Source organism: Schistocerca piceifrons, chromosome X (assembly GCF_021461385.2).
Source record: "Schistocerca piceifrons isolate TAMUIC-IGC-003096 chromosome X, iqSchPice1.1, whole genome shotgun sequence".
Taxonomy (NCBI): Eukaryota; Metazoa; Arthropoda; class Insecta; order Orthoptera; family Acrididae; genus Schistocerca; species Schistocerca piceifrons.
Window position 1 is genome coordinate 390,392,457 of NC_060149.1, and position 144,179 is coordinate 390,536,635.

A 144,179-nucleotide genomic window follows, 5' to 3' on the forward strand; every position below is an offset into this window, starting at 1 on the left:
TTTAGATACAGTGTTTGGTGGTGTTCGCTATACACAACCTGTGAATTCAACAATCCTCTGATTAACACATAATTTATCTTCGAAATTTACCATAAAAATCCACTCTCCCTAAAAGATATGCTTCAACTGTTGCTGATACTGGTAAATCGTGGCCGGTGCTGTTTGCTTTAAACGCGCCGCATGCCGTCGTAAATTGCGCCACAGGTAGAACAATGAGACTGCTATCGACACTGCCTTCTTTGGGCTTTAAATCTTAGAAAGATGAAGCGTAGCCGAACAAATGGAATGTGCGCCGCATTGCGTGAAATGAAACACTTCCTGGGAAAAATTTTGGTCCGAAAGTTATTACATATGTTGTCATATTTTACCTTCTTGTTGAACCCTTTAATCATACTTGCGATATACTTAACGTTGATCAGCGAATCGATGGCTTCCATGGCTCGTAGTGTTGGCGATTCTGACGAGCGGTGCTTTTAACTCATAACGTGTTACCACTACGGTAATGAATATCTCACATTTCTCGCATCTTACTAGAAAAAATATTCAAAATAAATGTGGCTGTGCTCTGCAAAATAATTAAAACACTCGTTGTGTCCCCTGCTGGCGATGCCTGTATTATCCATATAGAAGCAAAAATGTTCCGCTAAACATGGATCTTGTGTGTAGTTACACGTCGGCATTGACGTTATTCACTGTATATATAATTATGATTTACTCATTGCACGCAAGAAGTTGTCCACAGAGTGATGTTGTATACAGAAAGGAACATAGACGAGAGCTGGCGTTGTAATCAAGCCATACGTACAGGACGGACAGGATGGATGCAAAGCACAGTCGTAGCAGTCACTCACTTACCTGAGTGCTGTGAGATGTAGTCACAACGAAACGTTAAAGTAAAGGCAGCAGCAATCGGCCGAGACAGAAGTAACAGATTTTATGACTTTTACGAATATTACAAGTTCCAAATCAGGAGCGAATGATTTAGTCTCATTGCTTCGGTAGTTCAGTTTTTGAATCTCCGCGTATTAATCTAATTTATTAGGCACAGTTCTTGCGTTTTCGTCAGGGTCTACAGGAGAGTGCTGCAGCACGTGTCGATAGTCCACTTTTCTGAGCAGTGAAGTTTTCCACGGTCTTCACTATGGATAGGGACTGTGATTGTTCAGTGCGGACGCGAGCCGAGTTGGTGACACTTAGTTCTCAGCTCCAGGCTGCGTCGGCTTCGATTACACAGCTTGAAGCTGCGGTGGATGGGCATCGCTGTTGTCGACCGGCCGTGGGGATCCAACGGACGTCCAGCACGTCTGATCGGTTCTCACAAGTTACCAGCCCAGTTACTGCACGCAATGAGGTTGACCCCACACCTGTGATCGAGTGGGAGGTGGCATCGGTGCGTGGCGGGCGGCGAAAGACTTCCCGGTTAGTCTGACAAAGAGGTTGCAGGTGCTGTGTGTGGCTGACACTGTCGCTCAGCCAGATGCAGTCACCTGGCCTGATTCAGGGGAAACCTCTCACCCTGAAAGATCCGGGCAATCACATGGGGTGGGATTATTGGTAGTTGGGAGCTTCAATGTCAGGCGCGCTGTGAGGCCCTTTAGGGGCGTGGCTGCCAAGAATGAGAAGAAAGCCAATGTGTACTCAGTGTGCATACCGGATGGAGTCATTCCAGATGTGGAACGGATCTTTCCGGATGCCATGAAGAGCGCAGGGTGCAGCCAGCTGCAGGTGGTGGCTCACGTCGGTACCAGTGATGTGTGTCGCTTTGGATCGGAAGAGATTCTCTCTGGTTTCGAGTGGCTATCAGACGTGGTAAAGGCTGACGGTCTTGCATGAGAGTTGAATGGATTGCTGACCATTTGCAGCATAGTCGACAGGACCGATTGTGGACCTTAGTGAAAGCCAAATGGAGGGTCTGAATCAGAGGCTCAGACGGTTCTGCGACCGTGTAGGCTGCAGATTCCTCGACTTGAGCCATAGGGTGGTTGGGTTTCGGTTTCCGTTAAATAGCTCAAGAGGCCACTACACGCAGGAAGCGGCTACACGGGTAGCAGAGGCTGTATGGTGTGGTCTCGGCGGTTTTTTAGTTTAGAGGGTCTCGTGGAAACACAAAAATGGCTTCAGTCTCAAAGGGCGCAGGTCGAATACAGGAAGAACGTAGATTCACGAACCATCAGTATAACAGATGCATATTGTCGTAGCTGTGTGAAATCTACCAGAGCTCCAAGCGCTAATAGAAAGCACTGATGTTCAAATCGTTACAGGCACTGAAAGCTGGTTAAAGCCGGAGACAATTTCAGCCGAAATTTTTGCGAAAGACCTAAAGATGTTCATGAAGGAGAGGCTAAACACAGTTGGCTGTGGCGCGTTTGTTTCTGTTAGAAGTAGTTTATCTGGCAGCGAAATTGAAGTAGATAGTTTCTGTGAGTCGGCATGAGTAGAGGTCATTCTTGGAAATCGGAATAAAATAATAATTGGATCCTTTTATCGACTTCCCAATCCGGATGATACAATTGCTGAAAGGTTAAAGAAAACGTGAGTCTAATTTCAAACACATAACCGACTCATACAGTTATATTCGGTGGTGACTTTAATTTACCCTCGATATGTTGTCGAAAATACATGTTTAAATCCGGAGGTACGCATAAAAAATCATAAGAAATTATGCTAAATGAGTTCTCGGAAAATTATTTCGAGCAGTTACTTCATGAGCCCACGCTAACAGTAAACGGTTGTGAAAACACACTTGACTTCTTATCAACAAATAATCCTGAGCTAATAACAAGCATCATAACGGATACAGGCTTTAGTAAATACAGGGTTGCCGTAACGAGACTGAATATCCAGAAATAAACGAAAAATATAGCTGTTCAAAAATGTAGATAAAAATTCACTTCACGCCTCCCTGAGAGACAATCTCCACTCTTTCCAAATTAATAATAGAAGTGTAGACCAGATGTGGCCTTAATTCAATGAAATAATATCGGCAGTAATTGAGAGATTTATACCAAATAAACTAAGAAACGATGGAGTTGGTCTTGCTTGGAACACAAAACGAGTCAGAACACTTGCAGAAAAAACGAAAAACACATGCCAAATTAAAACGGTCGCAAATCTCCAATATTGGCGATCTTCCACAAAAGCTCGAAATTTAAGGCGGACTTCAATGGGAGGTGCTTATAATAGTTTCCACAACGAAACTTTGTCTCGAAACCTGGCAGAAAATCCAAAGAGACTCTGGCCGTATGTAAAATATTCTACCGGCAAGACACATCTATGCCTTCTCTGCGCGCTAGCTATGGAAATATTATCGAAGACAGTGCTGCCAAAGCAGAGTTACTAAACACAGCCTTCCGAAATTCCTTCACCAAAGAAGACGAAGGAAATATTCCTGAATTCGAATCAAGAACAGCTGCCAACATGAGTAACGTAGGAGTAGATATCCTCAGTGTAGTGAAGCAACTTAAATCACTTTAAAAAAGCAAGTCTTCCGGTCCAGATCGTACACCAGTTAGGTTCCATTCAGAGTATGCTAATACAATAGCTCCATACTTAACGATCACATACAACCGTTCGCTAGACGAAAGATCCGTGCCCAAAGACTAGAAAGTTGCACAGGTCACATCAATATTCAAGAAATGTAGTAAGAATAATCCACTAAATAACAAAATGGTTCAAATGTCTCTGAGCACTATGAGACTTAACATCTGAGGTCATCAGTCCCCTAGAACGTAGAACTACTTAAACCTAACCAACCTAAGGGCATCACAGACATCCATGCCCGAGGCAGGATTCGAACCTGCGACCGTAGCGGTCGCGTGGTTCCAGACTGTAGCGCCTAGATCCGCTCGGCCACAGCTGCTGGCATTAAATTACTGGCCAATATCATTAACGTCGATAAGCAGCAGGAATTTGGAACATATATTGTGTTCGAACATTATGAATTACCTCGATGAGACCTGTCTATTGACACACAGTCAACAAGGATTTAGAAAACATCCTTCTAACGAATCACAACTATCTCTTTACTCACACGAAGTGTTGAGTACTATTGACAAGTCATCTCAAATTTTTTTCGTGTTTCTAGAATTCCAGAAGACCTTTGACACTGTACCGCACAATCTGCTTGCAGTGAAATTGCCTGCTTATGGACTATTGTCTCAGTTATGTGACTGGATTCGTGATTCACTGTCAGAGAGGTCACAGTTGGTAGTAACTGACGGAAAGTCATCTAGTAAAACAGAAGTGATTTCTGGCGTTCCCCAAAGTAGTGTTATAGGCCCTTTGCTGTTCCTTATCTATAGAAACGATTTAGGAGACAATCTGAGTAGCTGTCTTAGGTTGTTTGCAGATGGTGCTGTCGTTTATCGACTAGTAAAGGCATCAGAAGTTCAAAACAAATTGCAAAACGATTTATAAAAGCTATCTGAATGGTGCGAAAATTGGCAGTTGATCCTAAATAACGAAAAGTGTGAGGTTATCCACATGAGTGCTAATAGGAAATCGTTAAACTTCGGTTACACGATAAATCAGTCAAATCTAAAAGCTGTAAATTCAACTAAATACCTAGGTGTTACAATTACGAACAACTTAAATTGGAAGGAACACATAGAAAATGTTGTGGGGAAGGGTAAACAAAGACTGAGTTTTATTGGCAGGACACTTAGAAAATGCAACAGCTCTACTAAAGAGACTACCTATACCACGCTTGTCCGTCCTCTTGTAGAATACTGTTGCGCAGTATGGAATCCTTATCAGATAGGATTGAACGAGAACATCGAGAAAGTTTAAGGAAGGGCAGCACGTTTTCTATTATCACGAAATAGGGGAGAAAGTGTCACAGGAATGATATAGGATTTGGGGTGGACATCATTAGAATAAAGGCATTTTTCGTTGCGGCGGAATCTTCTCACGAAATTTCAGTCACCAATTTTGTCCTCCGAATTCGAAAGTATTTTGTTGACGCCGACCTTCGTAGGAAAAAACGATCATCATAATAAAATAAGGGAAATCAGAGTTCATCCAAAGGTATAGGTGTTCGTTTTTCCCGCCCGCTGTAAGAGATTGGAATACTAAAGAATTATTGTGAAGTTGGTTCGATAAACCCTCTACCAGGCACTTGAATGTGATTTACAGAGTATCCATGTAAATGAATATGTAGGTGAATTAGGCCACACATTACATGTATAGTAGAATTGAGGGCAGAATACAGGAAGCTTCACGTTTGTTGCGACAAAAATACCCTGATCGAAGACAACCTGAAAGTCACGTATGTATAAGAATCCAGCTGGTGGCAAACAACATTTTATTTATGGAGCAAGCTGAATTTACATACGATAGTGTTTTAATTTTCATAACAGACATTTTCGGAGTTACATAAAACCACCTATTGTTCATGAGTAATCGGCGTTTGTCATTTTATGTGTAGTTAGTTGTTCTAGGTGATCGTCTCATTGGCCCACAAAAGCTTCCAAGAAATTTTGGTGGACAAGGGTACCTTCAGTTGGTGCAGCGGTATCCTCTAAGATTGCTTGGGAATGCTCCCTTTGCGCAACGTTGTGATCAAAAGTATCTGGACACCCCCAAAAACTTACGTTTTTCATATTAGATGCATTGTGCTGCCAACTACTGCCAGGTACTCCATATCAGCGACCTCAATATTCATTATACAACGTGAGAGAGCAGAATGGAGCGCCCCGCGGAACTCACGGACTTCGAACGTGGCCATATGAAGATGGTATCTGTTCTTTCGGATACGCAAGACCACACATGGTATCTGTTCTTTCGGACGTGACCGAAAGAACAGATATCATCTTAACATCGACGAGGTTTATTAGCCAATGATCTTCTTCACGGCGAATGTACTCACATTGCCCAAATTCTTACGGGAATCGGTAGATTGACTACCGCGAGTAATGAATATAGTGGACAGGGGCACTACAAATGTAGTGTGTGGACAGTAAGTTGGAAATGTGGGTCTCAAGGGGAACGTACCAGAAATAAGTCGCGCAGTCGCACTATCCTCTGTGTCCTCGATGGATCAGTCGGATAGAGCGTATGCCATGTAAGCAGGAGATTCCGTGTTCGAGTCCCGGTCGGGGCACAAATCTTCAACTGGCCTCGTTGATATTTATCAATGCCTGTAAGCCGCTAATGGTCTGAATTTCATTGTAATTTCATTCGAACGTGGTCAGGTGATTGGGTGTCACTTGCGTGATAAGTCTGTACGCGAGATTTACACTCCTAAACATCCCTAGGTCTGATTTGAAGTAGAAGCATGAAGGGGCACGTACAGCACAAAAGCGTACAGGCTGACCTCGTCTGTTGACTGACAGAGACCGCCGACCGTTGAAGAAGGTCGTAATGTGTAATAGGCAGACATCTGTCCAGACCATCACACAGGAATTTCACACTGCATCAGGATACACTACAAGTAGTATGACAGTTAGGCGGGATTTCATGGTCGAGCGCCTACTCATAAGCCACACATCACTCCAGTAAATGCCAAACGACGACTCCCTTGGTGTAAGGATCGTAAACACTGGACGATTGAACAGTGGAAAAACGTTGTGTGGAGTGACGAATAGCGGTACACAATGTCGTGTGGCAGGGTGTGGGTGTGGCGAATGCCGGTGAAAGTCATCTGCCAGCGTGTGTAGTGCCAACAGTAAAATTCGGAGGCCCTGTTGTTATGGTGTGGAAATTGGAAATTTGTGATAAGGTCTTATGGAACCAGACTGCTGAGGTCATCGCTCCCTAAGTCTACACACTACTTACTCTAACTTAAACCTACTTACGCTATGGACAACACACACACCCATGCTCGATGGAGAACTCGAACCTCCGACGGGGGGAGCCTCACGGACCGTGACAAGGCGCCCGAGGCCGCGCGGCTACCCCACGCGGCCTGTTACGGTGTGGTCGTATTTTTCATGGAGGGGGCTTGCACCCCTTGTTGTTTTGCATTTCACTATCACAGCACAGGCCTATACTGACTTTTTAAGCACCTTCTTGCTTCCCATTCTTGAAGAGCAATTCGGGGATGACGATTGCATCTTTCAACACGATCGAGCACCTTATCATAACACACGGCCTATGGCCGAGTGGTTACGCTACAATAACATCCCTGTAATGGACTCTCCTGTACAGAGTCCTGACCTGAATCCTATAGAACACCTTTGGGATGCTTTGGAACGCCGACTTCGTACAAGGCCTCATCGACCGACATCGATACTTCTCCTCAGTGCAGCACTCCGTGAAGAATGGACTGCCATTCCCCAAGAAACCTTCCAGCATCTGATTGAACGTATGCCTGCGAGAGTGGAAGCTGTCATCAAGGCTAAGGATGGGCCAACACGATATTGAATTCCAGCATTACCGATGGAGGGCGCCACGAACTTGTAAGTCATTTTCAGCCAGGTGTCCGGATACTTTCGATCATATAGGGTACGTGCATGATGCGACACATTGTAACATAACTGGTTTGTTGCATGTCGCTACGCCATCTTTGCTCTGCATGAAGATATCTGTGGTTTCTTAACTGCCCTGCGGGAACGGGCACATTTAGTAACTGTCGGAGCCAAGTACAATATTTTCTCTTGTGTGAAATAGTTCAGGCGAGTTAGCATCGTGCCGGGGAGGGCTGGTCGCTTCGGAACACAGCGCTCTTTTCTTACGCTTCTCAAGGGCTGCGAAGTTCTAAGAACTCACAGGACGTCTGTGATCGTCCGCCTCTGTCGGCAGCACAGAGCGCGCCCTTTGAAGTCAGGATGTTCCGTTGAGTCCCGGTAGTGTTCGCAAGCGTGACGAATCTGCTCGCCCGCAGGGCGCTGAAGTAAGCGGCTCTGCCATTTTGTGCTTCCACAGCGTGAGAAATTTTCGTATTCTGGGAGCTCCAGCAGCCGCCGACCTCTGTTATTGGATTGCCCAATGAGCGGCGAGGTAGCAATCCCCGTGCCAACCTTCAGACAACTAAGGAATACACAGAGGACGCTATTCAAGAATTTTAGCAAATTCTCCTCTGCGATTTGTGCTGGAAAGAGAACTCTTGAGTTGTGAGGCTGGTAATCGGGGTAGACTCTTCCCTCGAAGACGAGGTGTTCTGAAGCGGGAGAGGTGGTTGTAGAGGGGGCGAAGACGGGCGCGTGGATCCGTGAGGTCCGATTTCCGATCGCAGGAACGCTGGTCTGCAGCCTTGGATGGGTTTACTGCTTGAGTAAGTGTCGCAGTTTCGCAGCAGCAGCGCGCTCCTTTAACCTCTGAGCAACTCACTGCTTGCGTGTCCTTTAAATCGCAACTTGTGTTGCATTTATATTAATTCAGAATTGGATTTAGTGTTCAGCAGTTTCCAATAATTGCATTTCTGAGCTGCCCAGACCTATTGGAAAATCACCTGCACTTTCGCTAGCAGTCTTCCTTGTACTATTTTCAGTAATAATTAGGATATTATCCATAATAGTTTGTGTGTTGTTCAAATAATGGTTTGGTAAATCGATCTTCTTTGTGAAGACTCTTTTTTAAAAATTATTTTAACGGTGTTTCACATCGAAGTTCACCAGACTTTAAACATTTCGTGGACGGCTAAGATTCCACGATTTTCAGTTTTTTCATATTATACAATTCTTACAACGTACTCTTTTTTTATGGGTATCACTGACTTCACATTATGTTGTATGTTCTACATCGATGAAATAAACTAGATCAACTAAAAGTTATACGTTTGACTTTTTTCCGCTCAACTTCATTAGTTTGAACAGGCGACCCTTCATTATTGCAAATTTTCTAAATATGTTCAGTCACATTTGCTTAATTTAATCTATCCTTTCATTGTGCCGGTGAGACCTTGTAATACAGGTACCATCACTGACACGAGTTCGAGGACTTTTCAGTGGAAATATTTGATTGGTATATTCGCTATGAAGGGTTATTCAACGAGCAGACATCTCATTAATTTTTTCTGGAGACATGAAATCGCTGGAATAGTCTTTCTTTTCATTCAGAGTTCGTGAGAGTGCCAGGCATATTGCACGGCTGATGCCGAATCTCAGAACATCTCATTACAAAATAAAATCAATATAAATAGAGCAGATAAAGGAGAGAAAGTAACATTTCAACATTCTGTTGCTGATGGAACGGGCCAGTATAGTCCAGAGTGGAGAGGCCGAGCAAGATCTGTACCTTGGTCTCGAAGGCCATCTGACTTGAGTCCTATGGATTTTCCTGTTTCGGGTTATCTCTAAATTGAACTGAAGAGCACTCCTGTTGATATGACTGAAGAATTAGAGCAGCGAATTATACAGTCTTGTCAAGCTTCACGAGCTGGTCCGGGCGTGTTGGAAAGAATTCGTAACTCACTGCAGAAAAGAGAACCTTTAACAGTTACGAGTATACAGTAAACTGCAACACATATGGTGCTGGAGTAATACTGTATTTTTTGATAAGGTAGGCCATGCGTGTAATTTCACCACATTGCTTGGGCATTCGATTTATAATTTTGCATTTCAAATAAATTAGTACTAACTAGAGCAGTATTTCATACTGAAGTCAGGGACGGCTCTTAACCACACATTCGAAAATAGTTCGGAAACGGTCGTTTGTAGACCCATGATCACTGGAACGTTAACGTTTTTGCTTCTTTTGTGATACACGTTAATCCGAGCCAGTTTTCACTATTGATTATGATACAACCTGTACACTAAAGCACATTTCAAGAAATTAATTGTTATATGCTACTTCTCTTTCAAGTCTATAACGCACATACGTCTGACATGCTGCAAACTAGCTACTTGTCTTATTTGTTTCAGGAACGAACCCAGAACACGTCTACAACAGTGACCTACTTCGGCCATGCATTGCACATCTTAATAATGCACAATGAGTAAAGGAGAGAACGTCTGCATTAAAATCCTAAAATCGTGAAAACTGTTGCCAGGTCCAGTTATAACTGACATAAAGTAAAAAATCAAATCCATACCGTATATAGCAAAACGTCACATCCGGCACACGGTGGACAATTGGACCACAACATGCTTCTTCACACTAAACCAGAAAACAAAAATCAGGTGACTTTCCCTCCTCCTTACACTAATTGCGAACGTCCTCTATACTTCAAAGCAGAATCTGACTATCAGTGACACACTAAGTAACTAAACATACTTATTTTAATTACCTTAGCTTATATTAGACTTGGCTTGCAATTATACCTTAATGTTTGGTAATCTTCAAAAAATTTACAATTTTTGTTTAATTCTACACATACGTTTTAACAATAACTCATCTGTCTACATCAACATCTATGCTCTGCAAACCACTGTGAAGTGCACGGCGTAGGATAATTCCCACTGTATTGGTTATTGGCGCTTTTTCGCGTCACATTCGCTTATGTAATGCGTAAAGAACGATAGTTTACACTTATCTGTGCGCTCTGGAGGTAATTGAATCTCGTCTTCGTGATCCCTACGGCAGCCCTACGTAGAGTGTTCCAGCATATTTCTAGATTCCTCATTTTTAAAGCTGGTCTTGGAAACTTTGTAGCTAGACTTTCACCGAATAGTTTGTTTACCTTCAAGTGTCAAATCAATTTTTTCAGCTTGTCAGTGACGCTCTTCTATGGGTCAAACAATCAGCAGCTCGTGGTCTAGATGTTGCCGACACAGAAGCTCAGTGTGTTCGGTCTGGGGTCTGGCCGCCATCTATGATAAAAAAAAAGCTGAATCAAGTAGTCATCGACGCAATTTCAATAGTGTCATGCGATATCCACACAGAACTGATGACGAAAACTGGCAAAGTAACAGATAGAAAAAAAAACGTGGTTTTGAGTTGCCGCCTCTAGAGGCCCTGGGTTCGTTTCCCCGTTGAGGGGGTAGGAGGGGGGGGGGGGGGGGGGTTCTCCGCTCGGGACACGTATTGTCTTCCTTATTTATCTCATATTCAGCAAACGCGCAAGTCGCGAAAGCCTTGCACCTGCCGAACATCCCCAACAACTCCCTGCCAGTGAAGCCATACGATTTTTCATTTTTCCCTTACGCGTCAAAAAACCGGTTGTCATTGTGTTGCTCTTATTGGTATGCGTTCAGCATCTCGTACTAGTTCTACTTGGTACCTGTCTCGCTCACATGTGCAGTATTCTAGGATATGCTCCATATAAAAATAAAATTCAAGCCATAAAAGCAATAAAAACAAACTGAAATAGTGGATAATTCCTTTTCTTATAAGAAGAGAGAAGCAGGAAGGCCGAAAGAGGCATTATGGCCTGCAGCACCCCGCTGTATGCACAGTTCTCCTTTTCTAATTATACATATTGGTCAATAGGTGTCGTACCATTCTTGCATCACAAAAACAGGTGGATAAACAGAAATTTAATGTGAAGTAGTATGAGAAAGGAGAGACTTATCCACATGGTGGCCATTTTGGAAGCCGCCATATTGGATGCAGCTCGTAATTCTCATATGGAAAAGGCTCATGTGACGTATCAGATAGACAGTTCATGAGAAAAACAGTGTGGCTTTCATTTGAACGTATCTTTATTCAATCTAGGGTTATGACAAATGTTGCTTCGTGGGAGCTGACGGCACGAACAGAAACCAGATGTATCTAGATCGTCCAGGTATCAGGAGAGAGGAGTACTCGTGGCACAGCACAGAATTTCAACCAATGCCACGCAGACAGGCCACGCAGTGCAGTGATGTTAACTTCTCACGAAATTCCGTGAAGCTGGCTCTGTTGCAAATAAAGCGTAAACGGTTACGGCTGAAGCAACATCGCCGGCCACGGTGGTCTAGCGGTTCTAGGCGCTCAGTCCGGAACCGCGCGACTGCTACGGTCGCAGGTTCGAATCCTGCCTCGGGCATGGCTGTGTGTGATGTCCTTAGGTTAGTTAGGTTTAAGTAGTTCTAAGTTCTAGGGGACTGATGACCACAGATGTTAAGTCCCATAGTGCTCAGAGCCATTTTTGAAGCAACATCAACCGCTGTTCTGGCATCGTTCAGTTAGAGTACAGCGTGCAGTACTCGTCGTATCTCGCAGGACATTGTCAGCTGTACATCAATAATGAGCATTTTAGCCGCAGATAAACGACACCCTTAGAAAAAACGAATATTACAACATGTTACCGAGGACGCTCCATATCACCGGATTCAATTTGTAGAATGACTGACACGCAACGGGACGAAAACCGTCGTTTTCCATATGAAGTATTAGTCACGGATAAAGCTTATTTCCATGTAAATGGGGAGGACAGATGTCAACCTTCACTGGGTGGATCCACCAAAGGTAGTTGGCTCATCGAAAGTGATGGTTTTGTGTGGAATATGGGGTTCTCGTATTTTTCAGACTTTCGTCATTCAGGCTACATTAACATCAAACCCGTTATCTGCAGTTTAGATGTGCTGCATCGCAGCTGCCAAGCGAGGTGGCGCAGTGGTTACCACTCTGCACTCGCACTCTGGAGGACAACATTTCATATCCCCGTCCTACCATCAGATTTAGGCTTTCCGTGATTCCCCTAAATCGCTCCAGGCAAATGCCGGGATTGTTCCTTCGAAAAGGGCATGGCGGATTACCATCCCAATGCTTCCGTAATCCGAGCATGCTCTCCGTCTCTAATAACCACGCTGTCGACTGGACGTTAAACTCTTAATTTTCCTTCCTTCTCCTTTCGCATCGCTGCCGTCTGAAGACAAGGCATTTCCAACTTTCTTTTAGCAAGATTTTGCCCCATCTCATTACGGGCATGGTGTCTGAGCATACCTGGATGTCCAGTTTTCCCGGAGATGGGTAGGTCCTAGAGCACCGGTGAAGTGGTCACCAATTTTACCTGGATTTAAGTCCATTAGGTTTCTATCTGTAGGGAATTGTGAAGGTAAACGTATATGCGGTGAAGATCAGAAACATTGCACTCCTCAGGGGGTGGATTAAATTTAGTTGTGCTCGCATTTCAGTATACATGTTGCATAAAGTATATGAAGAATTGGGGAATCAGATAATAACAAACGCCCAACGCGCTGCACAACACGTCCAGCACATGATGTAGCCTTTTTGTACCGTCACCAGCATTTTCCTTGTTCTACACAATATGCTACATAACTCGAGATTGAATTAAGTAATTCTCAGATGAAAGACGCCATCGTTTTTCCCATGTAATTTTCTCTCTGTTTGGTACGTCACACCGTCCCTTTCCACTTGAAAATTACGAGTTGCATCAAATATTGCAGCTTCCAAGATGTCCGCCATTTTGGTAACAAGCGACTGGAAAAGAGAGCAGGTGACTCTAGTATATAAGAAAGGTAAAAGAACGGACCCGCAAAATTACTGACAAATATCGCTAACTTCTGTTTGCTGCAGAACCCTTGAACATATTCTCAGTTCGAATATCATAAACTTTCTTGAGACTGAGAAGCTTATGTTCACGAATCAGCATGGTTTTAGAAACCATCGCTCGAGCGAAAAAGCTTGCCCTTTTCTCACATGATATACTGAGAACTATAGATGAAGGGCAACAGGTAGATTCCATATTTCCAGATTCCCGGAAAGCATTTGATACGGTGCCACATTGGAGTCTGTTAACGAAGGTTCGAGCATATGGAATAAGTTCACAGGCACGTGAGCGGCTCGAAGACTTCTTCCATCATAGAACTCAATATGTTGTCCTCGTCGGTGTGTGTTTATCAGAGACAAGGGTATTGTCGGGAGTGCCACAAGCAAGTGCCATAGGACCACTGTTGTTCTCTATACACATAAATGATTTGGCAGACAGGATGGGCAGCAATCTGCGGTTGTTTGCTGATGATACCGTAGCGTACGGTAACGTGTCGAAGTTGAGAGACTTTAGGAAGATACAAGACAACTTAGACACAATTTCCAGTTGGTGCGATGAATGACAGCTAGCTCTAAACGTCGAAAAATGTAAGTTAATGCGGATGAGTGGGAAGATAATACCTGTAATAGTCGCCGGCCGAAGTGGCCGTGCGGTTAAAGGCGCTGCAGTCTGGAACCGCAAGACCGCTACGGTCGCAGGTTCGAATCCTGCCTCGGGCATGGATGTTTGTGATGTCCTTAGGTTAGTTAGGTTTAACTAGTTCTAAGTTCTAGGGGACTAATGACCTCAGCAGTTGAGTCCCATAGTGCTCAGAGCCATTTTGAACCTGTAATAGTCGGATGTAGTATTACTACTGTCTTGCTTGACCCAATCAAGTCATTTAAATATCTGCGCATAACGTTGCAAAGCGATATGAGGTAGAACGGGCATGTGAGATCTGTGGTAGAGAAGGCGAATGGTTGACTTCGGTCTATTAGGAGAAATTTAGGAGAGAGTGGTCCACCTGTAAAGGAGACCCCACAAAGTACGCTAGTGTGACTTATTCTTGAGTACTGATCGAGTGTTTGTGATCCTTACCGGATCGGACTGAAGGAAGACATCGAAGCAATTCAGAGGCAGGCTGCTAGATTTATTACCGGTAGGTTGGAACAACACGCTTCGGGAACTCAAATCGGAATTCCTGGAGGGAAGACGACGTTCTTTCCGAGAAACACTGTTGTGAAAATTTAGAGAAACGGCATTTTAAGCTGACTGCGGAACGCTTTTACTGCCGCCAACATACATTGCGCGTAAGGACCACGAAGATAAGATACGATAAATTAGGGCTCATACGGAGGCATACAGACAGTCCATTTTTTCCTCGCTTTATTTACGAGTGGAACAGGAAAGGAAATGACAAGTACTGTTAAAGGGTACCCACACCTCGCACCGTACAGTGGCTTGCGGAGTATCTATGTAGATGTAGATGTAGCTGTAGACGTGTCATAGCCTCACAGGTTTCCCCGTTCTCCCATGTCATACTACACTACTGGCCATTAAAATTGCTACACCAAGAAGAAATGCAGATGATAGAAGGGTATTCATTGGACAAATATATTATACTAGAACTGACATGTGATTACATTTTCACGCAATTTGGGTGCACAGATCCTGAGAAATGAGGACCCAGAACAACCACCTCTGGCCGTAATAACGGCCTTGATACGCCTGGGCATTGAGTCAAACAGAGCTTGGATGGCGTGTACAGGTCCAGTTGCCCATGCAGCTTCAACACGAGACTACAGTTCATCAAGAGTAATGACTGGCCTATTGTGACGAGCCAGTGGCTCGGCCACCATAGACCAGACGTTTTCAGTTGGTGAGAGATCTAGAGAATGTGCTGGCCAGGCCAGGAGTTGAACATTTTCTGTTCAAAAATGGTTCAAATGGCTCTGAGCACTATGGGACTTAACTTCTGAGGACTCAGTCTCCTAGAACATAGAACTACTTAAAACTAACTAACCTAAGGACATCACACACACTCATGCCTGAGACAGGATTCGAACCTGCGACCGTAGCGGTCGTGCGGTTCCAGACTGTAGCGCCTAGAACCGCTCGGCCAACCCGGCCGGCAACATTTTCTGTATCCAGAAAGGCCCGTACAGGACCAGCAACATGCGGTCGTGCATTATCCTGCTGAAATGTAGAGTTTCACAGGGATCGAATGAAGGGTAGAGCCACGGATCGTAACACATCTGAAATGTAACGTCCACTGTTCAAAGTGCCGCCAATGCAAAAAGAGGTGACCGAGACGTGTAAGCAATGACACCCCATACCATCACGCCGGGTGATACGCCAGTATCGCCATGACGAATACACGCTTCCAATGTGCGTTCACCGCGATGTCGCCAAACACGGATGCGGCCATCATGATGCTGTAAACAGAAACTGGATTCATCCGAAAAATGACCTGGGTAGGTTCGTCGTTGAGTACACCATCGCAGGCGCTCCTGTCTGCGATGCAGCGTCAAGGGTATCCACAGCCATGGTCTTCGAGCTGATAGTCTATGCTGCTGCAAACGACATCGAACTGTTTGTGCAGATGGTTGTTGTCTTGCAAACGTTCCCATCTGTTGACTCAGGGATCGAGACGTGGCTGCACGATCCGTTACAGCCATGCGGATAAGATGCCTGTCATCTCGACTGCTAGTGATTCGAGGCCGTTGGGATCCAGCACTGCGTTCCGTATTACCCTCCTGAATCTACCGATTCCATATTCTGCTAACAGTCATTGGATCTCGACCAACGCGAGCAGCAATGTCGCAATACGATAAACCGCAATCGCGATAGGCTACAATCCAACCTTTATCAAAGTCGAAAACGTGATCGTACGCATTTCTCCTCCTTACACGAGGCATCACAACAACGTTTCACCAGACAACGCCGGTCAACTGCTGTTTGTGTATGAGAAATCGGTTGGAAACTTTCCTCATGTCAGCACGTTGTAGGTGTCGCCACCGGCGCCAAACTTGTGTGAATGCTCTGAAAAGCTTATCATTTGCATATCACAGCATCTTCTTCCTGTTAAATTTTGCGTCTTTAGCACGTCATCTTCGCGGTATAGCAATTTTAATGGCCAGTAGTGTACTTACAATAATTTTAAATTTCTTTTTATATACGTATTTTTGGTTTGGAATGGTGGTTCCACGCGTATGGACCACTCTGCAGAGTGTGAAGCTGGGCGATGTATGATCGAATCCGACCACAGTTGTAAACAAACATATTCTGTATTCTGTCTCAATAGCCAGAATGTCGTTTTCTCCAAAAACTACCTGCTGCCAGCACAATCGCCCCCTTAGTGGAGGGAATTGAAGTGAGCAGTAAAAATTATCGGTTTAACATTTCAGGCACACACTTCATGAATGATAGAGATACAGTTCCTTTCACTATATGGTTTTTTTTATAACCATAACATGCAAATGAGTACATTCAGCTGCTCTGTATCGCTTTATCTAATTTCAGCTACCCGACATAATGACCCATGTAAGTTTAATAATGAGACTGAAATTCTCTAAACAAGCCCTGTGAGTAAATAAAAAGAAACACTGTTAACAGTGGTGGTGGAAGCAATGTTCATGGTCTTCCTAACATTTTCAGCGGCGGGTTGTCATGAACTTCGTTACACAAGATGCGAAATTGCCGCATATAAAAACAGTGATCCAGAAAGTATAGAATTTGTTTCTTTGATTCCCATTACAAAAATTCCCCTAATATTATAGAATTTTAAGGTTAATGTATTCTATATGTATGAAATTAGTACATTTTTATTATGTCATAATTTATTGTTTCACAAGATGTAAAGTTTCCAGTAGCTGTATTTAGTTTTCCCTTTTTCTGCATATCTGAAGATGATCACTACAGACAGAGATGGATGCCCTCTCGACAATTTTGTGACCATAGACTGGAATTAAAGAAACAAACTCTAAACGTGGTTAAGATGAACTAAACTTTGATACTAGTTAGTAAGTTAAAAAGAAACACAAATATTTATTACAGGGTCCTGGTTTTATCATTCTGCTGTCTGCCAAAAATCTTTTACTAACAATCGATCGAGAATCATCATGTTTTCATGTCACAATGGAAGATTCAAAACTGAAACGCACATAATTACGAGTAATCGACACCGTCTAATGTGAGTGATGTGAGTGATTATAACTTACAAAAAGATGGACATGACTGACTGGGCTTCATATTAACAACTGTTGCATACATATCAGAATATTTACATAATAAAATAAAATAACCCACGAAAATTCATCATGACACTAAACTTAACCTATAAAATTAATAACTAATTTGCAGCATCAAACCTAAAGCCACATCAGCTGTCCAGGATATTTTTATCGAATCTAGAAAAATTCCAGTGCTACCTTCAGAATATTCTTAATTACAGTTGAGCATCACGTACTGAAGCCACTAAAGCATAATTATTTTCTTTGTACCGTCGGGGTATCCCCATTAAAACATAAAATCTAGTCTTAATGTGCTTAGTTAATTCCTTTGTACTCGTTATAGCTTTGAATACAAGACGGAAGTCTGCTGCGGTAAGAACTAGTCAGCAAAGCCCAAAAGTAACACAGTCGTCCATAAATCCGAAAGAAAGAGTTGAAACTACACACTTCCAGTAAATAATTGCCAAAATCTTAATAAATGATTTTGTAACACGATAAATACAAATTCATAATAATAGTTGCTTTTTTAATTGCTATCGATATAGAAAACATCGTTTGGAGAAGAATTTTAATACGAAGCACTTTTGATTTAATTGTGTACTTCGTTTTCAGACTCCATTTGTATCAAATTTGTTTAGTTACAGCGATAGATCACTTTTCAGGTTTATAGCAAGTTAATGAATGCCACAGTACTTGAAGCATTCAAGAATTCTTCGGAAACATTTCTGCTTATAGAGTTGTGAATTCTGTCTGTCGTCGCTAGAAAGTATGTCGCATCAGTCTTTATTTCTATATATTGCCTCCCTTTTCCTAATATTACACGGCTGTTGATGTCATATAGCATACTTCCTAAAAAGATTGTTCGCACTGAAATTAGTTGTCCGTAGTAACACACACAGCTGCGGACAGCGATTTCGTACTTTCGCGGCTGCTCTGGACAAGCATCGGAAGCAATTAAAGCATTATTTTTTTCTGAGGATAATGAAACTGATCTGAGCTTTGTTTCTGGACTGCAGTCTCGTCTGTGCTACGATTAACTCGCTTAATGAACTTCAACCGGTTTCTCTGTGGAAGGGTTACAGAAGAAAAACCATTCCCTCATTCGAATAACAAGCTAAATTAAAAGCGACCCTCTGAGCTACAGGTTTAATCAACTGCAGCTACAAACTGGCAAACAAAATACATAATTGTTCTTCATGCACATAATTAATGTGCAATGAAGTCATTCATTACCACGGAAAACTCGGAGATAGAGCATTACCGCCTCTCTTCCGCTCCCTCCCTCTCTCTCTCTCTCTCTCTCTCTCTCTCTCTCTGTGTGTGTGTGTGTGTGTGTGTTTGTCGGTAACGCTGTACCCGCTGCGATCAAATTTCATTTGCCTCCCGTGGAGTTTAGCAACGTGAGCAGCAGCCGAACTTTTGAAACCAATTAAAAATATGCGGTAGTGGAGACGGTGCGTGGAAGTCGATCCACCGGCGCGCATTTAAAAGGATTTGCTCTAATCAAACGCACGCTGCAACCTGAGATGATCCCCGCCTCGCAGCCAGCCGTCTTGTAACTCCCACCCACGTGCCTTCTTCTATCGGTTTCAACTTGTTACGCTCCAGTCCATTCTATTGCCCAGTATGGCTTGCTCCAACTGCTTCCCGTATTATTACGGTGATGGGTATTTTCATAAATGCATTTCAAACTTTTTGTGCCGTCTCCTCACGGCAAATACATCTTACTGCAACTACATTGTTAGTAAACAGATTGGGTCTCAGACCGAACATACAGGAAAACCGTGTCATTTATTTTTGCAGTATCTAAACTACTCTCAATACGGTAACACAATTGGTGCACAATCTAATATCGAAGACAGAGAATAACGTTAAGTTACGTACGAACTTTGAGAACACGTGGAAGAAGAATATATATTACATGGACATAATCCCGGAAACACAACATGTTCATGTGAGAATTTCTAAAGCTGCTTGTAGTGCGTAAATCATAGGAAACACACAGGAACAGACTGTCCCAGTATGCCACATTAAATTCTTGTAGAAATTTTCATTTTGGTAACTCTGATTAAGTGGTAATTCTTATGTTCACAGTCAGCGTTTCGCATTAATTTTCACCTAAGGCAATTGCTTTTGTTGACATCCGACTTACCTCACTGCCCTAATTACTCGTAATATCAACTGTTTTAGTGGTCATTACAGACAACGCGAGCGCAGAACGATTTTCAAGTGTTCGTCATGTGCTTGGTTCCTGGTACAGTCGAATGAAAGTGCACGCAAATGGGAGTTGGTAGATGTCCATTTGATGAACTGTTTAGCTGACGGTAGTGTCTGCTTTCAGAAAGCGGATGGTTATGGAGCCTAGGGCGTTTAAGCCCTCTACTTGCGATTGTGAGAGGCCTAAAAGGACGGCCAGCTGTGCACAGTTATGCTCCTACGAATCGTTTATTCATTGATATGTTAATCTTTATTTTATAGAAACTGCACTGTTTGCGCATGAGGTATCGATTCATCGTGGTCAGGGTGTATATTTCCCAGCTTTAACACTGACAGAAACTGTTTGTTAGTATTCTGCTTGAACGGTTGATGAAGTTTCACGTCAGCCCATATTTGTGTCTCTATTGTGAATTTACGGTGGACTAGTTCCATCTGATATGTATCCTTCTTGTATGTGTGAGAATCATGTATTCATAGTTTGTCCATAGTTTTTTTGTTATCCATGTAGACAGAGGAATACATATAGAATAGTTTGAAACATCTAGAGTGTCACGTTTCCCTACAGCCGCTTTAGCCTCGAATTTTTTTCTTTCTATTAACTGTAACATTACTTCGAGAGATACTGGAACTCAAAACACGTTTTCTTTAAAGTATGAGCTTTGGAAACTGTGGTAAGAGTCTCGTGCGTGACGTTGCAGTATAAACTGTTAACCGTGCATTATGAAGGGATCGTACTAGTAACAGATGTTGCGGTAATTCTGCCAACGACAAGTCATGCCACTCTCCGTAGAAGTATTACTATTAACACCAGTATTATTTGTCGAAGTTGACGCCTGGGAACCAAACGCACTCATAGCTGAAGACTAGCTGAAAATCAAGGCACTTCTGACCGTTGCGGCCGGCACTACATCTGGTACTTTGAAACCGAAATCCCAGGATTGGTTCCTCGAATTTATTGATATCTTGAAGCCACTCGTTGATTCTATGCGTCAGATAACTATTAACTGCCACTAAAGTACTTGCAACGCTACCCGCAGGGATGTAAGCAAAACAAAAGCAATCGTTTAGCGCACAGTCCGTAACTGCGTTAACACATACTGGGAGAAACTTTGCGCAAGTATATAGGAGCGTGCCGACACTGGAAACATCGGCGGAGTGTATTCGGCTATCAAACGGGCCATTGGGTCCACCCCTAAGAAGACTGACCCATTTCAGGAGATCGATGGAACAGTCATCACAAACTGCAATCGACAATTTCAGTGACTAGCGGAACACTGTTCCAACCTCTGCTCACAGCCGATCAATATCAGCCCAAAAGAAGTAGGAGAGGTATCTCAACTGTCAATTTGGCACGAGCTGGAAACCGTGTCTATTAAAGAGGAACTTGAGAGATCTGCTGCGTGCCTTAACAGCGGGAAACTCTCTAGTAAAGACAACATCCACACACAGCTTATCTAACGGCCTCCGCTCTTCCCAATGCTCTACAACCTTTTATTGAAATTTTGGGCTGATGGTTCTGTGCCGCGATGCCAATATTTTCACTCTATACAAATGCAAAGACGATAGTGGTGATTGAAATTGCTACCGCAGAATTTCACCGCTTAGTGTTGTCGGAAAAGCGTATCGTGCTGGGGCAGACTGGCGAAGCTTGCCGAGCGTGTGTACCTTGAGTCTCAATGTGGGTCTCAAGCTCATCGATCTACTGTTATTAGATGATCAGGGTTTTTCACAACGATATGGAGGGTGCTGCGATATTTGTTGGAAGTACATCAGATCATTTTCTTGTGCAATGGGAAGTTCATTAAGGATGCTTACTGGCCCCAATCCTGTTTAGTATATTCTTCTCGTTACTTTTCAAAGTCACTTTCGAAGAGACAAACGTGGGCATCCATCTACATAACAGGGAAACTTTACAACATCTCGTTACTCAGATCCAAGTGCTATTGGTATTTATTTGAAGGGCAATCTTTTATTCTCTGACGATGCAGCATTCTTAGCACATATTCAAGAGGATCGTCAAACGTTGATGGAGAAATTTGTTGCTGCAGACAAGCTATTCTCCATGTTTGTGAATGTAAAGAAGATTGTGGTTAAGATACACAGATATGTCTGCCATAAGGTTTGATGGCTCCTTGTTAAATGTAGTCGACAAATTCTGCTACCTCGATTCGCTAGTGTCAGAGATTTTTCTATAGATGATGAAACAAACGCAAGAGCCGGCAAAGCGGTGGACATCTCGTGAAGCTCCGCACAAGAGGATGGGATACCAAACACCTTACGTTGACCATAAAAATGCTCATCTATCACTCGTGCGTCCTGACCACCCTCTTGTATCGTGCTGAAACCTAGATATCATACACCAGACACTTGTTGTGCTTACGAAACAATGTAGGCATAACATGGAGGGACTATATGAGAAATGAGATGGTCCTGAATGCTACAAAGGTACTGCGTATCACCGCCACTCTCAAGGAGTGTCGCCTGGGGAGGCTAAGACACATCGTATGCACCACTCCCGTCTTCCGTCACGCGCGCATGTCAAGAGACCCCCTCGAAGATCTGGTTTGTGTGTTAAAAATTGCGTCAAGCGCTTCATGAACGTATTTAATGTTGACTGCTACAAATGGGAGGAGCTCGCCGAAGACCACAGGAGATGAAGAAAACGCATCAAAGATGGCAACAAGTTCCACCACAGCGCCTGACTCAACAGCTTAGCTGCAAAACAAACGAGTAGACAAGTGCCTCCAACGAACCCCTCTTTTAATGTGGTATACACGTGCGCCACCTGTGGGTGCCAAGTGGGCTCTCGAATTTGACTCCTGAATCACCAAACAAAGTACCTGCGTGATGCTACTTGAATCTTCCGTTAGGAAATATAGGCTCTTCATGATGATTTGTCGGTGGATCATTTTGAACAATACAGTTTCGTATGACAGATTATAAAGGTACACACAAGCAAATAAACACTAAAGAAACATTTCCATATAGAAACAAGAGTGTATACTTAAGGTATGTCTATAGACTATGGGTAATGTCCATGCAAAGAAACTTCATTCCCGAGATTTTATTATTTTCCCTTCGTTGCACTGCCTTCGGAAGGATACTATACATCCATATTGTAGCAAGTTGTCACCAACATGATTAGTAGAATTATACAAATAATAAAACTAAACTAGAGAATTCGCAAGAGACTATAGAGAAAAACAACATCCTTAAATGTGTGTTATAAGCTTTTCTGCAATGCTCAGTTCCCACTCAGTCTACCCATCGACTGTCTCAGGAACTGTGAGACACAAAACATTAATCGCAAAATAAAAGACTTTTTTTCTCCCACATAAATTACGAGTCAATCAGTTTTTCATCCGATGTTGATGAACCACTAACCACTGAAACCAATTGTCTACGACCGACTGTGTAACGTTGTTGTTGTTGCGCTCTTCAGTCCTATGACTGGTTTGATGCAGCTCTCCATGCTACTCTATCCTGTGCAAGATTCTTCATCTCCCAGTACCTACTGTAACCTACATCCTTCTGAATCTGTTTAGTGTGTTCACCTCTTGGTCTTCCTCTACGATTTTTACCCTCCACGCTGCCCTCCAATACTAAATTGGTGATCCCTTAATGCCTCAGAACATGTCCTACCAACCGATCGCTTCTTCTAGTCACGTTGTGCCACAAACTTCTCTTCTCCTCAATCCTATTCAATACCTCCTCATTAGGTATGTGATCTACCCATCTAATATTCAGATTCTTCTGTAGCACCACATTTCGAAAGCTTCTATTCTCTTCTTGTCTAAACTATTTATCGTCCATGTTTCACTTCCATACATGGCTACACTCCATACAAATTCTTTCAGAAACGACTTCCTGACACTTAAGTCTATACTCGGTGTCAACAAATTTCTCTTCTTCAGAAACGCTTTCCTTTCCATTGTCAGTCTACATTTTATATCTTCTCTACTTCGACCGCCATCAGTTATTTTGCTCCCCAAATAGTAAAACTCCTTTACTACTTTAAGTGTCTCATTTCCTAATCTAATTCCCTCAGCATCACCCGACTTAATGCGACTACATTCCATTATCCTCGTTTTGCTTTTGTTGATGTTCATCTTATATCCTCCTTTCAAGACACTTTCCATTCCGTTCAACTGCTCTTCCAAGTCCTTTGCTGTCTCTGACAGAATTACAATGTCATCGGCGAACCTCAAAGTTTTTATTTCTTCTCCATGGATTTTAATACCTACTCCGAATTTTTCTTTTGTTTCCTTCATTGCTTGCTCAATATACAGATTGAATAACATCGGGGAGAGGCTACAACCCTGTCTCATTCCCTTCCTCTCCACTGCTTCCCTTTCATGTCCTTCGACTCTTATAACTGCCATCTGGTTTCTGTACAAATTGTAAATAGCCTTTCTCTCCCTGTATTTTTACCCTGCCACCTTTAGAATTTGAAAGAGAGTATTTCAGTTAACATTGTCAAACGCTTTATCTAAGTCTACAAGTGCTAGAAATGTAGGTTTTCCTTTCCTTATTCTAGATTCTAAGATAAGTCGTAGGGTCAGTATTGCCTCTCGTGTTCCAATATTTCTTCGGAATCCAAACTGATCTTCCCCGAGGTCGGCTTCTACTAGTTTTTCCATTCGTCTGTAAAGAATTCGCCTTAGTATTTTGCAGCCGTGGCTTATTAAACTGATAGTTCGGTAATTTTCACATCTGTCAACACCTGCTTTCTTTGGGATTGGAATTATTATATTCTTCTTGAAGTCTGAGGGTATTTCGCCTGTCTCATACATCTTGCTCACCAAATGGTAGAGTTTTGTCAGGACTGGCTCTCCGAAGGCTGTCAGTTGTTCTAATGGAGTGTTGTCAACTCCTGGGGCCTTGTTTCGACTCAGGTCTTTCAGTGCTTTGTCAAACTCTTCACGCAGTAACGTATCTCCCATTTCATCTTCATCTACATCCTCTTCCAATTCCATTAATATTGTCCTCAAGTACATCGCCCTTATATAGCCCCTCGATATACTCCTTCCACCTTTCTGCTTTCCCTTCTTTGCTTAGAACTGGGTTTCCATCTGAGCTCTTGATATTCATACAAGTGGTTCTCTTTTCTCCAAAGTTCTCTTTAATTTTCCTGTAGGCAGTATCTATCTTACCCCTCGTGAGATAAGCCTCTACATCCTTACATTTGTCCTCTAGCCATCTCTGCTTAGCCATTTTGCACTTCCTGTCGATCTCATTTTTGAGACGTTTGTGTTCCTTTTTGCCTGCTTCATTTACTGCATTTTTATACACTCCTGGAAATGGATAAAAGAACAAATTGACACCGGTGTGTCAGACCCGCCATACTTGCTCCGGACACTGCGAGAGGGCTGTACAAGCAATGATCACACGCACGGCACAGCGGACACACCAGGAACCGCGGTGTTGGCCGTCGAATGGCGCTAGCTGCGCAGCATTTGTGCATCGCCGCCGTCAGTGTCAGCCAGTTTGCCGTGGCATACGGAGCTCCATCGCAGTCCTTAACACTGGTAGCATGCCGCGACAGCGTGGACGTGAACCGTATGTGCAGTTGACGGACTTTGAGCGAGGGCGTATAGTGGGCATGCGGGAGGCCGGGTGGACGTACCGCCGAATTGCTCAACACGTGGGGCGTGAGGTCTCCACAGTACATCGATGTTGTCGCCAGTGGTCGGCGGAAGGTGCACGTGCCCGTCGACCTGGGACCGGACCGCAGCGACGCACGGATGCACGCCAAGACCGTAGGATCCTACGCAGTGCCGTAGGGGACCGCACCGCCACTTCCCAGCAAATTAGGGACACTGTTGCTCCTGGGGTATCGGCGAGGACCATTCGCAACCGTCTCCATGAAGCTGGGCTACGGTCCCGCACACCGTTAGGCCGTCTTCCGCTGACGCCCCAACATCGTGCAGCCCGCCTCCAGTGGTGTCGCGACAGGCGTGAATGGAGGGACGAATGGAGACGTGTCGTCTTCAGCGATGAGAGTCGCTTCTGCCTTGGTGCCAATGATGGTCGTATGCGTATTTGGCGCCGTGCAGGTGAGCGCCACAATCAGGACTGCATACGACCGAGGCACACAAGGCCATCACCCGGCATCATGGTGTGGGGAGCGATCTCCTACACTGGCCGTACACCACTGGTGATCGTCGAGGGGACACTGAATAGTGCACGGTTCATCCAAACCGTCATCGAACCCATCGTTCTACCATTCCTAGACCGGCAAGGGAACTTGCTGTTCCAACAGGACAATGCACGTCCGCATGTATCCCGAGCCACCCAACGTGCTCTAGATGGTGTAAGTCAACTACCCTGGCCAGCAAGATCTCCGGATCTGTCCCCCATTGAGCATGTTTGGGACTGGATGAAGAGTCGTCTCACGCGGTCTGCACGTCCAGCACGAACGCTGGTCCAACTGAGGCGCCAGGTGGAAATGGCATGGCAAGCCGTTCCACAGGACTACATCCAGCATCTCTACGATCGTCTCCATGGGAGAATAGCAGCCTGCATTGCTGCGAAAGGTGGATATATACTGTACTAGTGCCGACATTGTGCATGCTCTGTTGCCTGTGTCTATGTGCCTGCGGTTCTGTCAGTGTGATCATGTGATGTATCTTACCCCAGGAATGTGTCAATAAAGTTTCCCCTTCCTGGGACAATGAATTCACGGTGTTCTTATTTCAATTTCCAGGAGTGTATTTTCTCCTTTCATCAATTAAATTCAATATTTCTTCTGTTACCCAAGGATTTCTACTACCCCTCGTCTTTTTACCTACTTGATCCTCTGCTGCCTTCACTACTTCATCCCTCAAAGCTACCCATTCTTCTTCTACTGTATTTCTTTCCCCATTCCTGTCAATTTTTCCCTTACCCTCTCCCTGAAACTCTGTGCAACCACTGGTTCTTTCAGTTTATCCAGATCCCATCTCCTTAAATTCCCTACTTTTTGCAGTTTCTTCAGTTTTAATCTACAGTTCATAAAAAATATATTGTGGTCAGATACCACATCTGCCCCTGGAAATGCCTTACAATTTAAAACCTGGTTCCTCAACCTCTGTCTTACCATTATATAATCTATCTGAAACCTGTCAGTATCTCTAGCCTTCTTCCATGTATACAACCTTCTTTTATGATTCTTGAACCAAGTGTTAGCTTTGATTAAGTTATGCTCTGAGCAAAATTCTACCAGGCGGCTTCCTCTTTCATTTCTTAGTTCCAATCCATATTCACCTACTACGTTTGCTTTTCTCCCTTTTCGTACTACCGAATTCCAGTCACCCATAACTATTACATTTTCGTCTCCCTTCACTATCTGAATATTTTCTTTTATTTCATCATACATTTCTTCAATTTCTTCGTCATCTGTAGAGCTAGTTGGCGTATAAACTTGTACTACTGTAGTAGGTGTGGGCTTCGTGTCTATCTTGGCAACAATAATGCGTTCACTATGCTGTTTGTAACAGCTTACCCGCACTCCTTTTTTTTATTCATTATTAAACATACTCCTGCATTACCCCCATTTGATTTTGTATTTATAACCCTGTATTCGCCTGACCAAAAGTCTTGTTTCTCCTGCCACGGAACTTCACTAATTCCCACTGTATCTAACTTTAACCTATCCATTTCCCTTTTTAAATTTTCTAGCCTACCTGCCCGATTAGGGGATCTGACATTCCACGCTCTGATCCGTAGAACGCCAGTTTTCTTTCTCCTGATAACGACGTCCTCCTGAGTAGTCCCCGCCTGGAGATCCGAATGGGGGACTATTTTACCTCCGGAATATTTTACCCAAGAGGACGCCATCATCATTTAACCATACAGTAAAGCTGCATGCCCTCGGGAAAAATTACGGCTGTAGTTTCCCCTTGCTTTCAGCCGTTCGCAGTACCATCACAGCATGGCCGTTTTGGTTAGTGTTACAAGGCCAGATCAGTCAGTCATCCTGCAACTACTGAAAAGGCTGCTGCCCTCTTCAGGAACCACACGTTTGTCTGGCCTCTCAGCAGATACCCCTCCGTTGTGCTTGCACCTACGGTACGGCTATCTGTATCGCTGAGGCATGCAAGCCTCCCCACCAACGGCAAGGTCCATGGTTCATGGGGGGAGGGGACTGTGTAACATGACTCCTAAATTTTCAGCGGTGGCGTTCTCGCATAGAATTCCCCTGGTGTTCAACATGTGTCACATTTTAATACAAGCTTGAATATTTATAAGATGAAAGAGACGTGCTATTCCAGGCTTCATCAAACTGTAGATTAAGACTGGACCAATTAAAATGCCTAATGGCCTAAAACAATCTGTAGATAATTGATGGGCTACGAAACTGACAGTCTCTGGTTTCTTGACATATTTTAAGAATAAAACAGCCGTTTAGTATTCATACAATAGAGCAGATACTTAGGTAGCAAAGTGTTGAGTCTGAAACTCCAAGCAAAAGCTGTCGGGGGTGCTGGAATGCTGTCCTAGACTCGCTGTTTTCCCCAACTTTGTCAATGATCCACTGCTATTCCTTTCATCCTATAAATACCATGATCTCCTTGAGACATATAAATCTCAATGATAATGATGAAAGCTCAAAAAATGAATTAAAATTTGAGCCACAGCCACGACTCTTTTTTTGAAAAGTGTAGTAGGAGGCCTGTCCACGGTGTCTCCGTCTCCTGACAAGATAACGGAGAGGCAGCGGGAAGGAAACATTTTACATGTATGTAATATTTTTTATTATTATCATTTTCTTATTTATTTATTTAATTAATTTTAATTTCCCAGAAGAAAAATCATATATGGAAAACAAAGGAAAGAAATATAGGACCGAAGTGACATCCTCGTCACTTCACTGGGAATATTATCCTATCCCTCGAAGCAACGTAAACCTGGGACTCCCCACCGCTTCTGGGGGTCATGAAACATGCTGCCTAGAAAGTTAGAAAAGTGCATTTTATGTTTAGAGTGGCGTCGGATTATTTCGTGTTGTTCTAGTAGATAATGCCAATAGTCCATGACCGATATCAAGGTCCGCGAGAGCACGTAGTGCGATGCGTGTCCTCCAATCCAGCGGATTGGCGATATTTTCTGTGAGGGGAAAAAGACAGCGTCAGGGAAAAATAAAGCGTCCGTCGTGATCGTGGATTCTTCGGTGCGTCGGAGGAGTGTCATGATGGGTTGCGTCAGCCGCCAAACATCCTTTGCCTCACCGCGCTGCAGAGAACGTTCGTCGGTGTCCTGCATGCTACATACAAGGCAGAGCGGGGAATCTACCATGCGAATGTAGTACAATCGTGGACGGTTTACTGTCTTGCGGTTGATTAATGTGTACGATGGCGATCTCGCTGCCGTGGTGAGGAGAGGCGTATGAATAGCTCGCCAAATTTGTCGTCAGTCTCGCGTTGGGTATTTAAGTTCGACAACATTGATGCCATGATGACGACGCAAGTATCGATATATCTCACGGGTAGTGGGGATTCTTGTAGAAGGTATCTGTAACAACGTAACTAAAATCAACATAGGATCGCACGACGTGAGAAAAAGAGGGCGATATTGTGCCTACCGCCATCGGCTGTTCAAAGGACGGGGGAAGAAGCACGTCCAGGATCGATGACGTGATGGCGTGTTGCCGTTGGTTCCAAGTTCGTAGCGTCGCTCGCAGGTATAGAGCTAGAGCCTTGTTCCGCACATTCGTGAGATTAAGTCCTCCAGAATAGTGTGGGAGAGTTAAAGTCTCGTATTTGATCTTAAACAACATTCCTTGACTGACATAGTATCCAAAGGCCGCCATTAATCTGTCAGCAATACCATGTGGTTCAAATGGTTCAAATGGCTCTGAGCGCTATGGGACTTAACTACTGAGGTCATCAGTCCCCTAGAACTTCGAACTACTTAAACCTAACTAACCTAAGGACATCACACACAACCATGCCCGAGGCAGGATTCGAACCTGCGACCGTAGCAGCAGCGCGGTTCCAGACTGTAGCGCCTAGAACCGCTCGGCCACCCCGGCCGGCGCAATACCATGTGGCATTGGCAGTACCTGTGCTAGGTGCGGCAGTCGTGAGGCCAGATGAACATTAGTATATTCCACCGTTTGGAGCAGGTTGTACGTTCGGAGTGAATTGTTGTGGATGTGCAGTCGGACGTGCTGGAGGAGACGTCGGTAGCTCGCCGCCGATGATTGCCGTAGTGATCGAGTGAACAATACACCTAAGCATCGCAAGATGTCCACCGTCGTAAACGGACTGTGCAGAGCAAAAATGGTTCAAATGGCTCTGAGAACTACGGGACTTAACATCTGTGGTCATCAGTCCCCTAGAACTTAGAACTACTTAAACCTAACTAACCTAAGGACATCACACACATCCATGCCCGAGGCAGGATTCGAACCTGCGACCGTAGCTACGCGGTTCCAGACTGAAGCGCCTAGAACCGCACGGCCACACTGGCCGGCTGTGCAGAGCGTCCAGCCCTCGTCCGATGTGCATGATCTTGGTTTTATTCATGTTGATCCCGCTTCCCGCAGCTACTCCGTACGTAGTAAGAAGGGTAACCACCTTACTTACTTCGTTCTCCGACCGGGCGAGTATCATCAAGTCATTGGCATATGCACGACACGTGAAGGAGTTCGCATGGAGTCGGACGCCTGTAAGAGTCCGTCTAAGAGTCTGCATCAGTGGTTCGAACGCTATTGCAAACAGCATCATCGACAAGGGACATCCTTGCCTAACTGAGCTGCAAACAGGGATCATTCCTACCTCCCTACCATTGACTCTCACCGTCGAAGAAGCGCCGCGAAGGAGGCGTGTGAGGACGGTAACAAAATTCTGAGGTCGCATGGTTGAGTCAAGGAAATCATGGTTGATCCTGTCAAAGGCACGATTAAAATCTACCGATACGAAAGCCGCTCGCATGCGACAAGCTTCCGGCAGGGAAATTATGTCACGGTATTCGCCTAGGATAGAATGGATGTTGCTCCGAACCCCTAGACAAGCCTGGTTTGGTGGTATTGTCTTGGATATTACAGTCTTGAGCCTTGCCGCCGACATTCGCGCAAAGATCTCATAGTCAGTATTGAGCATTGTAAGCGGTCTAAATTGATGGGCGCTGACACTCGCTGTCGACTTCGGTATTGGTATAAGCAGTCCCGCCATGAACTGCGACGGAACGTCCGTGTCAGAGCTCAATAACTCATTACACATCAACACCAATTGGGACATCATTAAATCCGCAAATTCCCACTAAAATTCGAGTGTCAACCCATCTGGCCTAGGGGATTTATGCACTGCACCCTTCGTGAATGCCCTCCGTATGTCATTTTCCGTTAGGGGTCCCAATAGCGCCTCTGCATCCGGACCATCCACCTCTGTTTGCATCTGTCGCAAAATTTGTTCTCCTATCCGATTGTCCGTCGACGTCCCAGTGAAAAGGAGGTGTTAATGCTCCAGAAATCCAGCAGCAATGTCCTGTTGGGACGTCAAAGGCCGACCATCGTCATCATGGAGCTCTGCGATCAAGGATAGGCGATTACGCTTATGTCCCTTGGACACATGATGCATGCTAATACGTTCTCCATCGACGTTGTCCAAACACCGAGCACGGATCGAAAGTCCTTCCAGTCGACGTCTCGTGATCGATAAAATGCACGCCTGAATACGATGGACTTCCGCTTGACGCTCGGGCGATTGGGCCCTGGAGGACTGGTCGCGGAGCACCATGTAGTAATAATCAAGTGTATCTCGGAGCCATTTCGCTTTTTCCTTGCCGTACGTTATGAGAGCTCTTCGTATCGTCGGTTTTGCACTTTGCAGCCACCTTGAAAGAACCGTACGGTGCAGCGGCGGACGGCGAGTGCATGTCTGCCATGTTTCTTCGATCCGCTGGCGACATTCGAGATCCATCAATAAGGATGAATTAAGTTTCCACGAACTATGACTCCGCCAGACCCGCTGCCGTGGTGACCCGTAAAAGCTGTGGGCCAACGTTCAGCAGCCAACACGTGATCCCTTAATCTGTCAGTCCGGAACCGCGCTACTGCTACGGTCGCAGGTTCGAATCCTGCCTCGGGCATGGATGTGTGTGATGTCCTTACGTTAGTTAGGTTTAAGTAGTTCTAAGTCTAGGGGACTGATGACCTCAGATGTTAGGTCCCATAGCCCATAGAGCCATTTTTTAGCCTTAATCCGTCAGAAACATAAATCCGATCCAGCCTGCTCGCCAAGTGGCTAGTAAAATACATGTAGCCCTCTCGCTGCCCATGGATCTTTCCCCACGTGTCCATTAGTGCCACGTCCCGGCAGATCGTGTTCAATGCGTGGCAGGAGCTGAAATTAGGAGTTTGATCCTTCGGTGTGAGAACACACTTAAAATCCCCTACCACCAAGATGTGGTCATACCTCCCATGGAATAGGGGGGCAATCTCCTCCCTGTAGAATCGTGCTCGCGCCCGTCGATTGTCATATCCGGAGGATGCCTAGATGTTGACGATACGAATGCCGTTCACGGTCACAGACAAACCCCGAGCCGAAGGGAGGTAATCGAGGTCACACATTGGAATCCCTTCCCGGACTAATATCGCTGTGCCACATCCTCCATCTGGAGTCGGCGCTAGATAAGTGTTGTAACCCTGCACGTCGGGAAAAGCAGCATTGCAGGTTTCCTGCACCAGCAAAATATCAACGTCTGTGGCGTAAATCACGTCCCGGAAAAGTTGTATCTTTGCAAGCGAACGTGGGGTGTTAATGTTCACTGCGCCCACCTTATATGCTAGGTCCGTTGTCGTTGTCATGCTCGTGTCATGCCATTGTGAACTCCAAGGGCGTTAGTCCACTATTAGTACTCAGAAGGGTGCCCACCAACGGGTTGCCCTCCGCTGTTTTCGTTCCGTGGTTCCGCATCCTGTGAGTGAGTTGTCATCAATAGTGGGTGCCAATTCCTTTATGTCGTCGACTGGTTCCGCCCAGTCGCAGTGGACATCAATCCCAGAAACGTCCTCTGATGTATTTCGATGTGGCTGCCGGGACATTGGTGTCCCTGACTCCTCCTTCGGCAGTGCTGGGTCACTCGGTGTCAATGAAGAGGGACCGTCTGAAAGGCAGGACATCCGGTAACCATCTAAAGGAATCCTGTCAGCGTCCTCTAAAGGCACGTGTACAGTGTCAGACAGTTCTTCGGCTAGAGTAACTTCCGTGTCCCCTAGGCTGGGGGAGGGGGGGGGGGACGTGTCACCCGAACTATGGCGACGCTTTTTGCGACGCTTCGGCGATCGCTGTTTGCGTGCCCTGCCCTCTGCTGCCATAGGCGACGCCCCACTGTGTTCGTCGATCGTTCGTTGGTTCGTTGCCGGCGCCACTGTCTTGACCTCTACTTCCACACCGCGTGCTACATGTCAGTGTGCGGAAGGTTCCTCCCTAATCTGACGTGACGTGGGTCTAAGGGCATTCTCTGTGTCACCTCCATGCTCCCCTAACTCGGTCTGTTCTTGCATAAACACGTCCTTGTCACTCTCCGAACTTGGCAACACCTCCCGGCGGGCCACTGACACGTACAGTACGTCATCGACAGTTGCGTGGGAACTTCTCGCTATGACGCTCCTCCATGTGGCAGTTGCACGACGCGGCGGTGTATGCACTCCGAGCAGATATGTCCTTCTCCACCACAGTCAGAACATGTGCGTCGCTGGCCATCGTAATTCACAATAGCTCGACATCCTCCAATGTAAAAATTAGAAGGGATATGTTTGTTAAGGACGATCCGCACCTGTCGGACGCCGTTCAGCACGGGATAGGTGCTAAGACTTGCCCAGCGTTCAGGCGGATGACTAAGTACAGTTCCATATGGTCGCAGCGATTCAGTAACCATCGATTCTGGCACCTCAAACGGCAATTCAAAGATCCGAATGACTCTCACACCCAAGCCTGAAGGAGCTACTATTACACCGCTGATATGGCCATCCGAGTGTCGAAATTTAAATCCTCTTTGAGCAGCGACGAGAGTTCTTTCACACGCAGCTTCATCGGTCATCTTGACGTACATTGTACTGCTTACAATGGACAGGTGTATTCCAATTAGGTCTGCAGCAGGTAAACGAACTTCTTCCCTCAAAAAACGCTCTATTTCGAAAGCTTTGGGTCTGGCATATTCGGTGTCGAACGTAAACTGGAGCGTACTCTTTCAAAAATTGTGTGCCATGGCGATCTAGTCAGACAACAACCTGCGCGAGTACCGGCGGTGTAAACACTTCCTCGTCCACAGGTCCGTGCCGCGCCACCGCCTAAAGCAGACTGCGCGACTTGAACCCACGTCCCCTTGCTTAGTACGCATGTGTGTTAGCCAGTACGCCACCAGAGCAGTATACGTAGCGCACCTGCAAGGACCACCCTAGTCAACTGCCTTCCTTAACACAGTACGGTAGACTTGCTACCTATACTGCTATAGTGGCGTAATGTCTAGCACACCTGCCTAGTAAAGAAGGAGACACGTGTTCAAATCCAACCACAAGTAGCAAATATAACTTCAACACATTTCATTTCAGGAAATAAAGAACCTTTCCTTTACCTATTTCACAGTTCATTATAAATAGCAACTGAACTCTTTCACTCGAATTTTTTTAAAGTTTGTTGCCGTTGGTTGATTACGCGTGATTCTTTGTGGCTTGTTTTAACTGATACCAACAGGAAAACAAAGGAAAGAAGAAAGATCGTAGGTAATCACCGAACGCCCTTGTGGTGTGCAACATCCTACTTGCTTTGTTTACATCTCTAACCTATATCTGAAACCATTTTGTCAAGGAATTATGGATGAGATGTCTCTCGTTCAGATGTCTATTCCGCTGAAAACTAAAATACCACCTACATCTACACTTTACAGTGTGGAGCAGAGGGTACCTCCAACAACACTTTTTTTTCCTTTATTGGATTTCGATTCCTCCCAGAGGGGGCGGGCTGGCAGCAGCTTAGTACGCTGCTCTTCAGCCTAAAGAATTTTTGAAACATAAGAAGAGAAGAAACAATAAAAGCAGGCGATAAAACAGTGACGTAAATTGTAAAACGGCGGAAAATTGTGGAAAGTTAAAACATAAAACAAATGGGGGAAGCAGACAGGGAAAGTAGTAGACATACAATTAAAAAACACGGCTACAGTCTGATTTCTGTTCGCAAGAGATATAAAAATCACACCCTGCGACAGTATGATGTCTGTTTGCAACACTTCGAAAAAGACGCACAACACTTAACAATCACTGGAAACACTGCACAAAAACGTCGACACGAAGATGACACACCACAGGCAAGGGCAGATTGGGGGGGGGGGGGGGGTTATCTGGACAGATGAGGGGAAAAAGGGGGGAGGAGAGGAAAATCGAAAGGCGGGGGGGGGGGGGGACTGACGAAGAGAGAGGACTCAGAAGGGGGGAGCAGGGCAGACACAAGAGGGAATGGGGAAAGGCAGAGGAAGGAAATGCAAAAGGACTCAGGAGAGAGAAGAGAGGCATAGAGGCATAGAGAGGGTAGGTGGGGAAAAAACAGGATGGATGGGGGGGGGGGAGGGAGCCTGGGAGAAGGACAAAGGAAAGGAGGGGGAGGTGAGGATCAGAGTTGATAGGAGGGATAAATGGGGGGAGAGAGGGCATCATCCAGAGAGGGGGAGTTGACGGAAGCCACCTTGGAAAAGGAGATGAAGGGTGTAGAGATGGAGGGTAGGGGGGACACAACAGTGAAGGCGTGGCAGAGGGCGAGGGTTGGAGAGGAGAGGAGCACCAGGGGATGAGGGGGATCAAGGTGGCGAAAGGTGTAGAGTACGCGGATATGTTCAAGGAATAGGAGCAGATGGGGGAAAGGGATCAGGTCATAGAGGATCCACGTGGGGGATGGGAGGTGGATACAGAAGGTGAGGCGGAGTGCATGGTACTCCAATAACACAATAATTTTCCCTTTTTCTATTCCAGTTGTGAGTGGCATCTGGGAAGAACAAACTTAGTAAGCCACTCTATGAGCTTAATTTCTCCGATTTTCCTGTCATGGTCTTTTGCAATTTTGTATGTTAGAGTTACACAGTGCCCGAGTCTTCTTCGATTGTACTCTCTGAGTATTTAACAGTAAAATTCAACGTGATGCAGAACAGCTGTCATGTAGCGTACGTTATTAGAATTTGATGAAAACTCCCATTGATGCTCTGCTCTCGCACATACTAAATGAACCCGCAATGAAACGCAACCTCTTCTTTCGAACTTATCAGTCTCCTGCATTAATCCCACCTGGTAATGATCCCATACTGGTGAGCAATATTCAAGATTTAGCGAACGTGTGTTTTGCAAGCTTCGTTTGTAGATGAACTGTGCTTGGTTAGAATTCTGCTAATGAAACTCAACCTGGTATCTGCACTTCCTGTAACTAGTTTATGCGGCCAGTTTAGGTTGTTGCGGATGGTTGCCTCTTGATATTTACGTTGTCACTGTTTCCATTTATTATCTGTAGTTGTGCAACCGAACAACAGTGTATCTTCCAACTGTTTGTGCTCAATATGTTACATTCATTTAAGTTTAACATCGACTACCAGTCCTTGCACCAACAGTAAGAATCTCCCTACAGTTTCCAGGGGTTGCATTATATCTTTTAAACAACACCATCGTTCACAAACAGCCTCATTGACCTTCCAACGTTATCCAACATATCGTTTATATGAGGGTTGACTCTGTGATGATATTACAAATTTTCAGGGATGCTGGAGAAGGGTAAATGTATAAATCTGAGATATGGGACTCTACTCTGGAAAGACCGAATCGAAATTTATAATCGAAAATCTTTATGATACCCCTGAAAGTGGAATACAAATCAACGAAAATATTGCCGCGCGAAGTGGTCGCCCGGTTTGAAGCGCTATATCACGGATTGTTTGGTCCCTTAGGAATTCACGCGCACACATACATACACACACACACACACACACACACACACACACGACGAAACTATTGCAAAAATTCGAGGGCTTGTACTCACAGACCGTGGACAGACAACTGATCAACTGTCAGAGATTAGGGGATTATCTTGGAGCTCGGTTCCGCGAATTTTAACGGAAGATTTATGGCAGACAGCAGGTCAGGTGTTCCACCATGACAACGGACCTGCACACACAGCCATTTTGGTCAGACAGTTTCTGGCTGAAAATGGCATGATTCCGCAACCTCATGCTCCTTACTCGCCTCACCTGGCTCCGTGTGACTTTTCCTTATTTTCATGCAAGAAAAGGGGCATGAAAGGATACCGGTTTGACAACACTGAAAAAGTCAAGAAAAAACGATGGAGGGGCTGTCAGTCATTTCTAAGCATGACCACAACAAATGTTTCTAACAGTGGAAGCGGCGCGGCGGTGGGATAAATGTATTAGCTGTAGTGGAGACTATTTTGAAGGGCATACGGTTGTTTTGCAAACAGTTCGAAAATACACACATCAAAAAAGGTTTTGCATCACCCCGGTTCCCAGAACCCCTGAAGACAGACGTTGAATGTGGGTATTGTATCACAGACACAATCCCTTTGACTGTTACGAGATTTCACTAAACCCACCCATAGGTGTAAACAACCATGCATGAGCAGAGCCTATTAGACGGAGGGGGTCCGACTGTCGATCAGTTCCAGTCGTTCCACCAGGAAGGAGGTACACGGTTCGTGTTATCTGTAGTTCAACCATGCCTAGACGGTCAGTACCGCGGTTCGATCACGCCTGCATTGTTACTTTGTGCTAGGAAGAGCTCTCAACAAGGTAAGTGTCCAGGCGTCTCAGAGTGAACCAAAGCGATGTTGTTTGGACATGGAGGAGATACAGAGAGACAGGAACTGTCGATGACATGCCTCGCTCAGGCCGCCCAAGGGCAACTACTGCAGTGGATGACCGCTACCTACGGACTTTGGCTCGGAGAAACACTGACAGCAACGCCACCATGTTGAATAATGTTTTTCGCGCAGCCACAGGACGTCGTGTTGCGACTCAAACTGTGCGCAATAGGCTGCCTGATGCGCAACTTCACTCCCGGCTTCCATGGCGAGGTCCATCTTTGCAACCACGACACCATGCAGCGCGGTACATATGGGCCCAACAACATGCCGAATGGACCGCTCAAGATTGGCATCACGTTCTCTTTACCGATGAGTGTCGCATATGCCTTCAACCAGACAATCGTAGGAGACGTGTTTGGAGACAACCCGGTCCAGCGAGTGCAGCAAGGTGGAGGCTCCCTGCTGTTTTGTGGTGGCATTATGTGGGGCCGACGTGCGCCGCTGGTGGTCATGGAAGGCGCCATAACGGCTGTACAATACGTGTATGCCATCCCCTGACCGATAGTGCAACCATATCAGCAGCATATTGGCGAGGCATTCTTCTTCATGGACAACAATTCGCGCCCCCATCGTGCACATCTTGTGAATGGCTTTCTTCAGGATATCGACATCGCTCGACTAGAGTGGCCAGTATGTTCTCCAGACATGAACCCTATCGAACATGCCTGGAGTAGACTGAAAAGGGCTGTTTATGGTCAATGTGACCCTTCAGCAACCCTGAGGCATCTACACCGAATCGCTGTTGAGGAGTGGGACAATCTGGACCAACAGTGCCTTGATGAACTTGTGGATAGTATGCCACGACGAATACAGGCATGCGTCAATGCAAGAGGACGTACTACTGGGTATTAAAAGTACCGGTGTGTACAGCAATCTGGACAACCACCTCTGAAGGTCTCGCTGTATGGTGGTACAACATGCCATGTGTGGTTTTCATGAGCAATAAAATCGGCAGAAATGATGTTTATGTTGATCTCTATTCCAATTTTCTGTACAGGCTCCGGAACTCTCGGATCAGAGGTGATGCAAAACTTTTTTTGATGTGCGTACATAGCTTTGGTATTCTTTCGTACATGTACCGGTACCGTAGTTGCTATGATTACACGGCACGCAGTTTAAAGTATGGAGCAAATCAAGAAAAAAATTCCGGTATAATGGGCTCTAAAATGTATACCTTAAGAACTGTGAACACTTGTTCATCATCGCTACTGTCAAAAAAATCTCTTCTACAGAACAAGTGCGCATCGCTCCCATATTTTGGGAGGAAGTAGTATAGATCAATACAAGAAAAAGTTGTCTAGAAAAAATGGGCTGTAAAATGCATACCTTAAGAGCTATGAGCACTTGTTCAGCAGAAAAGTTGGGTTTAACAGTGGCGAAGATGGTTCAAATGGTTCAAATGGCTCTGAGCACTATGGGACTTAACATCTATGGTCATCAGTCCCCTAGAACTTAGAACTACTTAAACCTAACTAACCTAAGGACATCACACAACACCCAGTCATCACGAGGCAGAGAAAATCCCTGACCCCGCCGGGAATCGAACCCGGGAACCCGGGCGTGGGAAGCGAGTGGCGAAGATGAACAAGTGCTCATAGCTCTTAAGGTAGGCATTTTAGAGCCCATGTTTACTAGACTTATTTGGTTCGAATGATCGTTCCTGTCATAGCCCTGAATATTCACCATTCCTCCTGGGACCCCTGCTGCAAACGTAGAACCAAGAGAACTGGCCCACCCCCTATTCTCCATATGTCCACAATCTGTTACTTTGAAGCCAATGCGAATTTGCACTAAATGGGGAGGAACTACGACGTCTATGGTAAAGGCCATATGAGCAATTAAAAACAGTCATACGTAACAGGGATACCATTTTGAATATGTCATACAGAAAGAGTTTTGTGTGGAATACCGGCACTCCGTGATTCATGTGCTATGAAGAGTAATAGAAAATAAGGACTAATACGAAAATAAAGCGTTTCCAGTCTTTCTCCTTTGTTTGAAGGATATATCAAGAAATTATGTTAAAGGTGTTCTTGTTAGCTGTTAGAAAAACTGTATTAATTTCCAGTAATCCCTCAAACTGAAGATTATATGTAATCTTAAATTCTACGGTAAATAGCATTCGTTACTAAATTCCAACTGAACAGAAGCAAACTCGCTCAACATGTGAATCTCGCCTTAAACAGCTACTGGTGTTATTTCCTATCCCTACCACAGCTAAATCATCGTCTTGAGGGCTACATAGACATTTTATCGAAAATACCTGTCATTATTTATATATTCCGTGTGTATTATTGTACTAACATAGCTGTGTTTTTTAGGATGCAAAGGCGAATTTCGTGCCTCCTCAACTACATTTCATTTTCTATTTACAACTTTTTTCCAGGAAGGGGATAGTTTTACCTGCCAGCAGAATGATCAGTTTCATTTTGTTTCTTTGAATGGGTAATGGAAAAAACGATACTCCACTCCATTAGCTACCTGAGGCAGCGCGATACACTGCACATCGGACAGGCGCAGCGGCGCGTCGCACGCACGCCCGATTACTCTTTGCGCGTAGCGGAAGTGAGTCCCCCTCGCCCGTCGCTCCTGTTACAGTCCCCACGTACCTGATACGGAGCTGCCAGCTAGTCTCTCGCTGACTTCAACAGCACTGTCTGCAGCTGGGCTCTTACATGTGCAGAAATCCGACACGTACAGACCGCTACTCAAATGAACGAAGTTACCACCGTCATTACCAGAATAATTCTGTCCTGAGCACTTTAATACACAGATCCTAGACAGTTTCAGATAGCTATTATTTGCAGTCTGAATTAAAACACCTGAAGTATTTATTCAGAAAAAACGGATATAACGCGCACCAAATTAAATCTACGTTCACAAGTAAACGAATGGGTGAAACTATACAGCCATTAGAAACAGTAAATTGCTTCCAACGTAGCAGCCGCCCCTCCCCCCCCCCTTTCTCTATCTCTCTCCCTCCCTTCTTCCCGCATCTCTCTCTTTCGAAACAGGCTATTTCATTTAACTTCTTCTGTTTTCGTGAACCTAAAAGCATTACAATATTTCCGAAATGAATCATTCACTTTGCAGCGACGTGTGCGCTGCTTTGAAATTTCGTAGCAGATTAAAATTGTATGCCGGGCCGGGAATCGCTAATGAGGCTCTCACAGACTATGATACTGAACTTTCCTCACAGCCCAACTTCTGCTAGTACTTTCCGCACTTAGCGTACGTTCGCCAATATACCTAGCAGGGCCCGGAAGAAAGGATATTGTGGAGAAATGGCTTAGCCCCAGGCTAGGGAATTGTTTGCAGAATGAATTTTTCAATTTTCAGTCTAGTATGCGCTGTTCTGAAAGCTCCGAGCAGATTAAAACTGTGGGCCAGACACGGAACCTCACCGTCTCTCTGTTTTCCGGTTACAACAACCACTTGCGCGTGTATACCGGCGATAATGCCCGTCAACATCTGATAGTTCTGGCGGATGGATTTGTCGGAGGTAAACCTATCCACCGCGTATGCTTGTAAGAAATGTATTGCGATATAAATATTGCATATCAAGTACTCTTGTCGGGTTTATTTGAATTGAAACTAAAACATAAAAAATATAGTGTTCGATGACTGCCTAAGATAAGTACTTAAAATACGTTTCATTCCTTACGAAACGAAAAACAAACGTTCAATTGTATTTCTACAATATTTTCTTTCCAATTATCTGCTTTTGAAACATGATGTTCAGTAACATTCAAGACAAAAAAAGGATTATTTATCACATGTCATGGAGTAAAATGGTCACTCCTGTTGTCTTCTTCTCACGACGCGCAGATCGCCTTAATAGATTTCTTACATAGCCGGCCGGGGTGGCCGAGCGGTTCTAGGCGCTACAGTCTGGAACCGCGCGACCGCTACGGTCGCAGGTTCGAATCCTGCCTCGGGCATGGATGTGTGTGATGTCCTTAGGTTAGTTAGGTTTAAGTAGTTCTAAGTTCTAGGGGACTGATGACCTCAGAAGTTAAGGCCCATAGTGCTCAGAGCCATTTGAACCATTTCTTACATAAGGTCACGGACAAAATATTAGTAAACTCCTTAAATGAGCTGAGTGGTCGCCCATCTGTAATGACCTCGATGTCGACGGTTCAAAATGGTTCAAATGTCTCTGAGCACTATGGGACTTAACAGCTGAGGTCATCAGCCCCTAGAACTTAGAACTACTTAAACCTAACTAACCTAAGGACATCACACACATCCATGCCCAAGGCAGGATTCGAACCTGCGACCGCAGCGGTCGCGCGGTTCCAGACTGAGGCGCCTAGAACCGCTCGGCCACTTCGGCCGGCGATGTCGACGGAACGTTAAACTTACTCTTCCTTCCTTCCATCTCAGTGGTCGCTTTAGACAGCTATAGATTATTTATGAATGTTACCTGATGTATGAATGTTACCAGTCTGTAATGGCGGTGAAGAGGCGTATATGGGCTACTCGGTAGCATGGAATCACCGCAGTAAGATGGATCGACATGGAGGCATGATAAAATGGCAGAAAGAAGCTTGCTGATGGTTAAAATGTCTATGTTTGTACAGCATCGGTAACTTCACAATACAATATCCTTCTGACATTCATTTCCCGCTTATCGTGAGCGGTCGCCTTAATAACTTGACTAAGTCGCATATGGAATTTTGTATCGGGCCTGGAGGCGTGCTCGGATGGCCGAAGCGGTTAATGCGACCGCTCACGATAGACAGAAAATCCCGGCTCCAGACCCGGTCCGGCAAAAATTTTCATGTGTCATAAACAGCTGATGTCAATGAAAATTCGCAGAATACGAATCTATTTCGTAATGTTTATCACAGCTGTGCTCGTCAGTGGCAGTATCTGTTCCCTCATATATGTATGCAAGTCTGATGGACACTGTACTGTGAAGATACTGACATTGTATAGACAAAGCAATTGTAACTAACAATGATGTACACTATGTGATCAAAATTATCCGGGCACCCCCAAAAGCATAAGTTTTTCGTATTAGGTGCATTGTGTTGCACCCTACTGCCAGGTACCCCATATCAGCGACCCCAGTAGTCATTAGACATTGAGAGAGAGCAGAATGGAGAGCTACGCGGAACTCACGGACGTCGAACGTGGTCAGGTGATTGGGTGTCACTTGTGTCATACGCCCGTACGAGAGATTAACACACTTCTAAACATCCCACGTCCACTGTTTCCGATGTGATAGAGAAGTGGAAACGTGAACGGACAAGTACAGCACAAAAGTGTACAGGCCGACCTCGTCTGGTGACTGACAGAGACCGCCGAATGTTGAAGAGCGTCGTAATGTGTAATAGGTAGACATCTATTGAGACCATCACGCAGGAATTCCAAACTGCATCAGGATCCACAGCAAGTATTAAGACAGTTAGGCGGAACTTGGATTTCATGGTCGAGCGACTGCTCATAAGTCACATTCACGCCGGTAAATACCAAACTACAAACGACGCCTCGCTTGGTGTAAGCAGAGTAAACACTGGACGATTGAACAGTGGAAAAACGTTGTGTGGAGTGACGAATCACGGTACACAATGTGGCCATCCGATGGCAGGCTGTGGGTATGGCGAATGCCCGGTGAACGTCATCTGCCAGCGTGTGTAGTGCCAACAGTAAAACTCAGAGGCTGTGGTGTTATGACGTGGTCGTGATTTTCAGGAGGGGGCTTGCAACCCTTGTTTTTTTGCGTGGCACTACCACAGCACAGGTCTACATTGATGATTTAAGCACCTTCCTGCTTCCCACTGTTGAAGAGCGTTTCGGGGATGGCGATTGCATCTTTCAACACGATCGATCACCTGTTCATAATGCGCCGCCTGTGGCGGAGTGGTTGCACGACAATAACATCCCTGTAATGTACTGACATGCACAGAGTCCTGACCTGAATCCTATAAACACTTTTGGGATGTTTTGGAACGCCGACTTCGTGCCAGGCCTCACCGACCGACATTGATACCTCTCCTCAGTGCTGCACTCCGTGAAGAATGGTCTGCCATTCCCAAGAAACCTTCCAGCACCTGATTGAAGTATGCCTGCGAAAGTGGAAACTGTCATCAGGGCTAACGGTGGGCCAACACAATATTGAATTCCGGCATTACCGATGGAGGGCGCCACGAACTTGTAAGTCATTTTCAGCCAGGTGACCGGATACTTTTGGTCACATAGTGTATCTATGCTTTGAGAGGCTAAAATAACGATATAATATTTGTCTCTCTGTACTGGAATCACGAATTGTGCGAGCGTAAGTGTTGTGACTACCTGACATATGGAAATTTTAATCGGTCTTGGTGACCTGCTCGGATAACCGAAATGTTTAAGTCGACCGTTCGCAATAAGTGACAAGTCCGCGTTCCAGTCCCTGTCCGGCACAAGTTTTGATTTGTCACAAACAGGTGACGTCAGTTCATAGTCGCACAATGCGAATCTATTTTGTAAAGAAAGGAGCTACGGTTGGACGTACCCACGACCACACAGTATATGAAATCGGTCAATTTGTCGAGTTATCAACGCTGATTGTCCAACTTGTCTACAAGGAATGGTGCACCACTGCCGAACAATGGTCGTAAAAAGAGGAATCGGAAATGCGTGTCAGCGACACTCGCTTTCAAACCCGAGACGAACTGCTGTTGTCAGCGAAAGATTGTCTATCGCAGAGAGTTTCAGAGGAAGAAGCATTCCACAGTAAATTGTATTCAGTGATCATTTGTATTTGGGTACCTCACGAAAGGCCATTTCTCACGGTGCCACATAAAAGTGCATTTCTTCAATGTGCCAAACAGCACAGAAACTATGTAGCAACTAACTGGAGGTGTCTAGTGCGATCTGACGAGTCTTGATTTTGCCCCTTTTCAAATGATGCAAGACTTCGAGTTCCTCTACGGCCCATTGAAATAGTTCAGCCGTAGTTTTTGCAGAGTGCAATTCAGGCCGATGGTATTTTTCAGGCCACCTTGAGCATGAACCAGGATGTGTGATTCAACATTCTAAGCCATGAAGTGTTGCCCTTACATCTTCATAATTAGTATGTTGTGGACAGTCCTGTCCCCCAAGACGACAATAATCTTTTTCACACTCGTTTCTCGGTTGACCTACACTGAAGAACTCTATTCCACCTAGAATGTTTCATTAAATTATCTAATATTAATCCATGAGAGAATGTTTGGAAATACTAATTGATGAAACGTTGCACTCAACATCCTTGTGATTTGACAGCTCTAGGGGACCTAATCATCAATCAGTGGCTTAAGATGAATATGGCATACCTGAATAAACCTCTGAACGCTCTTCCGCGCCGGACTGAATCCGGTATGGCAAAAATGGTTGAAATGGCTCTGAGCACTATGGGACTTAACTTCTGAGGTCATCAGTCCCCTAGAAATTAGAATTACTTAAACCTAACTAACCTAAGGACATCACACACATCCATGCCCAAGGCAGGATTCGAACCTGCGACCGTAGCGGTCGGGCGGTTCCAGACTGTAGCACTCAGAACCGCTCGGCCACCCAGGCCGGCCTGAATCCGGTGTCAAGGTGATGTTGCGTCAGGTTAACGTTACGTTTGTTGGAGGTAACTAATCGTACTTATCGTGCAATTCTTGGGGTCATTGGCACTTGAGTATATGTAACACCTTGTCTTTCGGCTAGACGTTGTTGTTTGATGCTTTTTTTTCACATGCCTGCGTACTGGCGCCTCTCCCTGTATTAGTCCACGGACGACCAGTGCAATATTTATCAATATTTGGGATATGTTTATCACATAAGTGGAATTAAACCAAACTGTTGTACCATCCGAAATTCACGTCCATCATCAACATTAGTATGCGGTGTGACCTCTCACCCACGACTACACTGTTGTGTGTGTTTTAACATTGAAACAAGAAGTTTCTGAATGTTGAAACACAAACTGTGTCAGTTCAGGAAGATTGCTGGCTGTAAGCTGGCATCAATGTATAACTCTTCCCATCCCATCCAAGACATGGCGTATGGGTGACAAATCAATGGACTGGACAGACCATTTAACGATCTCCTCAAAGCGTCTATGGCGTGAACTGAAGTATGGGTCTTCCATTATGTCGATGACTTGGTAACGTGGTCATGAAGAGTATGACAACAGGGCCATTCTTCTCTTACGCTGGCGAGCATTCAGTCAACATTCAACAATTTCTAAATCAGTTCCGTTCTCATGTCTAAGCGCTTCCCGCATCGCGGTTTCAGGAGATGGAGAAGTATGGGACTCGAAAATCGCAGTTTCCGTTGACAGTTCACCAGACCGTCTACGGATATACTGAAATTAATCTGAAAGCCATAAACAGAAGAGAAACTCACCACTGAACACCCCAGTACACCAGTCGATGTACCATTTGACTCTGGCTCTAGACCATGCAAGTCTCTGTTGTCTGTGGTATGATGTCAGCGGTAAACGGTTTATGACAACTCGAGAAAACAACCCAGCTTCCAGTAATCCGTTCCCAACGGTTCGTGGTGATCCTCTGCCTATAGCCTCTGGCCGGATTTCAGCTGTTGTCAGCTGTCTACTCGTCACAGGCAGTTGAAATATCCAACCATCTTCTCATGGTGTAGTGCTTGAAGGAGAACCTTTACCTACTCTTCTTGCCACTTTTTTGTCCTGAATCCACCCCGTCTCCACTCGTCCTGCAGTCATTGAACCACATCCACTTGTCTGTGCAGTGATGTCCTTGTGTCCTTTATTCTAATGGTTCGATTTTTCCCATAATCCGAAAGATGGCGATAAGCTGCTCGTGCACGTGGTGTAGGCGTGATGTGTTACGATCTCCGCCTGGAAATTTTCACTAACGTTAGACACTCCCGACAGTCATCATGTATCACACCATTCTTCTTCTGTAGGATAGCATTTTCCTATACTGAAAATAAGCTCAAGTAAAGATGAAAATTTAATTTACATATCCCACAGGCACGGAACTACTGGAGTATCAGGTTCGTAGCAGTATACCAAAGCAAAAACACGCCATATTTGTTTTGCTTTTTGGATAGGTATTGTCGGAAGGGACCTCGGCTTCAAAACGGAATAAACTGTTCGTCAGCTGTCACATACCCTGCAGGGATAAACGCCTTCTTATACTGATCATTCATTGTTGCGAAGAGTCAACGCATTACAGTTAAATTATCATGCTTTTTGTTTCCTCTCCTCTGTACTGTTTTTCTCAACTCAGAAAATACGCCTGAGTTGTAAGTTCGTGGGTATATCAGAAGACGAGAAATGAATTCCCTTCCAAGCAGTCTCAAATTTTCAAACTGTACGAATTTTGATAGTGTGCTTATTAGTATACATAAAAATTCACTCCATTAATTCGTCATCTCAGTAAAGGGAAAAGAATTGCTTGCTGCTTCAGCCAGCCCTAAAGCACCTGGTTTATGAGAAATTATGTAATGCCTTTCCGGTCTTCCTCCATGATTAACTGCTTTCATGGGACGTTTTGTCTACTCTTCCTTAGTTCCGCAGCTATCTTTAGTAACAAACGTAGTTAATGATTCATCACTTGAAGTGACAGTCACAAGTAAATCACAAGTAAATTGATATAATGTTTATTATTGGTATAATGTTTGGATTGAAGAGTTCCTAGATAACAGAACGCAGCATGTCATTCTCAATGGAGAGAAGTCTTCCGAAGTAAGAGTGATTTCAGGTGTGCCGCAGGGGAGTGTCGTAGGACCGTTGCTATTCACAACATACATAAATGACCTTGTGGATGACATCGGAAGTTCACTGAGGCTTTTTGCGGATGATGCTATGGTATATCGAGAGGTTGTAACAATGGAAAATTGTACTGAAATGCAGGAGGATCTTCAGCGAATTCGCGCATGGTGCAGGGAATGGCAATTGAATCTCAATGTAGACAAGTGTAATGTGCTGCGATCACATAGAAAGAAAGATCACTTATCATTTAACTACAATATAGCAGGTCAGCAACTGGAAGCAGTTAATTCCATAAATTATCTGGGAGTACGCATTAGGAGTGATTTAAAATGGAATGATCATATAAAGTTGATCGTCGGTAAAGCAGATGCCAGACTGAGATCCATTGGAAGAATCCTAAGGAAATGCAATCCGAAAACAAAGGAAGTAGGTTACAGTACGCTTGTTCGCCCACTGCTTGAATACTGAATACTGCTCAGCAGTGTGGGATCCGTACCAGATAGGGTTGATAGAAGAGATAGAGAAGATCCAATGGAGAGCAGCGCGCTTCGTTACAGGATCATTTAGTAATCGCGAAAGCGTTACGGAGATGATAGATAAACTCCAGTGGAAGACTCTGCAGGAGAGGCGCTCAGTAGCTCGGTACGGGCTTTTGTTGAAGTTTCGAGAACATACCTTCACCGAGGAGTCAAGCAGTACATTGCTACCTGCTACGTATATCTCGCGAAGAGACCATGAGGATAAAATCAGAGAGATTAGAGCCCACACAGAGGCATACCGACAATCCATCTTTCCACGAACAATACGAGACTGGAATAGAAGGGAGAACCGATAGAGGTACTCAAGGTACCCTCCGCCGCACACCGTCAGGGGGCTTGCGGAGTATGGATGTAGATGTGGATGTAGATGTATTTATAACTTCGTGAAAGATTTCTCATGACTTTCTCGTCTGAGGGAAACTGTGATTTTTCTTAAAGAATGTGATAAACCTAACTGGGATATTCTAGCCATACAATGAACAGTTACTAAAACACGTAACTGGCGGGAATTTACATATGTGTTAAAACACATTAAACACCGTATGTAAACACACCTAGACCCTACTTCTTGTGTAGGTATTTAACTTCTTTATTGCACAGTATGAAACACACGTACTTAAGTTAGGCCTAAGTAGTTCTAAGTTCTAGGGGACTGATGACCTCAGCAGTTAAGTCCCATAGTGGTCAGAGCCATTTGAACCATACAGCAAAATAACAACCACGACCACAAAAACCGCTGTCACCCGAAGGGCAGCTGAAACCAGTCCGTGAGGAAGCTATGTGTGAGTTCGTAATACAAAGCCGAGACTTGCCGAAGAACTCTGTGCTTACACCAGCAAAACCAAAGTTCAGTTGGATAAGCCGGTACGAGGAACATCAAATGCAGATACGATCCAGCAGCCGACACAAAGTGTAAGCAGACGAGAGCCAGAGAGCGGCCGTGTCGGTCCCTAAATACCAGTCATAGGTTCGCCCATATACACCACTTCGTGGCTTTTCCAGCAGTTTACCCTGTGGCTCTCATGCCATGCTTGCTGCATGGGCCACACTACCATCACTGATTGTACTGCGGCTGTCAACAAGGGCCAAACCGGAACTAACGCCTTCGATTTTCTTCTTTTGACTCTGAGTGTGTAAGCCAGATTCTGTGGATGTAATGCTGATTTTTGAATATTTCGCTAATGTTGCGTTGGTCTCGTGGTCTTGCGACAGTCAGTAGTAGCCAGGGCTGCATTCTAAAATGGCATCTGTATCGAGCATGTATTAAGACCTAGATGTGTCACTGAACTACTCACTACTGAAGAAATTGGTCCAACTGATATCTATCGACACTTGCTAAAAGTGTACTCAGGCAATACCATAGACATGAGTGATGTGAGGCGGTGGGTACTAGATTTAAGTAGGACTTGCATGAGAAGTTACGCCCCAGTCGACGCTGCTCAGCTACCATCCCACATAATATACATCTGCACCTGTATCCATATACATACACAGGGCACAATACAGTGCGTGGTGGAGGATACCACGTACTTTCCTGTTCCATTTGTAAACAGAGCGAGGGAAAAATGACTATCTATATCCCTCCGTACGAGTCCTAATATCTCTTACAATAGACAAGGCCTCGATCAACTCATGCGTGATGATCGGCAAAGGAAATGTGTACACAGCTGAATGTTGACTGTAATTCCTTAGCCCAGATGTTACACAGCCCAGGTTATTGCAAAAGGTGTGCGATATAGGCCCCGTAGATTCTTACAAAAGAAAAAAAGGAATCATCAGGCTAAAATTTGTTAGGAGCCTGTTGGACCAATAAGAGGATGAAGGTGCTAGTTATCTGAACAGTGATATAGCTGGAGATGAAACGTGATGTCATCACTACCATCTGTAGTCCCAAAGACAGTTTATGGAGGGGTGAGATGAGATTTCTTCAACAAAGATAAAATTCTAAACACAGGCCATCTACATGCAAAGTGATGAACAAAGGCTTCTGGGACAGAGAGTGTGTATTTATTTTGGATGTCTTGGAGCCTAAAACAGTTGTTAGTTTAGCTGTCAAGATTGACTATGTGGCCCACGTTTACTCGACTCAGATGCTGTCGTGAAAGCTGTAAGGCAGTGGCGTGCCTCAGCCAGGATTTACGAGCACGGCATAAAGGTTTTGGTTCTTCGTTGGTAAAAGTGCATAACAAATGGTGCTGACTGTGGAAAAATGACTACATTTACCTGAAATCCTACTCTATTTAACTGTGTTACCTCGCTTTCTGTATCTGTTGTACTTTCCAGGAAAATAAACAGGAGTAGTTAGTTTCGGAAATGAGCCCTATACGTGCTTCCCTTCAGATATTAAAACAATCGTTGTTATTGGTATGTAAAAGAATATGCCAGCGTCGGGTCACTTCACTGAATTGCTGAGTAACTCAAGTGGTCGCGTCGGGTCACTTTGCTGAAACACGAAGCAACACAGGTCATCAGATCGGGTCAAAACAAACATGGCAAGAAAACTAAGAGCCCGACGGCCGATTTAAATACAGGCTGTCAACAAAAGAATTTACATTAGACAGGCTGCCTTAGTACCTCACCGAGACAATGATGTGTAAAAGAGAAGGGAGGGAAAATAAGGATTTAACGTCCCTATGACATCGAGGTCATCAGAGACGGAGCACATGCTCGGTATGTTTCAGGCATGAAGAAGAAAATCGGGCGTGTCCTTTCAAAAGAACCATTCGGCATTTGCAGAGACTGATTTAGGGAAATTACGGAAAACCTAAATCTGAATTTGAACCGTCGTCCCCCGGCTGCAAGTCCAGTGTCCTAACTACTGCGTTACCTCGCTCGGTACGTGTAAAAGAAGAAAAAACACTTGTGACATGTCTATGTGACGCGAGCTGTTAATTTCTGCCCTGTCAGCCGTTTGCAAAGAATTTGCATCTAAATCTACGGCTATTACGCAAGCCATCTTACCGTATGGTGGAGTGTACGTTTGATACCATTATCATTTATCTCCTTTTCTGTCGTATTAACGAGTTATGCGTGGAAGAAACCACTGTTGACAGGCCTCTGGGAGCAAGTAACAGGTTGGTAACTCTGCTTGTAACGTATGCCCTCGAATTTTAACAGTAAACTTCTTCGTCTCCTTCTAGCGTCTTCCACTGGAGTCTAATGGGCATTTCTGTGACGCTTTTGTGGTGACTGAACGGACCTGTGACGAACGCGGCGATATTCTTTGGATTCCATTTATCTCTTCCATTAATCCTCGCTTGCAAGTGTCCTAGACTGACGAGCAGTACTCAAGAATCGGCCGACCGAGTATTTTTGTGCCACTCCTATCGAGGATGAGTTACATTCTCTCATGATTATTCCATTGAATCTCAATCTGACATCTGTTTTTCCTAAAATAATTTTATGTGGCCATTCCACATTAGATTGCACGAAACTGTTGCTCAAGATACTTTATGGTCGTTATTGTTAACAAAATGGTTCAAATGGCTCTGAGCACTATGGGACTTAACATCTATGGTCATCAGTCGCCTAGAACTTAGAACTACTTAAACCTAACTAACCTAAGGACATCACACAACACCCAGTTATTATTGTTAACAGCAGTGTACTCGATCAGCAGTGGGGTTATACGCAAAATGTTACATTTATTTACTTTTTGAGTGAGTTTCCAGACCCTGCACTAATTGTCGAGCCTCTACAGGTCTTCCTACGTTTCGCTACAGACTTCTGGCGTTGCAGCTTTCCTGTGACAACATAGTCCGTGACCAGCCTCATGGAGAGTCCGACGTTATTTTTTTTTTCCTAAGGGACCAAACTGCTACACTTACACACTACTTAAACTAACTTAAACTAGCTTATGCCAAGAACAACGCACACACCCATGCCCGAGGGAGGACTCGAACCTCCGGAGGGAGGGTCCACCGTGACATGGGGCCGCAAACCACGCGGCCCGACGTTATCCATTAAATTATTTATAAAGGACACATATAATTAAAAGCGGAAACTGACTGTATATGACAACAGAATCAAAACTGTTCGAATAAAAACACAGGTCCGCAAACGATCCGTTTGCGAGATAGTGTGCTTACGAACCGTCACTCACTTCGGTATAAAATATTTTCATAGTTAGTAAAACTCTATTTCAAATGTAAACTTTTCCATTAATTCCCCATCTAATTGGGTTCAAATTTCATTCATGGCACATGGATGATGGGGGACTGGCCTATTTCGTTGCTGATGTAAGATATCTAGCTCGCCAATGTGGTCCAAGGTGGATATGTCGAGCGGAGCCTGTACCTTGCTCTCCAAGAACACCTGACCTCAATCTTCTATATTTTTCTGTCTAGGATCATCTACATCAACATCAACATACATACTCCGCAAGCCACCGTACAGTGGTGAAGGGTACACTGTCAGACTACTAGTCGTTTCTTTTCCTGTTTCACTCGCAAAAAGAGCGATGCAAAAACGGCAGTCTGTGCCCCTCCGTACGAGCCCTGTTACTGCCGCCATGTACGATGGCGGCAGTAAAATCGTTCTGCAGTCAGCTTCATTTCCGGTTCTCTAAGTTTTCTCAATAATGCTCCTCGAAAAGATTTTCGCCTTCCTTTCAGGGATTTCATTTGAGTTCTCGAAGCACTTCCACGATACTTGCATGTTGCTGTAACGTACGGGTAACGAATCTAGCAGCCCACCTCTGTATTGCTTCGATGTCTTCCTTTAATACGACATGGTGCGGATCCTGAACACTCCAGCAGTACTCAAGAATGGATCGCACTAGTGTCGTATGTGCGATCTCTTTCAGAGATGAATCACACTTTCCTAAAATTCTCCCAAAAAACCATGGATGACCATTCGCCCTCCTTACTACAATCCTTGCATGCTCGTTCCATTTGATATTGCTCTGTAACGTTACGCCTGGATATTTCATCGGCGTTACTGTGTCAAGCAACACGCTACTAATACTCTGTTCGAACATTAAGGGTTTGTTTTTCCTCCTCATCTGCATAAAACAAAGTGAGCTGTACAGCACCCCCGGTGATACAGTGGAAGAACTGGCAATGAATTATGCAATGTTGTTAAGTTTTAAGAGATGTTGACTGATTCTTCCGTCGTTTCTTAACAGGACAACATAATTATAAATGAAAAACATTATTACGTTGTTCTATAGCATTAATTTATTTTGTTCGCCAGTTTTCGGCTTACGAGGTCATCATCAGACTTCAACTGACTGCCGTTGTCAAAGAGGGTACAGTGTTCAAGAAAAACATGGAAAACATGTTACACATATAGAGTGATGTACGAACACACAGTAAATGTCATCTTTCACAGTTAAATGGTAACGCAATCAAAAATGTTGAAGTGAAACAGTAAATAATTATAATGGAGCAAACCAGAAATAAATTAACACTAAACTCAAAGAAACAATGTCTATAATACAATTTTAAATTAAAGAAACAAACCCCCAATAAGATAAAATTAATATGCGACGAGAGTACTGAAGAATAGTTTGAAGATATATTATTTATGTAAGGAGAAATTGAAAACAGAGAAAGGATAGCCTTGACATTTGCAACAACAGAATATATGGACTACGTAGACAATGATAATGAAATAAATAAACACAGAATAAATGGTTGGATCGAATGGAAGGGGTGGTATGGGAAGTATGGGAGGTATTCGAAAACTGTGAGGTTTAAGTAAAGTTTAGAAGAGCCTTGTTTGGTCGTTTAATATTAAATCAACACTGTGCGCGAGGTGATCCGCCAGTGTTCGAAAGAATTAGTAACTCATTGCAGAGATGAGTACAGTATTGCATCCAGATGCGAGAGGACATGCGGAACACCTCGTTCACTAGGTACGAATGAACAGTAAATTCTGGCATGTTACGTGCTGTAGCTGTATTGTTCTGGTTAAGGCAGGCCGTGGGTGAAATTTGAATCTTATTAGGCGGGGACTTAATGCTGAAGTCTACATTTAAAATACGTTTGTCCAAACTCGGATAATATTTCATACTGAGGTCATGAGCCGCTCGTGCCACACATACCCAATTATTTCCCAAACTGCTCCTTCGCGGATCTATGTTTACTGCAACGTTTTTTTCTTCTGTTATTGTATATTTCCACCCAAGTCTACAACTACATCTTCATCACACTCCTCAAGGCACCTAATGCCGTGTCGTGGAGGGTACTTCTGGTAACACTAACTGATCCTCCCTTCCCTGTTCCACTCGCGAACGGCGCGTGAGAAGAATGGTTGTCTCTATTAGCTCTAGTTCCTCGAATTTCCTCGTCGTGATCATGTCGCGAGATGTATGTGGGAGGATGTAGTAAGTTGTCTGACTCTTACCGGAAAGTTCTGCCTCGAAATTTTCGCTGTTAACCATGAAACACCCTCAACATGATTTTGTGAATAAAACCGTCGGTATCGTTTAATAAATTCCTTTGCTACGCTGTTTCGCCTACTGCAGTCATCAGATATCATAAACTCAGAAGCTCCAAAACAAGGTTCAGTGCCAGCATTAAAAAATCTATGCCCCGAATAGGCATATGTTTTTAGTACTGATACTGATCCTTGTTTTGTATGATCTAAGTTTTTGATATCTGATTAAGGCAGTAGCTGAAACGGTGTAGTAATAAACAAATTCATTAAGCGATCTGGTTGTTTTTCTTCACAAAATTATTCACGGTGATCGCGTGCTCATATAGGAAATTTATTTCCTTTACTAATAAAAATGAAGATGACGATTAGTGGTGTGGAGCGGTAAACGGCGAGGTCATCAGTGCCCTGGATTACTAAATCGTTATAAAATTTGTGACTGCAGTAGGATACGAAACAGGATATTTTGTACTTAGCTTGGTATGTAACATATCATTGGAGATCGAGTAATTGTAATTAACTAATACATAACCTATAAATTATCGTTTCCTTTGAATAAAATGTGGAGTAGTAAACTTTCTACGGTTTGTATTGTATGTTAACCGGAGACCTAGAAACGACGGAGAGGCTCCGTCCCCGCCGCAGCCGCAGTGCTCCACAACCCCACGACGACTACAGCAGTCCACTTCACCCCTCCGCCACCCCACACCGAACCCAGGGTTATTGTGCGGTTCGGCCCCCGGTGGACACCCCCCCCCCCCCACCCCTCCTGGGAACGTCTCACACCAGACGAGTGCAACCCACATGTTTGCATGGTAGAGTAATGGTGGTGTACGCGTACGTGGAAACCTTGTTTGCGCAGCAATCGTCGACGTAGTGTAGCTGAGGCGAAATAAAGGGAACCAGCCCGCATTCTCCGGTGAAGATGGAAAACCGCCTAAAAACCATCCACAGACTGGCCGGGTCACCGGACCTCGACACAAATCGGCCGGGCGGATTCGTGCCGGGGACCAGGCGCTCCTTCCCGCCCGGAAAGCCGTACGTTAGACTGTACGGCCAACCGGGCGGGCTTTCTACGGTTTAGTATTAGTGTAACATTTTCCCCGGGCAATAAACACCCTGAATATATTGTAAGCACTCCACTGGGAGATGATGCCACGCCACTACCAGCGAGAGACGTCCCCTGCTGAGGTGACGCAAGTGTTGCTGTTTCAGACGGCGCCCTGTGCGCCTGGTGCCAGAAGGTGTCCCGGCAGCCGGTGCTGGCGCTGCAGCCCGCGGCGGACGGCGGCACGCCCAGCCACAAGGCGTTCTGCTCCGAGGTGTGCTTCACGCAGTGCCGGCGCGCCAGCTTCAAGCGCAACCGCACCTGCGACTGGTGCCGGCACGTGCGACACACCGTCAGCTACGTCGACTTCCAGGACGGCGAGCATCAGCTGCAGTTCTGCAGGTAACAGTCCGCGCTGTTCTGCACAAATTTGGGAAATTGGTATCCGTTTGTAGGTGCAAGAATGTGGATGATGGAGGAGACTTTCTACCACTGTTAGTCATCCCTGTTCGTGTTCCGTACACAGATGGAGCGAAGGAAATACGACTACCTGTGAACTCCTGCACACAGTCTAATCTCACTTATTTTGTCCTCAAGGTGCTTACGAAAATGAACGTTGGTGCCAGTGGAATTTTTCAGCAATTAGTTGCAAAAGCCGGTTCTTGAACACTTCCTCAACAGCGTTTCACAAAATAAATAGTCCTCTTCCTTCCAAGGATTCCTATCTAAGCTCACGGAGCATTCCCGTAACACTCTCGCACTGATCGAACCGACCAACAACAAATCCATAATCTGATTTAAAAATCCGGACACTCTATGTAATGCATATTTGACCACTAGATGTGGTCCACCAATATAAAAGGAGACGGGGAGCACTGTGTTGTCAGTGTAGAAGCAGAAACAACAGGTTAGGTCGGGCAGGAGAGCTAAGCGACTTCAAACTTGGACTAGTCGTTGGATGTCACCTGAGTAACAAATATACCATGGAATTTTCAACCTTTCTAAAGCTACCAAAGTTGACTCTTGGTGATGAGGTTGTGAAATTGAAACGCAGTGGAACAACATCGGTTAAAACAAGACCAGACAGATATTGTGTTCTGACCGACAAAGACCGTCGAGCATTGCTGAAGGTTGTGGTAGAAGATCACATGAAACTAGCGGAATGGGCAACCTGTGAGTCCCAAGTGCTAGCAACAGTCCAGTTAGGTCAATGATAGTGCTTAGGGAGTTGAAAAGAATGCGTTACAATGATAGAGGACCTCCCCATAAGCCACACATTTCTATAGTCAGCGCTACGTGACGCTTGCGGTGATGTAAAGAGCGACTCCAGTCGACACTGGATGACCGGAAACGAGTGGTTTGGAGTGATGAATTACGCTAAACCTTATGGTAACCCGATATAATGATTGGAGTTTGGTGAAAGCCTTATAAACGTAACCTGCCATAATGTGTAATATCAAGAGTGTAGTAAGAAGAAGCTTTTTTTCGTGGTTATAGTATGGTCCTCTTACTGCTCTTAAGAAAATGCTAAATGCGGAAAGATATGAACACATTTTAGAGAATTGTGTGCTGCGTACAGAAGGGTAAAAGTTTGGAGACGATCATTGTTTGCATCAGCGTATCTAAGGAAATAGTTTAACGACAATAACGTTCCTGAAATGGACTCATCTGCCCAGATTTCCGACCTGAATCCAATGCAACACCTTTGGAATGCGTAGAACGTCAGTTTCACTCCAGACCCCAGCAGCCTACTATCTTCTCAGATTTTCGCTCTTGAGGAAGAATGGGCCGTCATTCCTTCACAGACATTCAGGCACTTCATTGAAAGTGTTTCCAGCAGAGTTCAAGCCCTATAAAGACGAACGGTGGACACACTCCATATTAATGTCTTCCAATATGTGTCCGGATCCTTTTAATCAGATAGTGTATAGCAAAACGCCTCCACGCCTCTGAATTGTTCCGAAATTTTCCTTTAATCCTATTTTTTGGGGATCCCAATCCCTAATGAAATATTCAGGAGCAGCTCGTACTGCCGTCTCTTTTACAGGTGCTCTGAATTTTCCCAGAACTCTCCCAGTAAGCTGTAGTCAAATGGTTCAAATAGCTCTGAGCACTATGGGACTTAACATCCATGGTCATCAGTCCCCTAGAACTTAGAACTACTTAAACCTAACTAACCTAAGGACAGCACAGAATACCCAGTCATCACGAGGCAGAGAAAATCCCTGACCCCGCCGGGAATCGAACCCGGGAACCCGAAGCTGTAGTCGACCATTCGCCTTCCCTAAGGCTACCTTAATATACTCACTCCATTGTATGACTTTTCGTAAGTTATGGCTAAATATTTAGTCTACGTGACTGAGTTGGGCAGCATACCACTAATAATGTATTCGAACTTTATGAAGTGTTTCTCCTACCAAACGGCATTAACTTAAATTTATCCACATTTAAAGCAAGCCGACGTTCATAACGACAAGCTGAATTTCTGTACGAACGTGAATTCGTCTACTGTCACTCAAGAATTATACTTTCCTATTCATCTGGAAACATTCTCAAATTACTGGCCTCGCTATCCAACCGGTCGTTTACGAACATGGAAAATAGGAGTATGAATTTCCTTGATTTAGTTTCGCAATATACCTTTTTCTTGTACTATTTCATGAATCTTATTTCATTTAAGGGTTTTTTTATTTATTCTCAAGATCACAATACAATTTTTAAGTCACTACCACTTTCGGGTTTTCACCAATTCATCTCACATAAAACAATTCTTTCTACTATGATAATAGTGAGTTCATTCATTCTATTTCAAACTCCTAGCATGCCATACAACAAGCTCAACGAATATACGATTACTGTTGTAGTGAAAAGACTATTGTGATCCAAAGATACTTTGCTAAAACTCGAAACTGATAACTACCAAAAAGTAGGAATGTAATTCTGAAGGACAGTTAATACTCTGTTCTAGCAAGGAGTGATCACCGGATCTGCAAAACACAATTTTTTTTTAAGTTTCGTTTTACTGATACACGTCACTCATAGATGGTAGTGAGATGATTTCAGATATGATATGTAGATTTATTCACAACTTCTTCATATTCAAATGTCATTTGATGTACGCTCCCATTGGAGGGAGATATGGAATGAAATCACACATAGCGGTGCGAACTAATAATTCGTATAATTTGTAAGTAATCTTCCACATGGATATTGTACGCGGTTTGTGATGTTTCAGTATGGCACTGGCCATTATCCAAAGGAATCTATTGTCTGTCAAGTTCAGTTTCGTTCAGTGTGAGGTTTTGCAAACAACAGATCCTTTCGGAAACCAAACTGTCCCAGGAATAGAAACCTAAGACAGTCTTTTCTCCACGGGCCTCGGCAGTCGCTCGAGGGCCGCGGTATAATGGTACCAGGAAGTCCAGTTAGTAACGTTCAGCTTGTTCAAAAGAGTGAGCTAGTACTTATCACGTCTGCTTCGTGCAGTAGGAAGCTGCCTCTTCTCCGGTCGAAATTGTCTGACCCTGCAACAGAGAACTTGGCTCCAATTGCATCCATATTTGTGGAAGTGAAATAAGTGCCTAAGTTACGTGCAGTACTCAAAATCTAGACGTAGTACATCTATTGCTGAAAAAAGTGAAGTTTCAGCGTATTGAAGTTGTTTTATCTGTGACTCCTTGCGACTGAGCAAGATGTCCGTTCCAACGCAGCTCATCTGTACTGTAGCTATACTAATGATCGTCGCTTCTCACCTTCGGTGGTCTCAGGTCTCCCTTCAACTCAACCATTTCTGATCCATTGTATTTTCATAATTTGTGCACCACCCTTTAACGACAACGAGGTGTCCTTTGTGACACCTCACATGTGATGCGTTACTTTGGATAGTATTGTGCCATCGTATCCACATGAAGATCTATAACGATAAGTTGACTGCAAAACCAGTGCCAGGAGATGTACTCCCCTTTTCAGCAATATCATAATTCACATTTCCTCGTTTAATATGTTACGGTGCATCTTTTCCTCTTCTGCATCTTAGTGATGAAACAGAATACCGTTGACGTTGCCAGTTCAGCTGCCAGTTGCCTACTCATTTAGTTAGCAGTGATGATTTCTTTGAATGACTTATGGTAGTTAAGGATAATTAAGAATCTAGTCACCTATTATTAGGAAGAGGTTTGCATTTGTAATCAAGAGCGATTTGCGCTGCTCTTGACATCAAAAGGCAGAGCACCAACATCATGCATAACAGCGTAAAGGGTAACAATACACAGTTCCATTTTGCAACACAAATGTCAAACTTCAGCAAATAAAGCTCCAGTTGTGGCGCACAGCCCGTGACCTGACTATTGACCTGACCGTATGTAGAGTACAGTCTTTCTTCGGCGCAGCACTAGGAGAGGAGTGTGATGGGTCCATTGCCCACGCCGCATTTCACCCCCGAGAAAGATCCGTGGCTCTCATTTGATAGGAGACTGAGTCGACCTGGGACTGTCCTGGAGGAAAAGTCCCCACTCCAGTCCGGGATTCAACCTGGGATCTCCAGGTCAGAGCCTAGAGCTCCACCCACTAGATCACCACGGCCACAGCTTCAGTATACATTAATCTGATAATTCAACTCTCGCTGTTAAACACTGTGGACACTGATCATTTCTCTTTGGGAAGGAAGATTAGGGTTCAACGTCCTGCAGGCAAAGAGGACATTAGAAGTGGAGTACAAGCTCGGCATGGGGAAATATTTGGAACGAAATCGGTTGACTCCTTTCGCAGGAAGCATCCCATCATTGTTCTTGAGCGCTTTAGAGGAATCACAGAAAACTTCAATCTGGTCGCCGGACGGGGATTTGGACCATCATCCTACCGAATGCGAGTCCCATGTCTCACCACTGCGTCACCTTGTTGCGCAGTTTAACTTGAGCTTCCGTTATTACTAATATAACTGATTCAGAGAGACTGGCAAATAAATCATGAATAAAAATAAAAGTAGGATCTTCCAGCAGTCGCCAGATAACCTACAAGTCATAAAATTCATGGTTACTTTTACACCAGGACGTCTTGCAACCTCTCTGCAGCCACTGTATTCCAAAAACCTGTTTGTAGTAGGTCTAATTGTTTTCGCTATACAGTGTAGTGATTTCTCTCTGTGCTAAGTCATACGTAAGAGGCCCAAAAATATTTGACATTTTGCATGTTAATTATACTTTACAGTAAGTCTCGTCCACTTGGAATATACGCGAGCTTTCTTGATTTCGTTCCTGGAACCCAGTGTTTAGTGCCACAGCCGTATCGATGATACCATCTCCATGTAAATAATTCTACTTTGGCAGTCTTATTCTCCCTTTTCACCCAGAAAGAAGGAGCAATGGTTAAAACAGTGGACTCATATTTAAGTGGACCACAGTTAAAGTCTCCATACTGACACCCAGATTTAGGTGTGTCTTAAGTTTTACAAATTGCTTAAAGCCTCTTTGAAAAGGACACGGCAAGTTTCCTTCGCCATTATTCCCCAATTTGAGTCCGTGCTCCGTCTCTAATGACATTGTCATCGACGGGACCTCAACCCCTAATGTCCCTTCCAGTCTTCTATTGCCCCTGTTGCTTCATTAGGCGTCACATGTGTCGACCATGTCTGTTTTCAAACTCATTGCCGGAACAAGCGAATGTCTAATCATTCCGTTATGGTTACGACGAAAGCAATTTAATACGTTCACCTATTCGGGCATTATACCTAAAGCTGGTTGTGCTGTCCGAAAAAATATTTATTTATTTTGCGTATCCTTTCTTCTTATTGCTTGAGCATGTCATTAGAACCTACTGGGGAGTTTTCCTTGGCTCTCATGCCCAGTAAGCAGTTTGATGTATGAGGACCTCATTGCCAAAATCAGTGAAATGAACGTCTTCTACGATTCCACAAAGTTCACTGTTGAGCTTTTTATTTTTAGGCTTTAATGATGATTGTTATAGTAACACAACAGTAGCTTTACGGACAGCAGGTATTTGGATATTAATCATTGTCTCATCAGACAGTCTTATCAATTGCGAAAGTGAATGCTAATTTATTAAGTTGTGGGCAGATATAGTCACGTCACAGCTCCAAAAAGGCACAGTCGAAGTCGTGTATGGGCTGCATATTTTGGCTCACTTACGTCAGTTTACTCAAAAATTCTTCACGGGAAAAGTTTCTGACTGAACACAGACACGGTTAACTGGGATATTTTAGAGATTACAGCGGTATTTCTCCTGTATTTGATGATTCCATGACAAAGACACTCACAAGTATTAAGCCAGAAAAACAAATACCTCAAACACATATACTTACATTTAAAAAATAGTATCTCACGTAGCAGCTTTCGACAAACTTGTTGAAGAGGATAGTCATAATCATTCTTTAAGTTCAAAAGTTTTCAGGCGAGGATAATGTTTAAAGTAAAACGTGTTTCTTGTTTCATAAAAGCCCTAAGGACTTGGGTCAGTAACGAGAGGCTGTTGGAAATATATTACAAAGTTAATTATGACTTTTAGAATCTGGAAATGTAATTTAATTTCAGTGTGTGTAAATTTCAGGACAAGAATTTCGTCCTTACGTTTGACCGTGGACTTGACTGTCGGGCGATGATCCATCACCCCAGCAATAGGGAATATACTAAAAGTATTATACTGTTATTAACGTCAACTCAGAAGTTTATGAAACAGCATCATACTGCCATATAAAACGGCTAGATAATTATGGCTATCTCTAGAGCCCGTTGAGTTGCTCACAAAGTTCTTCACCTGCAGCGTTTAAACGCCAACTGTGTTAAGTGAGGCGTGGACATCGAAGATTAATTACGTAACACCCTGAACCAGTAAGAGTGTAACTTACTATACGACTATACGGTTAGCTACCACAAATACCTTACAGTGAACATGGAAATAACGCCACGTTATAATATCTTCCCGGGATTCCCTAGTAAACTTCATAATTCACCTTTGTGAAAGCGACATTATGCGATAAGATAGATTTTCTTAGATCACTGACGTAAGTTCGCTTTCAGTGCATGTAACGGATAGTTGTTTTTTATGGCGCTGAGACTGGCTGTATGGATGATGCCAAAAAGCGTTTAATAAAAAATATCAAGTTAACAAAATGGTTCAAATGGCTCTGAGCACTATGGGACTCAACTGCTGAGGTCATTAGTCCCCTAGAACTTAGAACTAGTTAAACCTAACTAACCTAAGGACATCACACACATCTATGCCCGAGGCAGGATTCGAACCTGCGACCGTAGCGGTCTCGCGGTTCCAGACTGCAGCGCCAGAACCGCGCGGCCACTTCGGCCGGCTAGCAAGTTAACAGCACCTAGTTGAGAAATGCTGAGAAGAACTTGAAAAATACTATAGAAATAATGCTGGAGGTAAGGATTGACAGAAATATACTTAACTGAATTGGCGAAGGTCCACGTGTTTCATCCTGTAACATGTTAAAACATCCATTGCTGAACAACTGCCAACTCGTTCGGCTTGCTTGAATCACACAGTTTTTGTACAAAGGAGAAATATATAAGTCTGGCAACGTCAGCCAGGAGAGCTCGACGAGAACCCTCTGCTTTTGTCACAAGCTGCTGCTTAACTTTAATGAAGGTCCGACGATTCTAGGAATTACCGCTGTCGTGGCAAATCGATCGGCTCCGTTCCGCTCATTCACTAGCGGTGCCCTACTCCCTACTCCTCTGCACTTCGTCGAAGTCTCCACCACTCCATGTTATTTTTAACTGTTACTCATTTCAGTTTAGCTTCGTCTACAAACGACACAAGCCTCATAATAGCCTAGATACATATTTAGCGATTCCAAACTGAATATTTGAATGAGAGGTCAAGAATACATTTAAAACAAGCACTATGAGAATAAGATTCTTTATTCACAGATAAGCACCCGAGATGCTTATTAATTACAAACTTTGATTGCTATTCATGCTGTACATTGATGACTTAGCGGATAGTATTAGTCGTAGAAACTAGAAATATTCATCTGTTTCCTACGAACTTTTCCCGGATTAGGGAAATAACAGCTCGCAGAGAAGCATATGAGCAGTCGTTGTTCTCACTCATCAGCCGTGAATGGAATGAGAAGAAGTCTTAATACACTCAACAATGAGAACTACCTTCTGCCACATATTTTACAGTGATTCCCAGAGAATGGATGTAGGTATGAGATGTGTTAACTACGTGCATCTTCCTTCTCGTAAAATTAAGTCAAATCGCTAGTTTAAGAAATTTCCAATGGATGTTATTAAAGTTAATTAGCCTCATAATCACTTTTAGACCGCTAAAAACTACATCTACACCATACTCCGAAAGCCACGTAACGGTGTGTGGCGGTGGGTACTTCTTGTGCCACTAACTGATCTGCCCCGCCCCGGCCCCCTATCCTTTTCCACTCGTGAATGGCGCATAGGAAGAATGATGGTCGGTAAGCCTCTGCATTGGCTCTAATTTCTCGGATTTTCTCGTCGTGGTCATTACGCGAGATGTATGTGAAAGAAAAAATATGTTGTCGGACTCTTCCGGGAAAGTTCAAATGGCTCTGAGCGCTATGGGACTTAAACATCTGAGGTCATCAGTCCCCTAGAACTTAGAGCTACTTAAACCTAACTAACCTAAGGACATCACACACATCCATGCCCCAGGCAGGATTCAAACCTGCGACCGTAGCAGTCGCGCGGTTCCCGACTGAAGCGCCTAGAACCGCTCGGCCAACACGATGGGCTCTGGGAAAGTGCTTTGTTGAAATTTCAACAGGAAACTTCTCCGTGGTGTACAACGCCTCTCTTGTAACGTCTGCCAATGGAGCCTCTTTTTTTTAATTTTTCGTGTTTAGTCTGTTGTATTATTGGCTTTCGGGACCTGCACATTCAGCCATCTCAATACCGGGATGTTAGTTATGAGAATACGAGCGTAAGAGCAACACAGGACGGAGTCTGCGAGCGGAGAAAAGTCTCCGACCCGACCAGGAATCGAACCCGCGCCCCCTCGAATGGCAATCAGCCTCGAATCTCCTGAGGCAGAGGAGTTTGTTGAGCATCTCGGTTAGGCTCTCGTGTCTACTAAACGATCCCGTGACGAAACGCTCCGCTCTTCGTTGCATCTTCTTTATCTCTTCTATCGTCCCTACATGGTAAGGATCAATTTTAAGATTCCTCTTATGAATCTAAGTCTGGCATGTGCTTGTCCTACTGTTTGATTTATATGGTTATTTCATTCAAGATCGCTCTGTATAATTACTCCTACATATTTTACGGTAGATACTGTTTCCAGCAGTTTTTCATCGATAGTGTAGTTGTACAGTAGTGGATGTTTTTTCCTCTGCATGCGCAATATGTTACATTTATTTAAGTTTAGGGTCAACTGTCAGAGTCTGCTCCATTCATCCATTCATCAGTCCTCTGCAAATCATTCTGCAAATTGATACTATCTTCTGGCGTTGCCATTCTGTTATAGACAACCGCATCATCTGCGACAGCCTTGAAGAGCATTCGACGCTTTCTACTAGATCATTTACATCCATTAAAAACAGTAACGGTTCCATCGTACTTCATTGGGGTATTCCACAAATTAACTTTACATATGTAGGGTTTGTTCCGTTAAGAACGACATCTTGCCCTCTACTGCAAGGAAGTCTTTGAATATAGTCACAAATATGGACCAATAGTCGATAAGGTCGTATTTTTTTCACTAAAAGGTACGGCGGGATGGTGTCAAATGTCTTCCTGAATTCAAGTAACATGGAGTCAACCTGCGATGCGTTGTCTACAGTGCTATGAATCTCATGGAGAAACAAAGCGAACTGAGTTTCACAAGATCTCTGTTTGAGGAATCCATATTGATTTTTACAGAGGAGATTTTCGTTCTCCAAAAACGTCATAATTCTTGAGCGTAGTACTAACTTCTACATTCGTTTTTATTGAATGGTTATGTGAGGCATTCCTAAATTCACAATGGAGATCGCTTATCATTGTTCGTCTCTAACGCTTCAGGTATGTACCGGGTGAAAATTATTGAACTATATGAAAAAAACGTAGATTAGTAAAAAAACACTTTATTCAACATGTAAACGTCACTACAGATATTCGGATTTAAGTTATGACACATTCTATATGCCTGCCATCACTGGCGATGATGTGGCGCAGAGGAATAGTGAAATTCTGTATGACCCGCTGAAGAGTCGGAACATCGATGCTGCCGATGACAGTCTGAATGGTTGTTTTCAGCTCAGCAATGGTTTTGGGGTTATTGCTGTAGACCTTATCTTTAATATAGCCCAAAAAAAGGAGTTGCATGTGTTTAGATCAGGATAATATGGCGGCTAATCGAGGTCCATGCCAGTGGCCTCTGGATACCCCAAAGCCAGAAAGCCGTCCCCAAGATGCTCCTCCAGGACATCAAACACTCTCCTGCTTCGACGGGGTCGAGATCAGTCTTGCATGAACCACATCTTGTAGAAATCAGGGTCACTTTGGATAATGGGGATGATGAATCATCTTCCGAAACCTACACGTACCGTTCGGTACTCACCGTACCATCAAGGAATATCGCACCGATTATTCCGTGACTGTTGTAACTGGTCCTTGATATCTTGGAAATCTATACAATTCGCTCCTGCTTAGGAACTCGTAAAATACCACAAAATCGGATACTTACCTGTTGCTGCTTGTGTCTCGGCCGGCTGCTGCTGCCTGACTCCGCCTCAGCGAAATATGTCCGAGCAAATAGTCACATCAGTACGACTAATAATCATATAACATATACTTATTTTCTTATCGCTTTTCTCAGCATACTTATGGATATTAACAGCTAACTGTCTGACACACGAGTTTCTGCTACTTGTCACTGACAAGGGAACCTCCTCATCGCACCCCCCTCAGATTTAGTTATAAGTTGGCACAGTGGATAGACCTTGAAAAACTGAACACAGATTAATTGAGAAAACAGGAAGAAGTTGTGTGGAACTGTGAAAAAGTAAGCAAAATATACGAACTGAGTAGTTCATGGGAAGATAGGCAACACAAGGAGACTGGAAACGCAGGAGCGCTGTGGTCTGGTGGTAACGTGGGCAGCTGCGGAATGAAAGGTCCGTGGTTCAAATCTTCCATCGAGTGATAAGTTTAATTTTTTATTTTCAGTTTATGTGACAAACTCTTATGTTTTCATCACTTTTTTTTTGGAGTGATTATCACATTCACAAGAAAACCTAAATCGGGAAAGGTAGAAGAATCTTTTTACCCCTTCGCCAAGTGTACAAGTTAGGTTGGTCGACAACATATTCCTGTCATTTGACGGGCATGCCGTCACCAGTGTCGTATAGAATATATCACATGTGTTTTCCTGTGGAGGAATCGGTTGACCTATGATCTTGCGATCAAATGTTTTCGGTTCCCATTGGAGAGGAACGTCCTTTCGTCTACTAATCGCACGGTTTTGCGATGCGGTCGCAAAACACAGACACTAAACTTATTACAGTGAACAGAGACGTCAATGAACGAACGGACAGATAATAACTATTCAAAAATAAAGAATGTAAAATTTTCAGTCGAGGGAAGATTTGAACCAAGGACCTCTCCTTCTGCAGCTGCTCACGCTACCACGGGACCACGACGCTCCTGAGCTGTAGGTTTCCATGATGTTGCCTATGTGGCCCATGGACTACTCAGTTTGTATATTTTGATTATTTTTTCACAGTTCCACACAACTTCTTCCTGTTTTCTCAATTGATCTGTGTTCAGTTTATCAAGGCCTGTCCACTGTGCCAGCTTATAACTAAATCTGAGGGGGGTGCGATGGCGAGGTTCCCTTGTGAGTACTGTCAGATTCATATAAACATAGCAGTTTGGCACTAAACTCGTCCCTTATATGCAACCAAGATTTCTCTCTTTTTGCATCCAATAATCAGTTGCCCAACGTGGACTTTGCCATCTTGTTCTTCTTCTATGAGTCAGTTTTGCTCTTAAAGTGTTCGGTACAGCGTCAAACTTTTTTAATGTGTTCTCCTAACTCACCACTTTCATCTCGTTAATATTCTACGGACCCCTCCCGTCTACACCCATTTTTCTCATTTTGATTATGACAATGGTTATTTCTTGATTTGCCCTATGTATACACCCCACCCATGTTTTCCCTTTCTATCGCCGTAAGGAATGTATCATCATTATAAGCAGCTACATACCAAATCTCTCCTACATCTAACCAGCACTTCCCCTCTTTACAGTTGGATTAGTGAAGTACTCAGTTCAACTTCATTTCCTTTCTTCACAAATATTCAATTTTTTCTGACCACAAATAGAAGTTTAAATATATCTTGTAATTGCCATTACAGTCACCGAATGGGGCTATAACTAATGACAGGTGTCTTGTTTTAAAATGTCCCTGTTTAAGTCTCGCATTCTAAAAGACTGCTTTGTTAAATTAATATTACAACACGGATATCCAATCCATCTTACAGGGAAATTCCTCCTGAAACTGTTGTTCCCGTTGGCTGTTCCATCTTTCCTCTGTTATTATCTCTGCTTTCCCTTCCTCTGACCTCCTAACTCCGGCATTCCATATGCTGGATTGCATCAAAGGTTGATCCGAGGTATTTCTGTAACTACAAGTGTGAATTTACACTGAGCTAACAAAAGTCATGGGATACCTCTCAATATCGTGTCGGACCTCCTTTTGCCCAGCCTAGTGCAGAAACTCGACGTGGCACGGATTCAACAGGTCGCTGGACGTCCCATGCAAAAATATTGAGCTATGCTGCCTGTCTGGCTGTCCATAATTGCGAAAGTGTTGCCGGTGAAGGATGTTGTGCACTCACTGACCACTCGACTGTGTCCCATAAATGTTCTATGAGATTCAAGTCGGTCGATCTGGGTGGCCAAATTATTCACTATAAATTTTCCAGAATGTTCTTCAAACCAATCGCGAACAGTTGTGGCCCAGTGACACGACATCGTTATTTGTCGTTGCAGGTGACGTCGTGCTGTTAGCCAAGACACTCGCATCTGTCGGTTGCTGCCATAGTCTGTTAACAACAAATTTCGCTGCACTGTCCTAACGGATACTTTAGTCGTAAGTCCCACATAGATTTCTGCAGTTATTTCCCGCTTCTCAATACAACAGAGATGACCCCAGATACACAACTCAGAGAGTATCATGGACGGCTCCGGAACGGCAGCTACTGCGTTGAGAAAATTCTTAATTTGAATTCAATAATCTGTCAAAGAATACTGAGTTCCGGGAGAATTGTGGTGTCTTTCATAGATTTCAAAAAGGCTTTTGACTCAGTGGACAATGAACCCTGGATGCGTTCATCAGGGAATTCCGAGTGAAACCCAGATTGGCGAGTAAAATCATAGAGACCCGAACAGGGTGAATTTCATGGGGGAACTGCCCGGGCCCTCTAAAATAAAGACAGGCGTGAGACAAGATTGCTGTCTATCACCGCTACTAATCAGCTGTGTTCTATAAAAGATTGTAGAAATTTGGAAATCAAAACTCGAAAATAAAGGAATAGGCCCGATCTGCTTAGACACAAAATCTGAAGGAATTCAAGTCAATTGCATGGCCTTTGCAGATGACTTTGAGATACCCCAGAGGAAGTGATCATCCAGACCAATTAATTGAAGACATATTCTGTAAACGAGTTTGGCACTTTATCAGTAAGTGTCCGTTTTGATCGCGTATAGCTTTATAGTGACTGGTTTCGGCTTACTGCCATTATCAGACTTGTTACAAAAAAGAAAAAATACTAATGTGACAATAATAGGCTCAATTGGCTGAATACCAAACATACAGAAAATCTAAGAATCTTTTTATGTGTTCTTAGATTTTCTGTATATTTGGTCTTCAGCCAACTGACCGTATTAGTGTCACAATAGTGTTTTTTTTCCTATTTTGTAACAGGTCTGACGGTGGCAGTGAGCTGAACCGGACATTGTGAATACTATAGTTATATGCTATCAAGACGGACATTTCTGAATAACAAACATCCAACTTTTTAGAAAGCATCGCCTGTCGGACAGGGCTGAGGACCTCGATAGAAACGATCAAATTCAAGATGAGTAACAAATATAGGCCGACATTCCTTGAAATAGAGATAGAATATATTACGAGAGTAAAGAAATTAAAATACCTCGGCGAGATCACACAGGAAAATGGAGTAGAAAAAGCTGTGATAGGTGATCGCATCTCAAAAATGGACGGATCGTATTGGCTCACTAAAATCTTTTACAGCAAGACGTGCATCTCCTGAAGCGTCAAACTAAGACACTATAATACTGTGGTGAATACAGAATGCCTGCACGCCAGTGAATGCCTGTCGATGAGCTACAAGCTGGAGAAGTTGGAAAAACCTACCAAAAATTATGAATGTGATCCACACTCAGGCCGACTGGGGACTTCGAAGTAGCAAAGAAGGCTACCGGAATGTGTACAGGATCTCGAAGACCACGAGGAAAAGGATGCTGATATTTCTTAGACAGTTGTACAAAATCGACAAAAATTGACCATCCAAACAAATATTTGATTACTTCTGGAACAAGAAGACCACCACGACGTGAATTTAAAGAAGATGGGAAAGACTTTCAGAGACCCAGCAATCCGTAAGAACTCATTTTAGAAGGGAACGTGTGTAGAAACAGAATACAGAGTGGAAAGAAGAATTACAAATACCTGAAGAACACGGACAGAGGAACAAAAGCAACAGTAAAGTGACTTATGACGGATTGTTGGAGACAGAAGAAACTCTGGACAATGAGAACAAAATGAAGTCGTAGCGTGATCTTAAATGGTCAGCTCTCCAAGAATAGTAACAACAATAATAATAAAACTGCATCGTAGGTTGTTAATAGTGAAAACCATTACTTAAATATGGAAATTGGTAGAAATAGCCGGCCGGGGTGGCCGAGCGGTTCTAGGCGCTACAGTCTGATCAGATGGCTCTGAGCACTATGGGACTTAACATCTATGGTCATCAGTCCCCTAGAACTTAGAACTACTTAAACCTAACTAACCTAAGGACATCACACACATCCATGCCCGAGGCAGGATTCGAACTTGCGACCGTAGCAGTCGCGCGGCTCCGGACTGAGCGCCTAGAACCGCTAGACTAACGCGGCCGGCTGGCGCTACAGTCTGGAACCGCGCGACCGCTACGGTCGCAGGTTCGAATCCTGCCTCGGGCATGGATGTGTGTGATGTCCTTAGGTTAGTTAGGTTTAAGTAGTTCTAAGTTCTAGGGGACTGATGGCCTCAGAAGTTAAGTTCCATTGTGCTCAGAGCCATTTGAACCGTTTGGTAGAAGTATGTGTGTGATGACGTACTAACACCAGTGAATAAGTATTTAAGTAAACACTATCATGCAAAGTGAGCATTCCTGCCACGATGAAGCCACACTGCACCATACATCCTCTCTCTGTAGCTAATGTTAATTAGGTTTACGTTCCATAACATCTTCTTTATGGATAACGGTCTACCTCAGTCATCTTTGAGCATTAAGGTATTTAGATATATGCACCTCTCTCTCAGTGGTTATGCCGTCGTGGAAAGTCCCCTGTTTTCATGATTTGGCAAATTTCTTTAATTTTAAAGTTGCATCAGGTTTCCCTTCCTATCACCACAGTCGTCAGGTAAGTTAAATGATGGAATTCGTGCTCATCATCTGTCTGTGAAATGTGTAAACTTATTTCTGTGTGCTATCGTATTTTAGCTGTTTGCGTATCATATTTTCTGAGGCGAAAATTGGTGAACAGCAGATTTGCTTAACTAAACGTGGAAAGCCGCAACGGCATATATACTCATCAATCAAGAAACATACAGATTCTTCGCACTGTATGGGATGGTCTGATACAGTCTGAAAAGCTTACAAGTTTGTTGCAGGGTAGATTTTGCAGAGATATAATTGTTAAGAAAAAAATTTGATACGTTCCACCGTTTCAAATTTAGTTATCATTGAAGTTAATCAAACATGTCGTTGCACGCAAATTCAAGCAGCCTGTCAGATACAATTATTATCAGTTGTTCTCACAGCGTATATGATAATACACAAGGTTACTCAGCTACTGGCTCCGGTTCGATCCTTACTATCGCCCCATGTCCAATTTGCGTACCGCTCTCTCTTTCGGTTTTAGGAAACCAAACGTAAAACACTTTGGGCAGCACCATCTCTGGCAGGTGCTTGAATTTACAGGCGCAACTAACCAACTAATTGAATCAGAAACGGCGCAACGTATCGATATTTTTTTCGTAACAGTTAGTTCTCAGCACAACCTACCCCTCAGCACCCTACAAGTTTTTCAGACAGTTTCTGACCACCCTGTTTAAATTCCTTTGAGAAACAAAAAACCGTCATTAATTAATCTCATTCGTGTCATGAAGTTGTTTGATAGTCTATTCCGGCTTCACTCAAACAATATGCTTCCTAGTCCCCTGAGGACGATTCGGTTCTTTTATGTGAAATTTTTGAGAGCGTTTTTTTAATTTGCTATGAGAAGGTAATGGTTTCTTGATAGAGCAGTCGAGTGACCCACCTGATTTTTTTCGGTGATTTCTCCTTTAGCCACCTCATGTTGGCTGTAATCCATGAGGACCGCATTTTCTAGGACCCACACAGATTTCGCTTTAAATCGAGTAATTTAGACTTGTCAAGTTTGTGATAACAAATGGGGACCATACGACATTAAGACGTACATGACCTGATTCTGATTTTATCTGACCCTATATGATTCGATTTAAACTCACTGAAGACAGCTATTCAATAGCTGTAATCTAGATGTGCAATAAAAATAGAGATTGAATTTGCGACTGACTCCTGAATTCCTTTTCCCTTTTTGAAATATCCGACAGTCGCTGTGCACAACAGTTCTGATGAAATATTGTTCCGATGAAAACTTGGTTAAAACAAATTTTCAGTATTATTTCATTATTTTTGGTGCACAGAGACGTAGTATAATTTCTGTCTCGTCAAAATGTGGGAATACGGACAGATAGATGCAGCCTATTTCACAGATTTTCGCACTCAGGTTGCAACGTAATCGTGAATTATTTCGTTTCATAATCGTTAAAAGTATTTAACGTATATATGTTGAAATATTTTATTATGTTTACAATCTCTTATGTAGACATGGAAACTCATCCCGAAGAAAAAAACGTAGATCTTCTGGACAGTTTTAACGTAAAACAATTTGCCTTTTAAACGTAAATTACATGGCAGATCTGTCTGTTCCATTTGCATAAGCGCACAGGTGTTTTGAACTGAAATGACAGACGGTCTCGAAAACGGATGAATATTGACGAAATCCTCAAAACGTTTAGAAAACTATCTTTCTAATTTTTTCAAGACCACAAAGAATTCTCGTAAGCTCTCGTTTTCTTTAACGCCAGTTAGGTTAGGGAAATGGTCGGCATTTCTTGTCAAAATTCGTGCCTTCCATAATCCTTTTATGTTTTTAAATTAATTCCCATTAAATCAGAAGTAAGTTTTTTCTCACCTTGCAGTTCCTCACTGTGAGCAGTGTGTAATCAGGTCCATTTGAAATGCAAGGTCTGCAATCTATTTTGGATCTTCTAATTTTCGTTCCTGATTTTCTTTTCCCTTCATACACTCAGCAATAGCATGTTTCAAATCAAAAAACGTTTCAGGAATGACCCTTGACTTAAACATCGTACTTTGCAGTAATGTATAAAGTCTTCGTGTTCTTCGTTCAGTCCTATCAAAACCTGTTGCAGCTGACAGTTAAATAATGCGCGCCACTTCAGAAACCATGCTTGCAGATGTAGCACAAGGTTCTTCTCGATTTACAAAACAATGAACCCCGTCTGTCGAGCTTTGTAGTGTTCTGCATCATCAACTAAATCTTTAAATTTTTTTTCTGCGTGGCGTTGTTAAGTCGTTCCATAGCAAATTTGCGGTACCTGCCGATTACGCGACTGTATCATGGATATTGAGAGTTCTCACCCCTCTTTTCTGTCATCTTTTAAAGGCTTGTGACGACGAATCATGAAACTACCACTTTTTGTGCAAACAGACACTGGACCCGTCAACTTCCCTTATACAACAAACAAATAGTGAAACAGCTATGACACCACGTTTCTGTTGGACTGAAAAATGTCGTGCCGACCGGAAAGTGCCACACCGCAATGCTAAATGAAGTATCGCGTTGTACAGAGTACTTCAGAGTAGGACCGAACAAAGCCGAGACAGGTCAAGCCTCTGCCCGCCTGTGTGCAGCACATATGGATCGAGTACAGTTTTGCACGTCGTGCCAGACCGTCCATTGACAATACAATCCAAAGCAGGTTAACAACAATTTTGCCAAATTAGTAACACTGTTATTAAGAATCATAGTTTGTTAAAAGTAAACCCTGCATATCCAGGCCTTGTGGTATCTTACTTTGAGATCTTTACTCGAGTTAGCCGGCCGCTATGACCGAGCGGTTCTAGGCGCTTCACTCCGGAACCGCGCTGCTGCTACGGTCGCAGGTTCGAATCCTGCCTCGGTCATGGATGTGTGTGATGTCCTTAGGTTAGTTAGGTTTAAGTAGTTCTAAGTCTAGGGGACTGATGACCTCAGATATTAAGTCCCATAGTGCTTAGAGCCATTTGAACGATTTACTCGAGCTCGGCGAGTAATTGCGTCTTTATGTGGTGTGTTGCAGCGACAAGTGCCTGAACCAGTACAAGATGAACATCTTCTGCAAGGAGGCGCAGGCGCACCTGCAGCTGCACCCGGCGGCAGCGGGTGCGGTCGCGGGGGCTGGCTCGTCGGGCGCGCTCATCACACCCGACCTGTGGCTGCGCGACTGCCGCCCCCATGCCGCCTCCGCCTCCGCCTCGCCCACGCCACCCCCATCCTGCTCCGACGCAGACGCCTCCATCGCCAGCCCCGCAGACGCCGAGGCCACCGTGACGCCGCCCCCGCCGCCACCGCCGCCGCCGCCGTCGCTGCCGCCGGCGGAACCCGTACTGCCTCTGGTATCAAAACTGCGCTCCTGTCATAAACATCCGTATCTATTAGGGAGTTTGCAGCATGAGTAGATTGAACAGTGTGTTGGACGACGATGACACGAATTCACCCTAAAACTATTCTTCGCCCCCTTAAAATAGCACACTAGTCGCATCGGAGCGCTTTAGATGAAGTACCAGCGGGTGATACGATCCCTCACTGCGGTCGTTAAGTCATTGCAGTGAAGCAATGACACACTCTGGTGACAAAAGTCATAGGACAGCGATAAGCACATAGCGAATGGTAGTACTAACACGTACGCAAGGTATAAAGGGTCAGCGCATTTGGCGGGTCTTCCATTTTCAATATTCTGAGATCCACAGTGCCAGGAGTATGTCGAGAATATCAAATTTTAGGCATCAGCTCTCACCGCGAAAAAAGCAGTGGCTGACGGTCTTTACTTAACCACCGAGAACAGCGGCGTTTTACCGTAGAGTTGTCAGTGCTAACAGACAAGCAACACTGCTTGAAATAACCTCAGAAATCAATGTGTGACGTAGACGAACGTATCCGATAGGACAGTGGGGCGAAGTTTTGCATTATTGATCAATGGCAGCAGACGACCGACGCAAATGCCTTTGCTAACAGCACGATATCGTCTAAGGCGCCCCTCCTGGGCTCGTGACTGTATCGATTGGACTCTGGGCGACTGAAAAACCGTGGCCTTGTCACACGAGTCCCAATATCAGTTCCTTAGAGGTGATGGTAAGGTTGTAGTGTAGCGCAAACCCCGCGAAGCCATGGGCCCAAGTGGTCAACAAGGCACTGTGCAAGCTTGTGGTGGCTCCATAATGATGTGGGCTGTGTTTACTTGGAATGGAATTGGTCCTCTGTCCCAACTGACCCCATCACTGACGAAAGTTTGTTATGTTTGGCTACTCGGAGACCATTTGTTCCCAAATAATGACAGAATTTTTATGGATGACAATACGCCATGCCACAGGGCCACAATTGTTCGCGATTGGCTCAAAGCACATTCTGGAAAATTCGAGCGAATGATTTGGCCACCCAGATCGTGTGACATGAATCCCATCGAACGTTTATGGGACATAATCGAGAGTTCTTGTACAAAATACTGTGCCGGCAACACTAGCGCAGTTGTGGACGGCTATACAGGCAGCATGGATCAATATTTCTGCAGGGGACTTCCAACGATTTCTTGAATCCATGCCACGTCGAGTTGCTACACTACACTTGGCAGAATTTTTATTACTAGTATAGCATTTTAACCCTTTTTAGATTGTTTTATATCGCAGTGGAAATATGTTCACCGGTGATAAAGGCCCTATACTGTAATGTTGGTGTGCAGGAGAGTCATCACGGTCTCGATGGAAGTGGAACGATGAGTATGACTATGGGGCCCTGTGGAATTGGAAGTAGTGACTAAAAGTCAGTGGAGAAAGAGAAGGAGAAGGAAATGGAAGGATGACGTGAGGTGGAGCATTGTTCAAATGTTCAAATGTGTGTGAGTTCCTAAGGGACCAAACTGCTTAATTCATCGGTCCCTAAACTTATACACTACTTAAACTAACTTAAACTAAATTATCCTAAGAACAACATACACACACCCATGCCCGAGGGAGGAATCAAAACTCCGGCGGGAGAGGCCGCGCAATCCGTTACATGGCGCCTCAAACCACGCGGCCACTCCGCCCACTCCGCACGGCTGGAGCATAGTGATCACAGTTGGGTAGAAGAGCATAAATCTGAACGGATTTCATCGTTGGAGAGTGCAAAAGGATGGATAAGGCGTGAAAGTCCATGAAAAGAGTAATCTGGATGTAGTGACACGGCAAGCATTTATATTGCTGCTTAGTGGGTCGGATACTGCGTGCTGGGACTGGGTTTTATGGTTGATTTATTGGATCCAAGGGTGCTGTGGAAAGAGAAGGTGTGGGAAGTGGATGAGTTGGTGTAGGACGTGAGTCGAAGGTATGCAGATGGGGAAAGTGAGGTGGCATGCACTTCTTTCCAGAATTTCAAGCTTTTAGGGGAGGTAGAGACCCAGACAACATTATCGTAATTTAGGGTGGGGCAGATGAGTTTTGTAGTTGAGGATGATGGTAGAAAGTTGTTCACCCCTGGTGTGGCCTCGTAGTCTTTCTGGTCTAGTTTCAAGCAAATGCCAGGATGGTTTCTTTGAAAGGATACAGCCGACTTGCTTCACCGTCCTTCCCTAATCCGATGGGACAGATGACCTCGCTGTTTGGTCCCCTCCCCAAATCAACTAACCAGCCACCCATTGTTTTGGTCAGTTTCCGGTTTGTATTGGATGGTATGAACGTATGAGTTCCATGTTATTTTTCTGTCGAGGTTTAGTCTGAAGTACTTTTCTGTGTTAGAGGGAAGGCCTGACTGTAAATGGCAGTCAGGACGACAGTAACGCTACCAAGGAATTTCCTTGTAGCTTTCACATATTACATCACTCAAACAGGAGATGCAAAGAATGTAGGGGGAAGGCATGGGAGAGTTGGAGGGTGCAGTGAGTAGCTATGTAGGTAAGTGGTGTCATCAGCATATTACAGGAGATAGGTGGGGGGGGGGGGGGGGTGTCGGAATGTCTGCAGTGTACAGGATGTAAGTGAAGGGGGACAAGATAGACTGTTGAGGCGTACTTGCAGTGGCATGAAATGCAGGAGCAGGTATGGTTGATTGTAACAGATGTAGGACGGTGAAGAAGGAAATATGCTATAATGTCAGACATGTACAGTATGACCAAAAGTAACTGGAGACCCTTACCTCATGTCCCCTGCATAAGAGATACAATTATAGACATATCTACCCTTTTAAAACTTCTTAAGTCGACTGTTGGTGAAATGTTTGTCAAGGTTAAACGCGAAGGAACACCCACAGCCAAACCAGGACCACATAGACCTCGTGTTCTGATTGGCAGGTATTTAGGAGCAGTGCTACCAACAGTACTGCTAGCACAACGAATGTGCGTAGAGAGTTAAAACGAACGGGGCACAATGATCGATCAGCTCCTCATTAGGCACAGGTATCTGTAGTCTATGCTAAGCGATGCTTGAGATGGTGTAAAGAGCGACGCCACTGGAAACGAGTGACTTGGAATGATGAATCACACTGCACCATGTGGCAGTCCTATCGAAGTGTTTGGATTCGGCGAATGCTTGGAGAACTTTGCCTGCCATAATGTGTAATGCTAACAGTGAAGTACAGAGGAGATGGTGTTATGGTATGATGGTGTTTATCGTATTTGGGGCGTGCTGAAGAAAATGCTAAATCAGGAAGAGTATGAAGACATTTTACAGCAGTGTGTACAGTAGAGGAACATTTCAGAGGCGATGATTGCCTGTATCAGCATGACAATGTATCTTGTCATAAAGCAAAATATGTGAGGCAATGGTTTATGGACAATAACACACCAAAAATGGAGTGGCCTGCCCAGAGTTCCGACATCAACCGAATGGAACACCTCTGGGAGGATTAAGAACATCGACTTCGCTCTAGACCTCAGCGTCCAACATCACTACCTTCTCTACTGCAGGCTCTTAAGAAAGAATGGGCAGTCATTCCTCAGCAGACATTCAGAAACCTCACTAACGGTGTCCCCAGCACAGTTCAAGCCATCATAAAGGCGAAGGGTGGACACACCCCATATTAATGTCAACTGTAAACAAACAAACACCGTCCAAACAGGCCTTGAAGGCCCAACGGTACCGGTCGGCCGCCCTGTCGCTCTCAGCCCTTAGGCGTCACCGGATGCGGATATGGTGGGGTATGTGATCAGCACACTGCTCTCCCACCCGGAGTCAGTTTTCTTGACCAGTGTCGCTACTTCTCAGTCAAGTAGCTACTCAACTGCCCTCACAAAGGCTGAGTGCAACCGACTTGCCAATACCACTCGGCAGACCTCGGACATTGGGCCATCCAAGTACTACCCAAGCCCAACAACGCTTATCTCTGGTGATCTGACGGGAACTAGTGTTACCACTGCGGCAAGGCCGTTGGCCTGTTGTCCACTGTGGGCGTCCTAATGCGTTCTATCATATAGTGTAGTTAACTGGGAGTGTACGGATTTGTAGCTTGAAGAGCGGTCCTTAATTCCATACCCAGTGAAAAGGTATTTCGATATCAAGTGAGAAAAATTGGTAGACTTTAGTTTATTTAATTAATATGCAATAAATTGTGTGATGTAAAGAAGTTGTTCGTGGATGGAATTGTTGGGTCGAAAGACACACTGGATGCTGAGGGCAACTAGGCTTAGCACATGCTGTATTCGAAAGTTTTAGACGACCATTGCAGCTACGATTGTAAATGTCATAGTTGTAAGAAATTTCATCTACATCTACATTCATATTCCGCAAGCCACCCAACGGTGTGTGGCGGAGGGCACTTTGCGTGCCACTGTCATTACCTCCATTTCCTGTTCCAGTCGCGTATGGTTCGCGGGTAGGACGACTGCCGGAAAGCCGGCCGGTGTGGCCGAGCGGTTCTAGGCGCGTCAGTCTGGAACCGCGTGACCGCTACGGTCGCAGGTTCGAATCCTGCCTCGGGCATGGATGTGTGTGATGTCCTTAGGTTAGTTAGGTTTAAGTAGTTCTAAGTTCTAGGGGACTAATGACCTCAGATGTTTAGTCCCATAGTGCTCAGAGCCATTTGAACTGCCGGAAAGCCTCCGTGCGCGCTCGAATCCCTCTAATTTTACATTCGTGATATCCTCGGGAGGTATAAGTAGGGGGAAGCAATGTATTCGATACCTCATCCAGAAACGCACCCTCTCGAAACCTGGACAGCAAGCTACACCGCGATGCAGAGCGCCGCTCTTGCAGAGTCTGCCACTTGAGTTCGCTAAACATCTCCGTAACGCTATCACGCTTACCAAATAACCCTGTGACGAAACGCGCCGCTCTGCTTTGGATCTTCTCTATCTTCTCTGTCAACCCGACCTGGTGCAGATCCCACACTGATGAGCAATACTCAAGTAGAGGTCGAACGAGTGTTTTGTAAGCCACCTCCTTTGTTGACGGACTACATTTTCTAAGGACTCTCCCAATGAATCTCAACCTGGCACCCGCCTTATCAACAATTAATTTTATATGATCATTCCACTTCAAATCGTTCCGTAGCATACTCCCAGATATTTTACAGAAGTAACTGCTACCAGTGTTTGTTCCGCTATAATATAATCATACAATAAAGGATCCTTCTTTCTATGTATGTCTATTAGTATGGACAGGTTTTTATTACAACTCACAGTCACGTAACACAGCATAACAACAGTGGTCGTAAAAATACAGCAACCGACAGGGATTGGAGACCAGTTTCACTCCTTGTTAATGTCAGTCTGTTTTGAACTTGACAAGTATTGCTGCTGTCAATGAACACAGGTCCAGCTCAACCAGTTTCTGAATGAACATTGCGAACAAAACTAAACGCAATAGATATTTGGCGACCAGTACCTTGCAGACGGCCATTTTTCACAGGCATATAAAGCTGTACTTCTTCAGTGGGCCAAACAACACACAAACTGGACAATATCTGAGTGGGAGCGTGTAGTTTGATTCGACAACTTACGATCTGCCTCTTTTCAAATAATGTAAGAGTCGAGCACAGTGATAGCCCGATGTGGCGTTTCACCTGCAGTGAGTGGATGGCGTAGTTCAGGCTGGAAGTGATTAGCTGCTTTTTTTTGGGTGGGTTGGTGTTTTTCGTACAATGGCTTGTTACGGATATCGTGAGCATGAACCAGGATGTTTATTTTTAACATTCTCAGTGACCAATGGTTCCCCTTACTTCTATAAATTTATGATGAGTTTGCTGCGGACACCCCCGTCTTGCAAGATGACGACAACTGTGTTCACAGGGCTGCATGCATACGTACCTGGTTTGACGAATACCCAAGCAACGTATCGCTCCTCGACTATCCTCCTAAATCACCCAACCTTAATTGCATACAAAATATTTGCGATTATCTGGAACAGCACGGGAAACGTACTAGTCACCATCGCGGACAATATATTCGTTTCGAGTATTCATCATCATCATCATCGTCATCATCATCATCAGTCATTTGATAGCCACTGCTGGGTAATCGTCTCCGCGAGACTTCCCACGCATTATGGTCTTGAGCTATATGCACCTATGTTCTTGCTGCATGTTTTCTAAATATCATCTAACTGATTTCAATCCAGCAAAGACCTTAGTTTGTCCATCTACCTTCCATCCCTGTGTACATATGCCACCCACCATAATTTCATTTTTATTACTGTCATAACTATGGCCTCAGCTTCAGTATGTTTCCTGATCTGTTTGTTCTTTTTACTTTTTCCCCTGGTAGTTCTTACCGTGTCTCTCTGTTGCTTGCTGGGTAATCTTAAGTTTTTAGAGTCTGTCGTACTAAGACTCCATGTTTCAAGTGAAAACTGTGAATGCTTACTGACTGTAAACTTTCTTTTTCAAAAATGTGTGTGAATTCCTAAGGGACCAAACTGCTTAGGTCATCGGTCCCTAGACTTACACACTGCTTAAACTAACTTATGCTAAGAACAACATACACCCATGGCCGAGGGAGGACTCGAACCTCCGGCGGGAGGTTTCCTTTTCAGAAACTGTGGATGCTTTGTGCCGAAAACCTTTTTCAGTTTACCACAAGCAGCTTAGGCCATTATCACTACCCTATTTATTTTGCTGTCAGACTAATCTTCGCCTGTAACTGCCCTAAATGCAGGGTTATTGATAAGTGCCTCTGAGACTTCTACATCTACATCTACATACATACTCCGCAATCCACCATACGGTGCGTGGCGGAGGGTACCTCGTACCACAACTAGCATCTTCTCTCCCTGTTCCACTCCCAAACAGAACGAGGGAAAAATGACTGCCTATATGCCTCTGTACGAGCCCTAATCTCTCTTATCTTATCTTTGTGGTCTTTCCGCGAAATGTAAGTTGGCGGCAGTAAAATTGTACTGCAGTTAGTCTCAAATGCTGGTTCTCTAAATTTCCTCAGTAGCGATTCACGAAAAGAATGCCTCCTTTCCTCTAGAGACTCCCACCCGAGTTCCTGAAGCATTTCCGTAACACTCGCGTGATGATCAAACCTACCAGTAACAAATCTAGCAGCCCGCCTCTGAATTGCTTCTGTCTTCCCTCAATCTGACCTGATAGGGATCCCAAACGCTCGAGCTTCTGGAGACGACTGCGCGAAAATTGGAAGATACACAGAAAAATGGCACATATCAGTAGATAGAACATCTATCCAAGTTTCGATTCGTAATCGCTCATTGGCGTAGTTTTCAGAGCGCACCACTATGGGACAGGTGTGTCAGAACATGGCGTGTAACAGTGCAATATCCGTGGTTTTTTTTTCTTTGAATCCGCTGACGGTGCAGTGGCGATTTCATACCATATGTTAGCCAAAAGTTCCGACATACAAAGCAATGGAAGAGTTGTACGGCACATTCTGTGAGACTGGCTGTTATGTGGTGCGAAGAAGACAGGCCGGCCGAGACCATCGGTACAAAAGGTAAAGCGTGTACGGGAATCATTCGTCAGAAACCCGATGGAATCGACGACACATGTTAGCAGAAAAATGCAGGCACCGCAGTCAACTGTTTGTCGTATTCTACGCAATCGTCTTCATGTAAAACAACACCCGTCGTGCCGGCCGCGGTGGTCTCGCGGTTCTAGGCGCGCAGTCCGGAACCGTGCGACTGCTACGGTCGCAGGTTCGAATCCTGCCTCGGGCATGGATGTGTGTGATGTCCTTAGGTCAGTTAGGTTTAAGTAGTTCTAAGTACTAGGGGACTGATGACCACAGCAGTTGAGTCCCATAGTGCTCAGAGCCATTTGAGCCAACACCCGTCGTTACGTGCGCTGTCTACTTAGGACTGGCAGTGGCTGCAGAAGCAAGACGATTTTACATAGCAGTTTATTCGTGGTTAATTTTAAGTTAATGTCGTTCGTGTCATTTCCTCTTCAAGATTTGTGGACGATTTTTCTTTGTGGAGAAAACTCTGACTGGTTCCATTTACCTGGAGACACAGCAGCTGTGGCTTAGGCAATAAGTGCAGCAAATTAGTGGAGACAACACTGTGCTTCACCAAACTTTCTTTCAGACATTCATGCTTGAGCGTTGGATTGGACGTGTTTCCCATCACGACACTTCTCTCCGTCAGTGGCCCCCACGGTCACCAAACTCCACGTGCTTTCTTCGTATGGTACTATGTCTAAGACTGTGTGTTCCTTCCTCCGCTGCCATTTAATTTGGAAGAGTTGCAAAGAAAGACAATTAATACGGTGGCTGGTATCAACTACGCCGTGCTGGAACATGTACAGCATGAATCTAACTGACGTACTGATGTTTGCCGTGTCACAGGTGGTGGCCATATTGAGTGAGCCCTTGTAACTTGAATGAAAAAGTTGGAGAATTGCTCTACCCACATATAAGTGTCTGTTTTCTGTATGTCTTGTAGTTTTTGCATAGCCGCATTTTAAGCCCTGGAGGCACTTATGTCCTGTCCAAAATTGCCGGCCTCTCTGGCCGAGCGGTTCTAGGTGCTTCAGTCCGGAACCGCGCTGTTGCTACGGTCGCAGGTTCGAATTCTGCCTCGGGCATGGATTTGTGTGATGTCCTTAGTTTAGTTAGGTTTAAGTAGTTCTAAGTCTAGGGGACTGATGACCTCAGATGCTAAGTTCCATAGTGCTTAGAGCCATTTGAACCAACCTGTCCAAAATTCATTAACTGGTTCTGTGGTTTGTTATCAGTTTTTACCTTTTTCTTTTTTTTTTTTATTTGTTAGATATACATTCTCTGCCTCGTGATGACTGGGTGTTGTGTGATGTCCTTAGGTTAGTTAGGTTTAAGTAGTTCCAAGTTCTAGGGGACTGATGACCATAGATGTTAAGTCCCATAGTGCTCAGAGCCATTTGAACCATTTTGTTAGATATACATTATTTTTCTCTTAATGTAACTGATTCTGAGACCCACTTTCTAATTTTTTCTACTACGTTCTTCTTTTCTTTGTTATAATTTCTTTGCGCAGTGTGCTAACGCACGTTAAATCATTGTACATTGCTTAGCTAGACGGAGGTACGTATCCCGTATTCCTGCAGAATCATCTACCTCTTCTTCCGGAGTATTTGCGACAAATTACGTGGCTGATGTGTAATGGAACGTCGTCATATGCCTGTATAGTTGACTGCAAAATCTCGACAACTCTGTTCCGGAAGATGGGGCCCCAATCATCAAGCTTATCTGGACAATGGACTTAGCTCTCTCTGACAATTACTTGTGAATCCACCTCAGAAGCGTCAGGGAAACTTCGTGAACTGAATACTCTTGAGCAATATGTCCATGGCACCCAATGACAGAACTGGAGGACAGAACGCTGTTTTCTAATGAATGAGGCAATTCGCGTTTCGATCAGAGGACGATTGCACAGTATTAAGTGGAACTTACGTCGAACAACCCTTGTGTAGGTGATAAACGCTACCTGAGTCTGCCGTTGCAGTCCATGGAAATGATCCGTCGGGGTCCTCTTAGCATTATAGTTCATTCTCTCTCGACCGCCACTGGTTGAAGAACCAAAATTTCCACTACACTCACAATAAACTAACAGTCTTATAAGTCTTCCAGCAGAGAGAGGCCCTTGACGGAATAACTACTGCGATCGTCTAACAAAGCATGGAATCGCGATATTGACGTTCATAAACGATAACGAAGACAGATATACATTGCACGTGATTATAAGAATCATTCAAGTGAAATGTAGACAAAGCCGGTAACGCCAAAAATATTTTTCATTCATCCGCGAAATGGCAGCGTATCCGAGCTGGCGATGTGACGGAACTGCACAGATTGTGTGAATTTCCAGGAACTATTGCGCTGCGTACAACCAGAACTTAAATGCAAGCCGTGTATGATAAATTTCCTATGACCACCTCACTGTTTTTATGTTTCAAGTGTGTTCAATTGGTGTGTCCTCGTTCGGAGTGGCCGACACAGCTCTGCGCGGCGATACGATCTTGACGGCATATAACTGCCTTTTATGATACTGAAAGTTGATTGAATGTGTATTTGTCCAGTTCTGCTTATTGTTGTTCATAGTTGTCTGGTTGTCCTCCTACGGCATTTACTCTTGCTTTCCAGTTTGCAGTGGCAGCACATACGGCCGCCAGTGACACCTCAAAATGCCGGAAAGAACAGTTTCCGCACTTGGCTTCCTACTGTAAGGTCCTTTTAAGTGTCACGTCTGAAAACTGTAACTTCTTTGTCGCAGCATCTCTACAATATAAGTTCACACTAGGAAAGGAAGTACTACAGTATACTAAATGGTTTTTGCTACATTTCTGTGATAAAGAGCGATTATAGAATTCAGTCGATTGTTTCATATTTACTACGACCAAATTTCTGATTGTTTTAAAGTTTTAATAACACTTATGATCGTTCCTAGCAGTAGTCTTTCAGTGAACACAGACGTTACTTTTTATGTACCTCAGAAAAGTTACCTAGTGAGTCACTGACGGTAAAGTTCCAGCATTTAAGTTTAATGCCCCAATTGGAGTACATCAATCAGTAATCACTCCACTTGCCATGCGCTATTTAACACAGACGTCATTACGAAAGACAACCAAATAAAAGGCTAACAATGACTAGCTTGGTTATTACAACATAGTTCCGAGACTCTACATTCCGTACAAGTCACATCCAAACTTCAGAAAAGTTGTAACTTATCCGAGACAGAACGCGGAGATATGTTTACATTGTGTCTGTAAATACACGAATCCTCCACTGACCCGTAGCATTCTTCTTTTGGGTTTGGGTTGGTGTGCAATTTTCACTTTTGGCGTTTATTGCTATCGGTCTTGCAAAATTTAAAATTTTCTTTATACCTTCTCGGTGCTGGTGTGTCATCATGAGTACGATTTATCTGTTGACTTTCTCTCTTCGTCTTTGGGGTCTTATAGGAGTATTATGTTAAGTGAAGCCATTGAGCGTTTTCTCGGGTATGGTTCAAATGGTTCAAATGGCTCTGAGCACTATGGGACTCAACTGCTGTGGTCATAAGTCCCCTAGAACTTAGAACTACTTAAACCTAACTAACCTAAGGACAGCACACAACACCCAGCCATCACGAGGCAGAGAAAATCCCTGACCCCGCCGGGAATCGAACCCGGGAACCCGGGCGTGGGAAGCGAGAACGCTACCGCACGATTTCTCGGGTATCACAGAGTCTGCCTAGTTGGCGAAATAATGAGTTGCCAGACCCTCCTATCTGCGTGTTGAATTGTGTGAGCTTCTTAAATCTTTCGAGTACTTCTAAAACTTCTAAGCGCCATATTTTCGAGGATTTGCAGCATTTGGAGACGTTTCTTATGGTATTACCCAAGATAACGCTTGCATAAACTATTACTGTGAGTATGAACATTCTGAAGATCGCCGGCCGCTGTGGCCGAACGGTTCTAGGTGCTTAAGTCCGGAACCGCGCTGCTGCTATGGTCGCAGGTTCGAATCCTGCCTCTGGTATGGATGTGTGTGATGTCGTTAGGTTAGATAGGTTTAAGTAGTTCTAAGTCTAGGGGACTGATGACCTCAGATGTTAAGTCCCATAGTGCTTAGAGCCATTTGAACCATTCTGATGATCTCCCGACCACAGATGAGCGATAATTTTGATTTTTCGGTAATTAGGGGATATAATGCCACTATTCTCTGAGAGACTTCCCTACTGGGTCTCTGTCACAAGGAGGTCCACTGGGACAATCACGTTCGTGGGCGGGGACCACGTTGAGAACACCTTGCTTTGAACAGCTCTTGTCCGCAACAGCTTCTAGTAATCTTTCCCCATTTGACCACTACATTTCATCACTGCGTTCCCATCTGGCACTTTGCAGAAATCAGATAAGATTTTATGGAAAAGGGATCTTTTATTCAGAGAAGCATATTAAAAAGTATCACGCTATCTAGCGAGATAAATTGAATAGAACTTTTTACACATATTGTGCAAATTCTGAATACTCTGAGAAGTCAGTTGAAGTTACAATATTCGAAAGCCACACCACATTGTAAATTCATTGACTCTATAATAAATTAGAATTTCTAAATCGTAGGTCCAAATCAGAAAGGTATTTGATCTACACTGGTTCTATTAAACTTCGTGAATAACTTGATTTTCCTTAATTCACCCATTTAAGATGGTAAAATGAGGACAATAAACCTAGTGAAAGTGTTTAATATGTCAGATTACATGTTTTTACCAAATTTCAACTTTCTAACGTAGGTGCACGTTGGTCATAGAAACACCAGGAAACTTATGAAGAGTGGAAATGTCAAAAGTTCTAAGTTGTCACATTTGCCAGGAGAGTCAAAAAAACCAATACAGTTATTTTTTGTGCATCACTTATTTTTATCCAGAAATTGAGATGGTACTCTGATACCACAGAATCATGTTGCTCATCTCATCATCGCAAAAAGTAATAAGACAAATTAGAAAATTAATAATTTATTAAGAAAGTTCTAGGTGCCATCCCAGGAACTTACTGATGTCCAGTGGCAATAAGAAAGATTTGGTTTCAGCTGCCATCAATACTGAGGCACTAAGTTTCGTTTGTGATAGTACAAGTACAAAAGACAGCAGTAATTTTTTAGCTAGCAGAACTGTAATCAACAAAAACCATTTCTCATATCTTCTACATTTCTTAAAAGAGCATAACAATATTAAATTTAAAAATTTTCATTACTGATTTCTGTTTGTCACAGAACTCCATTCTTGCAATCAGATGTTGTGACGTTTATTGTTGTGTTGAGGAAAAAATGGCAGCATAGCCAACAAATGTTTCTGTTTTGAAACTGAACGACATGGCCGGTCTTTCAGATGAAGTACCATCTTCCTTTTTTTGAATACCGAACAGTGCCTGTTTTCCTTTCTTCCGTTTACAGAGTAAAAAATTTTAATAGCTGTGGATGACTATGAGACACTTTGTTCATACTGCATTTAGGTATCTTACACGTCTGCATTGACAGCAGTGTCTCAATAGCAGTTCTAAAATCAAGGAAGTCAGCTCTACGCATTGTAATTACAAGGAATGAGTTCATACCTTTAGTTAACTCTTTCTCTTTTCATTAACTCTTTCTCTTTTCATAATATTTTCCAGGCACACATTGTTTTGCTTGTTAACTTCTCCAACCCGTGTACTGTTTTTGGAACCCATATTATCTCCTTCCATTAAAAAGATGTTTTACTGGTACAAACAATAGCTTACATGCACCTAACTTGCAACATGAACTCTGCATGAACGAAATGGAGGAGACCCTCACGCATGGCACTTGAAATTTCAGAAGGAAGCACTGTTTGATACAAATCATGCGCCTTCTAGAAATTAATATTTGAAACATTATCTCCGTGATTTGGCACTTGCAATAAGTATAAACAAGTCTAGGATCATTCAGCGGAGTAACGAGAAAACAACAGCACTACAAACTCGTTTTGTAAAAAGAATGCACTTACAACGTTTGACATTTCCACTCATCACACAATAACTTCGAAAATCATTACTTCATCTTCTTGAAGTTTTGCCAAGGGTTATTTATTTCCATCTACCATAACTTAATAATAAAATAATTACAATAAAAACTATTATTATTAGTTTAGAATGACATCACAATGATCGTGACGTCACGAGGTTACGATGTTTGCGGACGGCATTAGGAAGTAATTAACCATTTGGCGGTGCAGACCGACGACAGAATGCCGTTTAAATGTTGCAAGGTAAGATGCGGAAGGCCGCACTTAACTTCCTCACACACGGGATCCATACATAAGTTGCAGTGCAAATAACTGGGATATTGGAAAATTCGTGTTGCAGGAATACCCCGACACATTCGTAACGAGCAGATAGACTTGCTCGTGGGTATGCTCCTGCAATATCTACTCCGGTACCAGAAGGAGAGGAGAGGAGGGAAATCTTAGAGCACATTGTGGCTATAGGTGAAACAATGTGACTATTCCAAACCGGCAAAGAAAGGAATACGTCGGAAATGTAGATAACCCAATCACCCAAGCGAAAAAGCCCTGCTTTGACCAACGGTCACGAGGAGCCTGTTCTTCGATATTCAGGAATTTGTGATGTTGTAGTGGATGCCCGGCGGGATAACAAACAACGCTCAACACTAATGCGACACTATACAGAACCATTAAAGGCAGTGTGATTTTGCTTCACTATAAAGCAAGTCCGCGCACTGACAATGCAGCACAGGACACACTGCCTTCTTTCTGACGGGACATGTGGATAGATCATAGCCTTGCAGAAGTAACCTATCGCCTTACGACTAACATGTCTTTCGCCCCGTATAGACAGCTAGCAAAGGTCAGCACTTCAACATTGAACAAGCGGCGTACGAGGATATGGAAGCGTGGCTTCATAACCAGCCTTTACCCATCTTAACTGTAGGTATGAAAGAACGTGCGCCACGTTAGGACAGTCGCCTGAACCACGTGGAATGGCCGTGCGGTTAGAGGCGCCATGTCACGATTGCGTGGCCTCTCCCGCCGGAGGTTCGAGTCCTCCCTCGGGCATGCGTGTGTGTGTTGTTCTTAGCATAAGCTAGTTTAAGTAGTTTGAAAGTCTAGGTACCGATGACCTCAGCAGTTTGGTCCCTTAGGAATTCCGTCACACACACACACACACACACACACACACACACACACACAGTGTGACAATGGGGTAAACATACGTAACCTCTCGCGGAGCCTAATCATGTACTATGCTTCTCGACTGTTCATTTCTTAGTACAGTACATTAATGTCTGAAACGGCCTGTCTGTTTTTACTAGATTGTGCATAAGAGAAACACACTCCCAGTTTTCCAATAATTATAACTTTCTTAAGACGAATGGAAGTTGTGGTGGTGTTCAAATGCTTCAAATGGCTCTGAGCACTACGGGACTTAACTTCTGAGGTCATCAGTCCCCTAGAACTTAGAACTACTTAAACCTAACTAACCTAAGGACATCACACACACCCATGCCTGAGGCAGGATACGAAACTGTGACCGTAGCGGTCGCGCGGTTCCAGACTGTAGCGCCTAGAACCGATCGGCCACCCCGGCCGGCTGTGGTGGTGTAAGACGGATAAATTTACAAGAGCGATGACTACAAAACACTACTACCCTCAGCCAGATTTGGGTAGCCTTAATCATCATCGCCACGCCACTCGGAATCCAATTGCTTTATCTCCTAAGACTAATTAATAATTCTCATATCTGACTTTAACTGCATTTATGTCAAAGAATATGCAATAATTAATTCAGTTGTAGTGCTGCAACCTTGCACCGTTTTTATGCCAACATCGGACGCTTACAATGCATCTTCCTGCTTCTTCCTGCTTTCTAGAGACAAAGAATAAGCATATAGATCAACTATGTATTGGGTCATCAGACAGCTAACTAATTACGCTCTTATCTGCAGGAAAGTAACGTCCTTGGACGATCGGAAAGAAATGCAGAAAGACTTTGACGTAATTTACACTTAGTGAAGTACATTGAGTTGAGAAAAGTCATGGGATACCTCTTAATATCGTGTCGGACCACCTTTTGTCCGGTGTAGTGCAGCAACTCGACATGACATGGACTCAACAGGTCGTTGGATATCTCCTGCCGAAATATTGAGCCATGCTACCTCTATAGTCATCCATAATTGCGAAAGTGTTGCCGGTGCAGTATTTTGTGTACGAACTGACCTCTCAATTAAATCCCATAATTGTTCGATGAGAGCCCGCAGCTCGTGGTCGTGCGGTAGCGTTCTCGCTTCACACGCCCGGGTTCCCGGGTTCGATTCCCGGCGGGGTCAGGGATTTTCTCTGCCTCGTGATGGCTGGGTGTTGTGTGATGTCCTTAGGTTAGTTAGGTTTAAGTAGTTCTAAGTTCTAGGGGACTGATGACCATGGATGTTGGGTCCCATGGTGCTCAGAGCCATTTGAACCATTTTTTTTTTGTTTTTTTTTTTTTTGTTCGATGAGATTTATGTCGGGCAGTCTGGGTGGCCACTCTAAATGTCCACAATGATCTTCAAACAAATAGCAAACAGTTATTATCTTGTGACATGGCGCACTGTCACCCATAAAAATTCCATTGTTGTTTAGAAACATGAAGTCCATGAGCGACTGCATATGGTTAATGATCGGTTCAGCTGGACCAGAGCACCAAGTCCATTCCATGTAAACACAGCCCACACTATTATGGAGCCAATACCAGCTTGCACAGTGCCTTGTTGACAACTTGGGTCCATGACTTCGTGGGTTCTGCGCCACACTCGAACCTTACCGTCAGCTGTTACCAACTGAAATCGTGGCTCATCTGACCAGGCCACAGTTTCCCAGCCGCCTAGGGTCCAACCGATATAGTCAAAAGTCCAGGATAGGTGCTGCAGACGATGTCGTGCTGTTAGCAAAGGCACTCGAATCGGTCGTCTGCTGACGTAGTCCATTAATGCACAGTTTCGCCGCACTGTCCTAACTGATACGTTCATCGTGCGTCCCACATTGATTTCTGCGGTTATTTCACGTAATGTTGCTTGTCTATTAGTACTGATAACTCTACAAAAACGCCACTACTCTCTGTCCTTAAGTGAAGGCAGTTGGGCACTACGTTGTCCGTGGTGAGAGGTAATGCACTTTTGACGCTGTGGATCTCTGAATATTGAATTACCTAACGATTTCCAAAATGGAATGTCCCATGCGTCTAGGGTCAACCACAGTTCTGCGTTCGAAGTTTGTTAATTCCTGTCGTGCGGCCATAATCACGTTTTCACATGAATCACCTGAGTACAAATGACAGCTCTTCCAATGAACTGCCCTTTTATTGTTATATTACCACCATCTGCATGTGTGCATATCGCTACCTCATGGCTGCTATCACCTCAGCGTAAATGAAAGCTCCTGATAAATGCAGGTTAATGCCTGGAATAGAGTATCCGATCAGTCGAATAGTGGTGGATGTCTTGAACCTGTGACATCGTTTACAGAGTGGATAATACTAAGAAGCTACGTGAAAAAGAATGGATGTGTTAAAACAATGGTACGGAAAGTAGAGTGGAAGACCGATTTATTGCAAGGGTTCAGGGAAAGTGGAGTGCATCTGTAAAGGAAATCATACAGAAGACGCTAGTTGGGCCAATTCTTCAGCGTTTGTAATCTTTATCAAGTGGGCATGGGCTTGCCCGTCTTTTGAATGTTGACTGTCTCTTTTTATATCGACATAATACAGATTTCACGCACTGCAAGTGCTTTGACAGTAACCTCTTTCCTAAAAAAATTTAGTTTTCCAGTAATCTACCAATTAACTGAAGCTAGCTGCCCACCTTTCCTACAACACAGAGTATGTTGCTGTTGCAACTCCTTAACCCACGTATTGTTTGTCGTGAGTATTTGTACGACAGCGATAATTCCACTTGTCAGTCGTAGATGCGCACAAACTAATAATCTCTACATCTGTTGCTAGTAGCCAGTCTTTACACAAATATGGTATTTTCATTAGATCTGCCCGGAACCTTTCATAATTTTTGTTGGGCAATATTTCCTCATAGATAAACGCACACTTTGAGAAAGAAATAGAGCTTGAAACTTATACTATTCGTATCCGCATCCAAGTTTAATTTGTTAGGTTTGTCAAACATTTGCCTTCTTTATGGTTGGACAAAGATTTTGGATAAAAGACCCATTGTGCGCTGTCGGTTTGTGAGCATTCTCCGCGTCCGCAGGTGAGTATTTGAGCTTCAGTCTGTATAGCTGCCCATTTTTGGTCTTATGGTTCGGGTGTAGGTCACATTTTTCTGTAACATTTAACTAGTACAGTTTAATTTTTAACATAAATATACATTTGGGTTTATTTCTTTTTCATGTTCAAAGTCATTACTACATGTTGGAATGATGCTGTTTGCTCGTGGTAATATATGAATTAATGCCTTTTAGTGGTTATTATGTTGTCCAATGAAATACTTCACTCATGAAGACTGCATGCTAATTACCACAATAAATTGTTTTTAAGAGGCATTCCAGCGCAAGCTAAATTTGAGGAATTTTGGCATGTGGTTGTAATTGTCCGCATTACAGTAAGATATATCAAAAGAGATTAGTGATAGGGTGTTAATTATAAATTTCTTTATTTTCGGTTGCTTTATGGCTCGACTGTTCAATAGTATAATTCTATTTGACAGATGTAAGAGACCCCTCAAAACATCACAGAACCACCTCCGGCCTGAACTACATCCTTCACACACCGCAGTTTAAACCTATCACTGAGCTGTTGACTACAAAGTTCCCTTGCATACAGTTCCCTTCGCAATGTTAGCTCGGAAGCTGATTCAAATGGGCCTCCCTTCGCTGACGGTAGCAGTTGCTGTCGGGTTTGAAACCGACTCTCAGTGATAAGGTGTAACCCGCGCCTCGGGTCCCTGTCCACTTTAGTTTAACGGCCACTGTTTTTACACCATGTTACTTGGCTGCAAGTCATGCAATATTCATTACAGGCGTGTTGGACATATGGTTTTAATGCACCAACAAATGGAGCACATCCAACTCGATAGCACTCTTCTCTAGTTTGGTGAAGCCGACATCTAATGGTGCTGACTTGCACCTCCACTCTACTTCACTGCCGTGAGTGGTGGAGGATTCTCTGACTGTCAGATGCCACCTTGGCGCCATCTATAGCCGTCCATAGCGACCACTGTGTTCTTTTAAGGAGATAACAAATATTTTGTCTGGAGAGCTTATTTCATGTACAGTTTTAAATATCGAATCAAGGTTTTTGGCAAACGATATTATGCGAAGAGGCAAATATTTTGTTATAATGATAAATAATCGGGACGTTTTCCATTTATCGAGATATACAGACTACTATAGGGTTTTTCAACAGATGGATGTATTTTTTTTAATGCAGTCCCATTTCTCATCACTATAGCATGGTAACACAGCACGTGCCAACATTCATTGTGCAGCATAGTTGTTGTTTAGTGCAGGCTCTTGGACGTATACTGGTTATAACTGGTTTCTTACTTCTAGACAAGATATGGGCAGTAGGAGTGCAAGGTTCTCACGAGCCCACATAATGATCTTATCTCAAGGTCACATATACAATAAGGGGGCATCAGGCTACACTCCCAGTGTCAGGTTATACACTTGGGGTAGCCATATTCAAGGTCACCCCACACTGCCCTTCCCCCAGGGGATCACCAGTAATTTTTCAACGTAACCCAATGGAAAGCCTGTGCTACCCACACACCTTAGACAATTCAGTTACTTATATTCAAACTCATGATGTAACTTAATACCGGTCACGTGGTTTGTATGGTATAAAATTGGCAGGAAACCACTCTCATCTTCCAGCCAACGGGAGCACATTGAAACTGCACGAAACGTCTCCATCCCCTCTGTCACATGAACCAGTTAGATTCAAGCTCCACCTTCCCTTCCTCAACCTTTATAACTACTTCAGTGGTATAGTCTTCTTCATTCGAGATTTATACATCATAGGGAGACATACAAGTTTGGTATAAACAAATTACTAGAAACAGTAATTCTATAGTGAAAGACTTCAGAAATAATAACAAATGTATAACAAATTAATTAACAATGAATTAATAAACTTTTTTGCAATACAATGAGTTAAATTAATTGTTTGATTTTTCAATTAACGATTTTTTGTTGGTTATTTATGAAGCTGTTTGTTCCATATGTACAGTAATTTGCAAAGCTATTTATATAGCATACAAACATTGCTTTCTTTACAAAGCTATATTTTTTCTGACACTATTTGATATACTAAAAACTTAAACACTACGTTTCCCATAGTAATTAGAGATTTTTTACGTTCTGTATACAATATTTGCGTTTACATCATTTTCTTTCTAATCATTCTATATACATAATTAATATTTTAATCACTGATCAATCTCTGTATATTTTTCAAACATATACGAAATGCACATAAACAACCACTATTTACAAGCTAATAAACAGCAACACATTGCATCACTCAGTGTGTAGTGTGAGTATGGCAAGGGCCAAATTCTGTTCGCACAGATGAATTGTTTGTCGTCATGATGTGTCAGACCGACTTTCAACTGCAGTGCAGCATTTACCTCATAGCATCATAACTGAATAACTTCCTGGCTCACCATTCATGGACCAGCGCCAGCACCCTCCAGAAGGCATTACTTGTAACCCTTGATCATGATGACCATGCATGGCGCACATCCCTAACTACCTCTGGGTGGCACCTGTATCTGTGTTGTATGCGTAAATTTTCGACCTGAGCCTCACAAATCCCACAATCTGCAAACGACTCGCCTCATCTTTCATCAAGCCGATTACTTTCTTGTTTTGTGGCTTTATTCCATAAGGATTATCGACCACATACCCAGACGTGTCGAATTCTTCAGGACAGTACTTAATTACTTTACAAGGATCGTAGCCATTCACCCAGTAGATGAAACTATCTGTACCCATATAAAGTAACTTGGGAACGGTGAAGTCTGGCTTCGCAAACTGATAGTGTAACCCGTACATGTAGAGTTTGAAGAGGCCCAGAACACACATACCGATATGGACAGGCTTCGTGAACTGCACTAAAACATTGGCCATCTCCACAGCGACTAGTTCTATATTTAAGATGGTGACCTGCTTGAAATTTGGTTTGGCGATGTAATCTCTTGTGCCGAACCCCCCTCCCTCCACCCCCATCCACCGTAAACTAAATGAATTTCGCGTTATTCTCTAACATTTTCCATGGTTTTTCCGAAAACTGAATTAATTGTTCATTAATTTGTAAAAATCTCTTTCAAAATCACATAGCACGGGAGTCCTCTGTTTGGTGTTTACGTCAACGAAATCTTTCAACCAGCAACGCTGCTGATTTTAACAAGTTACATCACGGAACTAGGCGGTCTGGACACGGTGACCGGCTGGCGGGTTGAGTGGCCGAGCGGTTCTAGGCGCTACAGTCTGGAACCGCGCGACCGCTACGGTCGCAGGTTCGAATCCTGCCTCGGGCATGGTGTGTGTGATGTCCTTAGGTTAGTTAGGTTTAAGTAGTTCTAAGTTCTAGGGGACTGATGACCTCAAAAGTTAAGTCCCATAGTGCTCAGAGCCATTTGAACCAAGGAGCTGGGCGCAGCATGCACGTCGGCAGGATGTATTAGTTCTGCCTCCAGAACCAATCCCTCATCAGAATCAGCAGCTACATCATGGATCCTCTCTTTAAATCTGGCGCTTTCCTCTTCAGTCGTCCATCGACACCACCCAAACGGCAGACTGTTGCATGGCGCGCCAGTAGAAGTTGTTTACATCCAAGTAGAGGAGGTAACTTAAATTGTCTTGTTCACTCATTCGCGGGTCATTAGCGTTTGCATACTTGTGCATGCACTGGCAAAGTCCTCACGAATCCCGAGTTCGAAGAAAAGCAGCACGTCAACATTGGTCAACATTTTGATGCTGACACGTGTTCTCCTTAACATTGCTTCCCACTAAACCCGTCACGGTGTCATGGAAGGTAGGATCCAAAGAGAATGTGCCCACGCATACACTCCAGAATTTGGCAAAATTTTCTGCAAGTAGGTGTTCACATATAATTTAGCAAAAAAATGGTTCAAATGGCTCTGAGCACTATGGGACTTAACATCTATGGTCATCAGTCCCCTAGAACTTAGAACTACTTAAACCTAACTAACCTAAAGACATCACACAACACCCAGTCATCACGAGGCAGAGAAAATCCCTGACCCCGCCGGGAATCGAACCCGGGAACCCGGGCGTGGGAAGCGAGAACGCTACCGCACGACCACGAGCTGCGGACTATATAATTTAGCATATCCCCTAAATAACAGATGCTGAACTCCTGCCAAACATTCATCGTTTGCTTATACTCCACATCTGTTACAGCTGTGACTGATAGTTTACCGGAAGTGGAGATTTATTTTTGGCTTGATTCTTGTGGAAAGTGAAATGTACGAGGGTGTACTGGAAAGAAATTTTTTGTGTCAAAACTCTTATCGCTTTTTAAATAAAATAATCTTTATCAACTTTCTACATCTTTATTCTTCTTGTCTATATATTTATTTCTCAATATAGTCACCCCAGTAAGGAACATATTTCTCCCAGTGAGTGACCAGTTTATTGATAACGTCACTGTAGAATGTTTGACTTTGTTGATAGAGCCGCAACCTCACCTCTACTTGCACTGTATCGTCCCTATCAAAGCGAAGCCCTCGAGGGTGTTCTTTCAGGTTTTGTAAACAGATGAGAATTGTATGGGGCCGAATTGGGACTGTGTGGAGAATCATCAATGACAGTCATCCAAAGGCGTCGGATTGTTGCAGATGTCGCAGCGCTTGTGTGTTGTCTCGTATTGTTATACTGAAGGAGAGGATGCGCCTTGTGTGGACGAACTCTTCGAATTTGCGTTTTAGTTTCCATAATGTCTCGCAATACCTTGTAGAGTTTATGATGATAGTTTCAGGCAATAATTCCAAATGCACCACACCTTGAATGCTGTGAGATTAACATTGCCTGCTAATGGCACAGTCGATAACTTTTTTTGGCTTCGGCGATCTTTTGTGGTGGAACTCCACCGATACTCTCGTATTTTCAGGGTCAAAATGGTGAACCCAGCTTTCATCACCTATCACTATATTGTTAAGTAACCCATCACCTTCATGCAAAAAACGCAAAAGAAGTTGTTAGTTGTTGAGAGATGTCCAGTCTCCCCTCTTTCCCGTCAGTAATGATCTAGAGGTACCCACGATGCACACTGTTTTCTGTGTTGCAGTTCTGCAGTGGTGTCCTGTCCACGCTCTTGTGATGCGACACACTAACCTGAGAGCTGTTCCTGTGTTGTCTGACGATTTTCTCAGATGACATCATCAACCCGATTCGAAAGTGTCTCGGCAGTTGCCGTACATGGTTGTCCACTCTAAGCTCTGTAACACACAAATGAGGTTAACATCACGGTTTCTTTCATTACGATTACTAATAACTCAACGTCGCACATTACTGATGTGGATACAATGATCGCCGTAGACAGATTTCATTCTTTTAAGGATTTCAGTTGGAGGCACGTTTTCTGCAGTTAGAATCTCGATCACCGCACGCTGTCTCTCATGCATCGACATAGTAACATTATACGTCACCATGTTACACCCTACAATTCGGAACTATCTAGTAGCAGAGGGCTGCAACTTGTATCAGCGAATTGGGAAAGTCGACTGAATAGTATGCTTGACATGTAAAACTTCAACCGATTCTGAGAACAGAATACAAAATTCGGAGGAGTTCCTTTCAGCAACGCTCTCTGGTATGACACTGATCTTATCAGCTTTCAAGCTGATATCATCCAAGTGCTCAACAAAGAAGCGAGCATCACATCCGCTCAAATTATCAAAGAATATGGATGTATGTTATGGCAGTTGATATTCCAAGTTGTTTCCGTTTTGAATTCTACTGTGGAACTTCCTTGTTAGATGGCAGCAGTCCTTACGTAGAGTTCCTGCTTTTCTATCCGACGGCAACCTACAAATATGCCTACCTGTATAATGCAACATTCTCCTGAGAGTCACTCATCTGACTGTTTTTGCTATCTTACTCATCAACTTCCCACCCACGTTTATTGAGCTCAGAGAGCAGCCATCTCACAGAACTACCCTTGGACGTATGATTCGACTTATGAGCATACAACTTGGTACGAAGCCGTGTTCAGCACGTGCAGTTCTGTGAAGGTTGCGTGGGAGGCACTGGAACCACCTTCACCACACACTACAGGAGCTAGGAGGCACTCAAAGTCAGCATATATGATGTGAAGGTACATCGATTCCAACACTGGGTGTTCTCAAACTTATCCTCAATAGGCATTTCCACAAAAACCGTTTCTTGCGTAGAGCAGTCAATAAAGTGTCTTTCTAGATACTATCTCTTAGTACAAGAATTGATGGTGTCAGCTCCCTTACCATGTTGCTGATGTATCGGGCTGTGGTGGTGTTTGCGTGCATGGTGAGTACATCGTTGACGAACCGAGTTGGGGTGACAAACACACCATCATTGTGGCCGGCCATCGAGTTGATGTGGTAGATGCAAGCTCGGGTCTGTACACGTCCTTCACATCTGCAAAGAACCAAACAGATATAAATAATAATCATGTATAAAAAAAATGTATGCAAAAATCTATAGCAATAATTTTTAGTTTTTTTTTTTTTTTTTTTACTTACATTCAAAATTAGCAGCGTCTGAGTAGGTCCACGAGCCTCTCGTCTCAAGTTGTTTGCCATAATGCCTCGCAATATCTTATCCTGCATATCAACATCCATCGCAATATTATCATCGAGTGCCCCTCTTCCTCCCACCGGAAACAAAGGTTCATGACAACTGTGAGATTGTGCATGACGCGGACAGCATGGCTGCACTGGCAAATGAGCTGCGGTCATCAGCCCATACCACGTTAATGATGACACAAGCACGTTTGCCAATGCAGCCACTTTCTTTGCACCCTGGATCACCTCGCAGTCGTCACCATCGGACATAAGCTCTTTTGTCAATGCAGCCACTTCCTTTGCACCCTAGATCATCTCGCAATCGTCGGCATCGGACATCATTATGGCATCGCCATGGATCTAGCAGCAGCACCCCTACAGCCTGCTCTGTTACATATCTTCAGTAAATCACATGGCAGAATTTTATTACTCCGTGACTGCTGGCGCTTTTGGGGACAGAAGCTGAGAAGCTCACACTGATAACAACTAATGCTGGGTATCGACACCTTGAGACCCTCTTTAATGCTTGCGAAGCCATTTTGGAAAATGAGCTCCCCAGATTCATCGATACAGTATCGCGTTATTAAGTGTAAGGCAGTTTTGTACGGTATACTTATGCCCGTCGCCCCCTCTCACGAAAGAGTGCAGTGATGCTGTTGGGGATAAGAACATCGTCTAAATTTTGGGAGCTACTGGTATGATATAGTGGGGTGAGTAAACTGCTGAATGGTTCAGAATTTTTACCAACAGCTTCATACTACGCCATTATTCTGAAATTCGGGAAAGAGGGATTGCTAAGGAGCCCAGCCGAGTACTTCACCTTAATGCATACTTGCATGTCTTTGATCCACTTAATGGGCCGCCCAGTTTGATCTCTCATCCGAAGATATTGCTGCTAAAATAGCACGCATTAATTGTCCAGTTTCATCTCCGATCCTAAAGATATTACTGCTTAAAAAGGATGCATTAATGTCCAGAATTCGGATGAGGGGGATAAATTTTGCTTTACATGGTCACTTCTGGTTTGCTGATTATTCAATTCACGTTTATGGCCAGGATGTTGATGATAGGAAGACGGAAAAAGATGATGAGGAGAACACTGTGCAGAAAGAATTAGTGCATATAATAGTTGGACCCCTCTACTTTTAAAAATTTGCCGGTCAGCGTCCCAAACATGTAGATTTGCTGCTATACCCAGAGGGCAAGAAGCAACACTAGATGTGGATCAAATACGTGTCCACACAACTGTCCAAAGATAAAAATGGCTCTGAGCACTATGGGACTTAACATCTATGGTCATCAGTCCCCTAGAACTTAGAACTACTTAAACCTAACTAACCTAAGGACAGCACACAACACCCAGTCATCACGAGGCAGAGAAAATCCCTGACCCCGCCGGGAATCAAACCCGGGAACCCGGGCGCGGACCGTCCAAAGATAAAGGTGCAAATGATTTTTGACATAGATGGCTCAATTCTTTTACCTAGAGTGAGTATCTAGAAAGTCATCTTATTGACTGCTTTACGAAAGAAATGGTATGTGTTGAAATGCTCACCGAGGTTAAAAAGTTTCTAAAGTTTAAGAACATCCACCACCAGCATCCATGTCCCTTCATCATATACGCTGACTTCGAGTGCCTCCTAGCCGCTGCAATGCGCTGTGAAGCCGAAGCCAATGCATCTCTTACAACCTTACGGAACAGCAAATATGTGGCATCATATCAAGATGTATGCTCATATGACTCTAACTTCAACAAAATCGAATCATACGTTAGTAATAATCCTGCTATATGGCTGTTATTTAAACTCGAAAAACTTGCCGGCCGTTGTGGCCGAGCGGTTCTAGGTGCTTCAGTCTGGAACCGCGCGACCGCTACGGTCGCAGGTTCGAATCCTGCCTCGGGCATGGATGTGTGTGATGTCCTTAGGTTAGTTAGGTTTAAGTAGTTCTAAGTTCTAGGGGACTGATGACCTCAGATGTTAAGTCCCATAGTGCTCAGAGCCATTTGAGCCATTTTTTTCGAAAAACTTGCGTGGGAAGTTGATGGGATTCTTCGCAACAACATTCACATGATCTGCTCGCAGGAGAACGACGCATTATACAAGAAGGCAATTGACTGTCATATTTTTGGGTTACCGTTGGTTAGAAAAGAGCAAACTGCAAGTAGAGTCCACCGTCATCGGATGGAGAAGTTCCACCTCGCAGCTCACAAAACATGCAACTTGAAATATCAACTGACACAACACACACCGTCTTCTACCATAATATGAGTGGGTGTGATGCTCAATTCCTTGTTCAGCATTTGGGTGATTTTGGCTTGAAAGATGATAGGGTCTGTGTCATACCTGGCGCCAGTGAAGAGTGCATTTCATTTTCCAAGCGAACCACCCAAAATTAATCCTCCACTTCCTGGATAAGCTACATTTCTTCAGAAACTTTGGACAGGAAGATATAGGCAACACCACAGCGTCATATCCTGATGATGCATATTTTCAGCTTGTGATGAATAAGGGGGTCTTTCTATATGAGTACTTGGATTTGATGGAAAGACTCCACCAAATCACGTTGCCTAACATAACCACAATCTCCAATAAACTATCTGGCACTACCATAACGGATGTGGAGTATGAACATGCGGTGAATGTTTGGCAGTAGTTCGGCATTTCTGATTTAGGGGAATATGATAAGTTTCACATAAACACAAATGTGTACCTGGTCATAGATATTTTTGAGAAATTCCCGAGTCGATGTCTAAGCAGATTCATTCTGGATCCTGCCTTCTATTACACCGCGCCAGAGCCTTCATCACATGCTATGCTAAGAAGAACATGTGTCGGTATCGAACTGTTGATTGATGTTGACATGCTGCTCTTCTTCGAACGCGAGCTTGATGGAGGAGTTTGACAGTGCCTGCACCGGTTGCCAAAGAGAATAACCTGCAAATGAGCATGGAGGAGTACGGGCCACCTGACGATTTAAGTTATATCCTTTACTTAGATCTGAACAACCTCTTGGTTATGCCATGCAACGAAGGTTGCCATTTGGAGGGTTATGATGGATGTCCAAAGAGGAAACAGCCAGATTGAAGGGGAAAATGCATGATTTCGCCGATGATTCTCGTGAGGAATATGTTCTGGGGGCAGAACTGACATATCCCACCCATTTGCATGATACACATAAACACAAATGTGCTGGTTGAAGACACCAGCAATGTCTCAGATTAAGGATGGAACTTGTTAGCATCACCTGTGGCATATCCTTCAAGCAATGTCACTGGTTGATGGAGTACAAAGATGTAAACACCTCTTGGGATTTGTGACTTTGAAAAAGATTTTTACAAATTAATCAGCAACTCATTTTTTGGGAAAACAATGGAAAATATTAGGGAACACAGCGAAATTCATTTAGTTTACCGGTGGCGTAGAGGAGGGAGTTGTTTTGGTGGACGAGATTACAGAACTTGACCAAATTTCAAGTGGACCACCACCTTCAGTAGAGGACAATTCGCTGTGTAATTGGCCTCGGTTTCAATGCAGTTCACGAAGCTTGTCTATATCGCTACGTGTCTTCTGCATCTCTCCAAACTCGACATGTACCAACTCCACTATCAGTTTTCAAAGCTGAACTTTATACGGATACAGACAGTTTCATCTACTGTGTGGACGGCTGCGATTCATATGAAGTAATTAGGTACAATTCCGAAAAATTCGACACGTCTGGATACGCAGCCGATAATCCGTATCGAATTACACCACAAAAAAATTATCGGCCTGACGATAGGCGAGGAGAATCATTTGCAGATTGTCGAGTTTATGGGGCTCAGGTCGAAAATGTACGCATACCGCATAGATGCAGCTGCCACCCAGAGGCGGACTAAGGATGTGCATCATGCGACCTCAAAGATTATCGAGGTGCCTGTTCGAGGATGTTGGCGCCACAACACCTGTGGTGCGCCAGGAGGTACACACTGCACTGCAGCTGAAAGTGGAACTGTCTCGACATTACGACAAATGAGTCTTTTATGAGGAGAGGATTGGGAGCCTCCCGTATGCAAACTCTTCATTCAGTGCTTGAGAGTGTGGCTGCGTTTTCATTTATTTGTAAATAGTGGTTGTGTGTGTGTGTGGGAGTGTGCAAAACAGTTGAATCAACCACTTGTCATAACTATTTGTGTGTGTGAATGTGTGTGCCGTCACGCCATGTGTGCTTGCAAATCATGTCCACGCTATGTGGCTGTAAATACTGAATACAAATGTGTGCATGCGTGTGTTTGTGTGTGTGTGGAGGGGGAAGGTGGTATTTTTTAAATTGATGCTGCTAGTCCTCACTTAGAAAAATGTATAGAGACTGGTCACTGATTAAAATGTAAATATTGTATATAGAATGATCAGAACGAAAATGTAAGTGCTGTGAAAAACGTCTAAATAGGCCTCGGAAGAACCAACGCTACTGACCGACCGTCGTATCATCCTCAGCCCATAGACGTCACGGAATGCAAATATGGAGGGGCACGTAGTCAGCACATAGCTGTCCTGGCCGTTGTCAGTTTACGAGACCAGAGTCACTATCTCCCAGTCAAGTAGCTCCTCAATTTGCCTCACAAGGGCTGAGTACACCTCACTTGCCAACAGCACTCAGCAGACCAGTTGGTTCCCCAGTCAAGTGCTAGCCAAGCCTGACAGCGCTTAACTTTGGTGATCTGATGCGTACCGTTGTTAACACTGCGGCAAGGCCGTTGGCGTGTATAGAAAGAAAATGATTAAAACGTAAATATCGGATACAGAATGAACAAACAAAAAACATCTATGGTAAACACAGTATTTCAGCTTTTAGTTACCTGATAGTAGTAGTAATGTATATCAGAAGAAATTATCATCTCTCTGAATAAACCAGTGTATGTACGTCATACACATTAGCTGTGCAAATTATTTTATATGCGAAACAAATAGCCTTGTAAATGAACCACCAAAAAACTGTAAAAAAGCTGCTGTATACATGCCACCAAAAACAAAAGAAAAAACTGTTAATAAAAAATCAGACAATAGTGTTAACTAACTGTATTGCAAAAAATTCTTAGTAGCACGCCACTAGTTAATTTGTTATATCATTGTTATTATTTACAAACCCTTTACTATAGATTACTGTTAATAATAATTCCTTTATAAGAAACCCGAACTTCGCATGATTTACAGGCCTCGAATGAAGAGGCCTACACAACTGAAATAGCTCCAAAGGATTTGGAGGGGAATGGGAAGGTGAATCTTACTGGTACAGTGGAGGGGGGAGGGAAACAGAGGGTTTTCTCATGATTTTAATGTGCTTCCAATGACTGAGAGATAGGAGGTATTTCCCACCAACTGAAATTAAACAAGAGCACTTGACCCATACAGAGTTACGGCATGACCTTGAATACAACTCGTCCAATTGCCTAAGGTACATGCGTAGGACAGGGGTTCCCCTGAGTGACCGAGAGCAATTGCTAGTGATTCCCCAGGGAGGAGAGGTGGGGGCGGGGGGGGGGGGGGGAGGAGTTGACCTTCAATATAAGGATCCCTAGTATGTAGCCTAGCACTGGAAGAGTATTGTGATACCACCGTATCTTATCTGTGACCTTGAGATAAGATCGTTATCTACGCTCGTAGGAACCCTGCGCTACTACTGTCCTTACCTTATCTGGAAATAAGAAACCGGTTATAATCGATTTTGTCCAATAACCTGCATAACATAACTACTCAACGGCTGTAAGCCATAAAATACAAGTATAATTTCCTGCCTGTCAAGATATATTTAGACGCTGCCACTGTGGCTACATTGTTCCCAGTTCGTTACATTTGTTGAGTGTTTTGCAATGTTTTATTTCCGAACATAGTGGGTGCGAATTTAAGGACTCTGATCAACATGCTTGTAGACATCTCATGGTTCGTTTGCAGTTCAGAGTTCATGGAGCGGTTTTCCCCTTACCTGTAATACAGGAGACTTCCTAGAATTACTGACTGTTCTCAGTAGCTATCTGGCGTACCCATCAGATATAAGACATTCTAACGACATATGTGATTTCCTGTGAATATTAACTATATGTTATAGTTAACAGATGGCTGGCCTGAAGGTGTACTTAATAGAAAAAGGCTGTTAGTGAGAGGAGGGGTGGATCCATGTTAAATCTCCATGAGATACCAGTCCAATGCAGAATGTCTCACCAGATTAATATCATACACCCAACATCATGTTTTCTCTGGAGTGTTTGGCAGTTTCGGAACGGAGATTAGTCATTCTTCTTCAGAATTACTCGTTATTATGCTAAGTACATATCTTACGTGACGTTTTGAAATAGTCTCCACGACGCCAACAAACTGAATACTGTTGTGGTTTTTGCCCCCTTTCACAATGTAGCAGCTGAGGCACCAGCGGCAGTCGCTGTGGCCGGCTGATCTCAGTGTGGCCTTCCTCGGATGGCCGTGGCTGCCAGAGCGGCGAAGGCAGAAAGCTACGTATCTGTCCAGGTCTTAATCTGTGCTTTCTGTTTAAACTTCTCGCACATGGTACGGCAATGTCGTTTGACTGCACGGAGAGACGCCGAGTGACACTTGTGTGTGTCCGTCTGCTCAGATGGAGGTTAAGACGCCGCGGCGCCAGTGGCGGTCTCGCCGCGGCGCGAGGACGGCTGGCTGCGGCGCGCCGCCGCGGAGCTCGTCGCCACCCCCGCCGCTGGTGCTGCCGCCGCGGCCGCCGCCGCCCCCGCCTCCTCTGCTGGGGCCTGCCTTCCCTCAGCCGCAGCCACCGCCGCCGCCGAAGTCGCTGCTGTTCGGCGAGCCTCCGCCCCCGCCACCGCCGCCCCCCACGCGCGCCTTCGGGCTGCCGCGACCCGGACCCCCGCCGCCGCCGCTGCTGCCGCCGGTGACCGTCATGGTGCCCTACCCCGTGCTCATCCCTCTGCCCATCCCGGTCCCCATCCCCATCCCGTTGCCGCTGTTTGCGCCGGACCGTAAATCTGCCCCCCGACGCAGCGGCCTCTGCTCTCCGCCCCGTACGTCGCCGCCTCCGCCGCCCCCTCCTCCGCCGCCGCCGCCGCCGCCGCCACCGCCGCCTCCACCACCCGCGCCGCCGTCGACTTCGCCTCCGCCACCTCCAGCACCGCCACAGCCACCACGGCACGGTTCCGACAGGCCGCTACGCAAGAGGAAGAGACTCACGGAAACGATTCCCGAAGACGATCCCTTGGCAGAGAGAAAATCCGTTCGTGTATGACCTGAGATTTCCGATTATCCTTCGTCGTAAATTTTAATTCGACACAGACACTTTAAATTTCACACATTATAGGAAGTGCTTGCGCTGATGAAACACACTCTCCAGTTTCTGCTACCATCACGCCCAAGTCCCTGCATAGTGCCGGCAAGTGCAGTGTTCGAGGCGCCTCCTGCAAAGTTTCCACTTCCACACTCAGGTACTGCATTAACTACGATTAGAGCTGAGGTAAACCTGTAATAACCATAGAGCACCACACGACACATCTTATCACATCCTAGCAGAAGACTGACACTGCCGAGCACATAGCAGGCAACCAGCTGCGTTTTCCTTTAAAGTGATTCGGCAGCAAACGGTTTCCTTATAATAAAATCTACCCGCACACAATGCCAGTTACAGCGCTCACAAGCTCCAGAAATAGTTCGGTTTCCCCGAAGCTAGAAGTATCTCTAAGCTCAACAGACGACAGTTCATCGTAAAAAACTGTACTGAAATATTAAATGGAGTATTTGGAGTTTAATTCAACCTATCAATGAAATTCAGATAGGGCATTTCTTTAAAGAAAATAATTATACTAAAAAGCAGCAAAGGAAAACTTCTTTCTCCTCACATGCTTCAGGTTAAGAAATTATGTGCTGTTGGAATCTAAATCCGAGTCCATAGAGTTTAATGTGCTGTGCTTCGTTCACTTATTTGTCTCTTTCCTCAACAGAAAGGGTGTCCAAGAATTGTTGCAACAAACTTCGAGGGTTTGTAGAGGCTGCTTTGAGCAACAAACGGAGTATAGGAATCCGTGTCCAGGAACGTCACCCAACGGCTCTATGGAGCTTCGAAGTTATAGGTGCTGACGCCTGCCATTAGGCCACCCCTTCAGCAGACAACGTGACTTTGTGTACTAACGTACCGTGGGTGGGAAGTCTCGCAATGTTGTTTGTTATTCATTGATAGCGACTGGCAACGATCGCCAGTGGAGAGGATGGAGATAGCTGCTGCACAGAAAGGCCTTGTCTCCTATGAATGTGATGCTCTGTTGCCTTGCTGGATGACGGGTTTGGACACAGGTTTTCACCTGCAGTTGATGTTTCCCCTTTAACCCTCTGAAATCTCCGAGGTTTTTTTTTTTTGTATACTGGAGAAAAATAAACTGCAGATGGAAACACGTGTCCGAAACAGCCATCCACCAAGCGAACAGAGCATCGCATTCATAGGAGACAAGGCCTGTCTATGCAGCAGCTAGCTACATCTTCTCCACTGGCGATCGTGATAATCAGTAGCGATCACTGAATAACAAACAACATTGCGAGACGTTGCGCCTACGGTCCGACAGCGACAAAGTCACGTCTATTGCCGAAGGGGTGGGCTAGTGGCAGGCGCCGGCGCTTTTAGCTATGAAGATCTGTAGCGTCGTTGGATATCTGCCACGAACAGATATGGAGAGAGACAAAAGTAATCATGACGGAAATCCATGGAGGCGACCCCCTAGCCGCGCGGATAACGAGTAAAAAGTCTCATTTTTGATGTGTTGTCACAGATACGAGCTACAAACGTCGCTGTTGACAAAGAGCGACTTTCACGCCTTAGGCAGCAATCTGCTAGATAGTATGCAGCCCACTACATTCTAGTTCCTGCTAGCATCACTCATGACCACATCCGATGTTTCTTAACGAATCAGTCGAATCATATGGGTAGAATGTTTCACAGTTAATACACGTTTGAATTCGTTTGTTTACGACTGTTGTGTCACCAGTTGTGTGACAGTATACACCGATCTCTGTCTTTCAAGTATCTCAAATAGCTAAACGCCAAAAGTAGTATGAAGCGTTATCGTTTCTTGTTAGGCATAAGTTTCGACCTGCGACTCAGTGATCTGAATATATCGTGACTACTGACAGTTTGTGGTAGACCGGTACTGCAACCCATATTTCCTCCTTTTTGTGAGCAGGTTCTCTAACCATTGCATCATCTGAGCGAGCCTCCACTCTTGACTGAAACTTTCATTGGCAGTGATGTTTCCTCTTATTACTTCCGGAAAAACGTAGATGGGTCTCTACACCGGAATATGGCCATCAGGGGACTAATGTGTCGGAGGGTCGCGACTTACTCTTATACCAGCGGAAATGAATTCACTGAGACGAAAGTGATAGAAGCAGTGGATATGATATCAGTGAAGATGTAATGGCAAGGGCCAGATGTGGCCAGAAATACTGAATCCATAGGTAGTAGTTTCTACAGTAATAGGTGGAAACATCAGTAACAACGAAAATTTGGGTCACGCCTGAAGGCGCGTTCAGGTAGCGTAATGGTTGGGTTGACTGACTAAAAAAAAAGCAGAAAATTCAGGTTCCATTCACATGTTCACATAATTTTCCATTAGTCACAATTTATTCATCGCAGCGGAGTCCAGTATTTTCCGAGTGTACTTCACAGATACAGTCTCATGTAACTGCATGTCATTCAAATCATCAACACTGTTTCCTCACATTTCACCACATTGAATTCAGTTCAGTTGGTACTCATTGATCTGTCCTGTCATCTCCGCAGACATGTAGAAGGCGGTGCAGAAGCTGTTTAAGGATTTTACTGTGTGTTCGTAATTGGAGTGAAATTAACAGCTATGCCAAATAGTTTCACTTTTATGCGGAACAGATCAGCTAATAGAAGCATTCACTGAGACAAAAGTGATAGTTTCTCTTGCAAGTAGCAGCTTTTTTCTGTGTTTACAACCAGGAAAGATTTAGTTTCCTGATGAAGTCGACTTAACAAATAAATCACGAACGTTCTTACGAATGCTGTAATTCCGCTAACTTCTGCATCGCAATTAATCACTCAAGCTGTCGTATCATCGACATGTCATTTTTTTTCGAATTATTCTGCATCGTTTTCCGTTCATGAATATTTTTCAATAGTGATCTTATACCTGTACACAATAAAACGGCATATGTAGAGACGTTACATATTTTATTTAGAACTTCAAAATGTAATTAATACTGTTGTAAGGCAGAAACCCTGAGATAAGATCTGTGATAAAGCAGGAGTGTCAGTCGTTTCCAGCGTCAGTAATCTCATAAAACAATGTAATCTGCTCTTCAGCTTCAGGCTGCTTGACACTGCCTTTAAAACAGATATTACTTCTAGTTCGCGTTGACTACTGCCATATGTTTACGAGAATAAAATAATATTTAAGTATTATATTGTAATTTTCTAGCGTCCAGTTGATTCAAAAGACAAATGAATTTTGGTACGAGTATACTGCAGATAAAACATTAGTTATCACTGTTTTGACAGTAACAGATATATGTGAAAATAAGTGTTAATAATTACTAATTTATGAATTTCTCATTTTACATTTTGTTGTCTAGTCCTGTCTGTCGTATCTCATATTCATGTAGCTGTCCCTGTACTGTTAAAATAAGACAAAAGTGTACTCCATCATTGTAGTTTTTATAAACTCTGTAAATAAAGTCGATACCATTTTGTAGATGAGGACTGCTAACAATATAAATCTCTATATATAAATGGATGTACAGTGGAACCTCATTTATCCGGAGTAGGAGGAATCTTGAGTCATTCGGACTATAAAAATCTGGATAAACCGGAAATTCAGAAAGTTAGAATGGCATGGGTTAGATGCCACAAAACACGCGTTATAATTATTTTCGTACAAACACTCAAATTACACGCCATTTACACGAAAGTTCTGTCCAAATATTGAAAAAATATAGTTTTTTATATCCTAAAATAATCAGTTTGCTTCTCTTAAGCCAGATCCTACGTCGTTCAGGGGCAGCAAGGTCATGAAGGTGTTTCGCCAGCAATTTTTCGATCGAAGTCCTTTCCGCCTAGCGTCCCAAATAAGCCACTATTTTGTCCAGCTGCGTTGTGGCCTCAGTATGTGTCATAATGTCTTTACACTAGACACCAACTTAGTAAACTTAATCACTCATCACTATCGCCAAAGTGTGCAGAGGAACAAATGACGATAATTTCGTAATCAGAAATCTTATCGTCGTCATTTCGCAGTTAGTCATTTTCGTGATTAACACCCATGTCTGAGCAGTCGGGAAAGTTTGCAAATACTTCAGCGATATCGTTTTCCTTCAATATCGTTGCAGTAGGTGCAACTTTTTTTTCGTGGATACAACCACCTCCATGCTCTGCGATAGCATTTTATACTCGCAAAACCAGCGGGGACAATACGGTAGGTGGAGGTCTTGTACCTTGGAACACATTTCAGATTTTCGCCTCTACTCAGCCCTCTAATAGAAGTTTAAAATATTTTCTGATTCAATTTTTAAATTATGGCATTCACTTTTTTAGTACTGTAGGCTTCTTCTGCAGTTGTAAAAATTATTCCAGAATAGTAAGTTTTTTTTCAAAATGTGAAGATGTTTTTCAAGGTACAATATGGCCATGTACCTCGGATCAAATTTAAGTGAGTTTCAGTCGTGAAAATCTTGTCTGCATTGTATTTAATAGCTTTAATAGCATATATGCTACGTAATTACTCTACTGCTTAACAACAATCACTAAGTGACATCAAATTAAGTAGAAATATTATCAAAAACCGGTTACAAGTTAAACACATTTTGAAATAGAAGTTATTGGAAAACCAAAACAAATTTTCATTTCCAAGACAGATAACATTGTTGAGAAATTAAAGAAACTGAGTTCATTTCCAGATATCACATGTTGCATAGTAAAATACCTTGCGTTTCAAGGTACAAGATGGTGCACGACCGGCGAAGTTTGGCCTAACTGTCCACAAATTATTTAACTAATTTTAAAAAGATGTAAAATTCTGTAACCGAAGAATTAAGAGTATCTTCCAAAGAACTTTATCGTATTATACAGCACTTACATGTGTAGAACTCAAAATATTCACAAATATCACACAAAACACAACCCCAAGTCTAACATCAACCAAATCAACAGAAAATGCCAGAAACTGTGTATTGCAGTCTCTGGTGCGAATTCCTTCATGTGATTCTGAAATCCGTTACTAGATTGAAACACCGACCAGGAAATGTCATGTATTATTCGGTGTAATATTCCTAGGTAGAACTCTCTCCCTTGCTGCACACTTAAATGGTAACTTCTTAACCAGCGCCTTACAACTCACTCAATTTAAATTTAATGATTGCAGTCCGCGATTATTGCTGACCTTATCTCCAGAATATCAGATACTGTACAGGTGATACATGGAAAAAATAAAGTCGATCCGTATGAACCAGAGCTCCGAAATGATGAGGGTTGGTTAAACGAGTCTCCCTCGTATTGTATGTGTGCGCGCTCCAACACAGCTCTGGAAATCCTGGGGCAATTTTAGCGAAACTTGGTAAGTATATGACTAATTATCTGAAATAAAAAGCTGTGCTAAGGACCCGCCAGCACTCCCAGGGGTGAAGTGCAACTTTGAAGTGCGTGACATGTAAAAATAATAGAAAACGAACGATATTAGCGTTGAATCCATAGATTTCGGGGGCGTTGGTGGGACTGTTGACATTCATGATAACAAGGGGCTTGGTTGGCGACAAAGTATAAATCTTTAAAACCTTTTAGCCGCGCGGGATTAGCCGAGCGTCTTAGGCGCTGCAGTCATGGACTGTGCGGATGGTCCCGGCGAAGGTTCGAGTCCTCCCTCGGGCATGGGTGTGTGTGTTTGTCCTTAGGATAATTTAGATTATGTAGTGTGTAAGCTTAGGGACTGATGACCTTAGCAGTTAAGTCCCATAAGATTTCACACACATTTGAACTTTTTTTTACACCTTTTAGGAATCTCACACAAATTTGGAATAAATATTGGAAAAAATGTTCCGCGAATCATGTGGTAATTTTATTTTAGCATAAGACTGGCAACTCTGTATAATCAGTTAGTTAATACATGCATATAAATGCAGCGCTGTCCAGACACATCAGCTGCATTTCAATATCTTTTCTGCAAAATGTTGCACTCAATTTCTTTCCCCTCAGCGTCTGCTCCGAATTTGGCGGCGGACTGCAAAGCAAAGAGCGTTAGCTCAATTCATGGTTTTGCGGTTAGTTTTGGGGTCAGATACCCCTCACCGTAGCTGAGATCACTAATGCAAGCTTTTGTGGTGGCGCTCGGTTCCAGAGAGAGATTGCAGTTGAGCCTGTAACATCACTTGGGAAGAATTGGGAAGGAAATCGGCCGTGCCCTTTTCGCAAGATTCACTTTAAGCGATTTAGCAAAATAATGGAAATCCTAGGTCTGGATGGCCAGACGATGTTTTGAACAGTCGTCCTCCTGAATGTGAGCCCAGTGTGCTATACCGCATTTGAAATTAGTTTGTGATTGACAGATTACAGTGGTGGGCGGCAGTGTTGCCTGCGTGCAGCCAGAGGCAATTCACAAGGCTCTGCACATACCTACAAAATAGACAACACAGCGAGCATGTGGCGTTAGAGAAAGAGTTACGATTGCTTGGCGGCTGGCCCCCGCCACTCGGATCGCTGAAATGTCAGTCAAAAAGTAATTTTAATCGGAGCATAACCACTGCACCATCTCGTTCGGTGCCATCGGTTCGAAACCTGGAGGTGGAAAAAAAAATTCATTGCCAACTTTCTGCCAGTCAGAGGAAAAGTGGTGGTAGAGTATAGTTCCCCATTATCAGCATACATAACCTGAGTGTCTAAGATGAAACAACATCCTCCCTCCCTCCCCTCCCTGCCCTGCTGAGACTCATGGGGTAAGGGTAAGAGCATGTAACACTGTTGATGGTGATCTGTTCGTGAGTCGTGGTGTTTTGGGTCATCCAGCTCTGGGCAAGGCTGGTGGAATCTCTCGCATCAACATGTGGATATCATTTTATCAACTAATTGTACGCCGAAATTACCAACAACATAACTGAACCACAGGAAACTATCATTTGAGCATTTGAAATTGACGGGTTTGTTCGGAGATGTACATGTGACATCCTTAATGAATCAGTCGGAATTAGCGAAATAGTCAAGGAAAAGTACCTAATTAGCGAACTTGGTTCGCTCAACCAATATGATTTGAATGAAACAGTTATATAATGGTTACAAAGTCTGGAAAAGACAGAAACTGTTAAAGTAGTGAAAACTGTAAAAATTTATCATCTAGGGGTCTCAAACCCTGCAGTAAGGCAATATAATGTGCAGGTGTGACGTGGTACACATGTGCAATGCCTGGAAAGTGTAAAAATCGTGAAAATATATGAGAATGCCGGAAGCAGTGCTGGAAGTTATAAGAAGCACTATCGCAGGGATTCGAACCAGGCAACTTTCACGATGAAAGTCAATTGTGAAGGTGTGCGCAAAGACAGGATACGACAGGTGGAGGGAGTACACCTCGACTTGTGTGCGTACAGCGCTATTTTATCCCAGTACCATTGGCGTATTTTAAATTCTCGAACACATCTAACTAAAGACAACGGAGTTTTTCCGCCTTCTTAGATTTTCAAACCAGGGGACTGTCAGTGTTGCGGATATGAGGTTGGAGGAGTAAATGCGGAAACACTGTACAGAGAGTCTATACTCGCACTGAAGAACTGCTAGCATATTGACCAGACCTTACTATGAATCTCTACACGAGCTGGAAAATTTGCATACCAAAATGCAACTGTATTTTCATGTTGCAAAATTTCAGCAGGCATCCCGTAAGGGTACGAAATAAAAATACTTAGATAGGAAAATCGGAACGCTGCTGCAACCCTCAGCCACTCTTGTCCCACAATGCAACCGAATTTGAGCATCACATATACTTCAGTCTTCTTTTAGACACGAATTGTAATACAGCAGTAATACTGTAGGGACTTTGTCTATAACAAAGTGTAGCAGTGCATTAGTTAAACATTGGAATGTTAAACATATCCGATAAAGATTTTCAGAAGAAGCAATAAAATGTGTTTTGCTATTGCTAAGGTCAATATGATTGAGCATTGAGCATCAAGAGTAACAGTGCATGACTATCCAAGAACAGATTTCCAACATATAGTATGCTCAATGGCGTTGAAACAGCTCCATACCGAAATTAAGTGTGTACTGCTTACCTAGGACAGAAAAAGGGAAGATGTGTTACATTCATCCCATGTGGTGTTTAGTATTATTGCCATTATGAGCAATTAACGCTGCTTTTATCTGTTTTGGGTCGTCCAGAAACAACAGTGTCTACTGGTATCCTTGAGCAACCACCGCAGTTTAAGTTGTAATCAGCTTTAGCAGTCTCGGGTGTTAGCTATCCTCAAGCAGTCAAGAATTATCGCCTCCGGTCGCTATTTCTAACAGACTCGAGGTTCGGACTAGCGATACAGCTTAAAAGATAAACTGTATTAAATATTTCAGACTATTCATAGCCCGAGTAGCCACTTAACATTTGCAACATTACCCATGCTAGATATTAGAATATAACGTTCTCAAATAGCCTGAGGTAATGACGACCATTCACTTCTATCACACAGATTACGCAGCTTCAAAATAAATCGCGTAACTTTGGCCACCCTTGCATAATTTGCATTCTTTCTATTACTAATATGAGTTTCAACCACATCATTCAATTCAGTATTTGATTATGCGTCTTCCCATCGCAATTTCATGAGGAAATTCCTACAGACTATAGTTTGGATGTTAATATTTTCAGCCCTTGAGTCACAAAGCATTGACTCAACGAATGTGAGTATACTGACGCGTACATATGTCAGTGATACAGCTTCAATTAGACCTAATAGGGCGAATTCAGGTAGAGAGGGGACCCAGGTAAACAGATTCCATAACACCATTACTAATTTCAGTACTTCTAGAGGAACTGTCCACGTCTTGAAACTGTGAAAACGAAGAAGGAATGCGTGTTAACGAAAAACGCCTGAATCACCTTCTTTTTGCTGATGACACTTTTCTATTTGCCTCTAGTGTACATAAACTTCAACAACGAACTTAAGAACAAAGTAGAAAACTTTGGAAAAAAGGTGGTAAATCAGTTGTAATTAGATTAAACTAATGTATAGTCAACACATTAAAAAGAAAATAATGCAAATTATTAAATAAGTCATACAAACAGTGGACGAATTTTTATGTTCAGGACAGTTGAAGACAAGCACTGAATGGAGAGAAAAGGAAATAAAATGAAGAATAAAAATGGCCTGCACTTCTTTTGGTGAAATAATGTCCAAAATTATTTTTCTGATGTCCTGAAACGTAAAGTATACACTGCGTCTGTACCGCAAGGTTTCGCTTGTGACAATCAGACATGGATTTTGAGCGTGGAGATCCACGTTGGGAAATAATAGCAGAGACAAGAAAAACAGGAAATCGATCAAAGAGCAGACTGGAGCTGTAGACGTAGTTATGACCATAATTTAAATGAAACAGAGGCGGACACAACAAGTAGCCTGTGAATGGCTAGTAGGTGCACCAAGGGAATTCTTTGCTGGACTCCAAGAGATAAGAAAAGACCTCTAGTCGAGTCGGGCTAAGCAGATCCCTGATAGCTGACAGCGCTGTTGGCAGGTTTCGATTGCGATGCACAAACGGCTGCAGGCGAAAACAGTAGCCGTCCGTAAGGATCTGTCATCACTAAGGTGTTGCTATAGAGACGTTTAGAAAATCGCATTACGTGATTGACTGAGGTAGGCGCACGAAGCTGCCGACTCCAGCCCACTGCAATTGACAAGGGTCTTCTTAAGCCGACATGACTACGGATGAAAATTAATGATAGGTGTTTAGATGGCATTAGATAATATGCATGAGTCACATGGATATGTACAGCTGAAGACTATCATCATCATCATCATTTAAGACTGATTATGCCTTTCAGCGTTCAGTCTGGAGCATAGCCCCCCTTATAAAATTCCTCCATGATCCCCTATTCAGTGCTAACATTGGTGCCTCTTCTGATGTTAAACCTATTACTTCAAAATCATTCTTAACCGAATCCAGGTACCTTCTGCTTGGTCTGCCCCGACTCCTCCTACTCTCTACTGCTGAACCCATGAGTCTCTTGGGTAACCTTGTTTCTCCCATGCGTGTAACATGACCCCACCATCTAAGCCTGTTCGCCCTGACTGCTACATCTATAGAGTTCATTCCCAGTTTTTCTTTGATTTCCTCATTGTGGACACCCTCCTGCCATTGTTCCCATCTACTAGTACCTGCAATCATCCTAGCTACTTTCATATCCGGCTGAAGACTAATAAGTACAAAAGTCTAGAGGAGGCCTTTACCCAGTAATTGATGTCAGATTACTGCTGCTGCTGCTGCTGCTGCTTATAATGATGGGGAGAAGTATCATACATTCCGAACGTGCGCCGTGCAGCATACAAACTGCCCACCTGTAACTTCATGCTACGGTCCTGTCCCACCGGATGCACCAAGTATAACCTATAAACATCTAAACATTTGGCTCTATTACACATCTAAAATGAAACAGTAAGACATGGTGGTAATATGGAACAGTTTTTTGTTTAAAGCAAAATACTGAATTTAAAATGTGACTTTTCTGTCAAAAATGTGACCTGTGTTGGTTTATATATTTATTATAAAGAAACAGTAATGATTTTGATGAAAAATGAACATATTAAATAATTAATTTTTTAGATTACTGTAAATTATGAGCATTTTGAAATGGGGTCACTCTCACACCCACTGCACGGCATATGTGCCCATTCCTGACACATGGCACACTGAACCCAAAGTTCTCCAGATTTTTCGATTTTTAAATGCTTCACCACAAAACAGACAGTCTGGACCATCGTTTTCAGGAACTTCTTTCCTAACAGATTCCATCAGGTTTGAACTATGAGAAGATAGTTCTATTTCCTCTTCCTTGCTAGAACTTTCGTCCTCATTTCTTTTTGTTGTGGAGAACAGCCTTAGTTTCCCAGTGTCAACGTTTTTTGTTTCTTGTCTATGGAACACTTCAGTGAGTTTTTACAGTGCGAACTGGTCAGTACAGTAGCCGAAAGTGCTTTCCGACATCGGCCTGATGTCTTTTTTTCTGAACTTGAGACAGGAGAGATGTGTTGTGGCTTGATATAACCTACAGATGTTGATGGAACTACTGTATGCTCTTCCGTTCGCCCCCTACTCCTTCGAATCATCTCTGGTGTCTGTCCCAGAAGTTTTTAGGTCATCATCTTCATCATCACAAATTGCTCCACCGCTGTTAGCAACCTGTTCTGCCTCAAGTTCAGCTGCAATAAAATCAGCTTCTGTGAAAGCATCTCTGTTTAGTGGACAAATGCCGGTGCATTTGAATCCACTGACTGCTACTGCACCGTTTTGGACTCGAGGTATGTCTTTTCGAACTTCACCTTAATATCATAGGTGTCCATACCGCCTGTTCTTAGTGCCTGCCTAATCTCTTCACTGTAGTCTGTCTTTAGTGGGCCCATAGAAGTCCCATGGAGGGGCTGTAGTCTGTGTAGTATGAGGTGGAAAGCAGAGAATGGTCACAAGATTATCTTTTGCTTTTATTATGACATTTGAATTCCTGGTGTGAATAAGACTTGGGATTCAGCTGTGATTTTGTATGTTTAATGAAGTGGGTAAACCATTCAGCGAATAGACAGAAATGTACCCAGCCTGAAGGATGACATTTCCTAACAGCTTCAGGAGGTGCACCTTTCATCAATCTGTCTGTCCAATTGATGTATGGAAAAATCGGCATCGGAGGCACGAAGTTGCCGCCTACACTCATGCACGTGATGATCGTCACTAGACTTCCCTCCTCTGCAATAGTGAGGGTTCCTATCTGTTTCCTTCCCTTCATGCCAATTAACTGTGGAATTTTTGTATGTATTTCTCTAAGGCCTGTGTTACACTATCATATTTCTTTGACAAAGAAATATGATGAAATATTAAGGAAATTTCCTCGACAAAGTTCTTTGACGTGGTGCTAAAAAGGGATATATTCTTTGACAAAGAAATATGATGAAATATTAAGGAAATTTCCTCGACAAAGTTCTTTGACGTGGTGCTAAAAAGGGATATTACACTGTCGTTCTTTGACAAAGAAATATGATGAAATATTAAGGAAATTTCCTCGACAAAGTTCTTTGACGTGGTGCTAAAAAGGGATATTACACTGTCGTCTCATGTTTCGTCAAATTTCAAGATGGTGGACAACAACTTGTTATTATGCGATGCAGTTGCATTGTATGCGTATTTGGAACAATAGCGACTAAAAAGAAGGAAACGTTCTTGGATGAAGCCATAGGTATTACGTGGAGATACTAAAAATATTCAGCAAATTTTTTTTACGAGAGCTGCAAGTGGAGGGCGTCAAGTCTTACATATAACTTATTTACGAATCGATGAGAGTGTATTTCAGTATTTGTTCTGTGAAGTGGCTTCTCACATTACAAAACAGAATACTCTTTTGAAAAATGTTCTATGTGCAGAAGACAGGCAAACTGTGACACTGTGCTTTCTCAGTACAGGCAAGAGCTACTCTGGTTTGCAGTACAGACTCGAATATCACATTGCACATTAACCAAAACAATAACAGAAAAGTGTGAAGCGATTTATAGAGCACTGGAGAGGAATATGTGAAGATAAATAAGTGTTTAGTACACTATATGGGCAATAATAACTATTTTTATTTTTGAATAATTTAATTAATGGAATTAAGTTTTCCTAAACCTACAAAATTAATAAAAAGTACGAAACAGATGTAGCGCTTTGTAGCTTCTGGCATCCAGGGTTCAAAAATAAACAAAGTAGAATGAAAAGCTAAGAAAGAAGCTCCCCTCCCCCCCTCCCCCCACCCTAGCTGAAGCAAGTTTATTAAAAAAAAAGAGTCGAAGAAACACACAATCTTTGAAGCCATGTATACAAACACACTACAGAGACATAAAATAGCTGTAGCGACATCAGCGCTCCAAGCAGCTACATTTAACACTGCAGTGAACATAAGACGAACGACCTTTATGATCAAAGCCGAAGTGGCCGAGCGGTTCTAGGCACTACAGTGTGGAACCGCGCGACCGCTACGGTCGCAGGTTCGAATTCTGCCTCGGGCATGGCTGTGTGTGATGTCCTTAGGTTAGTTAGGTTTAAGTAGTTCTAAGTTCTATGGGACTGATGACCTCAGAAATTAAGTCCCATACTGCTCAGAGCCATTTGAACTCTTTATGATCAAATCTACGGCGAGGCCCAAGATTTGATCATATTTATTTGACAACGAAGTTCCCTATTACACCATCAAATTTCTTTGACATAAATATTTGACATGTCAACTTTGACAAAGAAATATGATAGTGTAATACCGGCCTAAGACCAACTCGTCAAAATTGAAGGTCCGACAAGGACGATTAGGATGTTTAGTGTATTCGGCTTCCAGAAGTTCAAAAAAATTTATGACACTCTGCATGTTGAAGACGGTGGCTCGAGCAAGTGATGTTCCTTCAGGCTTTTGTACTGAAATCTGAATCTTGTGTCTGTTCATGAAATCATTGAACCATGCCCTTCCAGCTATGTCGTCAGTGAACGGATTGCTGATTTCATTTCTTACTGCCAGCTGATAAACCATTCTCCTCACTTCATTACGACTGCGTCCATAAAACTTCTTTTCCATGAATAGGCAACAATCAACAACGTCTTTCTCAATCCTTTCGGGAAGTATAGGTTTTCTACCTAATTCTTGATGTGTTAAAGTATTTAAGCCTATATCCTTTCTAGCCACCTTTCTAAAGAGTGTAGCTTTTAGTGTATTGAAACATCTTGCTGCTTCATTTAGAGTTTTAGTTTTATCCCTGACAGCCATTATTGCTTGAAACATATATTCAGCGCGCCATTTCTGTCGTATTCCCCTTTTTCCAGGTAATAACCTGCTTCTTGGCATGGCGACACCTACAAAACGAAAGAGGGGTTGTAATATGGAACAAAATGTTTCATATTTGCACCCAACGCCATTTTCGAAGCTAACCAATGAAACTAGACTTTCCATAAACGATTTCCAAAAGCTGAAATTATCATTTGTAGGTTTAATTTAATTACTACTTCGTAAAGTAGAAACAGTGTGCTAACTTGTAAATAAAGGTACAGAAAAACTACACTCCTGGAAATTGAAATAAGAACACCGTGAATTCATTGTCCCAGGAAGGGGAAACTTTATTGACACATTCCTGGGGTCAGATACATCACATGATCACACTGACAGAACCACAGGCACATCGACACAGGCAACAGAGCATGCACAATGTCGGCACTAGTACAGTGTATATCCAAATTTCGCAGCAATGCAGGCTGCTATTCTCCCATGGAGACGATCGTAGAGATGCTGGATGTAGTTCTGTGGAACGGCTTGCCACGCCATTTCCACCTGGCGCCTCAGTTGGAGCAGCGTTCGTGCTGGACGTGCAGACCGCGTGAGACGATGCTTCATCCAGTCCCAAACATGCTCAATGGGGGACAGATCCGGAGATCTTGCTGGCCAGGGTAGTTGACTTACACCTTCTAGAGCACGTTGGGTGGCACGGGATACATGCGGACGTGCATTGTCCTGTTGGAACAGCAACTTCCCTTGCCGGTCTAGGAATGGTAGAACGATGGGTTCGATGACGGTTTGGATGTACCGTGCACTATTCAGTGTCCCCTCGACGATCACCAGTGGTGTACGGCCAGTGTAGGAGATCGCTCCCCACACCACGATGCCGGGTGTTGGCCCTGTGTGCCTCGGTTGTATGCAGTCCTGATTGTGGCGCTCACCTGCACGGCGCCAAACACGCATACGACCATCATTGGCACCAAGGCAGAAGCGACTCTCATCGCTGAAGACGACACGTCTCCATTCGTCCCTCCATTGACGCCTGTCGCGACACCACTGGAGGCGGGCTGCACGATGTTGGGGCGTGAGCGGAAGACGGCCTAACGGTGTGCGGGACCGTAGCCCAGCTTCATGGAGACGGTTGCGAATGGTCCTCGCCGATACCCCAGGAGCAACCGTGTCCCTAATTTGCTGGGAAGTGGCGGTGCGGTCCCCTACGGCACTGCGTAGAGTCCTACGGTCTTGGCGTGCATCCGTGCGTCGCTGCGGTCCGGTCCCAGGTCGACAGGCACGTGCACCTTCCGCCGACCACTGGCGACAACATCTATGTACTGTGGAGACCTCACGCCCCACGTGTTGAGCAATTCGGCGGTACGTCCACCCGGCCTCCCGCATGCCCACTATACGCCCTCGCTCAAAGTCCGTCAACTGCACATACGGTTCACGTCCACGCTGTCGCGGCATGCTACCAGTGTTAAAGACTGCGATGGAGCTCCGTATGCCACGGCAAACTGGCTGACACTGACGGCGGCGGTGCACAAATGCTGCGCAGTTAGCGCCATTCGACGGCCAACACCGCGGTTCCTGGTGTGTCCGCTGTGCCGTGCGTGTGATCATTGCTTGTACAGCCCTCTCGCAGTGTCCGGAGCAAGTATGGTGGGTCTGACACACCGGTGTCAATGTGTTCTTTTTTCCATTTCCAGGAGTGTATTTGAATCTAACCTTGAAAAACTTTCAGAGGTTGGAAAACAATGTGCGTCTAACTCTTCAGGCTTTCCTGGCGATCTAATGACATCATGGGCTGTCGGGTGCACTGCCGGATAACAGCGTCGTTCTTCCACGATGTTTCGGTAATGTAGCTCGTAACCTTCATCAGGTGCGACCTGAGACTGTTCCTCGAGTGCACCTGGTCCAAAATTTGTGTCTGTGGCCTTCCCCCTCTACCAGTGGTTGCAGGCATTTCCTCTGCAGTCCGCGCCCGCTCACTGTGACCTGCTGGAGCGCTGCCGTTCCGTTTTCCGTCCGCTGCCGTTCTGGACGTTTCCTCTGCGGTCTGTGCCCACCAGACTCGCTCCTGGGTGTTCCATTTTCGGCCTGGTGCGTTTGGAGTTCTGTCTGGGTTGCCAGGCGTTCTCCCTGCGGTCCTCTCCCGCTCACTGCGAACTTCTGGAGCGTCGCCGTTCCGTTTTCGGTCCGCTGCTGTTCTGCGGTGCGCGCCCGTCGGCCCCGCCCCTGGACGTTCCACCTTCGGTCCAGAGAGCCTGGCACTCCGTCTGGGGAATTTTTAAAGGAGAAACTGGGACAGCTGCAGCACTCCATGAATAGAAGAACTAAATGCGTGGATATAGAAACCGATCCCCAGACAGAGTGCCAGGCTCTCCAGACCGACGATGGAACGTCCGCCTGCGGGTCCGACAGGCGAGGACCGCAGAGGGAACAGCCAGAACCGCAGCAGGCCGAAATGGGAACGGCTTCGCTTCGCAAATTCAAGGAGGTCCATGCTCCGGTGAGTTGTAGGATAGGTGGATCACACCTTTCCAACTTCCCCCTAGAGGTGTTTAATGTGGTCTTCTCGTTGGGTTCTTCTTCATGGTTGTGTGGCTGCTAGTAGGTCTTGTTTGCTCATGTTGCGACGTTCCGTTACACCAGCAACAGGTCTGGCCATCTCGTGGTCGGCCGCCAGTGCACTTGCTTGCCCAAGTCGCGGACGAGGGCGTTCTCCGACGTCCGCGCGGCAGCATAAAAACGTTGCACCACTTGCCGGAATCGGTGTTTTAGCATTGATTCTTCAGCTATTCTGGTGCTGAAGTCTCACGGCAGGTGAGGCGCTAACCTAAGGGCCTTGTTCTGGACCGTCTGCAGCTTTGCAATTGACGAGTCGGTCGCGTTGCCCCACACCACAGCAGCGTAATCTAACACTAGCCTGATTAATGTCAGGTACAGAGTAATGCCGCAGTGTGTGGGTAGGGTCGTCGCTGGGTCGAGTAAGGGGTATAACAAGCGCAATCTGCCAAGCGCTTTACCCCTTACATCGCTGATGTGCGCCTTCCACGTCAGGCGCCGATTCAGAGTGACGCTTAGGTAGCTCCGGTGTTCGACCATGGGATGGGGCCTCCCATGATGCCGAGTGGCTGCAGGTCGGCAGGAATCTTCTCCCTTGTGAAGATCACCGCCTGACTTTTGGCTGCGTTAAACTTGAGACGCATTTTGGTGGCCCAAGCTCCAACGACGTCGCAAGCCGATTGCAAGTGGTGATGCATCAGCCTGGCGTTGGTGCTTCTTCCCTATCTATAGCGCCGTGTCGTCCGCGTAGAGCGCAACATGCACGCCCACCCTCTTCGGGATGTCGGCGGTGTATAGTGAGTAGAGCAAGGGGGCCAATGACGGACCCTTTCAGTTCCCCAGCTGCAATGGGACGCGCTGTCGACGTCCCGTCGTCGGCACCCAGTCAGGTAGGATATGAGCAGCCGAGCGGGCGACACCAGTAGCCCTTGTGTAAATAGTTTATGCACAAGGCCGTCGTGCCACGCACTGTCGAAGGCTCTGGAAATGTCCAGGAGTACCGCCCCAAGAAACTCCCGACGTTCTAGCGCTCCCATCGCCTGCTCTACCAGCCGAAGAAACTGCTGCTGTGTAGAGTGGCCCCTCCTGAAGCCTAACTGCTCGTCAGGGAGCAGGGCTTCCTCCCCAACGTGTCACCACAGCCCCTTAACGTACAGCCTCTCGAAAACCTTCGAGGCAGTGCGAAACAGGCTGATGGGTCTGTGGTTTTGCGGCAGCTGCAGGTCTTTTCCAGCTTTGGGGACCGCTACATCTTCAGCATGTTCCCATGCAGATGGGAAGCTGCAGGTCCCGAGCACGGAGTTGAAGATCCTCGTTAGTTGCCGCACAGCGTTTGGCGGCAGCAGCTTGCAGCTGATGTTGTCGCACCCTCCTGCCTTCCTTCTCTGCAGGCGAGCGACTTTTGCGCGACCTCGCCCTCTGTCCCTTCTGCGATGACGTCGTCCATCTCTCTGTGCGTCAGGTACACAGGGAGGCGCCGCTCTACCAAGCGGCTGTGTTCTTCGTCTACGACGTCCTCCACCAGCGTGAAATTGGCGGCGAATGTGTCGGCTAACGCGCCAGCTTTGGCGTCAGGCTCGGTGATGACGTCACCTCCGAACTGGAGCAGCGGGACTCGCTGGCGTTGTTGCAGGACGCTATTAGTCAACCTCCAGGCCGTTCCGTCCTTTATCCCGAGAGTGGTAATTCTGCCGGTCTAGTCACGGTTCCAGTGGTTTGCAATCGCGTACTTAATTTCGCAATGCATGATGTTGATTGTGGCCTTCGTTGCCGGCTGTCGTGTAATCTGACACTCTCGGAACAGACGGTTCTTCTACCAGATGGCCTGGAGGATGTCTGGTGGGAGCTGCCTGAAGTGTTCCCGTCGACGTCGTTCACGTGGCGTGGCTGCTGCTGCCCCTTCGTGCGTCAGACGCGTGAATGCGGCAAGGGCCGCATCAGCGCCCCCGGCCTCTGGGTCAGGCACGGCGGCAACTGTCTCTTCTAGGTGGTCCCGGAAGTGGTCCCAGTCGACGCTGCGGTATTGCTTTCGGCCCTCCGGTGGTGCTACTCAGTCAGTGGCCAGATCGAAGATGACAGGAAGGTGATCAAACGATAGTGCCACGCGTGTGGTCACGATGGCGTCGTGTGCGGGATCCATGACGATAATAGCGACGTCCAAGAAGTCGGCGCGGCCGCGTTTGGGATAGTGTGTAGGGTCAAAAGGCCCCACCACTATCGCCTCGTGTTGTTGGGCCACTCGCAGTAGCCTCCTCCCGTAGTAGTGTCACCTGGGAGTTCCACTCTGGGTGTTTGGCGTTGAAGTCGCCGATGATGAACAAGTTGCCACACATCGACAACAGTGAGTGAAAGTCTTGCGGTTGCAGCAGCCATCCTGGTAGTCGATACGCAGCCACAAACGTCACCTGGCCCGCTGAGGTGTTGACCACGACACCAGTAGCTTGTAGTGTGGTCAACTCTGGCAGCTGAAAGGGATGGTGGCGTAGTGATGCCTTCACATACACCGCTGTTCCGCCGCACACCGTCTCTCGGTCGGTGTTGTAACACTGGAAGTTCGGCGCCCACACCTGCACTCCTTGTTTCAGCAAGGTTTCGGTGACTAAGCAGACGTCCACAGCCTCGTCACGCAGAAACTGACAAAACTCGTCAGCTTGGTAACGAATGCTGTTCGCATTCAAAATGCAAATGGTGAACCTCAGTTTTGGCGAATTAGCCATGATGTGTGGCAGGGACTGCAAGTGTGGTGGAGGCCTGGTTGGCCACAGTCAGGGCAGATACTAACATCTGCAGAAGCCACAGTCAGAGCAGATACTATCATCTGCGGAAGCTGCAGTATGAGGTGCTTGAATTCTCGGAGCACTTTGCGCAGCTCTGCAGCTTCACTGGGCGCAGCTGGCATCTCTGCGTCGGTGGAGGCAGGGCTTGCTCAGCGGGCGTCGAAGCGGCGGGGTCATTGTTTGGCTGTCCACCGCGTCTATCGAGCCGACTTTCTGCCCTGGCTGGGGTGGACTCTGCTGCTGGCGCTGCGCCGGCAGTGGCTTGCTGCTCTCTCCACTGTCCGCGCCCCTGGACGTCCAATGGGGAGGGGGGGCGGGTGTCTCTGGGCTGATCTCGTTGCAGGTGCTGCTGATGTAGTGGGCCGCAATACTTTTGCCCATCCACTTGCACAGGCCTGGAGGGCACAGGTCACCCCATGGCTGCTGCTCTCTTGAAGGCCTTGCACTCCTGTAGTCAGCAACAAAAGCCTCTTTGCAGTTGCAGCAGGCCAGGGCGTCTCTTCTGGGGAGCGGACACTCCCTGCTGGCGTGGTTTCCCTCGCATTTCACGCAGTGGGGCATCATCTGGCAGTACTTTGCTATATAATCGATGCCTTGGCAGTTTAAGCACTGTGGAGGTCCTCTTCTGCGCCGTAATTTCTCCACAGTGAATTCAGCACTGCCCACCCTCTTTTCCTGGAAGATCTTTCCATGAATAGGGTTATCATCCAGGACAGCGAGGAGGAGCAGCATGTCATTGTTATCTCTGGGTGATTTCATCTATGTTGTGCTGTGGATGACATAACCCTTCTCTTTGAATAGTTCTCGTAGGTTGAATGGCAGTTTCCGGAAAACACCTTCAGTGTCTTCACTGGTTCAGACAAAAACATTATGGAATTGAGTCACTCACGCTTCGTCAGCTCCATCACACCACGGCAATCGTCCACGGTGTGTGTGATGATGCGGTACAGGTCTCTGCCTGCCGTCCATGTTGTGAAGGTGCCCTTCACCACCTGATTTATCTTTGTCTCGAAGTCTTTGAAGGTGCCCTCCCACTGGATGACAACCGGTGGGAGAGGGGGCGCTCTCTTCTGCTGTTCTGTGTCGGTCACCTCCGCTGTTGTGTCAGGGAGGCTGCTGAAGCAGTTGGTGTTTACTCTGCCTGCTGCTGCTGCTGCTGCTAGCATGACTGCCCTGGCAGTGTACTTCCTTATGGGCCTTCTGAACCCGTCTTCGTCCATCTCAGGCGGGGTCCTGGTCCCCTTCCAAGACATCTTCTGCTGGGTGTGCACTATAGGTGCAGTGCTGCAGGTGCAGGCGGGGCACTTTGCGGACGTATCGTGCAACGCATCGGCACGACGCTTATGGCAGGTGTGCTCCAGGATGGGATTTCCTTCTTGGTTTCCCGATTTTTGGGCTCCAAGGATGAGCCCAATCAGGAATTGGAGGTGTTTGTCTGCCTTCATTGCAGCTTTTGCGCTCCCATTTTTTGGGTCGCTCATGGCGCCGCTGCTGGTTTCGGTCACAGGTCGTCCAGCAGCGGCTTCTGTGGTCTTTGTGGAGGTGAGTGAGGATGTTTGCGGCCCTCCCAAGTCCAAAACACGCACTACAGTCAACGACGGCAACACCTCATTGGTGGTCAGAACGCGCCATTGCGTCTTCTTGGCACCACTCTTAGTACGCCGATTTGCCGTAGGTGGCGGGCGGGATGTGTCCGCCGCGCCACTCGCCTCGCCAGCCAAGGCTGCGTCTGCATATCGGCTCGTCGATACAGTAGGAGTGTTGCCTGTCTCGGTTTCAAGGTCCACATCGAGGTCCATTGTAGGTAGAGGACAGGAAGCTACCTTCACCAGAGCAATCTCTAAAGACAGCTGTCCCCCCACACTACTCGCTTCAGTGGTGTGTACCACCTCTGCATAACGATTTCCCGTATCCAGATCGTTAGCCAGCTCTTGAACCTCGTCCATGTGCCGGGCCATTGTAGTTGGGGGCCGGATGGGGCCGCCGACCGAGCGAGCTCGGCCGGACGGCGTTCCGCCACACCCTTCGATTCGCCTCTACGGTCTGCACGCGATGGCATCTCGGCTCGGAATGAAAACGGAACGGCGACACTCCAGAATATCGCAGTGAGCGGGAGAGGACCGCAGGGACGCAGGGAGAACGCCTGGCAACCCAGACAGAACTCCAAGCGCACCAGGCCGAAAATGGAACACCCAGGAGCGGGTCTGGTGGGCACGGACCGCAGAGGAAATGCCCAGAACCGCAGCGGACGGTAAACGGAACGGCAGCACTGCAGCAGGTCGCAGCGAGCGAGCGTGGACCGCAGAGAGAATGCCTGCAACCGCCGGTGGAGGGGGAAGGCCACAGACATAAATACTGGACCAGGTTCACTCGAGGAGCCTCCCCTCACTTGTCAACCGAGACAGTTGGACCGGATCTGAACCGGTGATGCTCTGTAATAGTAAACTGCCACAAAAAAAGTGTCGAGGAGCAGTCTCAGGTCTCACCTGATGAAGGTTACTAGCTACTTTACAGAAATATCGTGCAAGAACGTCGCTAATATTTGGCAGAACACCCAACAACCCAAGATGTCAATGTGCGCCTACTCACAGCCATGAACAATAAAATAATAATGTCTGTTGCCTCTAGTGGCAGAAACAGAACATTACGATTGTGATAACTGAAGCTGCCACCAGATGGAATTTTTAATCCTCAAATACTGCAGTGTTTCATATTCAAGTTAGGTAAGCCTAATATAATCCTAATTGTGACTACAGTAAACAAAAACAAAAAAAAATACAGTAAACTTGTAAAATCTTCCAGCAGTACCGAAATACTTCACGTTTTCTTGCTCCTATTCGCTTCCTATTTTCGGCCTACCCTTCAGTTTACAGGAGCAAACCCACGCGCCGCCTTCCAGACCTTTTATGTGTATCCCGACTGAGAGGACTTCTTGAATTTAAGCTTTGGCACCTGGTGGCGAAAAATGAAACCAATTTATTTCGCGTGTACATCGGTTCCAAGTTAACACATCTGTCAAGTTTCGCTGACATACGATAATTACAGCCCACACTACATCTCCGTAAGTAGCTGCATTTTAATTATAGCAACAAGATACAACTGGAAACATCTCCGGCACACGACTCTGATGCAGTTCGCTCTAAAAGAAAAATGTGGGCTACGTTACCTGCCCTAACTGTATGGAAGAAAAAAAGCAATTAAATATCGTCAACATGAATTATGAAGACTTAACTTAAAAGAAAAAATTAAAGATGTAAGTTTTATACACATTCTCTCCATTACACTGTAATACTCAAAAGGTTCAAATAGTGAAAACATTGTCATATGTGACTAGTCGCACTAAAAATAGCAACATTGTACTCTGCATACATACACAACAATGAAACCAATTCTCATATATCTTTACCTTAAAGGAAATAAAAAGACATCAATCAGTGGCGTAATGGCAGACAGGTAAGTTCCCTATATAAATATCTGTTGATAGTTATATATTACTAAAATGAAATACTGGAAATATGTATGTGTTTCTTTGTTGAAACACGAAACATTACCGCAGAATTAACAAATGAATTACGAGACTTGTATACCAAGGGAACAAAACCTTAACTACATTTATTAACTGACGGGAAAAAAATCGCAACACCAAAACGGAGTTGTTCGACCTAAACGAAAATTGGCAGGCGTGTTTTTACTTCAGAATATGATGTCTCTCCAAATGTGGCGCCAGTCGCATAAGAGTGGTGCTAGTAGCGCCACTAAGAGGATGCGGATCATATTCACTTTAAATACACGCTGTAACGGTCGTGAGCATTAGTTACCTTTGAGAGTGGACGTGCTCTGTTGATGTTACTCAGGAATGCTTTGAAGGCGACAAAGACACCATTATCAACACCTCACTGAGTTTGAATGAAGTGTTATAGGGCTACGAGAAGCTGGATGTACCTTGCGATATTGCAGAAAGACTTGGAGGGAATGTAGCCACTGTATACTGTATGATTGCTGGCGGCGGTTGTCACGGTCGCAAGTGCGGCCATGTGGCACTACTGAGAGGGAAGACCATCATGTTCGGCGTGTGTCACTGGCGCATTGCACTGCATTCTGCAGTAGCAATTTGAGCAGCAGTTGGCACTACTGTGACACAACGAACTATTACAAATCGGTTACGTCATGGACAGCTACGAACCAAACGCCCTGTTGCGTGCATTACACTGATCCAAAGACAACGCCATTTGTGACTTCAGTGGTGTCAAACGAGAGCTCATGGGTGGGCAGGTAGGAGGTCTGTTGTGTTTTCTGATGAAAGCTGGTTCTGCCTTGGTGCCAGTGATGGCTGTGTGTCGGTTAGAAGAAGGTCAGTTGAGGGTCTGCCGCCAACCTATCTGCGTGCTAGACACACTGGATCTACACCTCCTGGCGCTATGGTCTGCGATGCGATTTCGTATGACAGCACGAGCACTCTTGTGGTTGTGCCGCGCACCCTGACTGCAAATTTGTACGCCAGTGTGGTGATTCGACCTGTTGTGCTGCCATTCACCAACAGCATTCCAGGTGGTGTTTTCCAAAGGGATAAAGCTCGCCCACATATCGCTGTTGTAACTCAACAAAAAAATGGCTCTGAGCACTATGGGACTTAACATCTATGGTCATCAGTCCCCTAGAACTTACAACTACTTAAACCTAACTAACCTAAGGACAGCACACAACACCCAGCCATCACGAGGCAGAGAAAATCCCTGACCCCGCCGGGAATCGAACCCGGGAACCCGGGCGTGGGAAGCGAGAACGCTACCGCACGACCACGAGATGCGGGCTGTAACTCAACATCCTCTGCAGAATGTCGACATGCTGTCATGGCCTCCTTGATCACCGGATCTGTCTCCAATCGAGCACATATGGGACATCATCGGAACAACTCCAGCGTCATCCACAACCAGCATTAGCCGTCCCTGTACTGACTGGGTTAGTACAACAGACATGGAGCTCCATCCCACAAACTGACATCCAGCACTCGTAGAACAATGCAAGAATGTTTGCATGCTTACATTCATCATTCTGGCGCTTACACCGGTTATTAATGTACCAGAACTCCATATTTGCAATGGCTTATCTCGCGCTTACTTTAACCTGTGATCTTGCGACGTTTGTCACTTAAATACGTTACCTAGATAAATGTATTCCCGAAATTTCATTACTCTACGTTAATTATCTATAATGTTGCGATTTTTTTCCGTCAGTGTATTTCACACACTGAGATCACGTACAGTCAGTCTCACAAGAAAGTGTATGCCGTAATCTGCATGAAATAAAAGACGCTATTATAAATATATGTATACATGAAAATACTTATTATTACTAATTGCACAATTACCTAATAGTTAATTCAATCGCCGCGATTATCGGTTATAGCTTGGCACCTTTTCGGCATGCCCTTCACTAGATTTTCTGCATATTCCTTCGTTAACGATATTCATATCGTCCTGATTTCATACGACAGCTGCTACAAAGTACGGTATATATTTGCTTTCCTTTAAGCTTCATCTTAATATACGACCAAACATTTTCGATCAGTTTTGCATCCGGAGACATTACGGGCCAATCTATCGTGAACAGCCTATTGTCTTGACACACTTCGCAACTAATATCTTTGACTTTCTAAGAATTTTAGCAGCAGCTCCATATGAAAGCTTTGGTCCCTTTGAATGATTTACAAGGAACACTGTCTCGTGACACTTCTTATATTTTGCACTCATTTTAAACTGCAACCGACAAAACAGAACGTTCAACTCTCACATTGTTTATCTATACACTGTGCAAAAGCGCATTGAGCACAGATTCGAGACCACTTCTATAGATGTGGCTGCGAACCTTAGATTTCAAACTATGGCGTACACTTTCTTGTGGAACTAGCTTTAAATCATAAGATAACTCCTAATATAGTGACGGGCCTTGTCTTGCCCTCTGAAGTGAAGTAACTCGGCGTTGCATGGACTTAATAAGTCGATGGGAGTCCCTGCAGAAATATCAAGCCATTATGCCTCTGAAGCTGTCCATAATTGCGAAAATGTTTCCGCTGCAGAATTTTGCGAACGAACTCGCTTATGTTTCATAAATATTCGATGGAATTAATGGAGGGCGATCTGTATGACCAAATCATTTCTCGAATTGTCCAGGATGTTCTTCAAACCAATCGCGAACAATTGTGGCCTGATGAAATAGCACATTGTCATCCATAAAAATTCCGTCGTTATTTGGGAACATGAGGTCCATGAATGGCTGCAAATGGTTTCCAGCTTTTTATCCGAACACGAACATTTCCAGTCAGTGATCGGTGCAATTGGATCAGAGGACCCAGTCCATTTCATGTAAACACAGCCCACACTATTATAGAGCCAGCACCAGCTTGCACAGTGCCTTGTTGGCAACTTGGGTCCATGGCTTTACGGGGTCTGCGTCACATTCGAGCCCTACCATCAGCTCTTACCAACTGAAATCGGTAGTCATCTGACCAGGCCACGGTTTTTCAGTCAACCGATATAGTCACGAACCCAGGAGAGGCACTGCAGGCGAAGTCGTGCTATTAGATAAGGCACTAGCGTCGATCTTATGCTGCCATAGCCGATTAACGACAAATATCGCCGCACTCTCCTAACGGATACTTTAGTATTACGTCTCACATTGACTTCTGCAGTTATTTCACGCAGTGTTGCTCGTCTGTTAGCACTGAAACTCTACGCAAATGCCGCGCGAGGTAGCCGCGTGCTCTAAGGCGTCTTGTCACGGCCCGTGCGGCTGCCCCCGTCGGAGGTTCGACTCCTCCCTCGGGCATGGGTGTGTGTGTGTGTGTGTGTGTTGTCCTTAGAGTAAGTTAGTTTAAGTTAGATTAAGTAGTGCGTAAGGGACAAACGGAGAAAATAATCGAATTAATGGGGATTCACGTGGGGAACAAATCAGAAATTAAATGTAGGGGGGAGGAGCTATGGCAGGAACAGTGGGACAATGGCGAAACGGGTCGCAGAGCATACGAATCGCTGCCTAACATCATGGAGTGGTTACAGCTACAATACTTTAAGCCATCAAGAGGGCTGCTGCACTTCCTTACTGGACATGGACCCTACCTGGCATACCTATGCCAATTTGGGAAGTGGGCTACACCAACGTGTGACTGTGAGGCCTCACCAGGCACCCCGGACCATGTGGTGTATGAGTGCCACTTCTTCGACGATGTAGCGGCACATTTAAAAAAAATGGTTCAAATGGCTCTGAGTACTATGGGACTTAACTGCTACCGAGCGAGGTGGCGCAGTGGTTAGAAAAATGGTTCAAATGGCTCTGAGCACTATGGGACTCAACATCTTAGGTCATAAGTCCCCTAGAACTTAGAACTACTTAAACCTAACTAACCTAAGGACATCACACACACCCATGCCCGAGGCAGGATTCGAACCTGCGACCGTAGCGGTCCCACGGTTCCAGACTGCAGCGCCAGAACCGCACGGCCACCGCGGCCGGCGCAGTGGTTAGACACTGGACCCGCATTCGGAAGGACGACGGTTCAATCCCGCGTCCGGCCATCCTGATTTAGGTTTTCCGTCATTTCCCTAAATCAATCCAGGCAAATGCCGGGATGGTTCCTCTGAAAGGGCACGGCCGACTTCCTTCCCCATCCTTCCCTAAGCCGATGAGACCGATGACCACGCTGTCTGGTCTCCTTCCCCAAACCAACCAACCAACCAACTTAACTGCTGTGGCCATCAGTCCCCTAGAACTTAGAACTACTAAAACCTAACTAACCTAAGGACAACACACACATCCATGCCCGAGGCAGGATTCGAACCTGCGACCGTAGCGGTCGCGCGGCTCCAGACTGCAGCGCCTAGAACCGCTCGGCCACTCCGGCCGGCGGCACATTTAAGACAACAGCTATCCAATTACGACACGTATCACCTACTCAGGCAAGAGGACCTTTCCAAATCTTGAATAAACTTGCAAATGAAATATCAAGCAAAGTTATAAAAGAATTCCTAGTGAACAACCATTTATAGATCATACCTGATTTAGACTCTGTACACTTATCCTGTTCCGCCGAGGCGTGGACCTGGCCAGCCGCTTCACACCACGTCTAGGATTAGGGGGTAGTGTGCACATTTTAACCGATTCAGACACTCGCCGAATATGACTGTAGAATTTAGTTTTAGGTTACACGTGGGATAATATAGGGTAACTCCATTAGCATACTACTTCGGCGATTCATTATTCCGGGCCGGCCCGGTGCCAGGGGCATGCCCACTGGGATTAGCTCGGTGGGCACGGCAAACAATGCAGGTTTGTAAATGCTGGCACACCTGTATCGCTGCAGGCAGAGTAGACTAGCAATAAATAGTAGATAAGTATAACACTGATAACGCAAAGACACAGAAAGTAATGCCCATAGTGGAAAACGGAACAACACCACAATCTAGAACTACGTAAGCTGCAGTAAGTGTTATTCTAATAAGCATAAATTAGGACCCACTAATGTATTAGGTAGTGGGTTATTATGTGTCATGTATTTGAAGAATAAAGATTTTTTATAAAAAAAAGAAAGAAAAAAGTTGTGCGTAAGCTTAGGGACCGATGACCTCAACAGTTTGGTCCGTAAGACCTTACCACAAATTTCCAAATTTATTCGCAAACGCCGCTGCTCTCGGTGGTTAAGCGGAGAGCGTCGGACATATCGTTGTCCGTGAGAGGTAATGCCTGAAATTTGGTATTCTCAGCACACTAATGACACTGTCGATCTCCGCATACTGAATTCCTTAACGATTTCGGAAATGAAATGTGTCATGCGCCTAGCTCCAGCTACCATTCCGTGTTCAAAGTCTATTAATTCCAGCCGTGCGGACATATCTCTCGGGAACTTTTTCCGATGAATCACCTGAGTACAAACGACAGCTCCGCCAATGCACCGCTCTTTTATATCTTGCGTACGCGATACTATCCCATGTGTATATGCACGTATCACTTTCCTTTAACTTTTGTCGTCTCATTGTATTTTTAAAAAATGGCTCTGAGCACTATGGGACTTAACATCTGAGGTCATCAGTCCCTTAGAACTTAGAACTACTTAAACCTAACTAACCTAAGAACATCACACGCATCCATGCCCGAGGCAGGATTCGAACCTGCCACCGTAGCGATCGCGCGGTTCCAGACTGAAGCGCCTAGAACCGCTCGGCCACCCTTGGCCGGGCCTGTATTTTTTATGGAGACAAATATTAGATAGATAGAAAGCACGCTAATGTAAGAACACAGTGGACAGTTTCAGTAGTCACCTACATTTAGCAACTGGATTAGCATTCCGGAGGACCATCTAAATTTAGGTTTCCAGTGATTTTCCTAATTCGCTCCAGGCAAATGCCAAGGTAGTTCCTTTGATAGGGCACGTCCGATATCCTTCCTCATCCTGGAAAGAATCCGAGCCTGTGCTCCGTCTCTCATGATCTCGTTGTATATGCGACGTTAAAATCCAATCTTCCTTCTCTTCTCTTAAAATGTAGCAAACATGTTAACGAAAATAAATTTCACTTAAGCGGGCTTACAGAAGATTATTAATCTGCAGCCGAGGTACAGTCTTTCTCACTCTCATAGTCTTTATGTAAACTGAATGAGGAGGGGGAGAAAGATAAGAAAGGGAAGGAGCTGATGATATCAGCCGCATCGGTACTTTATGCAGAATAGGTGGCGATGAGTGAAAGTGCGTGGCGAGCCGTGACACGACCCCGTATTCTCTTGCTTACAGTTGTGTGAACCACTGCGCCATCCGAACGCAGTGTTTATTGAAATGCTCGGACTATCTCGGAACGCTCCCCGCCGACCAACATTCCCACCTAGCGCCACCTATCCGCAATCCCTGTCCACGTCCTCCATGCTCGCAAATTTTACCGGGTGATCAAAACTTCAGTATAAATTTGAAAACTTAATAAACCACGGAATAATGTAGATAGAGAAAAACATCGATATTTATTAAATTAAATTTTAAATTTATGGTAAGGCCTTATGAGACCTAACTGTTGAGGTCATTGGTCCCTAAGCTTACCCACTACTTAATCTAACTTAGACTTACTTACCCTTGGGACGACATAAACACACACCCATGCCCGAGGGAGGACTCGAACCTCCGACCGAGAGAGCCGCGAGAACCGTGACATGGCGCCCTAGACCGCGTGGCTACACCGCGCGGCCACGTTTTTATTCCGGCAGATTGGTATACTAACTATATCTTCTCTTAAGCAAATTTTTCATAACCTAGCTCTCTTAACAAAAAATGGTTCAAATGGCTCTGAGCACTATGGGACTCAACATCTGAGGTCATCAGTCCCCTAGAACTTAGACCTACTTAAACCTAACTAACCTAAGGACATCACACACATCCACGCCTAAGGCAGGATTCGAACCTGCGACCGTAGCCGTCGCGCAGTTCCACACTGAAGCGCCTGGAACCGCTCGGTCACACCGGCCGGCCTCTCTTAACACATCACGCTCCTGTACTTTATGCCCATAAGCTAATGCATGTTCAAGACACAGGAAACAGAATGAGCTACCTCCACGGTCTGCAAAAAATCTGCCCATCACTTTTCCTGTAGCCTCCGCTGACGTCACCACAAATTACTGTGGCGGATGCGTCACACTGGGAGCTAATATTAAGATAAAACACTCAGTCACTCATCTGAACTCGGATGATAAGCGGTGTTGGGTTTGGCTAGCACTTGGATGGGTAACTGTCCCGCCGACCACCGGTGGCAAGTGGGGTGCACTCAGTCCTCGTTACGCCAATTGAGGAACTACTTGATTGAGAAGCAGCGGCTCCAGGTCACAAGAGTTGACAGCGGCCGGGAGAGCGGTGTGCTGGCCACATGTCCTTCTGTCACCGCAGGCTGAGACTGACACTGCGGTCGGTAGGTACTGTTGGGCCTTCAAGGCTTGTTCGCATGGAGTTTACTGCATCCTGAACTGGTGTCAGTCTGGTCACTGCGTTGTTCGTCGCTACTTGACGTGTGAGTTCTCGTATAATCGTCTCAAAATAATACGATGTCATTTAATGAAGTTTATTCAAACAAGCCAACTGTATTCTCAAAACAAAAAAAAAATGGCTCTGAGCACTATGGGACTTAACTTCTGATGTCATCAGTCACGTAGAACTTAGAACTACTTAAACCTAACTAACCTAAGGACAGCACACACATCCATGCCCGAGGCAGGATTCGAACCTGCGACCGTAGCGGTCGCGCGGTTCCAGACTGCAGCGCCTAGAACCGCTCGGCCACTCCGGCCGGCTGTATTCTCACCTCGAACGTGCATAATGTACAGAAAATTAATTCTCACATCCAGACTTTTCGTGACAGTGACCTGTAAACATAATAACAGATTTAAATCATATGTGGTCCGACCTCAACCTGACTCGAGCGGTAGATACACTCCAAACAAGAATTGCCGAAAAAATAATTACTAATATGTGAAGCACGGTGTGACACCAACCATACGTGAGCGCCGAGTGACTTTGCGACGGGTAAAAACGCAAACACTGTACATAAGGAAACCTTCGTGACATATTCACCTCTTTCTGTTTTGGCATAATGCTAGCAGCTGTTTTAAAAGTATTACTTTCATTGCTATTGGAGCCAGCAATAATATAGGAAGAGTATAAAGAGATTTAGGCCATCCCTCAGTCCTCATATGGGATCGTTGCCTAGAATAGTTGTTATTTGTTAATAAAATATTACAATTTGGGGCCAAAACGGCGAACATTTCTCGCCGTACGGTAGTCACGCCAGCATCGTATCTCACGACGTCGATTTGTACTCATACCATGACTCCATGGCAGATCATCGGCCACAGCATCTGACACCTATGCTCTCCTATTCGTGGCAACGACCACTCGGTGTCTCTCAATTGCAGCCCTGCACGTGTGTCGTACGGAGACGCCTTTACAATATTCTACAGTATCTAACTTCACTTGAATTAAAATTATGCAAATGAATACAATATCCGGCGCCTTGTAATAAGAACCGTAGCAACAACGTGATACATAGCGATAGTGTGTCCACTAGAATATATCCTGTACCAGAAAATCAGACGTTATCAGTGGGTGCACTTACCGTGTACGGTGTGGAGTCACATAGATCATCAATAGCAGGTGCAACAACCTGTCTTGACAATACAGGACGCACAGCGACTCCTCATACCTTGTACCAAATATCCAGTATGCTTAGTGCTAACATCTCACATAAGTGAACAAGTCAGGTCAGTATCAACGTATAGTTGTCATGTTAGCATCGCATTACTTCGTCCTAAAGCCACCTATGAATATTCTATCAGGCTCAACTATGAACGACAATCACCGGTGCTCTTTTATTTTATATTCTAATCTGTGGGCGAACTGGCCGTTCTAGACGCATACTCTCCCCATGTTACAGTTACTCGCCCACTGGGTTGCATGATCTGACATTATCATCCATCACATGGATCTCAGGTCCATACGCAACCCAAAATCTTCTGCATACCATTACAGGATGTCATCACATCGCACATTTGCCGTCGTAGTATCCCTGTAACTATGTGCAATTATTTACGTACAACATGGCAGACCCAGACACTGCTACCGCCTAAGGGCTGTCTTACCACTGTCTTGTTGTTGTTGTTGTTGTTGCGGTGTTCAGTCTGATTACTGGTTTGATGCAGCTCTCTATGCTACTGTATCCTGTTGAAGCCTCTCCATCTCCAGATAAGTACTGCAACCTACATTCGTTTGAACCTGCTGTCACTTGGTCTCCCTCTGCAATTTTTACCCCATACCTTCCTCCTGTACTAAATTCAGGCTTCCTTAATGTCACAGAATGTGTCCTATCGACCAATCCCTTCTTTTAGTCAAGTTATGCCACAAATTTCTTTCCTCCGCAATTCTGTTCAGTTCCTCCTCATTAGTCGCGCTATCTACCCACCTATTCTTCAACATTCTTTTGTAGCACCACATTTCAGAATTTTGTATTGTTTTCTTGTCTGAGCTGTTTATCACCCATTTTTCGCTTCTGTACAAGGCTACACTCCAGAAAACAATTCCTAACATTTAAATTAATATTCGATGTTAACAAATTTCACTTCTTCAGAAGCGCACTTCTTGCTATTACCAGGTCTATATATTATATCCTCTTTACTCCGGCCATCATCAGATTTTTACTGCTCAAATAGCAAAACTCGTCTATTACTTTTAGTGTCTTATTTCCTTTAATTCGCCCAGAATCGCTTGATTTAGTTCGACTACACTCCATCATCCTTGTTTTGCTTTTGTTAATCTTCATCTGCCCCCCCATGAACCATGGACATTACCATTGGTTGGGAGGCTTGCGTACCTCAGCGATACAGATAGCCAGCCGTACCGTAAATGCAACAACAACGGAGGGGTATCTGCTGAGAGGCCAGGCAAACGTGTGGTTCCTGAAGAGGGGCAGCAGCCTTTTCAGTAGTTGCAGGGGCAACAGTCTGGATGATTGACTGGTCTGGCCTTGTAACACTAACCAAAATGGACTTGCTATGCTGGTACTGCGAACGGCTGAAAGCAAGGGGAAACTACAGCCGTAATTCTTCCCGAGGGCATGCAGCTTTACTGTATGGTTAAAAGATGATGGAGTCCTCTTGGGTAAAATATTCCGGAGGTAAAATTGTCCCCCATTCGGATCTCCGGGCGGGGACTACTCAGGAGGACTTCGTTATTAGGAGAAAGAAAATTGGTGTTCTAAGGATCGTGTTGGTGGGTTAGAAAATTTAAAAAGGGAAATGGCTAGGTTTAAGTCTGATATAATGGGAATTAGGGAAGTTCGGTGGCAGGAGCAACAAGACTTTTGGTCAGGTAAATACAAGGTTATAAATACAAAATCGAATAGGGATAATGCAGGAGTCGGTTTAATAATGAATTTAAAAAATAGGAGTGCGGTTAAGCTACTACAAACAGCATAGTGAACGCATTATTGTGGCCAAGATAAACACGAAGCCCACGCCTACCACAGTAGCACAAGTTTATATGCCAACTAGCTCCGCAGATGACAAAGAGATTAATGAAATGTATGATGAGATGAAAGAAATTATTCAGGTAGTGAAGGGAGACGAAAATTTAATAGTTATGGGTGACTGGAAATCGACAGTTGGAAAAAGAAGAGCAGGAAACGTAGTAGGTGAATATGGATTGGGGGTAAGAAATGAAAGAGGAAGCCGCCTGGTAGAATTTTGCTCAGAGCATAACTTAATCATAGCTAACCCTTGGTACAAGAATCATGAAAGAAGGTTGTATGCAGGAAAGAGGCCTGGAGATACTGGAAGGTTTCAGATAGATTATATAATGGTAATACAGAGATTTGGAAACCAAGTTTTAAATTGTAAGACATTTCCAGGGGCAGATGTGGACTCTGACCACAATCTATTGGTTATGAACTCTAGATTAAAACTGAAGAAACCGCAAAAAGTTGGGAATTTAAGGAGATGGGACCTGGATAAACTGACAGAACCAGAGGTTGTAGAGAGTTTTAGGGAGAGCATTAGGGAACGATTGACAGAAATGGGGGAAAGAAATACAGTAGAAGAGGAATGGGTAGCTTTGAAAGATGAAACAGTGAATGCAGCAGAGGATCAAGAAGGTAAAAAGACGAGGGCTAGTAGAAATCCTTGGGTAACAAAAGATATATTGAATTTAATTGATGAAAGGAGAAAATATAAAAATTCAATAAATGCAGCAGGCAAAAATAAATACAAACGTCTCAAAAATGAGATCGACAGGAAGTGCAAAATGGATAATCAGGGATGGCTAGAGGACAAATGTAAGGATGTAGAGGCACATCTCACTAGGGGTAAGATAGACACTGCCTACAGGAAAATCAAAGAGATCTTTGGAGAAAAGAAAACCACTTGTATGAATATTAAGAGTTCAGATGGAAACCCAGTTCTAAGCAAAGAAGGGAAAGCAGAAAGTTGGAAGGAGTATGTAGAGGGTCTATACAAGGGCGATGTACTTGAGGACAATATTGTGGAAATGGAAGAGGATGTAAATGAAGTTGAAATGGGAGGTGTGATATTGCGTGAAGAGTTTGACAGAGCACTGAAAGACCTCAGTCGAAACAAGGCCCCGGGAGCAGACAACATTCCATTAGAACTATTGATAGCGTTGGGAGAGCCATCCCTGTCAAAACTCTTCCATCATGTGAGCAAGATGTATGAGACAGGCGAAATTCCCTCAGACTTCAAGAAGAATATAATAATTCCAATCCCAAAGAAAGCAGGTGTTGACAGATGTGAAAATTACCGAACTATCTATTTAATAAGTCACGGCTGTAAAATACTAACATGAATTCTGTACAGACGAATGGAAAAACTGGTAGAAGCCGACCTCGGGGAAGATCGGTTTCGATTCCGTAGAAAAGTTGGAACACGAGAGGCAATACTGATCCTACGACTTATCTTAGAAGATAGATTTAGGAAAGGCAAACCTACGTTTCTAGCATTTGTAGACTTAGAGAAAGCTTTTGACAATGTTGACTGGAATACTCTCTTTCAAATTCTGAAGGTGGCAAGGATAAAATACAGAGAGCGAAGGCTATTTACAATTTGTACAGAAACCAGATGGCAGTTATAAAAGTCGACGGGCATGAAAGGGAAACAGTGGTTGGGAAGAGAGTGAGACAGGGTTGTAGCCTGTCCCCCATGTTGTTCAATCTGTATATTGAGCAAGCAGTAAACGAAACAAAAGAAAAATTCGGAGTAGGAATTAAACCCCATGGAGAAGAAATAAAAACCTTGAGGCTCGCCGATGACATTGTAATTCTGTCAGAGACAGCAAAGGACCTGGAAGAGCAGCTGAATGGAATGGACAGTGTCTTGAAAGGAGGATATAAGATGAACATCAACAAAAGCAAAACGAGGATAATGGAATGTAGTCGAATGAAGTCGGGTGATGCTGAGGGAATTAGATTAGGAAATGAGACAGTTAAAGTAGTAGGTGAATTTTGATATTTGGAGAGCAAAATAACTGATGATGGTCGAAGTAGAGAGGATATAATATGTAGACTTACAACGGCAACGAAAACGTTTCTGAAGAAGAGAAATATGTTAACATCGAGTATAGATTTATGTGTCAGGAAGTCGTTTCTGAAAGTATTTGTATGGTGTGAATGAAAGTGAAACATGGATGATAAATAGTTTGGACAAGAAGAGAATAGAAGCTTTCGAAATGTGGTGCTACAGAAGAATGCTGAAGATTAGATGGGTAGATCATGTAACTAACGATGAGGTACTAAATAGAATTGGGGAGAAGAGGAGTTTGTGGCACAACTTGACTAGAAGAAGGGATCGGTTGGTAGGACATGTTCTGAGGCATCAAGGGATCACCAATTTAGCACTGGAGGGCAGCGTGGAGGGTAAAAGTCGTAGAGGGAGACCAAGAGATGAATACACTAAGCAGATTCAGAAGGATGTAGGCTGCTGTAGATAGTGGGAGATGAAGAAGCTCGCACAGAATAGAGTATCATGGAGAGCTGCATCAAACCAGTCTCAGGACTGAAGACCACAACAACAACAATCTTCATCTTGTATCCTCCTTTCAAGAGACTATTCATCCCGCACAGCTGCTCTTCCAAGGCCTTTGCTGTTTCTGACAGGATTATGATGTAGTCGGCAAACATCGAAGTTTTTATTACTTCTCCTTGAGCTTTAATTCCTCCTGCATTTTTTTCTTAACCACTGTTTTGGCTGAACGGTAAGGTATTGAGGGGCATACAAGAAGAAAAGAAAGTAAAACTAATCCTCGACGCTAAATTATGACTCAACGTTGGGTAACTACCCCATTGTTCCACAACCTTTCATGTTTGGCGAAGTCCCATATTCGCTTAAGCTACGTCGAGTGTTTGTATGAGGGAAATGGATCTGGCTGGTCGCCGATCGTACGGAACACTCTCTCAAATCTGAAGATGCACGTCTGAAGGGAGTTGTGAAACCCAGAAGGTGCCACGAAGTCTCTACTTATTGTGGTGTGGACTGAGTGTAGAATAGCGCAGCTGCCAGCACGCACCAAGGGTGCCAAACAGGAGCCACTCAGTCTTCTCAACACACTCCTGTTTATTGATAGCGTGGCAGCTGTAAGTACTGTGCCAGCCGACTGTTGTCGCGATGTAATGGAAGCAGGCTCGCCATTTGCACTATCTTCTTTACTGTCTGTTAAACATAAAAATTCATAAGTTGCTATAAGTCATTATAGCCATAGTGGCATTGGGTCACTGAGAGTGGCCTTGCACGTACTGTTGTGAATGTTTCCGCCATATGAAATCTTTTCCACAGCTGTGAATGCAATGATGCAACATATGTATATACACTGTCTAGTCACATTAGTAAAAAGCCTGAATAACTACCTTTTCCAGCGCAAGACGTGCAGGAAGAGAGTAAGTGAGGTTCTGGAAGGTACAGACAGGGATGTGAAGGCATGGCAGTTCCAGTGCTGTGGCCAGTTGCGCTACGTTTCTGAGGTGAGGATCCATGGCGCGCTCAACCCAATCCTGGTGATCCCACAGATTCTCAATTGGATCCGGCAAGTTTGGTGGCCAGCGGAGTGGGGTAAACGCATCATGGTGCTCTTCTAACAACGCAAATACACTGCGAGCTGTATGGCACATTACATTGTTCTGCTGGTAGATGCCATCGCGCCAAGAAAAAACCAAACTGCATGAAGTGGTGGGCATGGTACCCAAGCAAACTTTTGTTGACACATTCTGCTTTCCAGAATTACGAGATCACTCATGGAATCCCACGAAAACATTTTTCAGTTCATAACGCTCCCTCCTCCAGCCTGGGCCCTTCCGACGACTGTTGCAGGGCCATAAGCACCAACAGTCATCTGTCTGATGGGGCATAAAACGTGATTCATCTGAAAAGGTCACCTGTCGTCGCTCAATGGACGTCCATTTGCGGTATTGGTGTCCATCTTTCGTCGCCAATGAAAAGCAGTCAGCGCAGGTGCATGAACCAGCTCATGCTGCAAAGGACCATACTGAGCAACATTCGCTGGACGGTCGTGTAGTAGACACTGTTGTTAGTCACGTGCTTGATCTGGGCTGTCAGCTGCTCAACAGTAGCACTTCTGTTCACCCGTACACATCTCTGCAGCTGTCATACACCCCTATCATATATGACTCACTGTGCATCACAGTTATCTCGGCGCAGGTTTTGAATAGCATCATTTTGTCATGCATGGTATACTTTAACCACAGCGGACTGCGAACAGTTTAGAAACTTAGGCATTTCTGAAATGCTTCCACTCTTGACCCGAAAGCCAAAGGACATGGTAACTTTTTGATTGGGTCTTATGTATATAAACTGATGAACCAAAACATTATGATCACCTGCTTGATGACTTCTCTGTTCCTCTTTGAAATGAAATATATCACTGAATCTGCATTTCAGGGATCCGAAAGTTTATTGGTATGTTTGTGGAGGTACGTGGCGTTACATGTCTACGCATAGGTCATGTAATTCGCGTAAACAACGGGCCGCTGATTTGCATATGCGGTGATGGCACCCGATAGCGACCCAGATTGGTTCCTTAAAGTTTACATCAGGTGAATTTGGTCGCCGAGAATCAACATGAGTTGACTATAATGCTCCTCAAACCACTGTAGCACGATTCTGGCTCCGAGACACAGTTATACTGCTGATGATGACATCGCCATCGGGGAAGACATCAAGCATGAAAGGATGCAGGTGGTTCGCAGCTGTCAGAGTGTCTTCGATTACTACCATAGGTTCCATGCAAGCGCAGGAGAATGTCGCTCGTAGCATAATACTGTCCCACCAGTCTGCGTTCGTGGTGCGCTACACGTTTCGAGCCGCCATTAGCCTCGATGACGGCATTTGTGAAGATGACCAGCGACCTAGTGTAGCAAAAATGTGGTTTACCCGAAGAGCCGACACGTTTACATTGATCGACTGTCGAATCCCGATAGTCCCGTGCCCACTGAAATCGTAACTGAGGATGCTGTTGTGTCGACATGTGAACACATAGGGGTGGTCTGCTGCGGAGCTCCATGTTCGACAAGGTACGATGAACGGTGTGCTCCGAAACCCTCGTGAGTGCACCAGCATTGTGCTCTTTCAGCAGAGATGCCACATATCACTATCTATCCTACTCTATCTTTCTCTTGTGATAGTGTTTGCACTTGGCACTAAACACATAAAGGAGCCTTAAGCTCTAAACTTTAAAAGTTTAACTGGCTCTTACAAATCGCTAATAATTGTTACATATGTTACAAGGTTAATCAGAA

General features: G+C 44.4%; 1 protein-coding gene across 1 annotated transcript; it reads left to right on the forward strand.

Moving 5' to 3' along the window:
• The first annotated feature begins 39,368 nt into the window (after positions 1 to 39,368).
• LOC124722378 (sine oculis-binding protein homolog) lies at positions 39,369 to 109,187 on the forward strand. Its single transcript, XM_047247552.1, has 4 exons — positions 39,369 to 39,393; positions 55,425 to 55,659; positions 73,927 to 74,230; positions 105,397 to 109,187. The coding sequence occupies exons 1-4, from the start codon at positions 39,369 to 39,371 to the stop codon at positions 105,769 to 105,771; spliced, it is 939 nt and encodes a 312-aa protein (XP_047103508.1). The 3' UTR covers positions 105,772 to 109,187.
• The last annotated feature ends 34,992 nt before the right edge of the window (positions 109,188 to 144,179 follow it).

Bases quoted from the DNA above. Each gene is read 5' to 3' on its own strand.
- LOC124722378 (XM_047247552.1), top strand. From the start codon at position 39,369: ATGGGGAGGAACTACGACGTCTATG. The intron at 39,394-55,424 runs GTAAAGGCCATA...TTGCTGTTTCAG, and splicing joins GAGGAACTACGACGTCTATG to ACGGCGCCCTGTGCGCCTGG. The intron at 55,660-73,926 runs GTAACAGTCCGC...GGTGTGTTGCAG, and splicing joins CATCAGCTGCAGTTCTGCAG to CGACAAGTGCCTGAACCAGT.